The 144179-nt window shown below is 36.8% G+C and overlaps 2 protein-coding genes across 3 annotated transcripts; one reads left to right on the top strand and one right to left on the bottom strand.

The window, feature by feature from the left end:
• Positions 1 to 58793: 58793 nt before the first annotated feature.
• Positions 58794 to 117312, bottom strand: LOC114286638 (cytochrome P450 734A1). The gene is made up of 4 exons (XM_028229816.2): positions 116621 to 117312; positions 108991 to 109235; positions 82022 to 82385; positions 58794 to 59568 (listed from the first exon to the last, which is right to left on the bottom strand). Exons 1-4 carry the CDS (start codon positions 117113 to 117115, stop codon positions 59149 to 59151), a joined length of 1524 nt encoding a protein of 507 aa, XP_028085617.2. The 5' UTR covers positions 117116 to 117312; the 3' UTR covers positions 58794 to 59148.
• An 8532-nt stretch (positions 117313 to 125844) lies between these two features.
• On the top strand, positions 125845 to 140263 carry LOC114302536 (uncharacterized). Of its 2 annotated transcripts, XM_082873760.1 has the most exons (7): positions 133692 to 133765; positions 136035 to 136138; positions 137403 to 137998; positions 138105 to 138326; positions 138428 to 138520; positions 139611 to 139712; positions 139823 to 140263. In XM_082873760.1, the coding sequence occupies exons 5-7, from the start codon at positions 138509 to 138511 to the stop codon at positions 140240 to 140242; spliced, it is 534 nt and encodes a 177-aa protein (XP_082729886.1). In that variant the 5' UTR covers positions 133692 to 133765; positions 136035 to 136138; positions 137403 to 137998; positions 138105 to 138326; positions 138428 to 138508; the 3' UTR covers positions 140243 to 140263. The 2 variants fall into 2 exon arrangements, with proteins under 2 accessions (XP_082729885.1, XP_082729886.1); XM_082873759.1 differs by lacking the exon at positions 133692 to 133765 and adding an exon at positions 125845 to 125903 and having other exon boundaries at positions 137403 to 138326.
• Positions 140264 to 144179: the final 3916 nt, after the last annotated feature.

Raw genomic sequence — 144179 nt, 5'->3', positions numbered from 1 at the left:
CCATAATATACTTGCTTCATTGACCATGTTGTATGTCATGATTTTGCATGCTATTTTTGACCCATGAGCAATTTATTTTCGAGCATGTTATAAACTGATATGAGGTATATTTTGAGCCCCTCTTCAACATTGGAGAAGGGCTCAACATTGTTTGGTATTTCCATATGCCACTTGTAGTTATATCCCCTATTTGGCCCCATTTTTGCATAAGTTGATAGCCCTCTTGGCTTCTGTTTTTGGACCTTGGTCCGAACTGAAAGTGGCCTTGTTTTGGTCTATACTTCATGTTTCATTCACACTTTTTTCCTGTTTGGTGATTATTTTATATACTTCATGTTATAGCACCTTTTGGGCCTTGTTTTACATCCCATTTTTAGCATATTTGTATACTGATTTTGAAGCTGCCATATACTGTAAATGTTCATATTTTTGGTCCATCTTCAGTGTTGTAGAAGGAAATTTTTCAGTTTGGGTTTAGCTTATACCACTTGCTTCATTACCCCTATCTTGGCCCCTATTCTTGTATGCTATTTTTGCCATACCTATGTTTGCTGTTTGGCCATGTTTATAACTGTAAAAGTGCTTATCTTGGGGCTGTCTAGCTTCTGTCTTTGCATTGCATGTCCATGTTGTGCATATTTAGCATGGCTATAGGCCATTTCGGGTGCCTAATGTTGCATTTCGGGACATTTCCTTGCATTTCATATCATTTCGCCTCATCCCGGGGCTGTTTCCCCCTTGTTTTGTTGCTGAAATTCCATTAGCATGCTTGCATATCATTTTTGCCATGTTGCATCACATTTCATCATTGCCTCGGTTTGCGTGCCCGTGTGCACGCATTTCGAGGCACCTCATTTTCTGCCATCGGCATCTTATGTGAGTGTGGCTGAGGCTCTCTCATGTTAGTATAAGTCCATTTTGCATTTTCCATGTCATTCGCATCGCTTTTGCATTGCCTCGGTTTGCGTACCCGTGTGCACGCATTTCGAGGCATCTCATTTTTATCCGCCGGCATCCTATGTGAGTGTGGCTGAGGCTCACTCATGTTGGTATAAGTCCATATCATGTTTCCATGCCATTTCATTGCATTTTATCACTGCCTCGGTTTGCATGCCCGTGTGCACGCATTTCGAGGCACTTCATTCTTATCCGCCGGCATCCTATGTGAGTGTGGCTGAGGCTCACTCATGTTGGTATAAGCCCACTTGTCATTTCCATGCCATTTCATTGCATTTCATCATTGCCTCGGTTTGCGTGCCCGTGTGCACGCATTTCGAGGCACTCCATTTTATCCGACGGTATCCGATATGAGTGTGGCTGAGGTTCACTCATGTTGGTATAAGCCCACTTATCATTTCCATGTCATTACATCGCATTCTATCATCGCCTCGGTTTGCGTGCCCGCGTGCACGCACTTCGAGACACATATCATCGCCTCGGTTTGCGTGTCCGCGTGCATGCACTTCGAGACACATATCATCGCCTCGGTTTGCGTGCCCGCGTGCACGGACTTCGAGACACATATCATTGCCTCGGTTTGCGTGCCCGCAAGCACGCATCTCGAGGTACCTCACTTTCATAGCATTGTGTATGTTAGGATTGTATATTAGTCGCATTTCATGCATATCATGCATATTGCATCGTGTCCGGAATAGGAGTTAGCCCGGGCACGGGAAATGAGGTACATTTCGTACTCCGAGTGATGGAATGTGTCTCAATTCCCCAGTCACCGACACTCCGGATTATCCATGATGGAGTTAGGTTTTAGCTGTAGTTTCATGTGCATTCATCCTATATTGAGTTGTGCATTTCGACTCCTCGGCCATCATGCCTCGGTATGCGTGATTGGTGGCACGAGGAGCGAGACATGCATATATTTGTGCAAATACATTGCTATGCCCCTTTCCTGCTCTCTGTTGCAGCAAAACCAGGAATCAGCAACCTTTTGGGGCTTGGCACGCATTTCAAGAACAGGTGTAAACAAAGGCTAATTGGGGCATTCCGGTGGATTTCCGCGCAAGACAACTCGGACATGCATCATCCATCAGAAGCAAGACAGTCCCTGGCTTGCATGCCAGTTTTATTTGCTTTCTTAGTTAATTCATTAATTAATTAGGAATTTGTATATTATTCGGGACTGTAATATTCGGACTGTATTATTTATTCGGACCCTCTGCGCGAGGGCAATGTTGTAATAAGTGTGCGTGAGTGTGTTGTATGTCTTCCAACCCCACGTCTTTCTCCCTTTTATTTATCCGCTTTTGATGGTTAGATTAGGGCATGTTTAAATTAGCATACAGTATGACAGCATGTCTGCATCATTCATATGTATTGCATGCACCGGGCTCGGCGCATCATACTAACTGCATTGTACTTTCAATTCCAAATTGAATACATGTTAGCTGTAGCATTTCATATGCCATGTTTAGAATAGCCGAGCCTGCTATAGTTGCATTTTGCATGTGTTGCATTAGGCATTTTTGTATACTTAGGATCATGCATGATTTCTAATGTAATTTCCATTTTGGCTTGGAGTACTCGGTAAGTTTTATGCTTTAGCATCCTTGCATGTGTGTGAGTGACTGCCATGAATAGCATGCTTACCATGAGGCTATATGCTTATGTGATATAACTGCCTGAATGCCTGTGGGTGAAGGTTGGGTTATTTGAATTGGAATAATTCATTAAATGTGTGTTTTAAGCCCACTAGATAGTGGCAAAATCATGTTTTCTAAGCCCACCTGAGGGTGGCAAATCCACGTCTTAGCCTACTTGCGAGTAGCATCATCAAACCATTTTCAAATAAACAAGCATGAAATGTTTTGTTCCAATTCGGACGACCCAGTCTATACTTATATGCTGTGTGCATCACATAGTAACCTAGGCTAATAACCGGAATAAGGACACACAATGTTTTCAAAAATTGATATCATGGTTAGTAGAGGCCGGTCTATGACCGGGCGAGCGGGGGTGCTCACGAAGTGACCTTCCCCAATCGTACCCAAGTTCCCGAGCCGAGGCAACTTTGGTGATGACGGACACGTGGCCTTTTGGCACCGAGTCAGGGTTTCCTAAATTTCCCAAAATAAAATATTTAGGTGGCGACTCTGTATCTGGCAAAGCAGTCCATGTTTGGCACTTCTTTCAAAAATCTGTTTTTCTCAAAACGATTTGCCGGATTTGGACTCTTTGGTTCAGACTTAGAACCGTGACTACGAAAAGTCGAGTCCGAGCTGTAGCGAGGTCCCCCGTGGGCTTGTTACAGTTTCTGGCGACTCTGCTGGGGACTTAGAGAGCTTGACTCGAACTCATGATATCTGTTTTTGACTACACTTGTGTGATTCTTTGCATTGCATTTGCATTGGTGCGCCTAGGACACCGTGTTTGCCATCTGCTATTCCTGAACGGTTTGCCGGAGGCTTGTCTTGTCAAGGCATGACCATAAGGCTGACCGGTTGTGGGCTCTGCCAGTATGGGAACACAAACCCCGGTTTTACCGGGGCACCCTTTTTGACCATTCGACCTAGTGCATATTCGGATCCATAGTGACCATTCCAAACTAGGACAGGTTGCTTACCCGTTTATAGGTTGTTTGAAACCGCTGTGTGCGTAGTGAAACCCTAGCTCCTGACAAAATAGGACAGGAAAACCTTACCCCAACATAGGGGTGTTTTGGCTCTCACTTATCTGTTATGTGCTTTAGAGTGCGTCTCTACAGGAATGCATGTATCAGTTTGCAAGTTTGGGCATCAGGCCTGCGGGCGCCAGTTTGCGAATTTGGGCACCAGGCCTGCGGGCATTACTATCAGTATTTGGGAGTCAGCTTTACCTGTGGGTATCAGACTCAGATTTTGAGGCCGAATTTTGGGAAGAATTCAATAGAGGGCATACTCATTCAACTATGCTCGTATCTGTTCAGATGGAATCAGGCTGAGATGCTGTCTGTTTTCTCTTTTGCAAGGTAGTCTTGGAACCATAGCTTCAGAAGGCTCCGATATCCCCGAGGTTCATCGAACTTGTGCTGATAGACTTTGTCAGGTCAGAGATTCAGTTCAAGGGTAATCAGTGTTCCTTTACCAGAGGCAGGGTAAAAAGGGCTGGTTGGGCACAAATCACCGGTTCAGCAGTTACCAGATCAGTGGCCCTTATCCATTCCACCAGTGAACAGTCAGGCTGAGGTCTCAGTTTCTACTGCCGGGATAGATACCAATCAGTCAGATGGAACAGCAGAACACGTCAGGGATGGAGGCCATGCTGCGCCAGATGCAAGAAAGTATGAAACTCATGCAGCAGGATGCTGCCCGTCAGGAGGAATTTGCCAAACAGCAGGCTGCGATCATGGCTCAGCAGGCCGAGCTCATCATCAAGCTGCAACAGCAAAGCGATGCATCCACCTCACAACAAGTTCCTCCCCCAACAGGAGCTCCAACACCTGGGGAGACGCCAAATGTCCAGGAAGGTACGGGCATTCCGGCAGGGCCGGCTCCACCCCCAATTTTACCTCAACTATCCAAAACACCTACCAATCTACCAGACTCTCCCTCTGAGTTCGAGGTCGACCCCACAGCGTTGAAGTTGAGCAAGCTCGAAAAGCTGTTCAAGAAATCCCAGGGGGTAAAGTCCATCCCGGGCATTGAGGACGAGTACACCGACGCGGCTGTAACTCTGCCGGACAGGTTCAAGATGCCTCACATTGACCGTTTTGATGGGTCAGGAGATCCCATGGTCCACCTGAGCTTGTTTTCAGATGTTTTGCGCCTGATAGGCTTGACAAGATTACAGAAGCTCTCCCTTTTTGGCAGGACCCTGTCGGGTATTGCAGTCACCTGGTATGCCAAATTGGAAGATTCGGTGAAACGAAGCTGGGAGTAGATGGCCGAGGCCTTCGTCGCACAATATTCATACAATACCCAAATCGAGATTACGACCCGCGATCTTGAGACAATGAGGCAGGAGCCGAAGGAGAGCTTCTCAAAATTCGTGTCTCGGTGGAGAGCGAAGGCCTCAATGATGACTCTAAGGCCTACTGATAAGGATCAAATCCGGATGATTGTGCGCAATCTCCAGCCTAAGCTAATGCAGAGAATGATTGTAATCCCCTTTCCCACTTTCTCAGACTTGCATGATATGGGGGTACAAATCGAAGATGCAATGAGGCAAGGTCTGTTTGACCAAGATAAGGAGCAACCCAGGAGGACGTTTACCCGCAGTTCGAATGCGACCACCAGTGGTGATGCAGCTACAAGATCTTCTGATGTGGGCATGGTGGCTACCACTGAATCAAAAACAGCTACCCCATTCACCGGTGCGTCCGGAAGTAGCTCACAAGGAACCAAATATCCACCCCAAGCCAAGAAGGTTTTCACCCCACTTTATATGCCTTTGTCAAAGGCTCTAGAGGCTTTGATCGAGAAAGGGCATCTGAAGCCCTTGGAGCCGCAGCCATTACCAAAGAACCTCCCTCTCTCGCACAACCCAGCCGACTACTGTGCCTTCCATCAGCGAGCTGGCCATGATACTGACATGTGCTTTCGTCTCCGCCACGAAATACAAGATCTGATCGACAACGGGGTCATCCCTGCACCAGGTCCTACAAAGTCTATCGGCACTTGATCAGTGAACTTGGGGGATAATGTGATGTGATTGGGGGGACAAACCACCTGCGGGAAGCGCTCAGTTTACTCTAGATATGGTGGATGGCATGCACTGCTTTGAGCATTTGCGAATGCTAACTTTTGTGCTTTCTGACTTGGGTATTGGGTCAGTCTTGTTGTTTTGTTTTGAGTCCGTCTTTTGTTTTGAGTCAGTCTCTTTTTGGTTTTGGGTCTGTCTTGTTGTATCGAGTCAGTCCTGTTGTACAGGAGTCGGGTGATTCCGGGGGGTGTTACCTCGGGCGTCACCATTTTGTTTTGTGTTTGTCTTTTCATTTTGTTTTGAGTCTGTTTCTGCCAGGGAGCCAGTTGTACCAACAGATTTGAATGAAACAGCAGTAATTTTTGCACTTCTGTGTTCGCTGCTGCCGTGTGCTAGGTGTGATGGAATCTGAATGAAATGGCAGTGCATTCCACCTGCTCTCTTGTGCCCCAGAATCATTGCATCGACCTAAGTTTTTCAAAACTCTTTTTGAACATTGCAGTAAAAACGAAGAGGAAGGAATTCCTTGGGATTTGCAAAACTTTGATCATTTGAGAGAAAGAGAGGCATGCTAAGCCCTTAATGAATGAAATCATGCTTGTTAGCGTGAGTACTGAGAAGGACCCTGGCTTGGTCCAGACTGGTTTCACACTACCTTCAGCGCGAGCGATTTGTCGCTTTCTTAAAAACTTTCAAAAACAAAATGTTTTGCGCGGTCTTGCGAAGACCTGTGTGGAATCGCTCTTGAGATTGTGCAGCCTAGGATCGCTCTCAGCCTCGAGACTCAACCCCTTCGCTTCCAAACCTTGAACTTGAAATCAGAAGGTTCGACGGTCAACTACGATGTGAGGCCTGTGTGGCTAGATTTGAAGCAGCCCTCGAACAAGAGGCCAGGAAAGTCAGATCAAAAGATCAGAAGATCAGAAGAAGCTTGCAAAGCTAGAACAGAAGTACCCCTCGAACTAGGGGCAAAGATATCAGACATGCTCGAAGAGCTGAAGATGAGTCCTCTTGCAAAGCAGCAGCCATTCTCCTGGATTCAGATGACTCTAGGATCTCAAAACCATTTGGCATGGACTTGTTATACTTTTACCCTTGAGAGGCTCGCTGGGCCGAAAACCCGGAAGGGCGACCCAGGCAAAAGTTAGAGCAAGAGGAAAAAAATACAAAAAAAGAAGAAGCAAAAAATGCAAAAAGAAAAAAAGAGAACAAAAAAGAAAGATGCAAAGAAAAGAACGAAAAAATCAAAAAAGGAAAAAGAAATGAAAAGAATTGAAAAGAAAAGAAGAACAAAGCTCGCAAGGTCGAAAACCCGCAACGGGCGCCTTGGCAAAAGTTAGAGCCTAAAAAGGAGAGGTTAATACCCGAGTGTACCTTAACCCCGAACTACGTAAGGCTTGATTCCCATCTTTGGGATACGTAGGCAACTTCATTCTGAAGTCCAGCCGTAAAACACTTCAAACTCAATCATGTCTATGTAATGGTTCTGATAATCTTTGCCTTCTCTATATCTGAGAGTCTGGTTGCGTTCGTCGCTCTAAGGACTGACTACAATACACTACGGTGCCATTCAGACAAGGGGCAACTTTCCGTTGCCATTCAATGCACCGCGGTGTAATTCAAACAAGGGGCAACTTTCCGTTGCCATTCAATGCGCTGCGGTGCTATCCAAACAAGGGGCGACTTTCCGTTGCCATTCAGAACGCCGCAGTGTCATTTCAAACAAGGGGCAATATTCCGTTGCCATGCAGTGTCCTTCAGACAAGAGGCAATTTTCCATTGCCATGGATCTGAGGTTGCGCATCTCAAGAGTAGGTTCCGTACTCGTTGAGCAGTGGTCATTTGCAAAAATAGTTTTTGAGAATTTTTACTAAGGTTGACTAATCTTCTCGAAAAGTATTCCATTTTCAAAACTGGACCATTTCTTGGACCCAAAAAAGGAAAACTCTCAGTGCTCACTGCCTAACTTGCATGATTTTAAATCAGAAAATTGAACAAATATGTTAATCTAACTCTCATTTTGGTCAAAATTTTTTTTTTTTTTTTTAGGAGAAAACTAAAACTAAAATGGTCAAAATGATGAACTACTGGCACAGTTGAGTTAGGCTTCCTGCCTTTTCCCCACTGCCAACATACTTGCCAGAAGGGCACTCTACCCGCCAAAAAAGGGGATAACCGAAGTTAACAACAAATGGCTGAAAATTCTCTCATCCTCCAAGCAGCGAGGTATCAAGACGAGTGCGAAGCACGAATTGGAATGGATCGAGATGCTCCATTCCCTCATCCGGCGCATCGACAGATGTCACCGAAGGAAATAGCCGCGAGCTGATTATGTTGTGCATGAGCCCGCAATTTCCTGTTCATCCATCAACCACCCAGGGGAGGGATGAAAAATGAGAGATTGAAGAATAGAGAGATGTGTGATGAGAGAAAAAGTGAGAAAAGGGCTTTTTCAGAAAAACAGAGCTTGAGGGCCGAGTGATGTGAGGATTACAAATGAGAGAGGGTGGGGAACACTACCCGGTGAAACAGGCTCCCTGTGCACGTCTGAGTGTCATGTCTTTTTGTTTTATCTCGATTCTTGTTTTGAGTCGTTTCGAGTGTTACTCGATGTGTCTAGGTTGTGTGCCTTTTATTTCCTTGTTGCGTCGTTTTGCTGCGTTCAGTCATAGGCTCAATACTTGGTCGAAAGCTCATCTCTGAATTTCAAAAACAAAATCGTTTTGTGCTCCGAGTGCCATGCCATTCTCCACATTTGTGCAAAACAAGATTCGTTTTTTCATAAAACCGCAGGGTTCAACCCAGGTCATGCGAGAACAGTAGAACTAGGACCTATTTGAAGCTATATGGGTTCCAGACTACAAAGCAAAAGCAAAAGAGGAAATGTCGGGTATCTGAGTTTGTTTCAACTTCAGTAAGTTCCGAGACTACATCCCGTGTGTGCCTCTTCAAGTCTTGCCAAGGCTCCGAAGTATGAGTGTGCCTCTACCTCAAGCTCAAGATCAAGTCTGCTTCAAGCCAAAATGGTAATCAGAAGTGCTCTCCCTGAGTACCATTCCCCGCCAGAGGCATCTTGGCCGTGTTCGCAATGAGTTCCTAGGAGACCAACTGCGACGGTGGAAACTAGAGTTCGAATGGCCGATGCCTAGAACGTAAAGGTTCGGGATTTCCGAGACCAAAGTCTGGTTTAAATACCCAGAGGCATGCCCTCGGCTTGAAATCTGTATGGCAGCCCCATAGATTGAGATAGCATGTGAATGCGCCTCGATTCTGGATACTGAATCAACCTAGCCTGTCACCCCGTTGGAGAATAGGGAAAGTTGTGAACATGGCCAGGAAGGAAAGGTAGTAACTGCGGTTTGGAAGTACAATCAAGAAAGTGCAAGGAGAACCCACTCTTTTCAGTTCAAAATGTTTCTGCGGAATTTTCAACTCATATCTTCGATGTGTGGCTCATCGTCAGTCGGCATGCACGAGGTGTATCCTTTTTTGGAATATATCGTGACCCCTCCGAGAGGTAAATCGGAGGTTGCGTTTGGAATTTGGTCTACTTAAGGCTTGTATTCCCTTATTCGGTATTTTTGTTTCAAACGGGTGTTGTTACGCGCGTTCCACTGGCATTGTTGTGCTCATTCGTTGCATTGTTATGCACATCTATCTAGCATTGTTATGCTCATTCATTGCATTGTTATGCACATCTATCTAGCATTGTTATGCTCATTCCTTGTATTATTATGCACATCTATCTAGCATTGTTATGATCATTCGTTGCATTGTTATGCACATCTATCTAGCATTGTTATGCTCATTGCTTGCATTGTTATGCACATCTTCTAGCATTGTTATGCTCATTACTTGCATTGTTATGTACACTTCACCTGCATCGTTATGCACCTTTTCACTTACAAAACTTACCTTTTCTCTCTTGCATGTGATATGCTGAGAGGTTTTCTCTTGCGTGTGATACGCTGAGAAATTTATCTTTCCTCTCTTGCATGTGATATGCTGAGAGGTTTTCTCTTGCGTGTGAGACGCTGAGAAACTTACCTTTTCTCTCTTGCATGTGATATGCTGAGAGGTTTTCTCTTGCGTGTGATACGCTGAGAAATTTTTCTTTTCTCTCTCGCATGTGATATGCTGAGAGGTTTTCTCTTGCATGTGATATGCTGAGAGGTTTTCTCTTGTGTGTGATACGCTGAGAAATCTCCCTTTTCTCTCTTGCATGTGATATGCTGAGAGGTTTTCTCTTGCGTGTGATACGCTGAAGAATTTGCCTTTCTTCTCTTGCGTGTGATACGCTGAGAAGTTCACCTTTCCTCTCTTGCGTGTGATACGCTGAAAGGTTTACCTTCTTCCTCTCCTATGTGTGATACGCAGAGAGATGTTGTGTGTAAGGCTCCGGGTAGTCTCGGTAGTCGCTTTTAGCCTTCTCCGCGTGAGACGCAGTGAGAATTGCATAATTTTCTTACATCCTTTCTACATGAAATGTAATTAGATTGGTATTCACTTGCTTAAAACTGTTGCATGGTATGCTTCATTACAGCTTTCATTTGCATAATCATAAGTTATGTTCGGCTTCTTGCCTTATCATTTGCATTTTGCCCCTGCCTGCGGGCACATCTCTGTTTATCTTGTATGTTTGTCTGAGTCTTCGGCCTTGTCAAAAATGGGTCGTCTCTAGGCTTTGACATTCACTCCCGTCACTTGTGACTTCCGAGTTCTGTCAAAGAGGGGCAACTGTAGACACCCCATTTTTGACCGACCTTAAGACTCAGACGTCACTGATTGAGCGATTGGTGATGTTGTGTAATGTGCTCGTTCAGAAGTTTCAGAGTTGCGGCCGTGAGCCCTGCCTCCGGACTTCCGAACCCTCTTCTGTGCCTTGTCTCGGTTTGCGAACCAGACTCGGTTTTCTCGGTTTCTTTTCCTGAGGGGAGGGAGAGGTCTAGTAGACCATCTCTCAATGTCCGTAGGCTACATTTGGTGGCCGTAGGCCATTTTGCCCATTTCGGAGCCCGGTTTCCGGTTTTCCGGGACCGTCAGGCCGTGTGCCTCGGTTCGGGACCGCCTAACCATCTCCGTTTGCTCTAATTTTTGGCATACATCTTATTTCATCCCTTTTGAGGGACACTGGGGGTTGAGAAACCCACTTCGAGGTCGAATACCATTTCGGTGCTTAACAGCCCATTTTCGGGACCCCGAACTGCGTGTTTTGGCCCCGGAACATTCGTTTTGCAACGGTTTTCGTTCATTTTTGGCAGGTACCTCTGTTTTATCACAGGGAAGGTCACTGATGGGTGGGAGGCCAGCAATTGTTGCAGCAACCAGCTATTTCTCTTCCGGAGCCTCCCGGCGCCCGTTTTTCGCACTTCCGGGCTAATGTTGAATACCTTGGAGCTAGTGTTGCCAACTTTCAACCACATATCTGTGATCTACACACTTGGGAGGCCCCTAAAAGTTCATGGCCGGCCATTAAGGTCACCTGACCCTTTTGACCCCTTTCTTCCGGGCTAATGTTGAACCCCTTGGACCTTTTTTCTTGAACTTTGAACCACATATCTGTGATGTACACACCTGAGAGGCCCCTAAAAGTTCATGGCCGGCCAGTAAGTCAACTTGACCCTTTTGACCCCCTCTTTCCGAGCCATTGTTGAACCCCTTGGGCCCACTTTCTTGGAACTTCAATTACATGGTTGTGTTGTACACACATAGGGCTACCTCCCCAATATCTGGCCGGCCAGAAAAGCTTGTTGACCCTTTTGACCCCTAGCCGGCCGGCTAGGGGGTGTGGCCGGCCGGCCACCTCCAGCCAAAGTGAGAGGCCGGCCGTGTTCTCCTCACTGTAGCCTTTCCAGCTGTGGGGCAATATCCCCCAGATATTTTCTGTATCCGGGGGATATTTTGGGAGAGAGTTTTGCTCTCCAATTCACCCCCCTTTTACACCCCTTTCTTGACCTTATAACCAGCTGAGGGTCTTCTTCTTGAGGGTTAGAAAAATTCCTCTCCAAGGACAAACCCTAAACTCCATTGTCATCCTTCTCAATTCTCCAAAAAACCCTAACTTCTTAACCTTCATTCCTTCTACACCACCAAGCTCTACCACCACCATCTCATTTCCAGCAGCAAGGAGGGATTCTTGAAGGCTAAGGGAGCTCCAAATCAACCCAAGAAGCAACAAAAGCTTGGATCTTCAAGGGTAAGTTACACTTTGATCCTTTTGACCCTTTTCCTTTATCTATTTCTAAGCCTCATTTCTTTTTGGTTTCAAGCTTCGGCCCTAACTGAAAAGGGCCATATTTTGAGCTCATATTCACTTCTCATTAAGGGCTCAACCTTGTTTGAGCCCTCCATAATATACTTGCTTCATTGACCATGTTGTATGTCATGATTTTGCATGCTATTTTTGACCCATGAGCAATTTATTTTCGAGCATGTTATAAACTGATATGAGGTATATTTTGAGCCCCTCTTCAACATTGGAGAAGGGCTCAACATTGTTTGGTATTTCCATATGCCACTTGTAGTTATATCCCCTATTTGGCCCCATTTTTGGATAAGTTGATAGCCCTCTTGGCTTCTGTTTTTGGACCTTGGTCCGAACTGAAAGTGGCCTTGTTTTGGTCTATACTTCATGTTTCATTCACACTTTTTTCCTGTTTGGTGATTATTTTATATACTTCATGTTATAGCACCTTTTGGGCCTTGTTTTACATCCCATTTTTAGCATATTTGTATACTGATTTTGAAGCTTCCATATACTGTAAATGTTCATATTTTTGGTCCATCTTCAGTGTTGTAGAAGGAAATTTTTCAGTTTGGGTTTAGCTTATACCACTTGCTTCATTACCCCTATCTTGGCCCCTATTCTTGTATGCTATTTTTGCCATACCTATATTTGCTGTTTGGCCATGTTTATAACTGGAAACGTGCTTATCTTGGGGCTGTCTAGCTTCTGTCTTTGCATTGCATGTCCATGTTGTGCATATTTAGCATGGCTATAGGCCATTTCGGGTGCCTAATGTTGCATTTCGGGACATTTCCTTGCATTTCATATCATTTCGCCTCATCCCGGGGCTGTTTTCCCCTTGTTTTGTTGCTGAAATTCCATTAGCATGCTTGCATATCATTTTTGCCATGTTGCATCACATTTCATCATTGCCTCGGTTTGCGTGCCCGTGTGCACGCATTTCGAGGCACCTCATTTTCTGCCATCGGCATCTTATGTGAGTGTGGCTGAGGCTCTCTCATGTTAGTATAAGTCCATTTTGCATTTTCCATGTCATTCGCATCGCTTTTGCATTGCCTCGGTTTGCGTACCCGTGTGCACGCATTTCGAGGCATCTCATTTTTATCCGCCGGCATCCTATGTGAGTGTGGCTGAGGCTCACTCATGTTGGTATAAGTCCATATCATGTTTCCATGCCATTTCATTGCATTTTATCACTGCCTCGGTTTGCATGCCCGTGTGCACGCATTTCGAGGCACTTCATTCTTATCCGCCGGCATCCTATGTGAGTGTGGCTGAGGCTCACTCATGTTGGTATAAGCCCACTTGTCATTTCCATGCCATTTCATTGCATTTCATCATTGCCTCGGTTTGCGTGCCCGTGTGCACGCATTTCGAGGCACTCCATTTTATCCGACGGTATCCGATATGAGTGTGGCTGAGGTTCACTCATGTTGGTATAAGCCCACTTATCATTTCCATGTCATTACATCGCATTCTATCATCGCCTCGGTTTGCGTGCCCGCGTGCACGCACTTCGAGACACATATCATCGCCTCGGTTTGCGTGTCCGCGTGCATGCACTTCGAGACACATATCATCGCCTCGGTTTGCGTGCCCGCGTGCACGGACTTCGAGACACATATCATTGCCTCGGTTTGCGTGCCCGCAAGCACGCATCTCGAGGTACCTCACTTTCATAGCATTGTGTATGTTAGGATTGTATATTAGTCGCATTTCATGCATATCATGCATATTGCATCGTGTCCGGAATAGGAGTTAGCCCGGGCACGGGAAATGAGGTACATTTCGTACTCCGAGTGATGGAATGTGTCTCAATTCCCCAGTCACCGACACTCCGGATTATCCATGATGGAGTTAGGTTTTAGCTGTAGTTTCATGTGCATTCATCCTATATTGAGTTGTGCATTTCGACTCCTCGGCCATCATGCCTCGGTATGCGTGATTGGTGGCACGAGGAGCGAGACATGCATATATTTGTGCAAATACATTGCTATGCCCCTTTCCTGCTCTCTGTTGCTGCAAAACCAGGAATCAGCAACCTTTTGGGGCTTGGCACGCATTTCAAGAACAGGTGTAAACAAAGGCTAATTGGGGCATTCCGGTGGATTTCCGCGCAAGACAACTCGGACATGCATCATCCATCAGAAGCAAGACAGTCCCTGGCTTGCATGCCAGTTTTATTTGCTTTCTTAGTTAATTCATTAATTAATTAGGAATTTGTATATTATTCGGGACTGTAATATTCGGACTGTATTATTTATTCGGACCCTCTGCGCGAGGGCAATGTTGTAATAAGTGTGCGTGAGTGTGTTGTATGTCTTCCAACCCCACGTCTTTCTCCCTTTTATTTATCCGCTTTTGATGGTTAGATTAGGGCATGTTTAAATTAGCATACAGTATGACAGCATGTCTGCATCATTCATATGTATTGCATGCACCGGGCTCGGCGCATCATACTAACTGCATTGTACTTTCAATTCCAAATTGAATACATGTTAGCTGTAGCATTTCATATGCCATGTTTAGAATAGCCGAGCCTGCTATAGTTGCATTTTGCATGTGTTGCATTAGGCATTTTTGTATACTTAGGATCATGCATGATTTCTAATGTAATTTCCATTTTGGCTTGGAGTACTCGGTAAGTTTTATGCTTTAGCATCCTTGCATGTGTGTGAGTGACTGCCATGAATAGCATGCTTACCATGAGGCTATATGCTTATGTGATATAACTGCCTGAATGCCTGTGGGTGAAGGTTGGGTTATTTGAATTGGAATAATTCATTAAATGTGTGTTTTAAGCCCACTAGATAGTGGCAAAATCATGTTTTCTAAGCCCACCTGAGGGTGGCAAATCCACGTCTTAGCCTACTTGCGAGTAGCATCATCAAACCATTTTCAAATAAACAAGCATGAAATGTTTTGTTCCAATTCGGACGACCCAGTCTATACTTATATGCTGTGTGCATCACATAGTAACCTAGGCTAATAACCGGAATAAGGACACACAATGTTTTCAAAAATTGATATCATGGTTAGTAGAGGCCGGTCTATGACCGGGCGAGCGGGGGTGCTCACGAAGTGACCTTCCCCAATCGTACCCAAGTTCCCGAGCCGAGGCAACTTTGGTGATGACGGACACGTGGCCTTTTGGCACCGAGTCAGGGTTTCCTAAATTTCCCAAAATAAAATATTTAGGTGGCGACTCTGTATCTGGCAAAGCAGTCCATGTTTGGCACTTCTTTCAAAAATCTGTTTTTCTCAAAACGATTTGCCGGATTTGGACTCTTTGGTTCAGACTTAGAACCGTGACTACGAAAAGTCGAGTCCGAGCTGTAGCGAGGTCCCCCGCGGGCTTGTTACAAAAGCACAGTACTTGGCTGGGTTGTGTTTAGGTGGGAGAGGATCGGGTAGTGGGCGTGGCTTTAATGGCTTGAGGTGTCCCTCTTTGATCAACACCTTCAAGGCTTGAGATAAAGGCATGTAGAGTAAGGTAAAGGTTCTCTGGGATCGGGCAGGGTTGTTTGAAGTTTGTGGTGCTATATTGGCAAAGGGATTGGCGGTCTTGGTTGTGGTGGTGACAACGCTCACATCAGACGGCCGCGCAACTGTGCTACCACTAGTGGTTGCATTAGAAATGCGCACAAAAGGCCTCTTGACCTGCTCTTTCTCATCAGTAATCAGCCCTTGTTTCATGGCGTCTTCAATCTGAACCCCCATCTCGTGGAGCTCGGTGAATGTGAACAAAGGTAGGACGATCATCTTCTACAATAATTTCTCGTGCAGATTACGGACTACCATCCTTATCTGATCTTTCTCTGAAGGTCGTATAGTCATCATTGAAGCCTTGGCCCTCCACCTCGTCACGAATTCCGAGAAGCCCTCATTCGGCTTAGCGAAAATTTGAAACAACGTAGAAATTATCTATTGAGTTGTGCAAGCATGAGGAGAACTAATATAATAAGCAAAGTTTTAAATTTAAAAGTACATTTATCACAATCGTTCAAAATTCATATCTTGCAAATATACAACCCCAACTATAAATAGATACAAAACCAATGAAATACACAAAAAGGGGTTCAACTAGCACGGCTCCTCCTGAGCCTGATCACTTCACTTAGAAGCTCCTCAAAAGGGCTGACCCGGGTCGACTCGAGGCTTTCTAACTTTGATGTTCAACTTGCCCATCTACATATATATAAATAAATAGTGAGTTAGAGCCCAGCGAGTAATAACAGAATAAAGAGGTTACGTGAATGAAGTTCGATAACATGCTCGTCAAATATTCATGTTTCAAATCTTTATATCCAATAAATTTCATAATCGACATCATTCAATATCAAATATGTGGTATACCCATGAACAATAACATTCCGATCACATTGGAGCAAAACCAATGGACCACGAAGGGTCAAGCCAATGGACACGAAGGGTCGAACCAATGGACCACGAAGGGTCAAACACTAGAGATCTCTGTGTAATCCAATAGCCTTGGTATTGTTACCCCCAGGCAAGGGCCTACAACCAATAGCCGTGGTATTGTTACCCCAGGCATGGGCCCATGTCCTATGGATGCCACAATTACATTTCGAGAATGAACTTCATTCATCATTACAAAATAACTTGTCGATAAACCATTCAATCAATCACATATTGATTCCAAAGCAATAACAATTTCGAAAATAATATTACTTGAACATATCTTTATAAAGTTACTACTCACAGTGGTTTGAGTTGTCACTAAGCCTTGGACGTCCACCTAAACAAAACACATAACAGAAGCACAGTTGAAGCACCAATTCATTTTAATTCAATTCTACCCATGTGCTTCTAACTCACTCTATGATTATATAAGTTGAAATGGTGCCTAAGAATACTTGGAGTGGCATGAGGATGCAAATATGCACTTAAAAGAGTTTTTTCAAAATTTGTTGAAAACAAAGTCTCCGCTCGAGCGCCACTTCCTACACTCGAGCGGGGGCTCAAAAACAAAGGTGGTCGCTCGAGCGTAACTTATGTTGCTTAAGCGGTCTACAAAGGCACTAGTTACATGAAATTTTCGCTCGACGGACGCTCAAGCGGAAGACTAAGTAAAAAGGGTCCTCGCTCGAGCGCCACTTTGGTCGCTCAAGCAACCTATAAATTTCAGAAAACTTCTAGGAGCTTGATTTTCACGCTCGAGCGGGGATTCCCTCGCTCGAGCGGACAACACCAATTTAGGAATTTCCAAAACCGTGTTTGAAGTTCAAACATGGTATTCAAAGCCTTAAATCTTGGGTTTTTGGTACAAAAACATGGAGAATCATTATTTAACATGAAAATACTTCTGATTTGAACCCATTTATTCAAAACCATGGCAAATTCTTAACCAAAAACTTCAATTTCAAATTATAAAATAAGTTTAATTCAAATTGGGCATATATTTCTCCAAAACATAATCAAGTGACATGAGGAGCAGGAAAACATGAAGGATTCTCCCAATTAAGGTATAATTGTGCCATGCATGTATGAATTTCATGAATTCTAGCTCAAATTATGCATGCATGTACATGTTTAACCCTTAACTTCCAAATTCATGGTGATTGAAGCTTCTATTTAACAATTCCATGCACATGAACTCAAAACCTTGGTGAATACAACTTCTACATGACTTGATTCCAAGAATTTGGGTTGAATTCATACTTAATGTGTGAATGCAAGTGTTGTATAGCTTAATTCTTCAATTCTCCTTCACAATTCTTCTCCTCCCTCTCTAAGTGTTGAGTTCTTGGCTTCCTTTCTTCAAAATCTCAGCTAAGAGTTATAAAAATGAGCCTATAAGCTACTTAAAGCTATTTATATGGTGTGATTAAGTTAGCCTAATCACATATGATTAAGGTTAATCAACTAGGCTTAATTCTAATTAATTCAATCAGTTTATTCTAATTATTTTGATCGAAATCAATTTTCAATTAAAGTTACCATGAAACTCTAAATATTCTAATTAGCCTATTGGGCTAGTCAATTTCAGTTCCTGAAGTCATCTAAGCTCTCAATTTTTGTATCTAAGTTGTCAATTTGAACATATATTCCATGTAATGATAGATAATCACAAAATTAAGCATGTATTCGCATAAATAAACACACAATCATGCGATCAGACTTAGTAAAATATCATTATACACTAGTCCGGAGGTCGGGGTCATCACACTTATATAGCATCGAGGCATTTTCCCAAGTGGTGAAATCCCTAGCAGAACTCCCCAGTTAAGCGTGTTTATGCTAGAGTAGTTCTGGGATGGGTGACCCACTAGGAAGAACAAATCCGTGCGGGCGTGGCCCAAAGCGGACAATATTGATGACATGTGAGGGGTTGGGGCATTACACACTATTAGGGAGACGTTGAGGGAGCAATTCTTGCAGCTCAAACAGTTGAACACACCGGTGGCCGAGTTTGAGGCTATACTCGCTAGTTTGTTAAGATTTGCACCGAAGTTGGTAGCGACAGAGGAATGCTGTTGCTTGGAGTTTGAGAAGAGGCTGATGACCAGACTCCTTTTTAAGGTAGCTGTGTCCATGATTAGGGATTACGGTCACCTTGTGGAGGCGATAACTCACTTGGAAACCGTGACCCAAACGGAGGAGGAACGGATGAGGGGCTCCAGGTAGAGGAGTTAGGAGGTTCAGAGAGAGACTCGGGGCAGTAAGAGGTAGAAGGGTTCCAACCCACAGCAGTCCCATGGAGCAAAATCTATGTCCACTTTTTCTATACCGGGTTCCGGGTTAGGGAAGGGTGGTTAAAGAGGGATCACCTGTTTCAAGTGTCGCCAGCTGGGTCACAAGTCTATTGTTTGCCCAAAGAAGGAAGGAGGGCAACAGTCTGCACCATTAGCGGCTCGTTTTCAGAGCCAGAGTCAGGGGTGGTGGCAGCCGGCTGCCTGTTATCAGTGTGGGCAGTCGACGCACGTGAGGAGGTTTTGCCCTCAGATGGGTGGCACATCTGGTGAGTCTGGCCAAAGGTAGACACAGAGACTTTAGCCGGCAAAGTTAGTATAGGCGTTAAGGGCCAATCAGAGAGCCTCTTCGGCTCAATTTGTGCGTTGTGGTGAAATGGATTTAGAAATACTCTTTCGTCCAAACAGAACCTCTTAATCCTCTCTCTATTACTTTTTTCTCGATCCCTCCTCCTTGAGCATGGCTCTTCCTTTTATAATGATTCCGATAGGGACCATCCATGGGCCCACTACTTCTTGGGCTTTAATCCTATCCCTGGGCCTTCCGAATGTGAAACGGTATAGACGGCTCCTACGACATTCATAACTTATTCATACTCGGCTTCTCTACTTGCCTGACCCGGCATGGCCAACTTGTATTCGACCATCTGACGAGCACTTAATCATAAATAATAAAAAATAATAATCCATTTACTCGACCACCACAATTGCCACCCGAACATCCAATTAACATTCGTTATTCGGCGTGGTCGGTGTCTACTGTTTCGGCTTACAGACTTGATAGACCTCGATAGTCGGGAATACGGCACTCGCATACTTTTTAGTGCTTATACGTCAGAACAGACACGATACGATATCATCATTGCTTCCCGCCCCTTCGTGTTTTGACATTCATTTAATGCGATTTAAAAACTGTCCCTCCGTATGTGTTGAACCTTGGCTCTTTGACATTCCTCATTCCGTTCTTCTTTCTTCACAAGACTCCTACGATTTGCAACTCTTACTTCCTATCGCTCTTTTCACTCTAACCTGTAAGTCCCTAATCTCTCTCCCTTTTGTTCACATTCCAGTCCCTTTTTGTAATTTGTTTATTTGTGTATCTCCCCTTCCATCTGGAATGGTGACTCATCCGAAAGCTCTCCTCTATGAGGAACGAATCGCCACTTTTCACCATCATTTTTCCATTCCAGATGACTTCTAACTATCCCTCGTTGCAGACTGTGTGGTTGATATGGAGAGAACGGATGCAAAAACCATTATTTTTCCTCTTCTGTCAATTGCTGAGGGTAGGGTCCGTTTCCCCTTACACTCATTCCTCAGGACTGTCTTGTGCTATTGGGGTCTCTTGCCTTCTCAACCCAATGTGAACTTCTATCATATAATCATGAGTTTGGTAGAACTGAACCGTCTACTTGGGCTTAACCTGGGGATTCCGGCTATTCAGCATTGCTATGTCATGGCGATGTCAATTAGTCGTCAAGGCCATTATTTTCTCAGAGCCAAGGATATAGATCACCACTTAGTGACTATGCTTGCCAGCTCTGGAAAAAGAGTTGACGATGTTATGGTCACCGTTCGAGGCAGTTGAAAATTTGGCGAGGGAGAGGATCGCCAAGACCCTGTGCCAAGACGAAAAGGCGAGTCAGGTGGCTGAATAGTTGGTTTAAAATAAGATCTATTCGGCTTGAAAATATGGTGTTGACCCAGTTATGTGCAGGTAACGACTTAAAAAGAGCCCTCCCTTCAGCAGACGAAGCCGTTCTGAGTCAGGTGAAGACGATCCTTAAATACTAAGGGCGTTCAAATCTTTAAGGACAAGGGCACGCCGCTCATATTCTATTAAAGTATGATACCACCTACTCAATGTTTTCGGCCACCGACCATATTTCTGTGCCGAGGAGAGAACAGCAACTAACGGCACTTGTTTTCCCTAATTTCAAAAGCTTTAGGGATATTGGCCTCGAAGGTTCAGACGCCGAAGAGGCTAGACCCGAAGACCGTCTAGAAGAAGAGGGTGTAGACGGTGAAGAGTTTGGACTAGAAGCCTATTTGGAAGACCAAGATTTAAACAGGGAGCTTGAGTTGGCCTTTGAACAATTTATTGCACAGGGTGGCGGCCAATCCTCTACTTCCGGCTGAGCTGCAGTTGCCTCACCTGAAGACAATATTTTCACCGAATTAGGAGATTTTCCTGGGGCAGAGTTTGAAGAGATGGGTGGAGAGTCACTTGCCCAATTCTCCTGATGAAGGAATGCCGAAAAAAAGTAGCAAGGAGGAGAGCCAGTCCTGGGGGTGGTCTGGAAACTCCCCCTCCAGCGGCTATTCCAGAAACTACACAGCTAATTGTGGATGTAGTTTCTGAAGTACCTAGTTGGCAACAAACAAAAACTTTAGGCTCTGATCAGACTGAGAAAAGAGGCGAAAAATGGCCCACCAAAACCCTTACTGAATCATTAGACGAACCAATTGACAAACGGCAAAAGATGAAGGCATTTTCTCTGGACTCGACCGAGCCATTCATCATGCAGCCCAGGATGAAGAGTTCGCTAGTTCTGGCCAGCGAATCGGCCATCAAAGATCTTGTTGTCGCATTAAGTGTTACGTCAGCGCTTTCACTTCCGTCTGACAGATCCACCTTTCGTGCCGAGCCAGATGTCGTTTCCATTGTTTTGGCGACACAATTAGCAATATTGGTAAGTCACTTTGGATTGTATACATCGTTCTTGTGCCGAATACTAACTTTGTTATATCATGTTTAGTAGGCGGCGGGGAGAATCGTAAAAATCGGCCGTTGACACTATGACGCCGTGGAGAGACTTGGCGTTCTGGAAGGCGAACTTGTAGAAGAAAAATGCAAGGCCAAAACTGCTATGGCCGACTTCCTAATGGCGACACAGAAGGTGGAAGCCAAATCCAAAAGAGCTGATGAAGAACAGATGAGGGCGGATGTCGAACATGAGAGAACGAAGCACGCCGATCTACTCTTTCGAGCCGCCGAAGAAAGGGCAAATAGTATAGACCGCGAATTGAAGTTAGCTAAGGAAGAAAATGCCAAATTAAAGGCCGAGTTAAAGAAATCGAAAAAGGCGAAGGCACGTACGGAGGCCGATGCGACTAAAGCATACGAAGCCGAAGAAATGGCAAGAAAATAGCTATATGCAGACAAGGCGTTGAAGTTTGAGAACCACGGCTTCAAGCACGCTTGGCTAAAAGCTCTGGCGGCTACCAACGTAATGCTTAAGCAACCAATTCCTTATGAGCAGTTGGAGATGGAGCCCCTGGAATCCGATCCAGAGGAGTTTAAAAATAATTAATTTAGCTTTGTTTGTACTTTTGTTTTGTTCTTCTATAAGGATGCCGTTTGGATGTTGTTTTTGAAGCTTTCTTTGTACTTGTACACTTCTTACTGTAGAAGTCAGTCATTTTCATTGATAAAGTGGCACATGTTTGAAGTATAGTTTATGAATGAAAATGCCTATTTTGATAACGAGTTGTTTCAATCTTAATGAATGTTTAAATGATGAATAAAAAAGGCTACCCAGGACAAGTTAACCTTGGTAGCTAATTCGGCCATGTCAGATAATGTAGGGAGTGCCTAATGTACTTAATGTTAAATAAGCGCAAGAATAGTAGCTTTAATAGTTAAGTGGGGTAGTGGAGAAATTCGGCGAATGAAGAAGAGGCCAAATAGATTCACATATCTACCCCTGCCCCAGTTGAACATGGGTTTCCACCGCCGTTGATGACGCACGTGGTGCCGAATAAATGGAAGATCAGTGAACATTCAAATGGGGCAGTTAAGAAATTCGACGAATGAAAGAAGAGGCCGAATAGATTCACATATCTGCCCCTACCCCAGTTGAACATGGGTTTCCACCACCGTTGATGACTCACATAGTGCCAAATAAACGGAAGATTGGTGGACTTTCAAGTTGGGCAGTGGAGAAATTCGGCGAATAAAGGAAGAGGCCGAATAGAATCACATATCTACCCTTGCCCCAGTTGAACATGGGTTTCCACAGCCGTTGATGACGCACGTAGTGCTGAATAAATAGATGATCAGTGGACGTTCAAGTGGGGCAGTGGAGAAATTCAACGAATGAACGAATAAGCCGAATAGATTCACATATCTGCCCTTGCCCCAGTTGAACATGGGTTGCCACTACCGTTGTGGCTCACATAATGCCGAAGTAATGGCAAGGTGTGCATTTCGGCACCGTGGGTGCATCGTAAAAGCTGCACTATCATTAATGTAGGGGGCGTCGTTAAATAGACGATGTGCAACCCCAAAAATGTTGTACTGTCAAACCACGAAGTGTCCAGCAAACAAAGTAGAGGCAGAGCCTTGTGCAATGAATATTGTATACATATGTCTAGCAGGTTATTCTTTAACAGCAAAGGTGAAGAAAAAAGTTTGTCGGAACTGGAGGCGGAGATGAATCGCGAAGAGAGTGGCAATGCTGCCAGAACGAGTACAGTAGCTTCAGAGGAGCGGGAGAGACGTCGCTCGCCTCGTCGTCGAAGTAGATCACTAAGGAAGGGTGAGATAGAGAAAGCGCATAGGGGCAAGACGCAGCAAAAAAGTAGCAAAAGGTCTGGCCGACACGAGCGGAGTAGACCTCCACGCCCTTTAAGCTTCACTGTCTTTATTGGCAACAAACCCATGACTGAGGCAGACTCGATCATTTATGATCAGAACGTAGCAGTGGATTTTGCTAGGAAAATATTTCCACCCGAAGTTCAACAATCCATGATTGGGCGAAGCGACTACGAACTGTTCAAAGAGGGTGTCCATGGGACCCTCAAAGGGCTCTACTGTGCATACGAGACCGGCATGCACCTACGGACTGCTTAGAAAGAGATAGCGCAGAAGGACAGTCGAATTCATGGTTTAGAACATCATGTAGAAAAGGCTGAGAGTGAATGGCGGAAAGTCAGGGCCGCCAAAAAACAACCTTTGGTATCGACGACGACGATTGTTACCGATAAAGTGAACCAACGGCTGATTGATCATGATATTGCTGATTGAGACACGACGGCTGTGTTTGCCAAAGAGGCCATATGATCGCGTGCCTATAAGGAAGGTTTCTTTAATGGGCGGAAAATCGGTATTACAAAGATGAAGGAAAAGCTGGCCGATGATTTATGTCAATGTGAGAACTGCGGGTTCAAACACAGATAGATCAAGGCACTTCAAGCTGCGGGTATTGACTCGACGTCACCCCTTAACCAAAATTAAAAATTTCTGTTAGAGGCCTATGACGGGGAGGCTACAACAACTTCTGAGAGAGCTTGAGTAGCTTAATGGATTTAGACCTTTGTATTTCTTTTGCTTTTACTTTAATAAATTGTGGGTAATGGACTTTAGTGCATATTGTGTTTGTTTCTTTGGCCCAATATGATGTATGGCACTTGCAAGAGCACTTTATAGAATGAAAAACGAAAAAAAATTAATTACTTGTTATTTCGTCGATTTTATCATGCCAGTTTATGAAAGGTTAATAATTGCACCGAATTCAGAGTATCTAATCAACAGCCAATTATGATAAGCACAAAGGGCGCTCCGAATTCGGAAACTTGTTCGGCCGATCGTGCCAAGCACAGGGGGCGCTCCGAATTCGAAGTCTTTAATTGATGGCTAATTCTGTTATGCATAAAAGGCGGTCCGAATTTGGAGGTTTGTTCAGTCGATCGTGCCAAGCACAAAAGGCGCTCCGAATTCGGAGTCTTATTCGGCCGATCGTGCCAGGCACGAGGGCACTCTGAATTCGGAGTCTTTAATTGATGGCCAATTGTGCAAGCACAAAGGGCTCTCCAAATTCGGAGGCTTGTTTAGTCGATCGTGCTAAGCACGATGGGCGCTCTGAATTTGGAGGCTTGCTCAGCCGATCGTGCCAAGCACAACGGGAGCTCCGAATTCGGAGTCTTATTCGGCCGATTGTGCCACGCACGTGGGGCGCTCCGAATTCGGAGTCTTTCATTGATGGCCAATTGTGCAAGAACAAAGGGCACTCCGAATTTAGAGGCTTGTTCGGCCGATCATGCCAGGCACGAGGGGCGCTCTGAATTCGGAGTCTTCTTTTCCATTCGTATAAGATCCAAGCAAATAAAAGCCAAGCAAAAGTCATTAATGAACTGAATAAATATATACATATTAGCGGAAACAGAAGATAAACACGTGATTGCTACATACTTCAAAAAGCCAAAAAGCATGGATAGTTCCCATGTCGGTTAAATTTGCATAAGTGGATGGTATTCCATGGTTGGGGAAGCTTTTTTCTAGACATGTCCGAGAGCCGATATGCCCCTGCCCCAACAATTGAGTCAATTTGATATAGGCTGTGCCAATTGGAGCCCAGCTTGCCATCGGCCGGATTTTTAGTGCCAATAAGCACTTTCTTGAGAACCAACTCTCTAGGGACGTAACGACACGACTGTACACGTTGATTAAATGATTTGGCGAGCTGCTACCGATAGCGCGCCATATTTACAAGAGCCTGATCACGGCATTCCTCAATCAAATTCAAATCCAAAGCCAACATCATGTTATTTTGTCCTGTGTCAAATGCTTTTGATCTTAGAGTGGGCAGGCCGATTTCAAGGGGAATAATAGCTTCGGTCCCAAAACATAAGGCGAACAGTGTTTTGCTGGTCGGTTGCCTTGGAGTAGTGCGGTGGGCCCAAAGTACACTAAGCAGCTCTTCAATCCACTTGCCCTTGGCCTTTTCTAACCGTTTCTTGACTTTATCCAGGATTACTTTATTGGAGGCCTTGGCTTGGCCGTTGCTCTGTGGATAGGCTGGTGAGGAGAAGTATGGTCTTATGTCGTATGTGTCGCACAACTCACGAGAGACACCGCAGTCGAATTGGGGGCCGTTGTCGGATATGAGCGCTTACAGTATGCCGAATCTAGTTATAATGTTCTTCCAGACAAAACGTTTGACATTTACGTCTCGGATGTGCGCCAATGGTTTTGCCTCGACCTATTTCGTGAAGAAATCCATTGCAACAATCAGGAATTGTTTTTTTCCCAGAGCTCTTAGTAGTGGTCCAACGATGTCCAAACCCCATTGAGCAAAAGGCCAAGGACTAGTGACGGAGTTCAGGTCTTCCGCGGGTAGATGAGTCAAGGGAGAGAATTTTTGGCATTGCTCACACTTTTTTACATAGTTCTCTGCATCACTCCGCATGGTAGACCAGTAATACCCTTGGGTTACGACTCGGTGGGCTAGCGAACGCCCTCTAAAATGGGCACCGTAACTGCCTTCATGTATTTCAGCCAAGAAATCCTCTACCAAGTTTGGGTGCACACATTCCTGATACGGCCCTGAGATAGATTTTTTGTAGAGCTTTCCGTGGGGGTCCAAATAATAGGGCCTCATTTCGTAGCTTATGGGCCTTTTTCTTGTCCGCGGGCAGTTTTTCTGAAGATAAAAATACGGTAATGGGATCCATCCAACTCGGTCCTAGGTCAATAACATTGATGCAAACAGAATCTGAGAGACCAATACTCGGCTCACTAACGAATCCCATCTCAATGGTCTGCTTAACCTCTGAATTGATGGTAGAAGCCAAGCAAGCAAGAGCATCCACATGGGTATTTTGGTCATGGGTAATTTGATTCAGCTCATGGTGGTCAAACTTCACGAGTAATGAGTTTGTCATCTTCATGTACGCTGCCATTCGATCGTTCCTAGCTGCATACTCTCCCTTCAGTTGATTGATAACCAACTTTGAATCGTAGAATACCTGTAACCGCTTAGCAACAAGTCGAAGCGCATTACGAAGGCCGATAAGAAAAGCCTCATATTCAGCTTCGTTATTTGATGCGTCGAAGCTGAGCTTGACCGCTTGCTCGATTATAGCACCCTCAGGAGTGATAATCACTACTCCGGCCCGCAACCACGCTGGTTGGATGAACCATCGTAGTACATCTGCCAAATATCTCCAACATACATCCTCCACTCCTGTTGGGGTTAGAAGGCCAATTGCTTTGGCTTTAAGTCGATGTGACAACCAGTAAATTCGGCAACAAAGTCGGTCAAAACCTGCCCCTTGATAGACATACTAGGAGAGAATTGAATATCATATTGGCCGAGTTCTAACGCCTATTTGGAAACGCGCCCTAATGATTCCACACTGCACAGTACTGTTCGGAGAGGGTAGTCCGTCAGCACGGTTATTGTGTGGGCCTGAAAATAGTGCATTAATTTCCTGGAGGCCACCACCAGGGCCAAAATCAACTTTTCCAGTGGTAGGTATCACGTCTCGGCATCCACCATTGCCTTACTAACGTAGAAAATGGGCCGTTCTCTCCTAGCTCTTCTTTGAGCAGTACGGCGCTGACCGCACGATCTGAGACTACAAGGTAAAAGATGAGTGTGTCGCCCGGTGACAAAGTTTTCAAGAGCAGTATTGAACGGAGATAAGCTTTTAAGCCTTCTAGGGCAATTTGGCACTCGGGGGTCCAAAGGAATGCTTTCCCTTGTCGAAGGGTGTGAATAAATGGTTGGCAACGATCCAAAGAACGGCTAATGAATTTGTTGAGGGTGTGAAAAAATGGTTGGCAACTTCTGTACTTCTTTGACTGATTGAGGGGAGCCAAGTTCCAAGATTGCTGTAATTTGTTTTCGGTTGGCCTCTATTCCGCGATAGTTCACAATATAGCCCAGGAATGTGCCAGATCCGATACCAAACGCACATTTTGAGGCGTTAAGTTTTATCCTGTATTTTCGGAGGATGTCGAAGGTTGCGGTCAAGTAAGCTAAGTGGACATGCTTTTCTTTGGACTTTACCACCATATCATCGATGTACACCTCCATGGTACGGCCGAGTTGCTCCTTAAATATGGTGGTGACAAAGCCTTTGATAAGTTGTCTAGGCATTCTTCAGGCCGAAGGGCATGACTTTATAACAATAAGTGCCCCTCGGGGTGAGGAATGCCGTTTTTTCCTGATTCTCAAAATGCATGGCTATTTCATGGTATCCCCTGTATGCAACCAAGAAGCTTATACGTTGATGATGCACAGTTGCGTCCACCAGTTAGTCGATTCAGGGGAGAGGGAAGCAATCCTTGGGACAGGCCTTATTCAGGTCCGTGAAGTCCACGCAGACACGCTAAGACCCATTTTTCTTCTTTACAACAATAATGTTAGACAACCAGGTGGGGTAATTCACTTTGCGAATTGCGCCGGCCTCTAGGAGCTTGTCAACTTCTTCGACAACGGCCGAAGTATGCTCGGTTGCCGATTGCTGACTCTTCTGGATGATGGGCTTAACCTTTGGGTCCACATTTAAACGGTGTTGTGCTATGCTGGGGTCCACTCCCGACATTTCATAAGGCGTCCAGACAAAGACACCACTATTGCCAATTAGGAACGAAATTAACTCCCGGCATTCGTCAAGATTCAAATAGGCGCCGATTAGGAAGAATTTATTTGGTTCATGTGCGAGTTCAATCCGCTCGAGATCCTCGGTTGCCTTATTAGTGGGGGGTTTTCCAATATCCTCGAGGTTCTCCCAATCCAGAGTTTCAATTGAATTGACCTCCAGCTCCCTTGGCTTTTTATCGGAAGCAGTAAGGTAGCAATCCTTTGCCAACTTCTGAGAGCCTCAAATCTGCTCAATGCCATGTTGTGTTGGGAAGCAGAGTAGCTGGTGATAGGTGCTTGGTACGGCTTGCATTGCATGCAGCCAAGTTCTTCCCATAATGATGTTGTATGGCGATAGCAGTTTAACGACCATAAACTCCACGTCGAGTGTCCTAGTGCCTGCACATGCCGCAACTGTGACCTTACCCGAGGGTATTTTGGATTCACGTTGAAGCCAAACAAGGGGTATGCTACAAGTAGTAGATCTAAATTCATGAAGCAGAGTTTTAGAAACGTCTTATGGCACATTATCTCTGATGTGCTCCCTTGGTCAACCAGAATGCGTTCAATAGCAAATTTGTTTACTTGCAACTCGATAATAAGAGCATCGTCGTAGAGGAGGATCAACCCCTCTAGATCTGTGTCGTCGAAGCTAATCTTGCCGGTCTGATGGGGCCATTTGGCTGGCGTGGACGGTTTGGATGGGCATGGTTGAGATGTTTGTGACTGGATCGTATGGATGCTTGCGACAATTTTCTCATTTTGGCCTGCCTTGCAACTCAGGGCTTCTTTCTGGTAGGGTTATGCTTATCGGCTATATGAAGACAGGCGCAGCGGTCTCTATGACTTTCTGTTCGGTTTTGACGCAGAGGGTGTCATCCTCCATTTTACAATACTCCTCAAACTTCTTCATTAAGCCCACACTGTTTTAGGAGGTCGTCTAGTTAACGAGCTCCGGAGCAGACTGTCAAGATGCAAGCCCATCTGAAGGCAGTAATGGCCATGGAGTCGTTACAAGCATCGTCAACTAGATTGAAACATTCCTAGTAACGCGCCGAATATTCACGAAGTGTTTCTTTTGGCTTAATTTGCATTGCCCAAAGTGAGTCGGCTTACATAGGCTGGACCTCGTTGGTGATAAATCTTGTCCGGAAAGATTTTTGGAGCTGCTGAAAACTCTTGACTGAGGCTGGTTCAAGTTTGTAATACCACCAAACTACCAGTGGACCTAAGCTACTTGGAAACATGCGACACATAAGTGCTTCATCATCAGCGTGCAACGTCATTGCTTATTTATAATGGCAAATGTGGTCCATCGGGTCAGATTTACCATATACAACGTAAATGTCGGGGCTTTAAATTTTTTCGGCAAGACGGCCCTGGCGATTCGTCGTGAAGGATCATTCCTGTCTTCCATGTCTGAACCATCTTCCTTTCCTTGTCTATGCCACACATATGGACTTCCCTCAGATGAGCTGGATACAGCAACACCCCCATTTTTCATAGGTTCTTGAGCTTATGAGTCGGAGGTTCTGCAACCATCGTGTTTTCGATGCCGATGCCGACGTCGTTGAGTTCCCTTCTGCTGTTCGGGCAACTGGCCCGCTTGTGATGTGGTGCGGTCTATTGAGATTTGGATAACTCTAGAGCCAGCTCTTTACGTAAGCGCTCATTGTTAGTCGCCATCTCTTCCAAACGCTATTTGTTTCATTTTGCTTGATCCATGATTGTCTGCATGGTTTCCTGTATGGAGGTTGAGGGTGAAGATTGAACCACTGGATCAAAATTCAAAGCTCTTCGAGCAGTGATATTCTCCGGACCAAGCATGGTTCTTAGTGTAACATCGTCAGCTATGGACAGAGGATCGTCGGTAACGTCTGTCATGAACATGCTTGAGTATTCCCAAAAATGATGTCAATTGTGGTGAATTGGATTTAGAAATACTCTTTCGTCCAAACAGAACCTTTTAATCCTCTCTTTATTACTTTTTTCTCGATCCCTCCTCCTTGAGCATGGCTCTTCCTTTTATAATGATTCTTCCAGGGGCCATCCATAGGCCCACTACTTCCTGGGCTTGGATCCTATCCCTGGGCCTTTCGTATATGAAAGGGTATAGTCGGCTCCTACGGCATTCATAACTTGTTCGTACTTGGCTTCTCCACTTGCCTGACCCGGCATGGCCGACTTGTATTCAGCCATCTGATGAGCACTTAATCATAAATAATAAAAAATAATAATCCATTTACTTGGCCACCACATGCATCAGATGTATGTTCCGAGGGGTGAGCAGGTGGAGCAGAGGCCTACAGAGCTTGTGTATGTTGTTACCATGCCAAATTTAGTACCAATACCTTCAGTAGTTAAGAGTAACTTCTTGTTATATAATTCTATTGCTAATGTGTTGATTGATACGGGTGCATCCCACTCTTTTGTCTCGTCTGCATTTACATCGGCATTGGGGTTAGAAGTGGCTCGGTTAGCATCCCCACTCATGGTAGAGTCACCAGTTGGTGGTGAGGTTATATTAGACCAGGGGTATCGGGGTTGTGAGATAAAGACTACCGGTCGCCGACTTCCTTTTGCATTTGTTTTGTTTGATATGTTGAGCTTTGACATCATATTGGGCAGTTATAGATTGTTACCGTCAGAGGGTTACTGTATGTACCTCGTGTGGTGATTGTTTTTATTTCTTGGGAGACAAAGTTGATAAAGCCTTGTTGCCAGTGTGTGATCCGTCTGGTCGAGGCGAGCTTAGTCTCCTACTTGCTACATTCTTAGATGTTAAGAGTGATGCAGTTCTAGTTGAGTTGCTGAGGGTAGTTTGTGAATACCCAGAGGATCTCACTAGTTTACCACATTTCCATGAGATTGAGTTCTCTATCGACTTAGTGCCTGGCATGGCGCCGATTTCCATGGCACCGTATAGATTTGCATTGGCCGAGTTGAGTGAGTTGAAGATTCAACTCCAGGAATTGTTAGACAAGGGCTTTATCTGCCCTACGGGGAGCACCGGTTCTCTTTGCCAAGAAAAAGGATGACACATTGCAACTTTGTATTGACTATCAAAAATTGAAACGAGTAACTGTTAATAACAAATACCCAAATGCCTCATATAGATGATTTGTTTGACCAGTTGAAGGGGTGTTGTTGCTTCTCTAAGATAGACATGAGATCAGGTTATCACCAATTGAGAGTAAAGGAGGAAGATATCTAGAAGATAGCATTCTGTATGCGGTATGGCCATTATGAGTTCCTAGTGATGCATTTCCGGTTGACCAATGCACCGGCTGTGTTTATGAATTTGATGAATCGAATCTTCTGTGAGTTTTTAGATCGCTTTGTAGTTGTCTTTGTTGATGACATCTTGATTTACTCACCCTCTGAGGAGGAGCACGAGGAACACTTGCGAGTTGTGCTTGAGTTGCTTAGAGCCCACAAATTGCATGCTAAGTTCGGGAAGTGTGAGTTCTAGTTGACAGAAGCGAAGTTCTTAGGCCATGTGATATCTGGGAAAGGAGTGATGATAGATTCTTCCAAAATAGAAGCAGTCCAAGATTGGGAATAACCTAAAAATGCCTTTGAAATTCGTAGTTCCTTGGTGTTAGTCAGTTATTACTTTCGGTTTGTGAAAGATTTCTATAGGTTGGCCTCAGCTTTGACCAAACTAACGAGGAAGGAAATCAAATTTGTGTGGAGTGAGACTTGTGCAAAGTAGTTCCAAGAGCTTAAGGTTAGACTTACCACTACTCTAGTATTGATTATTCCGGAGAGGGGTTTGGGCTATTTTGTATATTGTGACGCATCTCGAGAAGGTTTAGGTTGTGTCTTGATGTAGGAGGGGAATGTAGTAGCTTATGGTTCGCGGCAGTTGAAAACACACAAGAGAAACTATCCTACACTGGACCTAGAGCTAGCAGCTGTGATCTTTGCCTTTAAAATTTGGAGACATTACTTGTATGGTGAGATATTTGATGTCTTTTCCGATGATAAGAGTTTGAAGTATCTGTTTTCACAGAAAGATTTGAATCTGAGGCAGAAAAGGTGGATGGAATTTATGGAAGATTATGATTATGGGTTATACTATCATCCGGAAAATGCCAATGTAGTGGCCAATGCCTTGAGTAGAAAGACCATTAGTAGTATAGCGAGTATTGCCATCTGGGAATGGAAGATGTTGGGTGCCATTGGTGAGTTTGACTTGTATCTTGGCAAGTCCATTGAGTCGGCTGCTTTGTTTACGGTGGTTATACAACCTACACTTATAAGCCGAGTTATAGAAAAATAGAGGGGTGATCTTGAGGTAGATAGCTAGTGGAAAGGTAGAGAAAGGCTTGAACGTGTATTCTAACTCATGTGTTAGATACCTTGACCGTCTCTTTGTGCCATAGTCTTGTAGAGAGGAGGTACTCTGAGAGTTTCATCATTCGTGCCTTGCGGTGCACCTAGGAGGCACGAAAATGAACCGCGACCTTAGTCACCAATTTTGATTGAAGGGGATCAAGAAGGATGTAGCTATGTTTGTATCAAGGTGTCTCATTAGTCAACAAGTGAAGCCTGAACATCAGAGACCAGTGGGTTTGTTATAACCCTTGCCCATAGCCGATTGGAAGTTGGAGCATATTAAAATGGATTTTGTTGTGGGTCTTCCGAGGACTCAATGGGGCAATGATACCATTTGGGTGATAGCTGATCGGTTGACTAAGTTAGCACACTTTGTACCTATGCACACGAGTGATTTGGTAGATTACCTTGCTGACCTTTATGTTAAGGACATAGTTGGACTTCACTGGGTCCCTGTGACAATTATTTCAGATAAAGATCTGTGTTTACGGCTCAGTTGTGGTAGAGCCTACAGAATGCCTTGGGCACTAAGTTGACTTTTAGCATCGCTTATCATCCTCAGATTGACGGGTAGTCAGAGCGTACCATTCAAATCCTTGAGAATATGCTTCGAGGTTGTGTTCTTGACTTTAAAGGATCGTGGGAGAGACACTTGCCTTTAGTGAAGTTTTCTTATAACAATAGCTTCCAGTAGAATATTGGTATGGAACTTTTTGAGGCCTTGTATGACCGACCGTGTAGATCTCCTGTGTGTTGGGCCGAGGTGGGTGATGCACCTATGTTAGGCCTTGAGTTAGTTTGGGAAACGACGGAGAAAGTCGCGCTTATCCATAAGAGATTGGTTACGGCTCAAAGTTGTCAGAAGAACTATGCCAACCGTAGGAGGAGACCATTATCCTTTAAGGTAGGAAATCATGTCTTCTTGATGATATCACCTAGATGAGGTTTGATAAGGTTTAGGAAGAGTGGGAAGTTGTCTCCTAGGTTTATTGGGCCTTTTGAGATCTTAGAGCGGATTGGAGAGGTAGCGTATTGTTTGGCCTTGCCACCACAAATTTTTGGGGTTTGTGACATGTTTTATATATGTATGCTCCAAAAGTATGAACCAGATCCATCACACGTGTTAAACTGGACTGAACTAAAGGTAGATGAGGATGCCTCGTATAAGGAGAGACCAGTTAGAGTTTTAGACACTCGAGACCAAGTCTTGCATGAAGTCTTGCGTGGCAAGACAATTCCTTTGGTAAAAGTGTTGTGGAAACATCACGGGGTTGAGGAAGAAACTTGGAAACATGAGACAGAAGTCCATGAGAAGTATCTAGATCTATTTGTCGATGTTTAAACTTAAATTGAAAATTGTGTCATGTTAATGTAATATAAACATAGTATATGTTTTGGAAACGTGAATTGTATATTCTGTAATGAGAACATGTTTATCATGGTGATGAAATTGAATTGCTGTCATTGTTGTAATTGGTTTAAACATGGTTTTGTTGTTGATTAAAATTTTAGGGACAAAATTCCTTAAGAGAGGAGGTTATAGCGATCCGAGCTTAGACCCGATCTATTTTTTGCTTTCAAATCTGGAAAACAATATTCGTAGCTGTCGTTTTTTTATTTTTTTTTTCTCGCTGGATTATGGCTTGAGAGTCGACACCATCCTTGGTGGTGTCGACACTGCCTTCTTTTCTTTGTTTTGTTTTTCTCCGGGGGTCAACACCAGCCTTGGTGTTGTCGACACCACCTTGTTGCTGTGCTCTTAGTGTAGCTACTGAAATTTGGGGTCGACACCAGTCTGGGTGTTGTCGAAACTTATCCTGTTATTGGCCTCTGGGGTCAACACCAGCCTTGGTGGGGTTAACCCTTCCATCACTGCTTTGTCCGGGGTAACATACTGAAATATAGGGTCGACACCTCAAGTTCTTAAGGTCGACCATCTCCTTGTTGTTTTGTTCTGGGTTGTATTCTGAAATATACGGTCGACACCATTGTCTCCTAGGGTCGACCCTTATTGGCTGCAACAACATTAGTGTCTCAGCTTATCTTCCTGAGAGTCGACACCAGTCTAGGTGTTGTCAACACTTATCCTGTTATTGGCCTCTGGGGTCAACACCAGCCTTGGTGGGATTAACCCTTCCATCGCTGCTTTGTCCGAGGTAACGTACTGAAATATAGGGTCGACACCTCAAGTTCTTAAGGTCGACCATCTCCTTGCTGTTTTGTTCTGGGTTGTATTCTGAAATATACGATCGATACCATTGTCTCCTAGGGTTGACCCTTATTGGCTGCAACAACATTAGTGTCTCAGCTTGTCTTCCTGAGAGTCGACACCAATCTAGGTGTTGTCGACACTTATCCTGTTATTGGCCTCTAGGGTCAACACCAGCCTTGGTGGGGTTAACCCTTCCATCGCTGCTTTGTCCGGGGTAACATACTGAAATATAGGGTCGACACCTCAAGTTCTTAAGGTCGACCATCTCCTTGCTGTTTTGTTCTGGGTTGTATTTTGAAATATACGGTCGACACCATTGTCTCCTAGGGTCGACCCTTATTGGCTGCAACAACATTAGTGTCTCAGCTTGTCTTCCTGAGAGTCGACACCAGTCTGGGTGTTGTCGGCACTTATCCTGTTATTGGCCTCTGGGGTCAACACCAGCCTTGGTGGGGTTAACCCTTCCATCGTTGCTTTGTCCGGGGTAACATACTGAAATATAGGGTCGACACCTCAAGTTCTTAAGGTCGACCATCTCCTTGCTGTTTTGTTCTGGGTTGTATTCTAAAATATACGGTCGACACCATTGTCTCCTAGGGTCGACCCTTATTGACTGCAACAACATTAGTGTCTCAGCTTGTCTTCTTGAGAGTCGACACCACTGTCACGAGAGTCGACCCGTGTGAATTATTTCTAGATTTTTGGTTCGGTTTTGGGCCCTACTTTTTGGGGGTTTGACTTATCCTTTCCTTTGGCTTTAGGGCTATTATTCTACCACTATAAATAGACCCTAAACACACTTTTTTCACTCACTCACTGTGTGTGTGTGTGTGTGCGTGTAAACCGTGACTTCTCTCTTTTCTCTTAAAACTCAACTTTTCTCATCTAAATCTTCATATCTACTCACTTAGAGGTACCTTCTCATCTTGGTCCTTTGAAATAAATTATAGATCATCTCAAGGGCTTCCTTTTGATCCGAGTCGCTCGCGATTTCGTTGACGTTGAGTTTTTATGAGTTCTTCTCTTCCATCTTCTGAACTTGAGGTAGGGATTCTCCGCACTTTCTGATGAGTTTTAACTTAGTTATTTATTTTTATAAAACCACTTTGTGGAAGAAATGGATTTTTGAACAAATCTTGGGTTTTGGTTCGAAATCAAAAGGAGGAGTTTTCAAATAGTTGATTGGGAAGGATTGCGGATTGATGTGTATAAATGAGATATGTTGATGATGGGTTTTACCTTAAAAAATTATTTATAAAGGCAAGAGGGTTTTTGCCCTAGAAATCTCAAATGTTGATTTTGTATTGATAAATGGAAATGATGTTAAAATTGTGAAATTTGGCTAATATTGATGAGGATGGTGGAGTTGAGTATGTATTAACACTAACATCTTGGAATTTAGAAAATTTATTTTTATAGAAATTATTTATTGTCTAATGATATCTATTTTTGGCTATCAGTGGAGGATAGCTATGATTGTTGTAGAAATTGTGTGAGAACTAAGTAAATTGAAACTATTTTCTGATCCATTTGCATTGGGCATTGTTGCATCTTATCTCATTGAAAATGTACATTGTTTTGAGAAAAATGGTGAATACTTGGTGAATCTAGGTAGGGGGTGTGGTTACAATATTAAGTTGGTCTGTATATCCTTGGTGAAAGACCAGAAACCCGTGATAGGTGTTGAGTCTTGCGGTTAATACCAGTAAAAATAACAAATTGGTAGTACTTACATAGTCTACTTGCAAACACGTACCTAGAGATTCATAGAGTTGTATTCACAGTTCGGTTTTCTATTAAGAAAGGAAATGTTTCATGAATAGTGATATAAACCTAACATTACATGATTTGAAAGAGTTATAAATTTTTTTTATCACGAGCATTATATATGCATTTTACCCTTATATCTTTATTAAGATTCATATACTGTGTTGGATTATTTCTACTGAGTTTTAACTCAACCTATGTGGGAAAACCATTTTCAGGTGCCAATGATATGCCTCTGCCAAGGTAATAGTTTGGGAGGACTTGAAAGCAAGTGCTGCATTTTGTTTATTTTGTCGTATTTACTTGTACAAACCTAGGGCTTTAGCTGTATTGGATTTAAATCCAATTTGTTGTAACCAAGTACTGTCTTGGAAAACTGTAAGTCCGTAGGGCATTTCTTATTTGCTTGATGTTCCTTCTATTATGTAACATATGCTATAGATTCAGGGTTAGGCTTGTGAATATATATCTGCATATGTTACCCTGCTGTAAACTTAATTGGAAACTAATGAAATATAATTACTTTATCATTTGTTGTTATTTATTAACGTTACAGACGGCCTTCTCTATGCAATTAATTTCCCTATCTCCAAAATAATTATAAATTAATGAAACATATAATTTAAGCATATAAATATAATATATAAAGCCCAAGATTATATTTCTCAAATCTCAAATTGAATTGAGTACTTAGTGTATGCAAACGAAGACAATCAATTGCATAAATTTTTTTACCCTAATTCTTGTTATGTTATAATTATTTAAGATATTTCGGGCTTTTAATACAATTTTCCCAGTGATTATATACAAGATGAAGAAATTTTACAATATCCACATTACAAAGACACCAAACATTTTTCCAAACAAAATATCAACTTGCAATATTCTTGAAGAGAATGTATGCACCATGCTGAGGTTGCAAGGTTATGTACTGAATTGGGGCATGAGCATATGAAGGCGATACCACGAAGGAATAACATCTTATAATCATAGCTAAAACAATTTTGGCTTCTGCCATAGCCACATTTTGGCCTACACAAATTATGGCACCCAAACCAAATGGAACAAATGCACCGATATGCTTTCGAACCATAGTGAATCTCATTGGATTGAACTCATTAGCATATGCCCCCAATATCTCATTTTCATGATAAACAACCGCCAAGGCCATGTAGATTTGGGTGTCAACTGGAGCGTCGAGCTCGCGTAGTCTCACATTTTTGGTTGCTTTTCTCATTAATATCACTATGAGAGGGTAAAGTCGTTGTGTTCCATTTAATATCATGTTTACCTGCCATACAAGTACATAACCAAATCAAATCAAACTAAATCTTGTGTCACAATCAAATAAGGTTAAATACTTAAATAAATACTGATAATTAAGTAATATTAATGGTGGCTATTGTAATGTGTGGCCAAACAGTGAACAATGGTTAAAGATGTTAAGCTGGATAGAAAAACTTATACCAATACATGTAGTCGTTCTATTTTTAAATTCTTTATTTTCGACGATTCTTTCTCTTGGCCTATTCATTGGCAAGATTTTACTAATGCATTTAGTCATTCTATTTTTAAGTTCTTTATTTTCGACGATTCTTTCTCTTGGCCTATTCATTGGCAAGATTTTACTAATGCATTTAGTCATTCTATTTTTAAATTCTTTATTTTCAACGGTTCTTTCTCTTGCCCTATTCATGGGCAACCTTCTTATATAATGTGGGTTCTGCAATCTTACTTTAATTTTAACGGAGACAAATGAAAATGTGACTATCATGTAATTGGATGCTGTCATTTGAGTAGGAAGTGGTGAAGTTCACTATTACGCTAATATGATAAAATTTGTTAACAACTTCTTTGGTTGTGTTATGTTTTCTGTTAACACAAAATATTTCTTTGGAAAATTGTTTTTAGAAACTGTTTTTTTTTTTTTTTTTTTTTTTTTTTTTTTTTTTTTCAGTAAAGAAAAATTTCATTAAAAACATAAAATTAAAGGTACATGAAGATGAAATGCACTGAGAGAGTTTCGGAAAGTATAAAATACTCCTACTATTGCTACTCGCAACCATACAACCAACCCCTAGGCCTCACGATTTTTTTTTTAAACAAAAAAAATTAAGAAGAACTTAACAGAATATAAAATACATGATTTCCCACAAAATCAACCCACCAAAATCAAATCACAAAATCAAGCTAGTAACCCAAATATTTTAAACACCAACTACACTCCCACAGCCCACAGTACCCAAGACCCACGCCACCCACGCCTACTTTGCAGCTCACGCCCACGCCTACTCTGCAGCCAACCACCCACCTGAACACCTAAGCTGCTGTGCTGCTGCACTCCCGAGGCCACACCTACTCTGCTGCACTCCCCACACCACCGGAAAACACTGTAGCCAACAGGTCACGGCTCCAAATACCGCCGGAAAACACCATCAACCAACAGCCCACAGCTCCAAACACTATTGCAGCTCCAAACTCCATTGCAACTCCAACCTCCAACCTCCAACCTCCGAAGACAGATTAACATCCAACCTCCAAACTCCAAACTCCGACCTCCACACTTGCTGCCGAACAACCTGCCAAACTCCAAACACCACCGGAAAACACCATCAACCAACAGCCCACAGCTCCAAACACCATTGCAACTCCAAACTCCAACCTCCAAACTCTGAAGACAGATTAACACCCAACCTCCAAACTCCAAACTCCACACTTGCTGCCGAAGACACCCACACCCACACCCACACCCACACCCACTGCAGCTCCACATAGAACAACACCCGAAGACAGATCAACACCCACACCCACTGCAGCTCCACACACCAACCAAAACACCGACCAACCGTTGGGACACCACCAAACATTAGAAGAAGATCACCCCTCAAACTCTCACCCAAAGAGGAGCGCACGAATGAAAACCAGACAGATCTGGATCGACTTCGACATCCATGTTTCCGTCCAAACAAAGAATCGAAATTTCTCCACCAACCTGTACCAGAGTTCACCCCTCAAGCTCCTACTCGCAAAAGAGCGCACGAATGAAGATCCTGGACGGCCCCGAATCACCATAAAAACCAACCGCTGCAACACAAACACCCTAAGGTGGGAGAAATGGGGGAAATCAAGTTTATTGGAGGAAAAAGAACAAACAAACGGACGCCGGAAAGAACTAGGCCAGCCGACCGCCATAGCCGAAGGCGGCAGCCGGCCGGCCCAAAGGGAGGCCTGGGAAGGAGGTTTTAGAGAGAGAGAAAGAGCAAAGATGTTTTTAGAAACTGTTTTGGGAACACATTTATCAAAACAACCCCATTTTAGCAAAACAGCAAAAGTTGTTTCGAAATTTTTTATACAAAAAAGTGAAATCGATGCGAAAATTATGAGTATTTTCAGAAATGAGAACAAAACCCAACATGCCATAAAAGGGTGACACAAAAAACTTGGCAAATTATTTTTGAAAAAAAAATTGATAAAAATAAATATTTTTAATATTTAATTTTTTTCAAAAAATGAAAAAAGAAAAATAAAATTAATTGGTAAAATATTTTTAGTATGTATAATTCTATTAAATTTTGTTTATGGGTAATTTAGATTATGTAGAAATCTTTCAAATATTAAATTTTAGAAATAATTTTGGTAAGGGTATATATTGATCTCGAATTTTAATATATAAAAAAAATAAAAAAATAAATAAAAAAGAACAAAGAACAAAGAAAAAGCGGGATATGCGCTACATAGGAGAAAGAAAAAAAAGCTAAACATTATTTTTTTATTTATTTTGACAATCTTAGTCTTATCATTTTATAAAAGTTTTATTTAAATCAACACATAATAATTTGTAGTAAATTATTTGTGTATATTTTAATAATTTTAACTCCATTTAAGGGTGGGAATTTGTGACATGACACGATAATATGACTCGAACCGTATATGAAATTAGTGGTTTATGATTGACCATTTCCTGACATGAACACGTATATGACACGACCCGATAATACGAATATTAAACAGGTCAGGTTAGTGTCAAATTTGTATAATACGAAATTGACACAAATAACCCGTATGATGAAGAATTAGTTACATATTTTAATATTATTTCCACTGAAGAGTATCATGACATTTTTTAACGTCTACGTAATTACATCCAATTTATTAAAAAATATGTAAAATATGATTTTAAGTTTAATATAGATTTTGCTTTTGCTCTTAATTGAACTTTGTATTTTTTGTCTTTTATTTGAGTTAATCTAGTAAAAAATATAATAATAAAATATAATTTTTATAAATTAAGAAAATAAAATTAAGTTGAAATCAAATATTTTTTATAAATAACTTCATTTAATAGAGATTAGTTTCAATAAATTTAACTTGTGAAGAAACTTTCAAATATTTTTCATATATTTGATATTTTTAATTAATAGTGAATTTTTTTGATATGATATGTTGACACGACACGAACCAGATACAAATCGAAAATGACACGACACAATATACGAAGTAATAAACGGATTAAGTTAGGGTCAAGATAATTATGACATGAACCCGAAATGACACAATACGAACACGACTCAACACTAAACAACGCCCACCCCTTCATATTATAAAAATATGAATTAAATATATATATATAATAATGTTAAATTATAACCCCAAAAAAAAAAAAGAAACATTCATTTGATAATTTTAATCTTTACTGAAAATAATTAAAAAGTAAATTGATATGGTGAATTATTTGTAATTAATTGGTAATTATTACTCAAATGTATGGATTGTGTATAGAATATGATTAATTATATCTGTTGTTTCTAGAGAATGAAGCTTTTAAAATTGATTAGCTTTTAAAATTGATTAGATTTTACCTAGGTCAATTATGTTACAAGCAAAATTGAATGGATTAATAATTGTTTTCATTCAAAAAAAATTAGTTAATAAGTCAGATTATGTGAATTTGATTAGCAGTTTTGTAATTAAAAAAGCGAGAAATGCGATGTTTAAGTGATATTTTGCCAATCTAAAAAAATAAAAATAAAAATAAGTAATATTTTGTTACAATTTAGTTTTTATTTGACACTTTCATTTGGATTATTTTAATATTTTTTTTTTTATAAATTTAAGTAAATTTTATGTCAAATACAAAAAATTGGATACAGATTCCATTGATCACATTCATGAAAAAAAATTAAAAAAAATAATTAAAAAAAAAACTATTAATGTATGAAACATCCATATTGGGAGCTCGCTTTGGGCCCAAAAATTGTTTCAGCCAGGCTTGAATTATTGTTATACTCTTTGTCTATCCACTACAACATATAAGAATTTTAGAAATCAAATGTTTTGATCTCTGAAAGTGAAAATTTTGCTACAAAAGACATTTAGAGACCAATTTTTATTGTCATGAGGATAATCGTTAAAAAGTCGTCCGGAAAAGTCAAAAATAAGGCTTTTAGCGAGAAAATTTTAAAAGTGTCACTAATAAAAAGACTTTTAGAGACAAAATAATTTTATTTGAAATCGGTTTATTTTTTGAGAGAAAAAATTTGGTCGCAAAAGGATAATAATTCATCACTAATGTCTAATTTTCGTTGGTAAAAGTATAATAACGACACTTTTCGCAACAAAAATATTTGATTCTTAAAAAATAATTTTGTCTCTAAATTTTGGTTTCTAAACCCTTTATTTTTTGTAGTGATCCTTCTTTGTTTGATTTGTTTGTTACTTGATGTTGGTCCTTTTAGTCTTTCTGATTCCTTTCTTTAGGCAGATCCTTGAGGGAAGACAGATATATATAATCACGGACGAATTCAGAATTATTACTATAGTAGTGTAAAAGTATTTTTAAGGGTACAAGTCTTTATAATTTTAAATTATTTTAAAATTTTTAATATATTATATGATATTTTTTAAATTTTTTGGGGTACAGTCGCTCCTTCACACCCTCTTAGATCCATAAAATACAACAGCATGAAGTGAGTTCTTCTACGTTTTCCTGTTTTGGTTGGGCTTTTGTTTGAAAAAGTAGAGCCAACTACAGATTTTTTTTCATTATTTAAATAATTTATTTTGTACGCACCCCCTCAAAGAGTGTGCATTATATACACCTTATAATGAAAGAAAAAAATTGTATAATTTTATATTTTTTGAGTTATAACTGTATAAAAAAATAAAATAAATAAATCATAACCAAATACTATATGAGGTATAATCAAAGATCTCAAAATAATGTCATAATTAAAGAAAAAAATTGATCATAACTAAAGATGAAAAATGACAAAACTAAATGTGCATATGGTATGGGGTGTGTATGATAAAATTCTCCCCATTATTTTAGACTAATTAAATGTTGTGTTTTGTTCAGGAGTGTTTTGTCTATTTTGGCCTAATTTGGGAACTTGGTGGCCAATTTTTAACTTTTAACCTATTTTGAGTCACATCACCTTTCTATTTTTTTATATAATTTTTTTTTAAAAAAAAAGACAAAAAATCAACTTTTAATAAACTTCCCAAACAACCCTTTGGGAATTCATTTATATTATCATGTATTATATCATGATCTTCGTCATTATATAATAGTAATCTATTATGTTTTATTAAAATATCATATATGAGTCAAATAGAAAAAATATGTTTATTTTCTCATAAACTATTTTGATGAAACCAACTTTGATGGTGATATTTATCTTTCGATTTTTTAAAATTAATAATGTTAAGATAATAATTTTATTTATTTATTATATTTTATTCACTGTCTTATGTTTTATTGTTTTAAGTAGTGAAATTTATTAAATCAATAAAATTATGACATATGAAATAATAAATTAAGCATGATAAATAAATTAATCATCTTAACATTATTGAATTTTGGCGAATAATACCAAGCAGTCTTTTTGAATAATGTCATAACACATATTGATACATTAATTGATATACTAATTGATACATGTAGCACTACCGTTTGTTTTTTGAGTTAATGTAAAGTTCTACATTTTGTAAACCCGAACTACTATATTTAAACTCATATTAATTGTTCCATCAAAAATAAAAAATAAAAAAACTCAAATTAATTGTCCATTTCTAAAAAAAAGAGGGGGGGGGGATTTTTTTTTAGTCCTTTTTTTTTTTTTTTTTTGATCAACAAAAGAAACTTTATTAATGATAAAATTATAAGATACAAACGCCAAAATGAGAGGGGAGGTGCAAAGAGCATCAAAGCTAAACTCAAAGATCCCAACTAGGTTGGCACCCGAGAGCAAGCCCTATCATATGCCAGCACACAGCCCAAGATTGGCGAGCGACCAATCAAACAGCCAAAAAAAAAAGAAGAAATAAATACAAACAGGACACCCCAAATACAAACTGACCCCCATACTACACAGAACCACCCATATTGAGAACAGCTATCCACAAGCACAGCAACCGCACTAACTTTCCAAATCTGCAACATAAACAGCACTAGCAACCCACTCAACATCCATAACTTCCCTTTACAAACACAACCCAAACAGATTAGCACAGCACCAGCGGATTTGGGAACAAGCCCCCATTCCCAACACCAAGCCAGCATCAGATAATACACACACAGCAGCCTGAATTCCCCTTACAAACTAACAAGACACAGTAGCAGTAATGAACCAATCTGCTGATATATGACAGAACAGACTGCAGCAGCAACACTATTACTATAAACAAAATCTGACCTGTTGAAGATTGACCACCAAATCATGAACTGAAAACTGAAGATCCTTCCCACAACTTGTCACCCACAATGCCACTCTGGTTTTTATTAGTTCAAGCAACTCATCAACCACCAACTGTTTACCATTAAACATCACCTCATTTCTCATCTTCCATACAGACCACATCAGAATCAGAGGCACCACCTTCCATATTTTTCTCTCCCTTTTCTTCATTCTCACACCATCCCACCATTGCAATATTTCAGCCACTGATCCTGGTATTGCCCACCGCAGATCCCACCATTCTATCACACCAGACCATAATAACCAAATCTTTGGACAATGGAGAAGAATATGATTTAAAGACTCTGCATCATTTCCACAAAACAAACATAGAATACTAGCATTATCATTTAGAACTCCAATTCTCTGCATAAATACAGATGTTTTGATTCTACCAAGCCAAGCTAACCAACAGAAAAACTTCACCTTGGGAGGAGCAACATTTCCCCAAACCAGCTCAGATATTCTGGATGCCGAGTCCCTGTCTTCTATTTTCCATTTCCAGATTGAAGCTACAGAAAACAGCCCAGATGAAGATGTTGTCCACCTCAAGGAATCCTCCACTGAATCTCTAACACTTGGAGCCTCCAGCAGCAGAGCATACAACCTTCCCACCTCTTCCATTTCCCAAGCAAACAAAGGTCTTCTAAACTCCAAGACCCCATTACTTGAATTACTCCTTCTCATACTAATTTGGTGCAGAGAGACTTCCTTCTCCACAGATATACTAAACAATCTAGGAAACTCCTCTTTAAAGATTATGTTCCTAAACCACCTGTCACACCAGAATTTAATTCTGTTCCCATCACCAACCATAATGCTTGCATTTTCCTTAAAAAACTCCACTAGCTGTGGATTAGAATAAGCAAGATTTATAATATTCTTCCACAATATAGAAACCACACCTGAATCCCTCTGAAATGGTAACCATCTCCCTCCAGACGAACCATACTTACTGCATACAATCAGTTTCCATAGTGATCTATCTTCAACCCCATATCTCCACCACCATTTCAAGAGCAAGACATCATTCACTTCTGAAATCTTCCTCACCCCAAGACCACCATGGCATTTGGGCTTAGTTACCACCTCCCAACTGACCATATGCACTTTTCTTTTTACTTCTGAATCTCCCCATAGAAAAGCAGCTTGCAACCTATTAATCTCCTTAGCCACACCCTTAGGTATTTTGAAAATGGACATGTAATAGATAGGTAAATTAGCCAAGACTGATTTTATTAAAGTTACTCTCCCAGCAAAAGAAAGTAATCTCCTCTTCCAAGATGACAGTTTATTTTTAACCTTTTCCACTACTGGCTGCCATGTTACTAGCTTCTTTGGATTTGCTCCAAGAGGTAGCCCCAAATACTTCAACGGAAGCTTCTGACTCATGCAATTCAATTTTACTGCGAACTCATGAACCAAATTATCCTCAACACCAAACCCACACACCACACTTTTGTGAAAATTAATTTTCAGCCCAGACATAACTTCAAAGCACCTTAATATTCTCTTGACTGTTACAATCTCTTCCCAATTTGCCTCACAGAAAAAAATGGTGTCATCCGCAAACTGTAAGTGAGAAATACATACCTCATTTGTTCCAACCCTGGCCCCTTTAAATAAACCAATTTCTTTTGCTCTTTCCAGTAATAAACTCAACCCTTCAACAATAATGTTAAATAGGAAAGGGGATAGTGGATCCCCTTGCCTAAGACCCCTTTGAGGAGAAAACTCATCTGTTGGAGATCCATTAACCAGCACAGAAATCCTAGCAGATGTCACACAGCATTTCAACCAATTTATCCATTTGTCACCAAATCCAAAATTTGCCAACAAGGAAAATAAGAATCCCCAATTCACTGAATCGTATGCTTTCTCAAAATCGAGCTTGAGTATGATACCTTTCAACTTATTCACTTTCCACCAATCAATTATTTCATTCGCAATCAACACCCCATCCATTATAAATCTACCTCCCAAAAATGCCGATTGCACCTCTCCAACCACCCTAGGCAAAACCTTTTTCAATCTCTTAGCCAATACCTTAGCTAGAATCTTATAAGCAGAGTTAACTAAACTGATTGGCCTGTAATCACCTAATCCATTAGGATTATCCTTTTTAGGAATCAAAGTGATGAATTAACTATTAAACCCTTTAACCAACTTTCCATTAGAATGAAACTCATGCATAAGTTGTACAATTTCACCTTTCATCAATTTCCAACATTTTTGAATGCAAGATAAATTAAACCCATCTGGTCCTGGAGCTTTATTACCATCACACTCCTTCAAGGCAGACCAAATTTCCTCCTCTGTAAAAGTTGCTTCAAGTTCCTGCATTTCCTCCCTATTTGCAACAGACTTGAACAGCCCGACAAGCTTTGGTCTATTGCTCCAATTTTCGGAATATACCCCTTTAAAGTGTCTAAACACTGCTTGCCTTACCATATCAGGCTCCATTAAACACGACCCATTTACTATTATTGAATCCAACAGATTTTGGCTCTGTCTCTTATTCGCCATAACATGAAAATACCTGGTGTTTTTATCCCCTTCTTGAATCCATTTAACTCTCGATTTTTGCTGCCACATCCATTGCTTTCTCCTACTCAACTTCCACATTTGATCTCTAACCACTCTTCTCCTTTGTACCTCTGACTCTACCAAAGAACCAGCTTCTGCTTTTAAATCCAGTTCATGTAACTCTTCCTCTGCCATCTTCAGTTGATTATCTACATTACCAAAGATCTCTGTGTTCCATAACTTCAAATCTTCTTTCAATGCATATAACTTTCTCCTAAATCTATACCCTGCCCAACCTTCAATTTCATTCTGTGACCAAGACCTCTTAACCAGCTCCAAGAACTTGGGATGAAGTGTCCAAGCATTCAAAAATCTAAACGGTCGAGGACCCCAATTTCTGTCATCCTCCATTAACAATAACGGGCAATGGTCAGACATACTTCTAGGCAAGCCCCACATCTTCAATCTAAATTTTTCAAGCCAAATAGGATTTATCAAAAACCTATCAAGCCTGCTCCATCTATCCCCTTCAAAAGAATTACACCAGGTAAAATTTCTACCTAGCATTGGCATATCTAAAAATTCCATCCGATCAATAAATTCATTAAAATCATTCATCCCTCTGTCACTTCTTGTGCAGCCCTTTCTTTCACTAATCTTTCGAATTACATTAAAATCCCCACCCAAACACCAAGGTATATTAAACAATGGCTTAATATTAACAATCAAATCCCACAGCTTTTTCCTTCTTATATCATCATTTGGAGCATATAAATTTACAACCACACACTCAAAAGTTTGATGGAACATACCTGATAGCAGAATGAAATTTCTGGTGCTGCAACAATCTTTTAATTGGAATACTTCTGGATTCCAAACACAAATTAATCCTCCTGCACTTCCATCTGAATCCACCACCATAAACTCAAAATTTTCTGATGGCCATAAGGATCTAACAAAACAGTCATTCATACTTCTCCTCTTCGTCTCTTGCAACATAAGTAATTCAACTTTTCTATCGAACACCAACTTCTTTATTTTCCCTCTTTTTTCTTTTTTCCCTAATCCTCGCACATTCCATGACATAACCTTCATTCGCAATAATGTCAAACACCTGCATCACCTTCGAAGATAGCTCAATTTTGAGCTAACACCACCCCTTTCTCAAAATCATCAATTCTTCCCCTATCATTTTCTTCTAATTCTATGATTCTGCTTGTTACTTCCTCCTCATTCCCTTCATATTCCACCCCCAATACTTTCCCAATTCTAATTGTTGCTTGAGCCTCATTAAGAAGCATATTTCTTCTACTCGACCCACTACTTTGTGATATTGACTTAGATAAGGCAACTGCTGCTGCCCTAAAAATTGCTGCCCGTTGAAGACCACTACCAAAACCCATTGATTTTCTTTCAAACACCGAAACATTCTTCCTTTTCCTGCTTCCTTTGGACCCACCACCAGAGCTTCCCCTGCACGCCTCTTTCCCTTTCTTGACTTTTGTACTCTTCCTGGTTTTATCCATCTTTTTTGTTTGATTTGTTTGATTTGCTCTGTTCCCTACATTACTTGAGTCGGAATTGATAGGGTCAGCAATGGCCTGTTTGGATAGTAAACTCTTAACTCCATTATGGGCCCCTTCTAAAACAACTTCCAGATTTAAATTGGGCCGAATTAAATCAGACCCACTAAGACTTCTCATAAACCCCTCCACTTCAGCACTCTTACTGGGCCTGATCATTTCTACCCCATTACCACTTTTCATTGATAAAATATTATTACACTCTTCCTTTTTCTCAGCCACTTCCTTCTCCATCATTATTGTTTCAGACACATGCTCCTTCTCATTAATACAGTCCCCGTCGGTTGGACTCTCCAATATACTAGCTGTATTTTGAGCTACCAACGCAGTCCCCCAATTTGAATTCCCCTCCACCTCATTCAAACATTTTTCCCCTGTGTCCACCCATTCAACCTCCACATCAGCAGCTCCCTCCACGTCATCTCTCTGTTGCCCATCTTCAACATTTTGCCTTACACCTTTCACCTTCTCCCTACGTTGCATTTCTCTGCCACCAATTGCCGCCGGTAAACTCCCAACCATAGACACCTGATCAGACTCCTTATTCACCCCCACCTCCTCATTTTTGTTATTGTGATACAACTGACTTGATGCCCATAAAGGATCGTAAACTTCACTAACACGGACTGGGAACAACTTACCATCACAATCCAGGAATAATACTGAGCTTATGGTATCCAGACTTTTTGTAATGATTCTCACCTTGCCGCATCGAAATGATTCCATATTGATTGTATCCTCATCGAGTTGCACCACCTCTCCCCATACTTTACCAATGTTTTTGAAGGTATTCGCATTCCATAGATCAAATGGAATGCCAAAGCACCATAACCATACACATCGCTCCTGCTCAAAAATCTCCCCTCCCTTCCATTCAGACATTAAATCACACCATTCATACACCCATTCTTTTAATTTTATATAACCTTCCTTCATTTCTGCTACTGAACTAAACGATAGAATTGCCATTCTTCCACCCCCTTCTCTAACAACAACCCCCTTCATCCCTCTTTTAGCAACTTCATCTTTAAAAGCCCAGTAGGAGAAAAAAGCTTTTAGCTTTACTATTAGGCTTTCATATAACCAGCCATTCCCTTCCTTACTAACTTTTACTGTTAATCTCCCTGTCCTCTGTTCAGGCCTTTGTACCACTGCTTCAGCGTATGATTTCCTCTCTGCGATCTCTACCCGATTCAATCTAGGTACCCGCTGGGGCACCATCTGCTGACCTTGTCTTCTTACCAATGCACCTTGCTCCGTCTGATTTGATTTGCCAAACTCTGCATCTTTTACTTTCAATACCTTATCCTCAATCCAGACCCCATTCATTTTTTGAACTGCCATGCTTGCAGCAACTGGGCAATCATATCTCACAAAACCAAACCTAGAGCCTGTAGCTTTCCTTCTTTTCATTGGAATGAAAACATCTTTTACCATCCCGAACCTGCTGAACAGCTGAAACAATCTCTTAGGATCTAACCTATCTGGTATACTATCTACAAAGATAGTAAACATAGCAGAGTCCCTTGTTGGGCTACGTTGCCTCCCAATCCTTCGCTGCTTCAGAACTGGATTCCATCCTCCCTGCGATCTCTACCCCATTCATTTTAGTCCTTGGTATTAAGATTTTATAACATAAAGGATATCTAATGTTTTCATAATATCTAAGGTTTCTCAATATCGATCCAGAGAAAATTCGATCGAGAGAAAATTGAAATTTCTCTAAGTTCAAATCCAATTCCTTGAAAAGTACAAATCCAAACTCCAATTTTTTCTGATTTCAATTTGATTTGACTTTCTTTGATTTTAATGGCGATGGAAGACAGAAATTCATTCCTCCTAATTCCCTCCTGTTTGGTTTCCCCAAAAAAGACTACAAAATTAAAATATCTGGATTACCTTATCGTGTTCACGATTTCGATGCTTTCAAATCAAATCACGCATGTTTATTTCAAATTGATTTAATCATAATCCTCTGCATTTGGGTGACAAGTTGGATTCGTGATATGCAGATATGCATTGGATGTGAATGTGGAAAGGGCTGAAGATGTGCTCATGCACAGGAGAGTACTTCATCTCGCAGAAGACCCTGTTGCTCAACCTGTATTTGAAGTTCGTCTCATGCAGGTACTTAGAGTTTTTAGTGGACTCATTTTGGGTGGGTGAGATATATGAGCATGGACGAGAGACCGTACACATCATAAAATAATATTATAAATCTCTTCCATTATTAAAAATGAGAGAGGAATTTTGATTAATTTTCTCAAAAAAGAACCCCAATTGAATGATATAAATGGAAGTCAATGATTACAACGATGCAACAACAATTATAATAATGACAATAAATTCATTTGAGATTTGTACGGAAAAAGTCATATGCATTACACATTTCCTATTTTCAAAGCATGTTATGAGGTAATACAAAACTAAATAAATATTCAAATTAAATGCCTTAAAAGCTTATATATTATTAGTATTAGAATCTTGTTACAAAAAGATAGGTCTCTATCCCATACAAAAATAAACTCAAAGCTAATACAAAACAATGGACTATCTTCAACTTCAATCTCTTGTTCCATAATTTGGTTATCAACAACAGCTATGCTGTGATTATTTCTGTCAAGAGCAGTTATAATCTTCAACTTCCAAATTGCAATATCACCGTTTGGCCACCCCTGTAAGATTTAATAATACATGTAACCATAATAATAATGCGGAATTAAATTTAACAGGATCTTGAATTTAATACAACTCAAAAATAAAACGAATATACCTTTGTCAGCCATTGAATTAGAGAAGTTGAGAAAATACCCCTAATAGTTAAACCGTTAATTCTTGGCTCACCTTCTTCTCTCTGTCTCTCACTTCATTAGGATGACTATAAAACTTAGAATGATGGAATAATATCAAAAGAAGGGGAGTCACCCATCCTTATATAGAGGAGAGAAGAGGGCCAGATAAACTCTATCAGAAGAATTCCTAATCCATCAAGGTTTCCTTCTTATCTTAGAAGAGTGATTATATTAAAATTCTAATTACTGAACTTTATATATAATATTGGCTTTATCTAATTGTGGAGTCCAAATAAAATAAAACATGTAAAAATATGTAGGCTATTGGGCCACACTAGAAAATAAATCCAACATTCTCCCACTTGGCCCATGAAGCCGATTATGATGCAATTATGAGTTTTTCCAAAAATATGCAACTTATAAAAATTTGGACTCATTAGATTCCACACTAAAAACTTTGACACGTGATCACGAATTTTTTAAAAAATGGCCAATAAGTTCAGATATATTAGAAACTATAATACTGTGATTACTTCAGATCACCAATGTGAGTCATAGCGGTTATATAACATTTATGTCATATTTCCTTCTATGCACTACACCATCGATAACCTTCACCAACCCAGTTCATTATCAGGATATATAATTATTTTCTTGAAAGGCCCCTGTAATTTGTCTTGTTAAGACATTCCCTGTTTATCAATATTCAATTTAATGTGTACACACACTTTTAGAACAGGAAAAACAGAAACAAAATTATTATTGCGCAAATAGTGTCAAATAAAAATAAGCACTCACGATTAACCATACACATCAAGGGTTGCTTAAAAGACACATCCTGATAACATGCTCTTTGTATGTCTTTGGTAGCAATCCCTTTGTGAATGGATCAACAATCATAAGAGATGCGCTTAAGTTTTCAATTAACACTTGTTGTTTCTGGACTCTTTCTCTAATAACTAAGTACTTTACTTCCATGTGTTTAGAACCACTAGAGTACTTTCCATACTTAGAGAAGAAAACTGTTGCGGTATTGTAACAATATATCTTCAGCGGCCTGGCAATTGAGTCAACAACACCAAGTCCTGAGATGAAATTTCGCAACGATAAAACATGATTTGTAGCCTCAAAGCATATGGAATGTCCTTCATTTGTTTTCTTTTCAAGTCACTCCTTGGACACTGTTTTTCACTTAATTTATCACCCTTCATGATGGGTGCATCACCGGCTGAAAAACTGCATATTGAATCTCTCCAAAGCACGATCAATATATCCTTTCTGTGATAGTCCTAGCAATCCTCGAGATCGATCCCTAAAGATCTCTATGCCAAAAACATAGTTTGCCTCACCCATATCGACCATTTTAAAGTTTTTTTTTTTTTTTTGGAGAGATATTCCTTGGTTTCATGCAATAAGCCAAGGTCATTACTAGCTAACAAAATGTCATCCACATATAGCACCAAAAGAATGAACTTGGTCCCACTAACCTTCAGATATATACACTGATCAACTGCATTTTCCTTAAATCCGAAAGAGATAATGGTATCATTAAACCTTAAATACCATTGCTTGGAAGTTTGTTTAAGGCTGTATATGGGTTTCTTTAATTTGCAAGCTAAATGTTTTTTTTTTTTTTTTACCTTTCTTTGCAAATTCTTTTAGCTGCTCCATATAAATTTCTTCATCCAAATTCCCATTTAGAAAAACAGTTTTCACATCCATTTAATGCAACTCTAAGTCATAATGAGCTACCAATGCTATGATGATTCTAAGCAAGTCCTTCTTAGATACTGAAGAGAAGGTTTCTGTATAGTCTATGCCTTCTTTTTGAGTAAAACCCTTGGCAACAAGTCTGGTTTTAAATCGTTTGATATTGCCTTTTGTGTCACGCTTGGTCTTGAAGACCCATTTACACCCGACCTTTTTGCACTTATTAGGCAATTCGACGAGATCCCAAACACTATTCTGTTCCATGGATTTTAACTCTTCATTTATAGCATTGACCCATTTAGAAGAATCATCACTATTCATGGCTTGTGAAAATGAGACTGGATCTTTGTTAATCCCAATATCAAAATCAGATTCCTGTAGATACACCATGTAATCATCTGGAATGACAGGCTTTCTTTCCCTCTGAGATCTTCTCAGAACTGCCGGTTGTGGTGGTTCTACAATATTTTCAATGGTGGTATCTTCATGAAGTGGTGAAACATGAGGTGGTGAAGGATTTTCATTATGTTGTTCGTTTCCCTCAGCCTGTGGAATGGTCTGAGGAACAACAATTTTTCGATAAGGGTCAAATGTTGGCACATCTACCCTAATTTTCTCGAAATTCACCACTCGTGTTTTCTCACACCCACTAATTTCAACAATTTTAAATCTAACATTACCAGTCTCTACTATCCTCGTACTGTGATTAGGACAATAAAATTTGTACCCTTTAGACTTGTCTGGATAACCAATGAAATATCCAGACATTGTTCTTTAGTCCAACTTTTTCTCTTGTGGGTTGAAGATTCTTGCCTCTGCTGGACAACCCCAAATATGTAAGTGTCTCAAACTAGGTTTCCTACCAGTCCACAACTCAAAAGGAGTTGTTGGGACCGCCTTACTAGGAACTCTATTTAAGATATACATTGCAGTCTTTAAAGCTTCACCACACATTAAAATAGGTACAATTGAGTAACTTAACATACTCCTAACCATATCTTTAAGTGTACGATTACGCCTTTCAGCAACTCCATTTTGCTGTGGCGTACCAGGCATTGTATATTGAGCACAAATACCTTTCTTTTCTAAGAATTTGGCAAATGGGCCAGGATTTTGGCCTAACTCACCATATTTACCATAATATTCACCACCCTTGTCTGATCTCACTATTTTAACCTTTCTATCTAATTGTCTCTCGACTTCAGTTATGTACACCGCAAGGATGTCAACAGCCTGAGACTTTTCGTGAATTAGATACACATATCCATAACGTGAGAAGTCATATATAAATGTGATAAAATATTTTTCACCACTAAGACATGGGATGTTGAGTGGCCCGCAAAATATCTGTATGAATTATCTCAAGAAGCTCATTACTTTTTGTGGCACCTTTCTTGGTGTGTTTGGTTTACTTTCCTTTAATGCAATCCACACATATCTGAAAATCAGTGAAGTCTAGGTTTTCCAAAATCCCATTCTTCACCAATTTTTCAATTCTATTTCTGGAGATATGCCCCAACCGTTTATGCCACAAGATCGATGATTTTTCATTAATTAGACCACGTTTTAAACCAATATTCGAATGCAGAGTTACTAATGATTGTGCAAACTCATGATTTAAGGTAATTTTATATAAACCATGACATAAATTACCAGAACCAATCACTTTTGAATTAAACATTAAATTGAGTTTTTCACAATTAAATAAAATTGAATATCCAACACGATCCAATTTGGATAACGAAACTAAATTCCTAGAAATTGAAGGAACATAAAAAGTGTCTTCTACATCCATCTGATGACCCGTCTCTAAGATCAGTCGATAGGTTCCTACAGCTACGACTTCAGCTTTGAGACAGTTCCCCATATAGACAAATCTTTCACTTTCCTTCGGTTTCCTGGTTGAGAGGTATCCCTGCATGTCATTTGTAATGTGGGTCGTGGCCCCAGAGTCAATCCACCACGTATTAGAAAGTACTTCAGCAAGATTCGATTCATAACAAACAAAAGAAAATTTCTTACCTTTCTTTTCGAACCAAGCCTTTCGCTACATGTCCCTTCTTGCCATAAAAGTAGCACTTGACAGTGAAACTATTCTGAGCCTGATTTTCTTCCCCAGGTTCATTCTTTTTCTTTAGTGGATTTTTCTTAGATTTTACAAACTTACCCATCTTTTTCTTTACAGCTCCATGAGTTACAGCCAATGCAGTTTGACGTCCTTCCTCCCTTAACCTCACTTCCTCCTGAACACACATATTAGTTAGTTCATTCAAACTCCACTTATCTTTATTGGTATTATAGTGAATTTTGAATGCACCGAACTGTGATGGAAGTGAGTTAAGAATAAACTACACGAGGAAGGTTTCATCAACCTGCATCCCTAAAGTTTTAAGTTTTGCAACTTTGTCGCCATACTGAGGATGTGATCCTAAACTCCTCGGTGGCCATTATATTTCATTGTTGTTAATTCAGCCATAATAGTGCCAGCAAGTGGCTTGTCGATCTTCAACAGCCTTTAACCAAATTTTACTTTAAGCGTTAGGGTAACGTCACTAAAGAGTCCTTTGGTCAATAACCAAGTAAGATCCCAGGAAGGTCGGAGGAGTCAATATAGCCTCCCTTCTAAGTCCAACCACCTTAGATAGCAAGCTATCTTTTTGACAGATCTTAAGAGGTATTAACACAAGATCTCATAGGTAACATGGAAAAAGGCATAAACAATATACATATTAAAGCTTTGAGAATTACGATGAACTATTGATATCACATAAGTCTTTCCTTTGGGAAAAACTTAGGTATATCTATTGTCCACTCGTCAAGAATCACTTATGTAGGTCTAAAGTAATTTATGCAATTTTTCAGCTAGTCATGTTACCTTTGGGTATTTAATTCTAATTTGTCAAATTACATAAGTTATATTATCCTACCCAGTTTATAATTATTTGAAAGTGACTCTCCTTTGGGCTAGTTTCAATCTCCTAATTATAACTGCAATTGAGAATATTATTAACCTCAATGTTACCCTTTTTAACAATTCTTTTATGTAGTTCTATATTCATAAGTTTTACAAATCTAGGCCACTTTGACAGCTACTAAATTAGTAAACCCTATGAATACGGAACTAACCAACAATATTCTCTATTAATTTTGAGTTATTTAATTATCATTAATTCAATCACAATTTTAATGAGATCACTACTTTTATGATTTCTAAAATTTCTTTTATGTGATTGCAATTACCAATATAATAATAATAATAATAACTCTGGACGAACATGAATATATATATATATATATATATATATAAAATATGACAATTATGAATATCTTAAATAATGGTTAATAAGAATTACACCTAATATGAATTAACCACTTTAATATTTAATATTCAATGTCATAAAATTATATCATGATATCAATTTTAAATCATGAAAATATATAAATATTTAACAATAATAGACAATAAGTGTGCATAATTAAACAAAGCAAAAACATAATCCTCCAATGTGATACAATCAAATAAATATATTTATTTAATAGACCGAACGATTCAACAAAATTCTAAGATTGCATTTAATCTATGCACTTTATCATGACGGCAAGCAATACACTCAATTCAATATCATATTATGATGATTATAAAAATTATTATCACTAAAATTGATAATAAATCAAAACATGCATATGAACAGCATATAGAATTACATAAAAGCCTGCACCTAGCAAATCACAAAACAAAGTGAGTAGACTGTGCTCTTATTTAGGTCAGGACCTAACAGATCATGTTGTCTTATGAGTGAGGGTGTCCATGATGTGCATACTTAGTGGAGTGCACATCACATGCCGACAGAGTTCAAACCTTATAAAAAAAAGTATGATTTTATGAATAATTATAATTATAATATAATAACAATATTCATAAATATATTATTATTCCAAGGTGTATTGATTCACAAACTAAAGCTCTGATACCACATGTAAGATTTAATAATACATGTAACCATAATAATAATGCAGAATTAAACTTAACAGGATCTTAAATTTAATACAACTCAAAAATAAAACGAACATACCGTTGTCAGCCATTGAATTAGAGAAGTTGAGAAAATACCCCTAATAGTTAAACCGTTAATTCTTAGCTCATCTTCTTCTCTCTGTCTCTCACTTCATTAGAATGACTATAAAACTTAGAGTGATGGAATAATATCAAAAGAAGGGAAGTCACCCATCCTTATATAGAGGAGAGAAGAGGGCCAGATAAACTCTATCAGAAGAATTCCTAATCCATCAAGGTTTCCTTCTTATCTTAGAAGAGTGATTATATTAAAATTCTAATTACTAAACTTTATATATAATATTGGCTTTATCTAATTGTGGAGTCCAAATAAAATAAAACTTGTAAAAATATGTAGGCTATTGGGCCACACTAGAAAATAAATCCAACAACCCCACCCAAAAATAAAAAATAAAAAACAAAAAAATTAAAATTAAAATTAAATTAAATTAAATTAACCAGTGAATATGAAAATTAATAGCCATTAACAACACTTGAATCTATCAAACTACATGTAAGCAGCATAAGTGATGATACAAATTTCAGTCACTTGAATCTTAAAAATATATATGATCAAATGCATTTCATGTAGTTTGAATGGAGTTATCTTAAAAATATATATGATCAAATACATTTAGAAACTCGTTAGCCAAGTTGTGAAAATTGAGAAATACGAGTTTTTCTTTAGTCATTTTTCAATACACAATTCTATCAACTATTTCAGGTTTATATATTTTCGTATAACTTTAGTTACAGTATTCATGGAATAACCCCAAAGTGAATTGCTCCTACATATGGAAAGCAAAATTCTCGAAACCTCAAATCAAACAACGAAATCCCTAATCCTAATATTTTTTAATGAAAATAAGTTTTTAGCAATACCCATTTCAATCTATAAAAATTGAAAAATTGCTTACCCAAATCAAACTGTGAAATCTTTTCGATTCTCCATCGACTTTCATTCGTCGACTATAAGACCATTCTCGTTCGTCTCTGTACTTCATGAGATGAAATGGATATGAGAGATCCGTCAGAGGGAGAATACTTCCGATGGAGATGAATAAGAGGTTGAACAGAGATGTGATTGAACAGAGTAGTTCTCAGAGAGAGAGAGAGAGAGAGAGAGAGAGAGACATAGAAGGATTTGTTTTGGTCTTTGTATATTGGGTAGGTCTTGTAGGTCAGAAGTGGCAATGCCACATCATTTGTTGGTATGTTAGTTAGTAGGGTAATTGGTGAATACAACTTTACTTAATAGAAAATGAAGAACTTGGGGGTGGACGTTATGAATCTGATCCTATGGGGAAGTGTCATTTTGCTCAAAAAGTGTTATAAAAGCAATTCAAATTTCCCTCCAAAAGTTCTCCAATTTACCATGCATGAATAATATAGTTCCAAAGCCTTTTTTTTTTCTTTTTTTTTCTTTTTTGAGGAATAAGAAAAGCAATTATATTAAAACAAAACAAACAACATATAAGATTAAAATAAAAACAAGAAAATCTTAAAGGGCCAAATAAACAACCAAACAATTAACTACAAACAACAAAAATAAATTCGTCAAAAAATCAAGTATGATCTAGGAAAAATCACCAATCTTTTCATAGATGTGAGTTCCAAAGCATTTTATGTATATTTAATTTTAGAATTCTCCAGAATAATTATCTGTATAATAAAGCAAGTCTGTTTTGAAAAATGTGCCAAATGTCTAAGATATATTTTGTATCAATGGCTGAGATTAATTCCCAAATTCATCATAAGGTCAAGATTTCTTTAATTCTCACTCACCCACCTTCTTTTCTCCTTTTTTTGTTCACTCATGCATTCTCTCTCTCTCTCTCTCTCTCTCTCTCTCTCTCTCGCCCACCTTCTTTCTCTCTTCCTCTCTCCTGTCCACCTTCCTCTTATTTTTTTATTTTCTCCCATTTTTTATTTTCATCCCTTAACTTTTTTATTTTGCTTTTTTGTTCACTTATTTTATTTACACTATGCATTTAGGCACGAACATACACTAATAAAACAATAAAACATATAATTTAAACACATGAATATAATATACAGAGCCTGGAGAGTCTATCTCTCAAAAATCTCAAATTGAATCGGGTACTAGTGTACACAAATCAAGGCGATCAATCGCCTAATTTTATTTTTTCCGACCATGGTTCTTGTTGAAGTAATATAACTTCTTAGGGTCATTTATTATAATTATTTATGATATTCGGGACCCATAATACAATACTTTGCCCAGTCATTAAAGAATATAATTATCTAGATAACTTCTTACAATACAATACCCATAAACTTTACCCATAACTTCTTACAATACAATACCCATAAACTTTTTTCCGACCCATAACTTCTTACAATACAATACCCATAAACTTTGCCCAGTCATTACATACAAGATGAAGAAATTTGACAATATCCAGATAACAAAGACACCAAACGTTTTTTCAAACAAAAATTCAACTTGCAATGTTCTTAAAGAGAATGTGTGCACCATGTTGAGGTTGCAAAGTTATGCACTGAAATGGGGCATGAGCATATGAAGGCGACACTGAGAATGAATATCGTCTTACAATCATAGCTAAAACAATTTTGGCTTCCACCATAGCCAAATTTTGGCCTACACAAATTCTGGCACCCAAACCAAATGGAACGAATGCACCGAGTTGCTTTTGAACCTTAGTGAATCTCATTGGATTGAACTCATTGGCATCTATTCCCCATATCTTAGTTTCATGATAAACAACAGTCAAGGCTAGGTAGAGTTGGGTGTCAACTGGAACATTAAGCCCGCCTAGCCTCACATTTTTTGTTGCTTTCCTCATCAACATCACTATTGGAGGGTAAAGTCGTAGTGTTTCATTGAGTATCATATTCATCTGCCATAAAGATATACGTAACCAAATCAAATCAAACTAAATCTTATGTCCTAATCAAGAGGTCAACTATATGAATAAATGCTAATAATTAAATAATATTAACGATGGCTTTTGTAATGTGTGACCAAATAGTGAACAACCGTTAAAGATGTTAAGTTGGGTAGAAAAACTTATGTATGTGTCTTTCTATTTTTTAATCCTTTCTTTATAATGATTGTTTCTCTTACGCTGTTGTTAGAAATTGGGCGCCCATGTGGCATGACCCTTTGACCTTTTGAACCTTATCCAAATAAGTTTGAATTTGAATTCAAAACCTATTTGGATAACCACTCAGGATATATATATATCTATCATATCAACTGATATGGATAGATGATATAGATATCTTATATATCTGATATAACTGATATGGATAGATGAGATAGATATCTTATATATCTGATATGATATGGGATATAGTTAATCAGAAAAACAACGTATGTTGTATGTTTTGCCCATATACTGACTCTCTCCCAAAATACAACGATCAAGCCATTTTGCACTGTGACTTGTGTGGGTGATATTCATTTTGTAATATCACTCCATTGCTGGGTTGATTGATCAAATTAAGGAAGCACGTGATTTACCCACGAGATCCTTCAATTCAGACTCTGCTGAAAAGGTATGGCCATAATTTTTCATCCGCTGCGTTATACTATGATTTACATTGGCATCAGAGCATGAATGGGTATTTTTGTGTTTTCTTTAATCATGTGTATATTTATATATATATATATATATATATGTACACATTGTATACATGAATGTTTATAAAGGAGGAAGATGTCTACTCTCATTAGATTAAGAGCATAAAATACCTATTTTTATGTTCATTAATGTCATTTTAAACTCCATAAATGATTTTATTTTGAAAAATGGAGTCTGAAAGTACCGAAATTAGACCAAAAAACACCCTGGAAGACGGCGCGTCGTCCGCACGCGCCACCTGACGCCGTGAGCAGCTTACACGCGCTTCAACGCACTGCCACGAGCCAGACGCGCTTCCAACGCCCTTCCACGCACCATCACGCGCGCATCAAAGGCGCTTTCTATGCACGCGCCGTCCGCGCCATGCACGCGCGCCGTGCGCTGAGCCGTACGCTGAGCCGCGTTCTAAGCCGCTCACGGAGCCACGTTCTGAGCCGTGCACTGAGCCGCGCCGTTTTCCTCGGCTGGCTTGGCTGGCTTGGCTGCTGTTGCATATGGCACTGTTTGTTTAGTTTTTAATTCTGATCGCGTTAAATGGTCATAATTAATTCGTTACAGATTTGTTTTATGCATGGTTGGTACTGTTAGACTCAGAATTAAATTTTCTATATTCTGTAAAATTTTGAAAATTTTATGAAAATAAAAAGTATTTTTTCTGTGATAATAATTCATTATTTATGCTTTAAAATGCTTCTGGTAATGCATAAATAATTTTCTGGGGTTGAATTTTTTATTGTAGACTTCTGAAATGTTTTACGATTTACTGGTATAATTTTTTCAGTTTATCAGATTTTGGAATTTTTTTTATTTCTAATTTTATGTGTGTTTATTAGTTATTTAGAATTCCAGAAAATTTCAGAAAAATTCCAGAAAATTTCAGAATGATGTACATTTTATTATGGCATAATCTGAATATTGAATACAGCATATTTTTTTAGGGTTTGTAATATGTTGCAATTAAAGAAGCATGATTAGCTATTTATTTATTTATTTGAATTCCATTATTAAATGAATATAGCATGAGTTGTTTGTAAATTTACATTAAGATGCTATTGTATGGAATTTATCATACTTTGTATATGCCATAAGTAGTGAGAGATTGATTGATTATTTTTTACGCATGGAATTAAATTAAATTTTGATAATTATCACTAGATGCGCAAGAGATGATTACGAGCATAGCAAATTTTCGATCTTGAGACATGTGTAAAATTATCATTATTTAATTTCGATTCTTTTTCTGCAAAATAATTTTTTTTGTGTTGCTATCATTAATATCCCCTGCGCATTTGTTTACTCTGTATGTAGAAACGGCTGCTAAGACAGTGGTGGCAAACTTAACCAAGGGAGAGAAATTGGATGGTGACAAATATGACATACGGCGCTGTAAGATCCAATACCTCCTCAATGAGCAAGAAGTGTTGAACACACTTGAACAAGTGATGGTTGAGCCAGAGCAGGGCAATACAGCTCAACATCGTCGTGATCTTGAAGCCTTTCAGACTTGGCGTAACAAAGATTGGTGTGCGTGCTTTACTATGTTGAGCAGCATGCACAACGACTTGATTAGTGAGTTTGAGCATTGCCCGACTGCATTTGAGATGTGGGAAGCTCTCAAGCAAAAGCTTGCTATTACCTCTTTGGCAAAGCTACGTGGGCTGACTATGAAGTTTGACTCATATCAGAAAAGGGCGCATCACTCGATGAAGTAGTATTTGAGGGTCATGTCAGCCATGATACGTGAGCTTGCGGCTGTTGGGCACAATTTGACTCAAGAGCAGCAAGTACAAGATGTGATTCGCTCTCTGCCAAATTCTTGGGAGCAGATGAAGCGGAACATGATGCATAATGAGAGTGTGAAAACATTCGAAGACATATCGCGTCATTTGGAGCTAGAGGCTGAGCACCTTGAGGCGGCTAAGTCTGATGGTTCTGCTATGGTGGTTGAGTCAAGCTCACGTAGGACTTCTCAGTTCAAACATAGAAAAGCAAAAGGTGCCCCTAAGAAGCAAGCAGCAGCTGCGCCTAAGCCCATTGGCACTAGAAATTTCAAGCGTAGGGGCAAGAGAGGTGGTAAGAAGGTAAAGGCTAAATTGACATGCTTTAACTGTAACAAAGAAGGACACTTTGCTCGGGATTGCCCTGAGCAGAAGAAGGTACTCCCTTACTTAATTTTTCGCATTCAATGCTTTGTGTCTAGTCAAGCATTAATTGCTCATTCTCTTCATTTTTGGGTTGTAGACTCCGGAGCAACAGACCACATCGCGAGGGACATAGTAGGATTCGTTGAGTATCGTCGAGTACCTGCTGGGAGCAGAAAAGTTTACATAGGGAACGAGTCCAGTGTGGAGGTGCTTGGCATTGGCACATAAAAGCTGGAAATGCGACAAGGGTGCACCTTAGATCTTCATGATGTTCTTTATGCTCCGGATATTCGGCGAAACTTAGTTTCAGTTATTAGCATGATGAGCCTTGTTTTAGCTTTTGTTTTGAGAATAATGGTGTTAGCATTTATTTGGGAACAATTTTTTATGGTTTTGGTTATCTTTCAGATGGTTTTTTAGTTTCGGATGTGGATGATTCTAGTCTTAATAAAAATGCCAATGGCTCTGTTTCTAATATTGCATCTTTTTGTGATAATGATTCTATGAGATGGCATGCTAGATTAGGCCACATAGGGTAAGACAGGATGACTAGATTGGCTAGAGAAGGTCTTTTAGGCCCACTCACTAAAGTCACTTTGCCTACTTGTGAGCACTGTCTTGCTGGAAAGGCAACAAGGAAACCATTTGGGAAAGCCATAAGGGCATCTATCCCATTGCAACTTATTCATTCTGATATATGTGGACCAATGAATGTGTGGGCAAGGCATGGAGCCCCTTATTTCATCACATTTATAGATGATTGCACGCGTTTTGGTCATGTCTATTTGATTTCTCACAAGTCAGAAGCATTGGATTGCTTTAGACGGTATGTTAATGAGGTTAAGAATCAATTAGACAAGAACATTAAGGCTCTAAGGACTGACCGATGACGTGAGTATCTATTTGAGCAATTTAAAGTGCTCTGTAAGGGAAAATGAGTTATCAGGCAATTGACAATTCCTAGGACTCCGCAACAAAATGATGTAGCGGAGAGATGGAATCGCACATTGCTTGACATGGTTAGATCAATGATGGCACAAGCTAATCTTCCCATTTCTATTGGGAAGATGCTTTGTTGACTGCTGACTACGTCCTTAATCGTGTGCCCTCCAGATCAGTTCCTTCCACCCCATATGGGATGTGGACTGGCAAAAAGCCTGATTCGGGCAATTTGCGGCCTTGGGGTTTGGCAGCTTACATACACAACGCTTCTCATAAGTTTGGGAAGTTGGGCCCTAGAGGAAAGAAGTGTATCTTCATTCGCTATAGTGAGCATTCTAAGGGCTATGTGTTTGTTAGGGAGCATCCGGATGGAAGTGTGAGTGAAATTGAGTCACGAGATGTGGATTTCCTAGAGGAGGATTTCCCTAGCAGAGGTGAGGTAACTAGAGAAGTAGAACTCTATGAGATGGAGGATCTATTTGAAGGCGCACCTAGTAGCCTAGTAGAGAATGAGGAGATAATCCCTCAAGCTCCTAGGGACAGTGAGAGCGATCTACCTGCCCATGGATTAGATCCAATGGATGAGGATTCTCAGGATTCTCAACTACGTAGAAGCAAACGTGGAGCTATACCCTATCGTCGTTTTGAGATTGAAGGGGAGGTATTCATGATTGCTCCGAGTAATGAGATGGAACCTAAGAATCTCAAAGAAGCTCTCTCATCTCCTGCTAGTAAAGAATGGAGTACTGCAATGGATGAAGAAATAGAGTCTATGAAGAAAAATCATGTCTGGGACTTGGTTGATTTGCCGCCAGGGCGCAAGACTATTGGGAACAAATGGGTTCTCAAAATCAAGCGCAAAGCGGATGGTTCCATAGAAAGGTATAAGGCTCGCCTAGTGGCGAAAGGTTACACCCAACGAAAGGGTGTGGACTATGAGGAAACTTTTTCACTAGTTGTAAGGTTTGCCTCTATTCGCCTAATCCTGGCCATAGTAGCTCAGTTGGACTTAGAGTTATATCAGATGGATGTTAAGACTGCATTTCTCAATGGAGAATTGGATGAAGAGATCTATATGGATCAACCAGAAGGCTTTGTGGCAGTAGGTCAGGAGCGTAAAGTTTGCAAGTTTCAACGATCTATTTTTGGCTTAAAGCAATCATCCAGACAGTGGAATCTGAGATTTCATCAAGCCATTGTTTCTAATGGGTTTACGATGATTGCTGAAGATCACTGTGTGTACGTTAAGCGGTCCAAGGACATTTTTCTGATATTGTCATTATATGTAGATGACATATTATTGGCTGAAAATGACAAGGAGATGATTGTCGCCACTAAAAGGTGGTTGTTCTCTACATTTGAGATGAAGGACATGGGTGAGGTGAGCTATGTGCTCGGTGTTAAGGTCCTTAGGGATCGCTCTAGGAGACTTCTTGGTTTGTCTCAAGAGACTTACATTAAGACTATCCTAGAGCGATTCCAGATGCAGAGCTGCAAACCCATTGACACTCCTGTCGCGAAAGGCGAGAGCCTAAGCCTTGATATGGGTCCTAAGACTCAAGAAGAGAAGGAAAAGATGGCTCGTGTTCCCTATGCAAATGCTGTTGGAAGCTTGATGTATGCTATGATGTGTACACGCCCTGACATTTGTTATGCAGTCGGATTGGTGAGTCGTTACCAATCCAACCTAGGACCAGCTCATTAGAAAGCAGTTAAGAGGATATTATGATATCTTAAAGGGACTGCAGATTACACACTTTGCTACCAAAATTCAGATCTACATCTAGTTGGCTATTGTGACGCTGACTGGGGAGGAGACTTAGATGAGCATAAGTCTACTTCAGGATATGCTTTCATGCTTAGCGATGGTGCTATTTCTTGGAGCAGTAAAAAGCAATCCTGTATCGCCTTATCGACTATGGAGGCTGAGTTTGTGGCTTGTTCATCTGCCGTTCAGGAAGCCGTTTGGTTGGGAGATTCCTTCAGCATTTGGATGTTGTCACACACAATTCAGACCCTGTGACTATCCATTGTGACAGCATGGCTGCACTCGCTTACGCTAAGGATCGTAAATCCCACGGCAGAACCAAACACATTGATGTGAGGTTCAACTTTATCAGAGACATTGTGGCATAGAAAGAAGTGATCCTGGAGCACATCCCTATGAGTCGCATGGTTGCGAACCCTTTGACTAAGCCCATTGCTAGAGATGTTTATCTTACTCATGTTAGGGCTTTAGGACTATGTAGGTGGTGATATTTTTATGTGTATTCAGCTGAACTCATATTTTTTGGGGATACTTATGCCATTAGTATTCATATTTGTTTCTATTACACATTTATGTTTACTACTTTTTGCAATGGTTTGTGAATTAGCATACACAAAATAATTAAATTGATGTTAGCAGAAAAGATTGGCTCACTCACACGAGCAATCGCCCTTAGCACTAGGTAGCGAGTAAGGATGAGACTAGTGGCTTATTGTATTTGGAGCAAATAGCGACACTAAAATTATCCACTAGCTATGTCGCCTTGGTTGGAGCCAAGATGAGGTCTTGTTAGAGACCGACCATGGATATGAGAATACCCACTTTTCCATGATGTGCCTGTTATGGATAGCCAGATGCGAGATCTCATTTGATGGCTGAGAGGTGAGCAAATAGAGAATTCGAGTTAGACGCCAGGAAGCGACTTGTGCGCTTAAGAGCGACTAGACTAAGATTTGTATGGTGTGTGAGTTTAACATCACTCTTTGGAAGAATAACCCCACTATAACATGCATTCATACTACATGTGCTTATCGACCCGTTAGCGAGGTGAAAGAATGGATCCCTGCTTCTTCACCGTGTGAGTCCTAAAAGTCATTTTTCCCTAAATGACTTCGCTTTGTGCCTTTTGTGACCTTTGACTATGTCATAAGATGAGGAGTTGATGTTCAGCTACTTTGGTATGTTGCCTGTGGTCATGTATGATTCGGCTTTAAGGGACATTACTAGAAAAGCAGTCAATTTCAGATTGAATGATATGAGGGTGAAAGGAAGATCATCTAGTTCTACATCTCTGCTCTATATTCACTGTCGACAACTCACATTACTCTTTATAGGATGCTGATTGGGTGTGAATATAATGTGAGACTTAGGAGAGTCAAACATGACCTTTGAGGGATTAGAGATGTTTTTGGACTGATGTAGCTAGATGGGTCTGGGTATATGAGACACTATTTCTGTTCATTTTGGGTTGATGTCTCTATGCTGACTCATATTGAGTTTCTAGTATAGAGCTCCCACATGCAGGTGTTCTCAGCGGTCGCACGGTGCATTGGCTAGTGTGAGATTGTTCATTTTTGGGGAGATTGAGATAGAGATGTGGCAGTGTCATGCCAACTCATGTGCTAGTGGGAGATGTTAGAAATTGGGCTCCCATGTGGCGTGACCCTTTGAACCTTTTGAACCTTATCCAAATAAGTTTGAATTTGAATTCAAAACCTATTTGGATAACCACTCAGGATATATATATCTATCATATCAACTGATATGGATAGATGATATAGATATCTTATATATCTGATATAACTGATATGGATAGATGAGATAGATATCTTATATATCTGATATGATATGGGATATGGTTAATCAGAAAAACAACGTATGTTGTATGTTTTTCCCATATACTGACTCTCTCCCAAAATACAACGATCAAGCCATTTTGCACTGTGACTTGTGTGGGTGATATTCATTTTGTAATATCACTCCATTGCTGGGTTGATTGATCAGATTCAGGAAGCACGTGATTTACTCACGAGATCCTTCAATTCAGACTCTGCTGAAAAGGTATGACCATAATTTTTCATCCACTACGTTATACTATGATTTACAGCTGTGTTTGGTTGGAGGATTTGGAAAGGGAAAAGGAAAAGGTGTATGAAACTAGGTGAAATGTAAGTACATCTTATTCATATTTCACCTCCCATTTCCATTTCCATTTCCCTTTCCAAATTCCTCCTTAAATCCCTCAACCAAACACAACATTAGACTATTCATGGGCAAGATTCTTATAGGACGTTGGTTCTACAACCTTACTTTAATTTTAATGGAGACAAATGATAATGTGACTATCATGCAATTGGATGCATTTATTTGAGTAGGAAGCAATTAAGTTCACTATTAACCTAACATGATTGGAATTTGTTAACAACATTCTCTTTGGTTGTGCTTTTTTTTTTCTATTTTTTATTTTATTTTCCAAAAACACATTTATTTGGTAAATTGCTTTCAAAATTTGTTGTAGGAATGCGTTTATGAAAACAACCCCATTTCAGCAAAAACACAAAAACTTGTTTCCAAATTTCTTGCACATAAAAGTGAAAATGATATGAAAATTATGGGTATTTTCAATACATTTCATTTTTTTTTTAATTTCCTAAGAACACAAAAAACAAAAATAATTGTGACACAAAAACTTGGCAAATTATTTTTGAAAAAAAAAATGAAATTACCCAAATTTAGGAAACAATTTTAATAGTTGATTTTTAGAAACTCTTTTGGCAAGAAAATGAAAGCAATGTGAAAATCTAAGTTTTTTCAAATTTTTCATTATTTTTGCTTTTGAAAACATGAAAAATAATTATAAATGGGTAAATTACACTAATATCACCTAAGATTTGGTGAATAAATTACAATTAACTCCACAATTTCGATATTATTTAACTGGTATAACATTTTTCCCCATTCTATTAACGAGTCATCAATTAAGTAATCATATTTTATGATATCATGCTACACATTTTACTATATGTCCAAATTACCCTCTTGAACCCATATCATACATTATCACATAACTCACATGCATACATAATCGTGTAGACATACATACATAACTCCTAACCCTATCCTCTTCGCTTACAACCCAACACTCCAAACCACAAAATAACTCTCTTACTTCAATAAAACCCTTTTCCCATGTTGTTGATGTTGAAACTCAGAGTATCGAAATAGGTATTGGGCACAAAATGTCAATCTTTCGTTGCTTCTATTTGTTGATTATGCAAGTACTAGTTTTAGGGTTTGATGGTGTTGGTTATGATAAAAGATGCTTTCACATGAAATGGTACAAATTGGGTCTTCTAATTTTCTACCCAAGGTTTAGCTTGATTTGTGCTGATCTTTTCAATTATTCACTACAAATTCAAGGTCACTGAAAAATACCCATTGTTATTGATAATGTGTTAAGTGTAAAGATCAATGGCATTGATAGCCATCATGATGATGTAGATGCCGAGGTGTTTGGTTGGCAATGGTTTTGTGTGGTGGTGGGGGTTATACAATGGTGAAAATGGGGAATAAAAGGTAGGGGTAATGACATACGATGGTGGAAGGGTGTATGGGACATATGGTGGAAAGAATATGTAGGTTGTGTGGGATTTATTCCACATCTCACCAATGCGAACTGAAGCACACCCACACACATGCCAAAGAGAAAAAATAATCACACAGATTTACGTCGTTTAGCCCAAATTGCCTACATCCATGGAAGAGAGAGCTTCCATTATCAATAAAATAGAAAATACACATGAGATAACCAAAACACTCAAAATCCATACCACTACCCAAATCCTATGCTCAAGGGTAGTTAAGCCCTTGCTAACCCTGGTGCCCATGGTTTTCTTTCTCTCACCCCTTACATCTCTAATTTTCCCTCGTTACTCTCTCAATCTCTCTTAGAGAAACCCTATAGTCCACATGACTATTTATAGTAGTCTACCCATGAGAATCCTAATTTCATACAATTAGTTAATCAAATCCTACACATATTAGGTTTCCTAGTTGATTCCAGATTCTACTATCCTAACCCAAATACATGTATAAATCAACCTAATAACTATATGGGACTCATAGACACTCAATTTTGATTGATCCTAAGACTTCGGGCGCTTGTAAGCAATCCAATGATGAAACAATAATTATTTCATCTTTAGAATGTTTGAAATTGTTTGGAGTCACTATGCAAACCGATTTTAGCCAAAAAAAATTAACTTTTTTATGAAAATGACCATTTTACCCCTGAACTCATTTTTAACCGAAAACCAACCTTTTAACCCCAAGATAAAGAGGCAAGCCCAATTGTGCCTTGATTAATGACATTTTCCAAAATTTGTAGCTGGATTTATCAAAAACAATGATCGAGAGGTAATTCCGACCTACTTAGGCCATAAACAAGTCAATGGCATCGAACCCTGCACTTGTGCATGCATGGATGACACACATACCGAGACAGGCTATGTGCACGCACATCTATTTGTGGCAGAGCCAATTTTAAAAACTCAATTTTGGTGCAACTAAGGAGGGAAGTGACAAGGAAATGCGATGGGAAGCCCAAGGGTGCTCTCCACGGTTTCTTATTGTGTAACAACCCCAACCTGTGATTAACTATTAAATTATGATTAAGAATGCCTAATAAGTAATTAAGGTGAAATTTTGTATTAATTGCATGTGTGTTGCATTATTTGTGTTTATATCTGTCTATCGTAGAAATATTTGTTCATGTTCCTATTTTGTTCTGCGAATTGAAGGCCTTATCTGCATATGATCATGAAATTGACTTGGTTTATGTGTTATTTGGGATTTTTAGAAGTTTATGATAGGTACAATTTAAATTCGATTCGGAGCGAAATAATTAGAATAAATTAATGGCCATTGCTTAGACTAATTAAAGCTTAATTAGCCAACTCTAAACCAAGCTTATATAAGGCATCTAGATTCCAAAAAAAAAAGAGGAAGACCAAGGAATTGGCTTGAACTTAAGCTAGAGACTTGAATTTTGGAAGGAACAACTATGAATTCTTGCAAATTAAGACTTATAGGTAAGACTTCAACCCTCTAGTTATGTAATTGAGATGCTAAGTATGTGAAATCAAGTGAAAGAGGTGAATTAACATGGGAATTGAGCTTAAAAAATGAAATTGGGAACCAATTCATGCATGCATGTGCATCTCGTGGCATATTGAACATGTTTTCTAACAAATTCTGACATGCAAGTTCTTACCTTGGCTATGTTTTAAGAATTCACCATGTTTTAGTGCTAAACATCTCAATTGATCATGTTTTGGAAGAAAAGAATGCATATCACTTTATGCATGCTATATATATATATGTATATATATCTTATTCAAGGTAGCTTTGGGATAGTTCCTTTGCTTTTGGGCCTTGATTTTGTGAAATGATCCTTAATTCTTGATGTTTTACAAGTTTAGACATGTTTTCTCAAGTTTTCGGCACAAATGAGCAAGTTTGAAGCTTTAAACTCATGTTTTACACCTTGAACAACAATCTGGAAATTCTAGAATTCTGCATCTCTGCTCGAGCAACAGATTTTGCACTAAAGGGACCACTCTTAGTTTTTCATTTTCGCTCGAGCAACCAAAACTTGGCTCGAGCGTAAAATCCATGCTCCCAGAAGTTTCGCAAAGTTTGCAAACCGCTCGAGCGACAATAGTTGGGCTCGAGTGAGAACCCTGTTTTTACTTAGTCTTCCGCTCAACGGAAAATTCATACAACCAGTACTTTTGTAGAGTTCATAGACTACTCGAGCGACCACCCTTATTTTTGAGCCTCCGCTCGAGCGAAAGAAGTTGCGCTCGAACGCAACCCCTGTTTTCAACAAATCTGACTAAGTGTTTTCAAGTGCATTTTGGCATCCTCATTGCATCCTAGGCATTCTTAAGCCTTAGTTAAGACACAATAATGAGGACAAGACGTAGAAACACACTAAGAACGAAATGAAATGAGTTAAGTACGATCCAAACATGTGTTTCAATATGTGTATCTGTTATGTTTATGTAGGTCACGCGCCGTGAGCTGTTGATCCATTGGTTTGCTATCAGAGCTATCTGTGAAACTATTCGTGAGTAATAACTTAGTAAAGCTATGTTCGATATGAAGTACTTTTTGTACATTATGATATGATATGAACTGTTTCCAAATGATGCAAAAGGTTATTTTGTGATTACATGAATGATGATCCAATTCTTTGAAATGTCTATGTGGTATCCTTAGTAAAGGCCCTTGCCCAGAGGACGTAATACTGTGGCTTATGGTTATGAGGCCCTCGCCCGGGGGAAACAATACCGTGGCCTACGTATGAGATATGTTACCCAATACTGGAGCTTCCATTGTGGAACTTGATATGCTTGACCAAAATGATATGTTAATGCTAATGGATGTACTACACATGATTTGAATATGAATATGAATATGACTCTGTTTCTTATACGAACATGCTCTTATTTCTAATTTGATAAGAGATTTTAAATCTATTCTGGACATCATTCATTAAAATCTTTACTCTATTATTATTCACTGGGGTCCAACTGACTGTAATATTTATGTATGTAAGTGACCAGGCGCGTGACCAGGCTTGGTGATTATTGCTTGGAGGTTAGGTTTGCTGGCCAACCATTATGCCTCTCAAGGAGGTTCCAAAAAGAGTTTAGTGGCCGCATTTTGCAAACCCAGTTATAAGATTTAGACTATGTTGTTTTGTAAACAGTTCTTTTGTCTTATTTTGCATGTAATGACAATGTGGAATGGATATATATATATATATGACGTCATATATGGGTTTATGTATAACAGTTTTAAACTCTTGGTCTCATATATGTCTGCACAGCTTTATGGACTATGTATGTTTTATATATCTGCTTCCACACCCCCCTTATTATTAAGTCAATCTGTTCAAAGGCCTTGGATAATCCTAGGATTACTGGCTAGTTACAATGCTAAACCTATAGGGGCGGGTTTGGGTCGTGACTGAGTGGTATCAGAACACGTGTTATATCGCACACACAAGTCCATATGAGCTATAGGATGTCCTAGAAAAGGATTAGGGCATTTTATCTGCATGTGTGAGTGTGTGTTAGTTTTTGTAAATGTGAAACTAAATCTGAACATGAACATATGGAATTGAAAAGAATGAACTGGAACTGAATACTTCAACCATTGTGAAAAGAATTATTTTGCCTATGTTTATAAGTGCTCTGTTTACCTATAGCAAATGGAAAATACAAGAAGTGATGGTACAGTTGAATCTTCTGAGCCTCACATAAGTCGAATAGAACAAATGTTTGAAGCCCTAACAGAAACATTGAGATAGCAACAAAGACAACAACCTATGCTCCCTCCAGCACCATCGGTGCCAGTTGAGCTGGAAAACACTGACATTATTTCACTGACCCATAAGTTCAACAAAATGAAGCCGCCAATCTTTTTGGGTGGTATTGAGCTGTTAAAAGCCGAAACATGGTTGCTAGAGATGGAAAAGATATTTGAAGTGTTCCCATGTTCGAAAACTCAGAAAGTTCTTTTGGCCACTTATACTCTGAAGAAAGAAGCTAGATACTGGTGAATGCTTATCCGAGATAATAGTGGGGCTATGATGTGGAGCCAGTTTAAAGTGATATTTTATGAGAAGTATTTTCCCTAATGCTTCAGAGACCGTAAAGTGACAAAATTCGAAGCACTCAAGCAAGACAAGATGTCCGTGGCCGAGAATAAGGCTAAGTTCACTGAGTTAGCCAGATTTGCTCCCCATATGGTCGACAAAAACTACAAAAAGGCTCAAAAATTTGAAGCGGTCTTAGATTTGGACATGTTTGATTGAGTAGGCATTTTGAATTTGCCTATGTATGTAGATGTACTTGACAGAGCGTTGATGGCAGAGGCCACTCTAGTAGCAATGAAACAAGCTAAAGCTCTAATAATTGAATAGAGAGGTAAGAGATCCAGAGTCAATTTCAAAAAGGACCAATCATTTTCAAAGAAACAAAACACGGTATCCTCCAATAGCTCTAGACAAAGTAGTGGATCTATTCCAATTTGTCCTGATTGTGGAAGAAAGCATAGAGAAGTGTGTTACCATGCATCTGGTGTCTATTATCGGTGTGGCAAAGTTGTCCATATAATAAAAGATTGTCCACTTGGGTCCGAGAATTCTAGTTGCCCTGGAGCAAGTTCAACTGGATTTGCTTCCGTAATGAGGTCAAACGCAAGAACTAATGCTAGAGGTAACACTAAGAATGAAACGTTAAGGCAAGAGAGAGTGTTGGCACTAGTGTCTGGAGATGAACAGAACACCGAGTCTGTCGTGTCAGGCATAATTTCCATCTGTGCCCAAAATGCATATGTCTTTATAGATTCTAGGTCTACACACTCATTTGTGTTGCATGCCTTTTCTCGAAAATTGACTAGACCTTTAGAACCCCATGAATTATTTATTGTTTGTATCTATGCCATCTAGGGTTCTATGGTGTGTGCTTATGTTGATCCAGCATGTGATATTGTGATTTGTGATGTGACATTGTATGTTGATTTATTGCCATTGAGTATTGATCATTTTGACTGCATACTGGGTATGGACTGGTTGACGAAGCACTGTGTGACTATTGATTCTGTGAATAAATCTGGTGTGTTTCGTCCACCTGGGTTACCTGAATTTGTGTTTGCTGGGAATAAGGTAGTCCCTGCCCCATATTTAATTTCTACCATGAAAGTTGTTAAACTGCTTATGAAGGGATGTAGGGGTTATATGTGTTGTGTTTTGACTAAGATTTTTGATAGACCTAATGTGGAAACTATTCCTATTGTTTGTGAATTTCCCGATGTGTTTCCGAATGAGTTGCCTGGGAACTTGATTAATAGAGAGATTAAATTCACCATTGATGTAACACCTGGAACAAAACCAATTTTCAAAACCCCATACAGAATGTCAACTTCTAAATTGAAAGAATTGAAAACTCAACTTTAGGAACTGTTAGACAAGAGGTTTATTCGCCCAAGCACTTCACCATGGGGTGCTCCAGTTTTGTTTGTCAAAAAGAAAGACGGATCTTTGAGACTGTGTATAGACTGTAGGGAGTTAAACAAAGTGACTGTCCAGAACAAATACCCACTGCCCCGAACAGATGATCTATTTGACTAACTCCAAGGAGCACAAGTGTTCTCCAAGATAGACCTTAGATCCAGGTATCACCAGCTAAAAGTTAAAGCAGAAGACATAGAAAAATGGCATTCAGAACTAGATATGGGCACTATGAGATTTTAGTAAGGCCATTTGGGGTAACTAATGCACCTGCAGCGTTTATGGACCTAATGAATAGGGTTTTCAAACAATTTCTTGATGCATTTATAGTTTTCTTTATTAATGACATTTTGATTTACTCCAAAAGCAAGGAAGAACATGAGAATCATCTAAAAACTGCCTTACAGATTCTACGAGAAAACAAATTGTATGCAAAATTCTTCAAATGTGAATTTTGGCTTGGCAGTGTAACATTTTTGGGACATGTAATCAACAAATCAGTTGACTAGCAGAAAATTGAGGCTATTGTGAACTGGCTGAGACCAACTAATGTGTCTGAAGTTAGAAGTTTTCTGGGACTTACTGGCTACTATCGCAGATTTGTAAGAGATTTCTCTAAATTTGCCATGCCTTTGACATAGTTGACTCAGAAAAATGTGCCATTTGATTAGACTGATCAGTGGGAGTCAACCTTCTAAGAATTGAAGACTAGATTCGTAATTGCACTTATTCTGACGTTGCCCAATGGTACTGATGGGTTTCAGATTTACAATGATGCTTCATACAAAAGCTTAGTGTGTGTGTGTTAATACAGAGTGGGAAGGTGATTGCATATGCTTCTCAACAACTTCGGCCACATGAGAATAATTACCCGACTCATGATCTTGAACTAGCAATTATAGTTTTTGCATTGAAAATTTGATGCCATTATTTGTATGAAGTGACTTGTGCAGTGTATACCGATCATAGGAGATTGAAGTACTTCTTTACTCAAAAAAAATTGAACATGAGACAGAGGTAATTGCTGGAATTAATAAAGGATTATGACTTGCAAATTTTGTATAATCTAGGGAAAGCCAATACCGTTGTAGACACTTTGAGCCAAAAATTTATTGGGAATTTGTCATGTTTGCTCACAAGACAGAAATAACTGTTATGTGATTTGGAGAAGAATACGATTAAGATTGTTTTGCGTGAACAAGGTGGAGTCTTAGCCACCATTTCTGCACAACCTACTATACTTGAAGAAATTAAAGAAAAGTAATTGCAAGATAAATAATCGAAGAAGATTGTGGATGATATTGACTCGAAACCGAGGCCAGGCTTTGTGATTGAAAATAATGTACTAAAGTTTCAGGGTAGACTTTGTGTACCGGATTGTTCTGATTTAAGAAAGCGTGTTATGACTGAAGCTCACAACTCTAAATTTATTATGCATCCAGGGAATACAAAGATGTATCATGATTTGAAACAAATTTTTTTATGGCATGAAATGAAGAAAAGTATTGCCGATTTTGTGGCTAGGTGCTTGCATTACCAGCAGGTAAAATCCGAACATCAACGACCCGCTGGATTACTTCAATTGCTTCCAATACCGAAATGGAAATAGGAGCATATCACCATGGACTTCATTGTTGGACTGTCTCTCTCCTCTCGAGGTATGGATTCTATCTGGGTCATTGTTGATCGTTTAACTAAATCTACCCACTTTTGACCTGCTAAATCTCTGTATAATGCGAATAAGTTGGCTAATTTGTATGTAAATGAGATTGTGAAATTGCATGGAGTTCCAATTTCTATAGTATCTGACAGAGATCCCAAGTTCACTTCAAGATTCTAGCAGAGTTTACAGCAAGCTTTGGAGACTGAGTTGAGACTGAGCAGTGCTTATCACCCACAGACAAATGGCCAATCTAAACGAACCATTCAAACCTTGAAAAATAGGTTCAGAATGTGTGTGTTAGATTTCCAAGGAAATTGGGAGACCTACTTACCATTAGCTAAATTTGTATATAATGACAGTTATCATTCGAGTATCGGAATGGATCCTTATGAAGCCTTGTATGGTAGGAAATGACGCTCTTCGATCTATTGGGCCGAGGTTGGTGACAGACCTTTATTGGGACTGGAACTTGTGCAAGAAACAACTGAAAACGTGAAATTAATTCAACGGAGATTGAAAACTGCACAAAGCTGCCAAAAGAGTTATGCGGATGTCTGAAGAAGAGATTGAGAATATGAAGTCGGGGATCATGTGTTTATTAAAGTAACTCCAATGAAAGGGCAAACACGATTTGAAGTGAAAGGCAAATTGGCACCGAGATATGTTAGGCCATATGAAATCCTTGAGAAAATCAACCCAGTGACATATCGAGTAGCCTTACCTCCGGTCATGGAACATATACATAATGTTTTTCATGTCTCAATGCTTTAGGACTATCTACAAGATCCGTTACATGTCATTGAACCAACACATGTGCTTTTGAAGGATGACTACACCTACGAAGAGAGACCAATTCAAATTCTAAACCGTCGAGTCAAAAGATTGAGGAACAAAGAAATTTCATTAGTTAAAGTAGATTGACAAAACCATGGAGGGACATATGCAACATGGGAGATGGAAGAGGATATGATGAAGAGATACCCTGACTTATTCCCTTTGGATATGATATTCTTCCAAAACGAAGGTAATTCGAGTTTGGAGAACCAAACTTTTTAAGGGGGGAAGACTATAACATCTTCGACCTGTGCTTAACTGTTAAATCATGATTAAGAAAGCCTAATAAGTAATTAAGGTAAAATTTTCCATTAATTGCATGTGTGTTGCATTATTTCTGTTTATATTTGTCTGTTGTAGAAATATATGTTTATGTTCCTATTTTGTTCTAAGAATTAAAGGCCTTATCGGCATATGATCATGAAATTGACTTGGTTTATGTGTTATTTGGGATTTTTAGAAGTTTATGATAGGCATAATTTAAATTCGATTCGAAGCGAAATAATTAGAATAAATTAATGGTCATTACTTAGACTAATTAAAACTTAATTAGCCAACTCTAAACCAAGCCTAAATAAGGCTTCTAGATTTCAAAACACTCTCATTTTGTCATTCTTGAGAGCAAAATGTGAGAGAGAGGGAGAGCTAGACATTGAGACCAAAAACAAAAGAGGAAGACCAAGGAATTGGCTTGAGCTTAAGCTAGAGACTTGAATTTTGGAAGGAACAACTAGGAATGCTTGCAAATTAAGACTTATAGGTAAGACTTCAACCCTCTAGTTATGTAATTGAGATGTTAAGTATGTGAAATCAAGTGAAAGAGGTGAATTAACATAGGAATTTAGCTTAAATGATGGAATTGGGAACCAATTCGTGTATGCATGTGCATCTCATGGCATATTGAACATGTTTTCTAAGAAATTCTAACATGCAAGTTCTCACCTTGGCTATGTTTTAAGAATTCACCATGTTTTAGTGCCAAACATCTCAATCGATCATGTTTTGGAAGAAAAGAATACATATCACTTCATGCATGATATGAATATATATATATATATATATATCATTCAAGGTAGCTTTGGGATAATTCTCTTGCTTTTGGGCCTTGATTTTGTGCAATGATCCTTAATTCTTGATGTTTTACAAGTTTTCTCAAGTTTTTGGCCTAAAGGAGTAAGTTTTTGGCATCCTCATTGCATCCTAGGCATTCTTAAGGCCTAGTTAAGACACAATAATGAAGATAAGACGTAGAAACATACTAAGAACGAAATGAAATAGGTTAAGTACAATCCAAGCGTGTGTTTTAATATGTGTATCTGCTATATTTGTGTAGGTCACGCGCCAAAAGTTGTTGATCCATTGGTTTGCTATCAGAGCTATTTGTGAAACTATTTGTGAGTAATAACTTAGTAAAGCTATATTCGATATGAAGTACTTTATGTGCATTATGATATGATATGAACTGTTTCCGAATGATGCAAAAGGTTATTTTGTGATTACATGAATGATAATCCAATTCTTTGAAATGTCTATGTGGTATCCTTAGTAGAGACCCTTGCCCAGGGGACATAATATTGTGGTTTATGGTCATGAGGCCCTCGCCTGGGGGAAATAATTCCGTGGCCCAGGCCTTCACCTGGGGAAAACAATACCGTGGCCTACATATGAGATATGCTACCCGGTACCGGAGGTTCCATTGTGGAACTTGATATGCTTGACCAAAATGATATGTTAATGCTAATGGATGTACCATGCATAATTTGAATACGAATATGAATATAACTCTGCTTCTGATACGAACGTGCTTATATTTCTAATTTGATAAGACATTTGAAATCTATTCTGGACATCATTCATTAAAATCTTTACTTTGTTATTATTCATTGGGCTCCAGCTCACTGTAATATTTATGTATGTAGGTGACCAAGCTCAGTGATGATTGCCTGGAGGTCAGTTTTGTCGGCCAACCATTGTGCCTCCCAAGGAGGTTCCATAAAGAGTTTAGTGTCAAGTTTTAGGAACCAAATTATAAGATTTAGACTATGTTGTTTTGTAAATAGTTCTTTTGTCTTATTTTGCGTATAATGACAATGTGGAATGGATATGTATATGACGTCATATATGGGTTCATGTATTACAGTTTTAAATTTTTGGTCCCTTGTATGTCTGCACAACTCTCTGGACTATGTATGTTTTATATATCTGCTTCTGTAGCCCTTTATTATTGAGTTAATCTGTTCAGAGGCCTTGGGTAATCCCAGGATTACGATGCTAAACCTATAGAGGCGGGTTTGGGTTGTGACACATTGCCTATAAAAGGAGCCCCTTCCCCTCATTTGCAAAGGGTTAGACTTTTAAGAGATTTTTGTGAGTTTTTTAGAGCGTTTCATTACCCTCTCTCCATTTTTTGCCTTGGCTCTGAAAATACACGCCCACACAGCAACTTTAATCAACTAAAATATCTAAGGCTTGAAGAATTTGGACTAACTCATAAACCTTTGCTTGAGGGAGGCTTGCAAGTAAGAAAACTTGAGTTTTCTTGCACTTTTCTTCGCGTGCCTCCGATTTATCCGAACTAGCAAATAAAACACTTTTCTTTATCAATTTCAGTACTCTTTTAGTCTTATTTTCAATAGCCTATCATTGCTGGGGTTTCAATTCATCATTCAATCATGTAGTTTGTTCATTTTACTCACTTTTTCACTTTATTTTGCATGTGACTTGATTTCCATTAAAATAGCATGTTCAGGTTTACTTAATCATGTAGAAAACATGCTTTAAGTCCGATTTGATCATCATGTAGTTTAGCATATTTTTCTCTTTTTATTTTTTAGTTACTTTTCTTGCATAATTTTCATGTTAGTAGCCTTAAACTAAGCTTTAGATTAATATTTTGCATATATAAGTTGCATATTAGGATGATATTTACTTTATGACTAGCACGTAAGACACTTGAGTAGGCATTCGAGTAAGTCTTCTATTTTGCATAACACATGCTTGCTTCGTGGCATTGTTTTTCAATAACTCAAGTTAAATGCTTTGCTTGCAAAATTGCATGTTTTGGATGTCTTTATGAACATTTTTTATTTTAGGTTGGGTTTATGGTCACGAATCATTAAGAATCTTCGTTTCATTTGAAAATCATCATTTTTAGAATACATGGCTCTATTATCTTAATCTAAAAGAAATGGTATTCGTCCTTTATTCAAATTACATAGTTTTAGGGTAGTAAAGGTTTAGGCTTAAAATGAATTGTATGGAATAATTATTCACTAAAATCATAAAATAGAGAATTAGTATAGGCCAATCTCCGAATTGGGCAAAAAGAAGTGCTTTCATTCTATGACATTTCCCTTTTGTATTGTAGCTCCCGAATCGATAATCTCTAGTTATGATGGATTAGGTCTTTAGCTTAGTTTTCATTGTTTTAGTTTTCATTGTTAAAGGTTTTTAATTCCCCATAAAATTAAGTTGTGACTCTTTCGATGTGAGATTAGCAAACCGACACAACATGGGTGGAAACGTGCCTTATACTCGAAAAAGGCACAACGTCTACATGACCCACCTTCATCAAATGGGTAGACTAATCCTAACAATTACCCCCACCATCCATGTCGGTTAAATGTTATATATGCACCCTCTAATCTTGGTGTCTTGGTTTGCAAGACACACTCCACCTTTACCTAGAAGATGTTACACCCCATTGAACCGAATGTCCATGCTATTTGCACCTCACGCAATAGTGCCCAAACGTATCCTTTGTAACTTCCTTTGTCCTCATACTCAAGCTCATGAGAACTACCGCATCTCCCTAGAGTATCTCCATTGCCACAAATTAAACCTCAATAGAAAAGAGACCCAGGTCTTACCTCGGTGTACACCTTCTTGTCGCGACCTCTATCTCAATTTCTATGCCTGAAGATCTCCTTTTGTGAACAATTTGCAACCCATTGTTTTCCTCCTTGGCCAATATCCTCTACATTTGTTGCTCACACTATTCACCCATGACTCGTACTAATTGTCTGATGTTTGACAATAGCTTCCCTCTTGTCACAACATACTTCATGGGCCTGTACAAGTTGCCAATCATGATGTCCAATCAAACAAACGCCGTCTGATTGACCTCACAATGACTGGACTTCCTTGTTGATTGAATCATATTACTCCAAGACCACCCAGATCACATGCAATCACCATTGATTGCCCTTGAATCTATTCAATCTCATTAAATCTTTTAGAATATGAAAATTATGACTGTACTAATGAAATTGCAACACCTGAAAACCTTAAGAACCATCATTGCCATGAATTTTTCTAATACACACACACTGATCTATCAAAAACAATTTAATCATTAGCTTTTTTAAGCTTGCCCCACTAGATTACTTCTTGTTGTAACGCAAAGCCAAATCAATGTTTTGGACTTCCAATAAAGGCCAGACACAATGTAACCAACTGTATATATGACCTAATGCCTTTGCCATATTTTTTTTTTCTTCTGTTCCACCATAATTTATTTCTTCTTTGTGCGAGTCCTCCATGTTCAGTAACACCCCTACCTGCTAACCACACTAAGGATTGACAACCATAAGCTCTAATACCATTTGTTGAGATTTATTCCACATCTCACCAACGCAAACAGAAGCACACCCATGCACACACCAAGAAGAAAAAATAATTACATAGATTTACGTGATTCAGCCCAAATTGCCTACACCCACTAGGGAGACAAAGCTTCCACTCTGAATAAAATAGAGAATACATGTGAGACAACCAAAACATTTACCACTACTCGAACCCTAAGCTCAAGGGTAGTTAAACCCTTGCTAACCCCGTTGCCCATGGTATTTTTCCTCTCACCCCTTACATTTCTAATTTTTCCCTCACTATTCTCTCAATCTATCTAAGAGAAACCCTATAATCTATATGACTAGTTATAATAGTTTACTCATAAAAATTATAGTTTTATACAATTAGTCAACCAAATCCTAGGTTTCCTAGTAGATTCTGGATTCTACTATCCTAATCCAAATACATGTATAAACCAACCAAATAATTATATGGGACCCAACTTTGTCACATGAATAGACTAAGAGTAACAAAGAAATAAAAGTAAAAATAAAGGATAAAAAAGTAACTTTACTTTTTAAGTTAGTTCCATTTAAACTTCTATTAATGAAGGGGATGTGTGTGTATTTTACTCAATATAAAAATAAAAAACAGAGACATCGAAAATTTAAAAATAAAAAATAAAAACTATTGATTGAACTTACAATCTTGAAGTCATTTAAATTCTTTGCGGTTGAGAGCTCACTATCCTTGCAAATGCAAAACACTTCTTCACGAGCCTTGCTTTGCCATTCTTGATGCAATGCTAGTAGCAGAAGTGCCCATGTCAAAAGATTTGCAGTAGTTTCCTTTCCTGCAAAGTAGAATGTTTTACATTCATCTATAATTTCCTCCACTCTCAATCTCTCTTCTTTCCCGTCCTGATTCTTATAGGTAGACAATAACAAAGCTAGTAGATTTTTCGAATTTTCTTTTGTTTTGTTATTAATCTCAATTAACGTCCTTATTGATTCTCGAGTTTCTTTCTCCAACTGCTGCCTCATTCTATTCTTTTTAGTAGGTAACAACCTGCATATAAAAATTCATTTTTAGAAATCAAAGAAAACAAGATTAGCCAAAACAAGAAAGTCGAGACTTGAATTTGTTAAGGATTTCTAGTAAAGCAATTGTAAAATAAAACAAGCTTCACAATCCATTTGTTGTAAATGGAAACATTTTGTTTTGTTTCGTGTTAGCTTAAAGGTGAGGTTTTCAATATTTGTTTATTTATTTATACGAAATTCAAAATTCTCCACAAAAAAAAAAAAAAAAACCATATGTTGGATTTTTTCCTGTCCCAACTCCTAATGCTAACAATTTATCCTTATGACTATAGTACTCTTAACTATTCAATACAATTTATGTGTAATTATGTAAGTAAAATCTAAATGGGTTACCAAAGACTTGTGCTTTTTTTTCTTTGACTTTCTATTTCAAGGTAAAAAGCCAATTTCTTAACCCTATTTTACTTTTTAAATCAATTTAGACTAAAGGACATTGAAGATTAAAAAATATTTGGAAAAGGTTTAGTAAATACGAAGAAAAAAAAAGAGAGAGAGAAGATTTTAGAAGCTTTTTTGATAAAATAAGCTTTTTCATCTTTAGTAGACCATTTTCAAGAAATTTTCCTTTTTTTTTTTTTTGTTTACATAAAATTGAAAACTAAAAAAAACAAAATTTGAAAAAGCCAAAAAAAATATTTATATAAATAAAATGGAAAGAAGAAGATTAGTGCTTTTACAAATGAGGCATTTGATAAGAGGTTTTTTTTTTTTCTTTTTCTTTTTCTTTTTTTTTTATACAGAAAAATCCTCACATCTTCCCGCAAGTCCAAGGTAACACTTGAATCAAGATCACTAAGGTATTCTGTTGTTCGTTTCGGACTAGAGATTATAACATGGGAGTTTGCAACAACCTCTAAACACAAATTTCGCTTAAGTTGGGACTTGCACATTAGAGGAGAATCAAATCCATGCCAAGTGCTATATTGGTAGCAACTTGAGACTCCTTTTCTTAACCAACTACACTGCATCTAGCGGGTTAGAGGTACCATCTTGCAAACTTCTATTAGTTTAAGTCCTTCTCAAAATAATTTAACCTATTAAGTTCCATTAAAATTTGCACTCCGAAAATACCCTGCTAAAATCATCGCCTCTGTGACTATGCTAGCTTTCTCCATTCCGCTTTAGACAGCCGACTTACTTCCATTCCCTAAAAAGGCTATTTTTACCTTGTACATGTAGTATTAGGGGTGAAAATTTGACACGTAATTTGTTAATACGATTTGAATCATATATATAATTAAGGGATTAAAGTTAATTATTTTTTGATTTGAACCTGGATATAATATGATCCGAAAGCATGAATATTAAATAGGTCGCGTTTGGCTTGAACACGCAAAACCCGAAATTAACATGTTTGACCCGCGTAAAAATTTGTGTCGACACATTGACACGAACCCACTATTATCTCGCATGTATACAACTTGAATTTATTAACCATAAGATCTTGAGTAATTAGTTCTCATCCGTTAGATTAAAACTTAAATCTCCATATAATATATTGTAAGAATTTTTCGTAAATATGGCTTGATGTGGCTTATGCGTGATTATACTAGATTCATCTTATTAAGTAAGATACATGTACATCAATTAGATGGTGACTAATTGTTGATGAATGCACCTATATATACAATGTATAGAAGACTAATGTTAATGCATTGAATGTGATGTATTCATTATGAATGAATCTTAGAGATGCATTATGTATCTATTATGAATATGTAAGATACATTAATCTATCTAATGAATTCATTAATATAGAAGATGCATTATGTATCATGAATGTATAAGATACATTAATCTATTTAATGAAGTTCATTGAATGAATGGATTCTTTGATGGGAAGAATACTAGTATAAATAGTGTAAGGTCCCAAACCACACTCTCCATCAAAAACTCAAGTTGTCACCACAAGAAGGCTCCCATCGCCTAGAGAGAGAGAGAAGTGGTTTGAAGATCTTAGACAAGTCAAGAACTTAAAGATCAAGGTCTTCCATTCAAGGTTTATCTTTCATGCAAGAGGATTTCATACTATCATGGATCAAGGTATGTATTTACTTAAGTTGTATAGTAGAAATTCATATAGTTTTCATGTATAGAATTGAATCCTTAATGGTTTTTAGTTTATGTTCCGCAAAGTTTTCTATCAATTGGTATCAGAGCCATGGTTCTCAATTCTGATGCATGAAACATATAAGTATGAATTTCATTTTATGATGATGTTTGGTGTAACAAGTGCAAAACCTTGATTTACACTTGTCCAATTTTATTTTTTATTTTTGGCCAATCTTTTATTCTATTGATATTAAAATAAAAATTGAAAATTATTGAACAAGTGGTAATCAAGATAATGTTTTATGCACTTATAATGTTTTGTTACACACCTTATGAGTTGCAATATTGTTGATCAGCCCAACGGAGGTTCAACACTATGTATGTTTGAACAACTGAGATGATTAGTATAATAAATATAGCAATAAGTTTTTCTGCCCAACGGTGATAAACTTCTCACGTGCTTTAGTTAATAAAATAAAATAAGAGATATTTGAGTTTTTCTGCCCAACAGTGATAAACTCGTTACGGTCTTAATGATTATTTTATTTTATTTTATGTTGTTTATTTTTATTAGTCATCTCATTTACTTTTATGAATTGTTAAAATATATTGTTATTCGGCCCAACAGAAGGATAACTCTATTTCGTATCTAACTAATTAGGTTTTATAGTTAGATATATTTAACTTGTGTTATTTTTATGAGATGTGAAAAGTAGTTTTCTTGATTATATTATGTAATGGATATTATGTGTTTGCAGCATTGAATCCTGCTGCCATTAATAGTTACTTGTCTGGTATTGAAGTTTTGAGTAGAACTAATTTTAAGAAATGAAATGAACAAATTGGAATTGTTTTGGGAATTATGGATTTAAACTATGCATTAAGAGAGCCAACTCCTACAAAGCCTAATGATACAAGTTCTAAGGAACACATGGCTTTATATGAAACATGGGAACGCTCTAATCGCTTAAGTCTAATGATTATGAAAGGCTCAATTACGCTTGTAATTCAAGGAGCAATCCCTGTTTCTGAAAGTGCAGTGAGCTGTATGAAATCTATTGAAGAACAATTCATTAGAACTTCTAAATCCCTTGCTTGTACTCTCATGATTAAAATGATGACAATGAAATATGATGGTTTGAGTGGTGTTCGTGAAGATATCTTAAAGATGAATGACATGGCCTCTCAATTAAAGGGAATGGACATGGAAATTTCTGAAGGTTTTCTTGTTCATTTCATTATGACTTCTCTTCCTGTGCAATTTGGTCCTTTTAAGATCAATTATAATACGCAGAAAGATAAGTGGAAGATGCGTGAGTTAATTGCCATGTGTGTTCAAGAAGAAGAGAGGCTTAAAGCTGAAAAGCCTGATATGGCTCACCTTACCACTTTGGGTCCAACCACAAAGATTTTCAAGAAAGGCAAAAGTAAGAAGAAGAAGAATGCATATGATGAAACTCACAAGGCTAATGAAGAAAATAAGATTCGATGCCATTTCTGTCGAAAGAAAGGTCACATAAGAAAGGACTGTCCAGGTTTTAAAAGTTGGTTGGACAAGAAAGGTAACACTCAATGCTTTGTGTCTTATGAATCCCTTTTGGTAGATGTTCCACCAAATTCTTGGTGGATTGACACTGGTGCAAATATTTACATAACAAATTCCATGCAGGGATATCTTACAAGTCGGAAACTAAATAAAGGAGAATGAACCATTACGGTTGGAAATGGAATAGAAGTGGACGCTGAGGTTATTGGCACCCTCCGTCTAATTTTAGACTCTGGTTTCACTTTAGATTTAGTAAACACAGTTTATGTTCCTGTTTTTACTAAAAACCTAATTTCTGTTTCATAACTTGATTCATGTGGTTATGAATTTAAGTTTGGAAATAATAAAGTCTCTTTATTCCACAATTCTCATATGATTGGTTCTGGTATTTTATATGGTAATCTTTATTCATTGAATTTAGATTCCACTTATGCACAATCTCTTTTATCCTTTAATGTAAACGACTTGGTAAATAAAAAGAGAAAGCAAGTGAATGACTATTCATCCATGTTGTGGCATAAGCGTTTGGGCCACATATCAAGAGAAAGGATGGAACGTCTTATTAAAGACGGAATTTTAAATTCACTTGATTTTTCTAATTTTAGTACTTGTGTGAATTGCATTAAAGGAAAATACACAAAGTTAAAGAAAAAGGGTGCTACTAGGGCTGCTGAATTATTAGACACAATTCATACTGATATATGTAGTCCCTTTACTGTTCCAACTATTTCTGGACATAAATATTTTATTACTTTTATTGATGACTTTTCTAGGTATACTTATGTGTATCTTATTTGTGAAAAATCAAAAGCACTGGATATGTTCAAACTCTATAAAGCTGAAGTTGAAAATCAACTTGACAGACGGATTAAAAGTGTAAGATATGATAGAGGTGGGGAATATTATTATAGCGGTCCCGATATTTCCTGTTGTTGTTTAACTATAATCCGGACTCGGTTCCGTAGATTCGTTGTTATCTTATCCTCATTTCTATCCCTTACTCTTTTAATTAGAATTTTGGGTTGTGTTGGGCAGGTTGGGAATAAGTGGGTCGTGTTTTAAAACTTAGAAATTTTGCCCAGGTTTTGGTCTCTCCGCTCGAGCGGCGATTTGACGCTCGAGCGGGATTTTGTTGTTGCCTCTCCGCTCGAGCGGCAGTTTGGACGCTCGAGCGTGAATTTCCTTCTCTCAGCATTTTGGTCGTCTGCAGAAAATTCTGGGAGAGTGCACCCGGCGCTCGAGCGGATCTTTGGACGCTCGAGCGTGAACCTGTGTCTGTACGCTCGAGCGGGGTGTTGTACGCTCGAGCGGACCTGCTTTTATATCAGTTCGTGAAACCACCTTTTTGATCACTTTTTGATATCCTTTCTCTCTCTTACTTTTTCAAAACCTCCATTGGAGAGCACCTCACTCTAAAACCGAACTTCTCTCTTAGGATTGATCTACCTAGAGTGTTTTCCTCACCTTGGGCCTTTGTAAGAAGTGTGTTGATCGTCGAGGGCTTTGTTGAGATCTGAGAAATTTGGGATTTGGAGCACTTCCGAGTTTTACTCATCTTCTCCCTTGGAGCTCTGAATTTGAGGTAGGGATATCCTACTCCTCTCTATGGATTTTGTCTTTAAATTTTGGTAATTTGAGAGGTTGGGGTTGGTTTGGTAATTTTGTGAAAGTTTGGGCCTTTTGTGTTATTTTACAAAAGTTGGGGTTTTATTTGTAATAAACCTAGATGCATGTTTGGTATAGAGAAATGGAATAAATGTTGAATCATTGATGAAAATGGGACCTAAGGGTGGTAATGGTAATTATGGATAATGACCTAATTACATTGTTTAATTAATTGAGATAATTAATTGTGGGAAATGAGGAAATGAAATGGAATTGTTGAGATTGGGAGTGCATGGGGTTAAAGGGTGTAGTTGAATTATTTATCACTCACCGAATTGAAATGTCGATTGAATATCCATTGTGCATTTATTTCCTGCTTAGAAATAATTGCTTTGGGCTACCGGTGGAGGGTAGTGTTGATTGTTGTAGACAATGCTTGATGATTAGGCAAACTAAAACTAATCAATTGGATGTGTCATAGAGCATGTCGGTTGATAGAATACATTAATTTTATGTATTGATTGATTGCATATGTGATTCTGTGTTTATATGCATTACTTGTGTATGGGAGGAGATAGGGGATGTACTCCACGGTTTAGGGGAAGATGGGGGATGTACCTCTAAACCGGTTAATGGTTTAGGGGAAGATGGGGGATGTACCTCTAAACCGGTTGTTGGAATGTTGATATAGCTCATATGCTTATCGGTTGAAGTGTTGATATAGCTCATATGCTTATCTGTTGTAGTAGTGATATAGCTCATATGCTTATCTATTGAAAAGTTTGTTTGATTTGATATAGCACTAAAATGTATATCATCATTGTTTGCGAAGTATATGGGAGTAGTTTATGTGTTATTGATACAACACCATAATGTGTATCCACCTTGGATTTCGAAAGTGTTCTAGTGATGAACTATAATCTCATCAAACGTTCTGGCCAGAGTACTGAGCCTTGTTTTCAAACTCAAAGTTGAACAAAAATGAAAAGTGAATTGTAATATAGACTTGGCTGTCATGGTAACGTAGGGAGATGTAAATGGAAGTGTCAGTGTTGACCATCTATCAGTTGCTAATCTTTTAGTCATTGTTCATGGTTGGTTTAGTGTATTTCTACTGGGCTGTGGCTCACCCTATATGGGAATATCATTTTCAGGTACAGGTAGCATGCCACCTCCAAGGACGTAGCTTGGGAGGCCAGAGGCGAACTTTTTGTTGTTTTACTTTTGATGTATTACATGTAAATTCAAGCCAAGGGCTTAACGTGTTTGAGTTAGTACTCTTTTGTTGTAACCAAGTGTTAACTTGGAAAGCTGTAAGCCCATAGGGCATTTGCTTTTGTTGTTAACATGTAATACTTTTTGTAATGAAACTCTGATAAATGAAAGAATGTGAAGCTTTTGAATATCAATGCATGTCTTATTTAATGGGTTTAAAGTTATTATTTTGAGGGCGTTACAACTTGGTATCAGAGCGTACCTGGTTCGAATACTTTGGGTACGTGGGAAGTGATTAGTATCACAATGGGTTTCTTTCGCTTGTTAGAGACTTAGACGTAATGTTACGTACTTTTGTGATAACATGTTTATGTGACTATTTGGGTATGGAATGTAGTTTCTTGGATGTTGATTGGATCCTTGGGTTTCTGGGAGTCCAGTTGGAAAGGCACTTGATCAATGCTGTTTCTGATCGGAACTCTAGTAACGCCTCGGGACTATCATTATCTGGAAATGAAATTCGTAAGTGCTTACATGTTTATGTGCTTATGTGGAGTGAATTACAGTTGTCCATGTGTTAGGATGTAAGTGTTTAGCTTCGGCACATGTATGAGTGTGCTAACGTGTCTCCGTTACTTTTACTAGGATGCCTAGGCGAGGAAGTTGCGATTTCCCTCCTTCCACTCGGGAAGAGCTGCGGAAACAATTTGTGGAATTACGCCAAGGTACTACACCTTTGGTGCGGTTCGAAAGATGGTTTGCTAATCTGTCGAGGTTTGCTCCAGAATTGGTGGAGACAGAGGACTTACGTTGTTTTGAGTTTGAGAGTAAGCTGCGTGACGACATCCGTGTAAGGATAGCGGGGTCTTGGCATAAAAGATATAGGGCGCTTGTTGAGGCGGCCGCCCATGTAGAGGCTGCAGTGCTAGCAATGGGGCAGAGTGGGGAGGAAGCCATCTCGGCGACTCCTGTGACTCAGGGTGTTGGTAGGCCTTATAAGAGGCAGAGGGTTTTAAACTCGCAACAGGGAGGACGGGCTAGAACTGCCCTTCCAGTGTCAGATTTGGGTTCGGGGGAAAGTAAGCAGAGGGGCATCATTTGTTTCAGATGCGGTCTGCTGGGCCACAGGGTTTCGGTTTGCCCACAGAAGAAAGGGGTGGGGTTAGCAGTTCAACCAGTAGTTGTACCACCAGGATCATCCAACCAGTCGGGTTTTGGACCGATTAAATGCTCAGTGGGGAGGCAGTTGTTGGGGTCTTCATCAGCCCAGATTCTGAACCAATCTCGTGCTCAGGCACCGCCTACCTGTTGGGTGTGTAATCAGCCGGGTCATATTCGACGTTCTTGTACTCAGCCGGGAGCTTCTTTAGGGGTTTTGCAACCTAACCAGGCTCAGTTTCTTTCGACTGGACAGGAACAGTATCGTTTTGGGGGACTAGCAGGCCAGATTGCGAGGGCCTCAGTAGAGTCAAGTTCCCAAGTCCCAGCTAGGGAAGTTTGTAGTTGTTCCAGGTGTGGGCAGAGGGGGCATACCAGTAGTTCTTGTCCGTGACTTGTAAGCTCGTAGGTTGCCTTATGTTCGGGGATGACCAACTTCGGCGGTCCAACAAGGGACGGTAGTAGTAGTAATACTGATGGGATGGTTTTGTTTTGACTAATCCGTTTTGTAATCAGTGGATTATTGTTTTGTGATCATTGGGTTCCGTTGTGTAACCAATGTGTTTTGGGAAGGTTGAAACATCTAAACTGTTTGTTTATCTATATATATATACATATATGATTTGTTTGTTAATTTCCCTAGAGTGGGTGAATTGGAGCATGTCGTAGCTCTAAAATTTTATTAATGTATAAAGTTCCTATATAAAAAAAAATTTTATGCTTGTGACTTGATTTGGGAAGGATGAGGGCTAGAGAGCCATGTTTTCAAAATTTGGAAGAACCACCGAGGGGTACGTGTCCTAGCCAAGGTAATATTGGAGCGAGAACTGTTTTACTTGCCGAGTGTGTGGAATTACATGAGTACTACCCATTTAAAGTTTTGTGCGTGGTATAGCTTTTGATCTACTGTCGGGTGAACTTGAGAGGATGTGAAGTGTACGATTAATACTAGATGTAACACGTATTTAATATGGTGTCCTACGGGGGCATGGCACATAATTTTGTCAAGGTTGGACTCGTACCTTCGTGGTAAGTAACGTTGTCAAGATTGCAGGTGTACTGATTGGCCGTTTCAAGTGAAGGGATGTCAGTCCCTATATAAGGTTGTGATTGTTGTATCGGGAGCGATGTGTTGTGAGTAGCTGGTACTATACCTCGGGCTGTAGTATAATGGATGTCTCCCTAAGTTTTCAAATTTCTTTATTTGGATTGAATGTGATAAGTTCGTACCTTAGCACTGGTCAAGTCAGAGGATATTATCAGAAGCGTTAATTGGGTATATAGCCCATGGTTAGAGTGTGACCCGTGGGTGGAGTCACAGTGGTATGGTGTTTGCGGATGAAGATGTGGGTTAATGACGAGGGAGGCGAGGACTTTTACTCCTCTGGAAAGTTAGATGAATGAATCTTTGGAAGCCCTATCGGCGACTTGTGACGGTGTCGGGGTTTGGTTCATGATGGTTGCCTAGCGGTAGTGTGGACTAGTGGTTTAGCACGGAGGCCGGGCCTCTTGATGGTACTCTCGAGATGAGTGATAAGTAAGATATAGAGTAACGAGTGGATCCTATGAGTTATTGGAGGATTCGGTGTAGGAGTAAGAGGGCTTGCAAAATAAGGAGGTTTTGCCTAGTACTGTTGAATGTGTTAGATGGGATGGTTTCGAGAGTTGCGCGGTGTTGGCAGGACTATATGAGAATGTTCGAGGGAACGTGAGATTTGTATCTCGAGTTAGTGGGAATGGTACCTGTATGCTGGTTCGTGTGTTGGGCCTTGCTAGATAGTGAGTCCGTGGTGACCCCCCTTGGTTGTATAGGGGTAGTGTTCATATTGTGATTGGTTATCCATTGTTGGGTGTGGGTTATGAGTGGATGCTGCCAACATTCTTTGAAGGAAGAGCAATTCGTGTTCTAAAGTAATGAGTATAGCGTGGGTCAAAGTAGTCCTTCGTATTCGGGATGTTGTGATTGAGGTTGACCATGTCGGTCTTCGGTCAAGGAAGTGAGCAGGCTTGCTAGATAACCATGGCGGGGGATGGTGATTCCCTTAGACGCGATGTTGAGGCGGTTAAATTTTAGGAAATCCAGTGAGATTCCAAAATTTGTGGTTCGTGTAGAGAACTCCGTGGTCGGGGTTAGTGGTCTGAGTAGCACATCAGTGTGTGGATTACTGAGTGTAGAGTTTATTGAGCTGACTAGTCAGCTTGTCGGTATCGGGTGTTGGGGTGGCATTGGTCACCTTGAGTTTAGTCTCGTTCGTTGTAGACTACGTATGTTGATTAAGGAAAACTGAAATTAATCGAACATGTTTTGTCGTTGAGTCTGACGGTTGGAATAATACATCTAATATATGTATTGATTGATCATTGTGAATGATTGGCTTTTTATACATTATGAATGTATGGTGTTTAGTTTGATGTTGATACAGCACTATAATGTGTATCATTTGTGTATTTCTGAGCCGTGTTTATGATTATAAAGTGGTTAAGTAAAGGGAGGCGGGATAAAATTGCAAAACCATGAATTTCTTATACCTTATGTGTTGATAGTACTGTTGTTATTTCTATTAACTATCATTATAGAAATGTTATGTTCTGTGTCGGTTGTGGCATCACTGTATGAGTGATGGTTGTGGATAGTGCTGTTTTGGAAAGAAATGAAAAACAAAATTTTTCCAGTGTTTGGACCATATAAATGCGTTGTTGAAAAGTTGATTTAATTCAAGAATTTTAAAGAATTCCAGATTAATCTTTTGACAAATAAACTGTGGATGACTCTGCGTGTTGGGTAACACCGTATTTGTGAAAAATGTTTGCAAAGCTTTTGAGTTTTCGTACGGAACATGCAAGATTTATTCCGGAACGTTAACGTTGAAAATTTAAACATCTTTGGGAAATGCCTCTTGAACAAGAAAATGTTTTCTTATTATCTACTCTAAAGATTTGCTTTGGTCGTGTTGTGGAGTAGTGACTTAGCTTGGAATGCTAGCCGGTTGTTGGTGAATTGTTTCGGGGGAGGTTTGGTTTGTTGAGGCTTGCGTACCTAAGGTGTGGTTGTTTAGAATGTGTTTCCTTGGTTAGTATCTTCCTTGCTAAGAGTAAGTCGGAGGTTTGTTGTGAAAGTAATTTCTTTCCTTGGGGCTCGATTGTTGAATGCTCTGTTATCAGTTGGCCTTGTGTTTTGGCGTACCCTTAATTTCGGGGACGAAATTCTTTAAGGGGGGGAGGTTATAGCGGTCCCGATATTTCCTGTTGTTGTTTAACTATAATCCGGACTCGGTTCCGTAGATTCGTTGTTATCTTATCCTCATTTCTATCCCTTACTCTTTTAATTAGAATTTTGGGTTGTGTTGGGCAGGTTGGGAATAAGTGGGTCGTGTTTTAAAACTTAGAAATTTTGCCCAGGTTTTGGTCTCTCCGCTCGAGCGGCGATTTGACGCTCGAGCGGGATTTTGTTGTTGCCTCTCCGCTCGAGCGGCAGTTTGGACGCTCGAGCGTGAATTTCCTTCTCTCAGCATTTTGGTCGTCTGCAGAAAATTCTGGGAGAGTGCACCCGGCGCTCGAGCGGATCTTTGGACGCTCGAGCGTGAACCTGTGTCTGTACGCTCGAGCGGGGTGTTGTACGCTCGAGCGGACCTGCTTTTATATCAGTTCGTGAAACCACCTTTTTGATCACTTTTTGATATCCTTTCTCTCTCTTACTTTTTCAAAACCTCCATTGGAGAGCACCTCACTCTAAAACCGAACTTCTCTCTTAGGATTGATCTACCTAGAGTGTTTTCCTCACCTTGGGCCTTTGTAAGAAGTGTGTTGATCGTCGAGGGCTTTGTTGAGATCTGAGAAATTTGGGATTTGGAGCACTTCCGAGTTTTACTCATCTTCTCCCTTGGAGCTCTGAATTTGAGGTAGGGATATCCTACTCCTCTCTATGGATTTTGTCTTTAAATTTTGGTAATTTGAGAGGTTGGGGTTGGTTTGGTAATTTTGTGAAAGTTTGGGCCTTTTGTGTTATTTTACAAAAGTTGGGGTTTTATTTGTAATAAACCTAGATGCATGTTTGGTATAGAGAAATGGAATAAATGTTGAATCATTGATGAAAATGGGACCTAAGGGTGGTAATGGTAATTATGGATAATGACCTAATTACATTGTTTAATTAATTGAGATAATTAATTGTGGGAAATGAGGAAATGAAATGGAATTGTTGAGATTGGGAGTGCATGGGGTTAAAGGGTGTAGTTGAATTATTTATCACTCACCGAATTGAAATGTCGATTGAATATCCATTGTGCATTTATTTCCTGCTTAGAAATAATTGCTTTGGGCTACCGGTGGAGGGTAGTGTTGATTGTTGTAGACAATGCTTGATGATTAGGCAAACTAAAACTAATCAATTGGATGTGTCATAGAGCATGTCGGTTGATAGAATACATTAATTTTATGTATTGATTGATTGCATATGTGATTCTGTGTTTATATGCATTACTTGTGTATGGGAGGAGATAGGGGATGTACTCCACGGTTTAGGGGAAGATGGGGGATGTACCTCTAAACCGGTTAATGGTTTAGGGGAAGATGGGGGATGTACCTCTAAACCGGTTGTTGGAATGTTGATATAGCTCATATGCTTATCGGTTGAAGTGTTGATATAGCTCATATGCTTATCTGTTGTAGTAGTGATATAGCTCATATGCTTATCTATTGAAAAGTTTGTTTGATTTGATATAGCACTAAAATGTATATCATCATTGTTTGCGAAGTATATGGGAGTAGTTTATGTGTTATTGATACAACACCATAATGTGTATCCACCTTGGATTTCGAAAGTGTTCTAGTGATGAACTATAATCTCATCAAACGTTCTGGCCAGAGTACTGAGCCTTGTTTTCAAACTCAAAGTTGAACAAAAATGAAAAGTGAATTGTAATATAGACTTGGCTGTCATGGTAACGTAGGGAGATGTAAATGGAAGTGTCAGTGTTGACCATCTATCAGTTGCTAATCTTTTAGTCATTGTTCATGGTTGGTTTAGTGTATTTCTACTGGGCTGTGGCTCACCCTATATGGGAATATCATTTTCAGGTACAGGTAGCATGCCACCTCCAAGGACGTAGCTTGGGAGGCCAGAGGCGAACTTTTTGTTGTTTTACTTTTGATGTATTACATGTAAATTCAAGCCAAGGGCTTAACGTGTTTGAGTTAGTACTCTTTTGTTGTAACCAAGTGTTAACTTGGAAAGCTGTAAGCCCATAGGGCATTTGCTTTTGTTGTTAACATGTAATACTTTTTGTAATGAAACTCTGATAAATGAAAGAATGTGAAGCTTTTGAATATCAATGCATGTCTTATTTAATGGGTTTAAAGTTATTATTTTGAGGGCGTTACAATTATGGTAGATTCACTGAGTCAGGTCAAAATCCAAGTGCTTTTGCTTTATTTTTGGCTGAGAATGGTATTGTTGCTAACTACACAATGCTTGGTACACCTGAGAAAAATGGTGTAGCTGAGCGACGAAACCATACTCTTTTGGACATGATGAGAAGCATGATGAGTAACTCTTCCTTGCCAGATTACTTGTGGGGTGAAGCTTTAAAAACTGTTGTACATGTTCTTAATAGGGTTCGTAGTAAGGTTGTGCCAGTAACTCCTTATGAGTTGTGGGTTGGTAGGAAACCTAATTTGAATTATTTACATGTATGGGGTTGTCCTGCTGAAGCAAAAAAATTTAACCCACAAATAAAGAAATTAGACTCTAGAACTGTAAGTTGTTATTTCATTGGATATCTTGAGAGATCAAAGGGTTTTAGTTTCTATTGTCCCACTCATAGCACAAGAATTGTTGAAACTAGAAATGTTGTGTTCTTAGAGGATGAAAACATTAGTGGGAGTATGAATCTCAAAAATATTTCTTTGGAGGAAAATTGTGATTTTACGCCTTCCATGATTATCCAAGAAAATGTTGTACCTGAACCTATTGGTACACAAGAGATTTCTCACATTGGAAAAGAGGTTGTCCCAGTTGCAGAACAACCTTTACGCAGATTACAAAGAGAAAAGAAACCAGCCATATCAGATGACTATGAGGTTTACCTAAATGAGTGTGATATAGGCTTGGAGAACGATCTTGTTTCTTATGCCCAAGCCATGAAAAATGGAAATGCAACTCAATGGTTAAATGCCATGAAAGATGAGTTAAAATCTATGAAGGACAACAACGTTTGGGATCTTGTAGAATTGCCTAAGGGAGCCACAATTGTTGGATGCAAATGGGTTTTTAAAACCAAGCATGATCCTAAAGGCAATGTCGATAAATACACAGCCAGATTAGTTGCTAAAGGATACACTCAAAAAGAAGGGATAGACTATAAGGAAACTTATTCTCCTGTTTCTAATAAAGATTCCTTGAGAATAGTCATGGCCGTAGTAGCTCATTATGATTTAGAGTTACATCAAATGGACGTTCAAACAGCTTTTTGAATGGTAATTTGCATGAAGTGGTCTACATGGACCAACCTGAAGGTTTTCAGGATGTAAGCAAGGAAATATGATTTGTAGGCTTAAGAAGTTCATATATGGTCTAAAGCAGGCATCTCAACAATGGTATCTTAAATTTCATAAAGTTCTCACCAAATTTGATTTTAAGGATAATGTGGTTGATCAATGTGTCTACCTTAAAATCAGTGGGAGCAATATCTGCACTATAGTTTTGTATGTTGACGATATATTGCTTGCTAGCAATAATTTGGGAATGATACATGAGACAAAGAAATTCTTTACGAGAAATTTTGAAATGAAAGATCTTGGTGAAGCCTCTTTTGTCACTGGGATAGAAATTTACCGAGATAGGTCTCGTGGTATTTTAGGATTGTCCTAAAGAGCCTATATCGAAAAGGTTCTTAAAAGGTTCAACATGCAGAACTGTTCAAGTAGTGTTGCCGCTATAGTTAAGGGTGATAAATTTAGTGAATTTCAGTGTCCCAAAAATAATTTAGAAAGGGAACAAATGAAAGAAATTCCTTATGCCTCTACAGTTGGGAGCATTATGTATGCTCAAGTTTGTACACGTCCTGACATAGCATTTGTAGTTGGTATGCTTGGTCGATACCAAAGCAATCCCCGACTTGATCATTGGAAAGCAGTTAAGAAAGTGTTACGATATTTACAAGGCACTAAGGATTACATGCTCACTTATCAAAGAACAGATAGCCTTGAAGTGGTTGGTTATTCAAATGCTGATTATGCTAGATGTAAAGACACTCGAAAGTTCACTTCTGGGTACATTTTTATGCTTGCTAATGGACCCATTTCATGGAAGAGTCATAAGCAGACTCTGATAGCTTCTTCCACTATGGAGGCAGAGTTCATAGCATGTTATGAAGCTACATGTCATGCAGTATGGCTAAAGAATTTCATAGCTGGATTACAACTTGTCGATTCAATTTTGAAGCCCTTATAGATTTACTGTGATAATGATGCTGCTGTGCGGTTCTCCAATAATAAAAAAACTTCAGGTGGATCAATGCATATTGATATCAAGTATCTAGTTGTTAAAGAAAAGGTTCTGAATCAGACTATTTCCATCTCTCATATTGGTACTATACTCATGTTAGCAGATCATTTAACTAAAGGTCTCACACCTAAGCTCTTTCAAGAACATATTGCACACATGGGCTTAGTAGAAAGTTTATCATGTTCAGACTTGAAATGAGTGTATTATGTTTGTGATAAATGTTATGTTATAATCATCTTCTGTTAGTAATGATTATGTTTGTTGTTTTCATTCTTCATACTTGTACACAATTTAGAAGAAGATGTAAACAACGGGACCGTTATAGATGAATTAGCATTAATCATCATTATGTTGCTAATGTCATCTCTGTGTTTTAAGATTCACTTATTCATGTTGATAGAAAATATTAACACTATAACCATTGTACAGTCCTGATCAATGTGTAAATCACTGACTACAATGATTTGGTGCTAATAATTTCATTGAACATAATCTAATGGTGATGGTGCAATCTTCTAGTGGGAGAACGTTGGCCATATTATGATAATCTAGTGACGTAATATAATCATGCAAGCCAAGTGGGAGATTGTAAGAATTTTTCCTAAATATGGCTTAATGTGGCTTATGCATGATTATATTAGATTCATCTCATTAAGTAAAATACATGTACATCAATTAGATGGTGACTAATTATTGATGAATGCACCTATATATACAATGTATAGAAGACTAATGTTAATGCATTGAATACGATGGATTCATTATGAATGAATCTTAGAGATGCATTATGTATCTATTATGAATATGTAAGATACATTAATCTATCTAATGAATTCATTAATATAGAAGATGCATCATGTATCATGAATGTATAAGATACATTAATCTATTTAATGAAGTTCATTGAATAAATGGATTCTTTGATGGGAAGAATACTAATATAAATAGTGTAAGGTCCCAAAGCACACTCTCCATCAAAAACTCAAGTTGTCATCACAAGAAGGCTCCCATCGCCTAGAGAGAGAGAAGTGGTTTGAAGATCTTAAACAAGTCAAGAACTTAAAGATCAATGTCTTCCATTCAAGGTTTATCTTTCTTGCAAGAGGATTTCATACTATCATGGATCATGGTATGTATTTACTTAAGTTGTATAGTAGAAATTCATATAGTTTTCATGTATAGAATTGAATTCTTAATAGTTTTTAGTTTATGTTCCGCAAAGTTTTCTATCATATATACCTAATGAAGTACAATCCTAAATTATTGATAAATCAACAGAAGTCAAGATTGGTAGATAAGAGAGTTTTTGAATGTGTGACAGTAGTATTTTTGTAGCAAAAGTTAATATAAAAGAATCACAAAAATGTTATTTTGAATGTGCTATAGCTGTAACATTATTATTAATATTAGTTTGGTATTGGATGAAGCTTGTTTTGTATTAAAATTTTATTGGACATTTAAATATTAATGAGTAATAATAGTTTAGATTGGATGTGTAATGTATTAACGACGTATATTTTTAATTATTTTCATATATATTGACATATATATTATTATTGTATGTCAATATTTAAAAAAATTATTTTTATGCATGTGATGTGAAATAAACTTTTTTTTTCATTTTTTTTTATTTTTAAATAAGCAGTACAATTTGCTTATAATCTAAAACATATAAACTTATTCATCGTATTGTGTTTCGTGTAAGGGTTAACATGATTATAAGTATGTTAGGTTAGTATCAAAATAATTGACACATTTAATTAAATAGATTGTATTAATGCTGAATTAATTTAAATACAAACCCAATATAATACGACACAAAAGCAACACGGCACAATTTCCACCCATATGTGTTATCAGTGTCAGTTTTTATGTGGTGTGTATATGTATGTATATATACGGTTGTTATTGACTAAATTCGTCGCCCATAAATTTTGCATACTTGTTTGAATAGAACCAACTTTTCATTAACAGGAGGTGTGTCTCAGACTTTCATCACTGCTATCGCAGTTATTGGTAACGTAAAAATATAAACATTGTATTGAACATATATATACATCGTTTTGTTTGGGAAGTGAGTTGACATTTTAAATTTTTAATTTGTTAACTATTTTAATTTGGGTTAAAAAATTTCGTTTGTGATGAACTTTTTAGATTTTTAGATTTATATAAGAGAAAAAAATGAAATAAGTATACTTTACATGTAACATTTTATCTTATTAACTTTTTAGTATATTTTTTGTGTGACTATTTTAACCCCAACCTCACATGCCAAATGAATCCATTGGTAGTGGGAGTCATTACACTAATATTATGTATAGGGTAAATTATACTGACACCCCTTGAGATTTATATTTATTACAGTTCTCCCATCACCTTTTAGAAATTACATCTCCCTTTCTGAGGTTTGAAGTTTCATTACAGATTTCCTACCTCAGCAATTTAATTTTTTTTTAAATTTTTCCCTCACTAGGTAAATAATATTGACACCCCTCACACTTTAGAAATTACAATCCCCTCCCTAAGGTTTAAAATAGCATTACCAATTGGCCCCCTCAATTAGTATTAATTGGGAAAAAAAAATTCATTGAAAAAAAAAATTAATTGGAAAAAAAATTATTTGAAAAAAAAAATTAATTGAAAAAAATTTTTGTTAGTAAAATTTTAAAATTTCTTTTTAAAAACCAACGTAAATTCATTTTTTGAATTTATGTTTTTTCCTCAAATTTACAAACTGAGACAACAATTTATAAACCAAAAAAAGTATCAAACAAGTTTTTATGACAGTTTTTAAAATTTTTGTAATTATAAATTGAAAACTAAAAACGAAATAGCTACCAAACAGGTCTCAGATGATAAAAATATCGTAAAATTATCAAATAATTAAATAAGTTATCAACGTAAAAAATGACCTATCAAAAGATTCTTAAGCAATGTATGGTTTGATTTTTAGAAAAAAAATTTAAAAAAATAAAAATTAATTTAGTTAAGAAATAAAAAACAAAAAATAATTATCATTTAAGGATAAAAAATAATTATGATTTTAACTTTTGGGCAAGTTATATACATACGTATGGCTGTTTCAATTTAATTTGTAAAAAATTATTTCTAGCCACTCAAAAGATAAATATTATATAAAAATGATAATTATTTTTTTATTTCTTAACCAAATTAATTTTTTATTTTCTAAAAATCAAACCATGCATAGCCTAAGAATCTTTTGATAAGTCATTTCTTACGTTGGTAACTTATTTAATTATTTGTTAATTTTACGACATTTTTACCATCTGAAACCTATTTGGTAACCATTTCGTTTTCAATTTTCAATTTTCAATTTATATTTACAAAAATTTTAAAAATTGTCATAAAAACTTGTTTGATAATTTTTTTGGTTTATAAATGGTTGTCTCAGTTTGTAAATTTGAGTAAAAAACGTAAATTCAAAAAATGAGTTTACATTGATTTTTAAACAGAAATTTAAAAATTTTACAAACAAAATTTTTTTTTCAAATAATTTCTTTTCCAATTAATATTTTTTTTTTAGTGAATCTTTTTTCCAGCTAATACTAACTAAGGGGGCAATTGGTAATACTACTTTAAACCTTAGGGAGGGGATTGTAATTTCTAAAATGTGAGGGGTGTCAATGTAATTTACCCAGTGAGGGCAAAATTGGTATTTAAAAAAATTAAATTACTGAGGGGGGAATCTGTAATGAAACTTTAAACTTCAGGGAGAAAGATGTAATTTCCAAAAGATGAAGGGAAAACTGTAATAAATATAAATCTCAACGGGTGCCAGTGGAAGTTACCCTTATGTATAATAATGGTATAAAAATATGATAAATGTGGCATCATTATTATTGAAATTGGTATTAGCTAGAACTATTACGGTAGTTGATTATGAGGTGAGACTAACAAATTATTAACTTAAAGTTGTTTACATCCTATTATTATGATGTTTGGTTATATCTAAAAGTAGTAATGATTATAATTCATTATGATGGAATGAAATTGAGAAATGAATCAATTTTATTCAAATAAAAAATTACAAATTTCACGATTTCTCTCTCTCTTAACACACTAGAGCAAACTAAAAAATTCTACAAAAAAATTGAATAGAAATGACAAAATTTTCAATTTGTACAAAATTTCACACTTTCACAAGTTGAAATTTCTTAGTAATTTTCAGTACTCCATATAGTTGCTTTACCAAAAAACTTACTATTTATTTTTTATATTTAATATTGATCTTTTTTTCCTTTTTTTAAATTTCGGTAAGGTGGATTCAAAAATTATAAATTTTAAAAAATGAATGTATAAAATAGAAATTATAATATTTTAAAAGTAAAAATATATATTAAAAAAAATATGCTTGACACATGTGTCAACCATGCACACATCCACAAGAGGAGGCGTGGACAACAAAACTTGCTTAAAAAGGTAAAAGAGTCTACCAATTATCACTACTAGAAAATTGGCTTTTTGTGTCAATTTTTTTGCAACTTTCTATTTAACCGTAGCAAAAAAATACTATTTTCCAAGTCTAGTTTATGTGTGCACTTTATTTCTCTTATTTTCTTTTATTTATATTTGCTCTAGTCAGCCTTGCTCAAACTCTCAACATCGCTCTCTTTCTATTGCTCGCCCAAACACCAGTATGAATCACTCTCTCTCTCGATCTGTCAATATCTCTCTCTCTCAATCCCTCTCTCTCTTTCTCTCTCTATCTCTCTCTTTCTCGCAAACTCTCTCTTTATATATATTTGCTAGGGTTTGGATCGATACATTCATCTGTCCTTCGCGATTTTTGTTCTTCAATTTATGTTCTTTGCGATTTCTTCTTATGATCGATACCTTCAATATCATTTGGAATTCTGCTCTTCGCAATTTCTTCAAAGGTACATGATTTTTGTTTTTCAATATTTCATTTCATGTAGTTTCAATTTCCAGAAGAGAATCGCTCTGTTCGCACTCTCTTTTTCTCTTTTTATCTACTTCTTATATTTCAATTGTTGTTCATTTAGGCCATATTTATATTTCAATTCTTGATAATTTTATTGTGATTTCTGAGCATCAACACATGCAAAAATTGCTTCATATATAGGTCAATGGTGATATATATAGAATTGTGGACCTTTGATTAATTTCGTTGATATACCTATAGTTGTTGCTGTGGATTGCAATTGAATTCCTTTAGATTGTGTTTTATTGAGAGATTCTCTGAGAGCAGTGGATTTGGGCAAGGTTTTCCCCTTCTCTCTTTCATTCTTCTTCTAATTCGAGTATAATTTGCAAAGAATCAATTATAGTGTCCGTTCTACTGAACTTTCTGATTTCAATACAGTATACAACATGAATGTATGTTTTGATTTCATTATAATTTGTATATGTTGATTACAATTTCAATCTATATAGTGCTTTTCATTACAAGTTAGATTTGAATTTGATTTTCTCTATGATTAAAGATTTTCAAAGTTCCCTGCATGTTTCATAATCTTTGTGATGTTAATTGATTATGATTTGAATTGTAAGGTTAGCCTTTGGAGAAGCAACAGGAGTAGATCCGAAATATTTATGAATTTGATTTTCTCTCCTGTATATGTACCTCATATATTATTGTCAGGTTTTTATTCTTGGTAATCCCGTTTGACAAAACTTATTTCAGTTATAATTTTATTCGGTCTTTTATTTCAGTGAGGTTATGAGTTTTAGATGTGAGTCCAACCCAAATTGTGCCTATGTAGAGGAGTTTGTGAGCTTAATCCTATCATGTTTGCCACTTCGCTGACTATGTCGGGGATCAAGCTAACTGATCAGCTCGCGGGGATCTAGGGGACAACACCCAGGTAGGGTCGAGGGGTAGCGCCGTCGAAGCAAAAGGCAAAATTGCAGTCAAAATTGTTTATCCGCTCAAGGGGCCATTCTTGCGCTCGAACAAAGATCGCGACCTTTCAGAAGTTTCACTCACCTGCAAAAGTACTGAGAGTTGTTTTTTTTCGGCTCGAGCTGCCATTTCTGCACTCGAGCGAAGATCGCGGATCTGTTTTCTATAAATATGTGTTTTAGTCCGATTTTAGGGTACAACTTCCAAATCTTGTTCTTGGGTATTAGGATTTTTATCTGGAGCTTCTTTGCTTGTTTTCCTTTGATATCTGTGAGAGATTAATTACGAATTGAGGAGATCATATCAAAGGGTTTGTTTGTTTTATTTATTCAATACAAAAGAGAGAGTTGTTCGTCGGCAAATTCTGGGAAATTTGGGCTTGAAGTTTTGGTGGATTCTGGAGTAGCTTATCGTCATGGATTCGACATCGGCGTTATGGATTCAACGTTGTACAAGACAATTCCGAGGTGAAGACTGTGGTGGAAGACGCACATAAGGGTCGGTTCGATTCGGGCGTGGATTCGCTAGGTAAGTGAGAGTACACTTGTGTAATTCTTTTACGTCTTCTTAGTAGATTGTTTTGTGACTTTTTCTCGTGATTTTTTTTATAACAATTGGAGGTGCTCCAATTGTGGTTTTTCCAAGTAAAATCGTTGTGTCGATTTGTCTTGATTGTTTGATTGGGATTATTATTTACTGTTTAAAATTGATACATAATCACAAATCAATATCTAGGGAATTTTTAGATTTTTCAATTATGTATATGTGAATTTCAAAATTGAAATTGAACTTATTCTATTGAGGTCTAAGAAAGAATCGAAGTAGCCGTCCTCAACTTCCTCAAGATCTTGAACTCTTCGACTCTGACAATCTCATGTCTCTCTGGTTTGCAATTTTGCTTCAAATCTATACTCTCGAAATGTGTATATATGTGTGTGTGAATTAAGTATTGAATCACTGTTGATTTTAAGTAGATGACTTTGGAGATTTTTGAGTGTGTTACAAATTGATAGAAGATGAAGTAATAGAAGAGTGAGTTAGGGTTTGTTGATTGATGTTTCGTGGATTTTTCTCTCATTCGTTTTGCACGAGGTCTTTGATGAGAGTTCACACTGCTCAATCCTTCATCAGAGGTAATAATAGGATCATCATCATCTCTCTTTCTCATTTTCCTTCTTAATCTTATCTTTCTTAAAAAATTTCAGACTCACTGATATAGATACAGAAACAGATACAAACAAAGGCTCCCTTTGCTTCTCCCAAAAATGTGAATTTGTAATTTTTTACGCAGTCTAATTTATAATTTTAATTTAATTTTATGTTCATTTATTTCATTAATGCTTGTATCCTTCAATTTAATTTTGGCCATTCCATTTTTGTTTCTTTTCTTCAATTTAGTATAAATTAGGCCTCTATGTGTTTGATTATCTTGAATTGTTTATTGTTTATGTTGAATTAGTGTGTTGTTTTGTGTTTTGGATATCTAATTAGGGTCTTTTATTTGTGTTTTGAACATATTTAAGGTTCTATTATTTTTAGTGTGATTTTATTGGCAGAGGAGAATGGGATTATACACCTGATCAGACTGGGGATCATAAGATGTTTATCATGCTCTTTTTCATGTTGCAGATTATTTTTGGATACCTTTTGGTTTTTTTTTTATATTAATTATATAGAAGCAAATGATGATTTATATCATATGTTTGTGGCAATGCTTTGTTTGAACTTTCATATGCAAAGAATGCCTTTCTCCTATAGGGCAGAACTTTTGTCTTGTTTGAACACTTGAACATGGCACCTATGTATAATGACATCTTGTTCCTCCTAATGAGATTTCATTCATGATTCTTCATTCTGCTGTTCTAATAGGGCTAATAATTATGACAACGAAATGAAATTTGTTTAGTCGTCACGCCTCCATGTAGATGTGTCAATTTGTATTAAATTTAATTGGTTGACATCTTATTTGACCATAAAGTGAGACTATTATAGTGGATGTTATTAGACTTTCGTTGGCCACAGATTATTTTTATGTATTTCGTCAAACAATTAGAAATTAGAGCTGTAATACTTCTATCATCATTTTATACCATCGTTGTCCAGCTTGTTACTTCATTTCACTTCTTGAATGCTATTAAGTTTCACTAAGTTTTGTGCTTATTAGAATGACAATGGAGAATCGAAGTCTGCTGAATCTGGCAAATCGCATTCTAAGGTCCATGATGAAGCTACACAAGAAGTGAGCTCTTAGGTACGGCTTTACGGCTTTTCATTAATTCTCAACGGGGTGTGTGTGAATATGTATTCTCAATTATAGCTTGAAATTATCATACTGTATTTCTTTCTCTTGGAAAAACTAAACTAATGATTTAAATATATTTAGCAATATAAATGATGAGAGACCCACTATATGTATTTCTTCTCTCTTTCTTCTATTTCTACATGTATATATGTTTTAAATATTGGAATGTTGCTATGGAAAAATGCAAAAAATCATGTGGTTAGATGGCATTATAACATAAATCAGAATTTGCAGGATGTAGATTGGATAGACAGGTTGGCTTTGCAACATGTTAATCTCTATGCAGGATATAGATTGTTTAAAATCATGGCTCTCCTAAAAGCCTTTTATCTGACCTCTTCCTAAAGATTGTTCCTCTTATTGATCACATTAGAGGTAACCCTATTTCTCTTCCCTCATCCAGCATGGAAGAACATTTATGGCCCAATAGTTCTGATATATGCACCTTAAAAAGTAGCGAATTCATTTAGTTTTTATCAGTACCACCTATATGTATTTATTATTCTATAATCTCAAGTCTAATTAGGACAATGAGTAACATTTTCATACATATTTACTACTTTGGGAAAATCTCTGGTGTGCTTGATTTTATGAAAATCAATGGAATAGGGTCAGCCTTGATTAGCATTTTCAAGTCTGATAAATTTTATGGGATTATAATCTTTGCAACATGACTAGCTAGACTCTCGAAGAGTTTTATTAGTCAGTTTTTTTTATTATTATAGTTATTTTACATGTAATGATTTGACAGTAGGTAATAGCCAAACATAACTTCAGCATTTCTTGTACAACCACCCTATGGCTAGAATAACTTTGGGAGAACATCAAAAAATTGGAGGGTAGAAAAAATAATTTCAAAATGATACTTACACAATCTAATCCATGAATCATTTGTATTTCCATCACGTTGAAATTATTTTTCTTTCTCTTCACTTTTGTGATATTCTCCCAATAACTTTAGCAATTCTTTTGAGTGTTTACTATAGCTTTAGCAATTCATATAGTTGCGTTTTAAGGAAATGCATAATTTGAATTCCATATAATATATTTTTGTGATACACAGGTAAACAATGTATTATTACATTGGAGGATTGGGTATTGAAATTAGATTGGAAGATCCAAGGATTTGAAGAAAGTGGGAAGGGGAGATGTGCAACTAGACTTTTTGTTGGCATGGATTTTAAATTACTCCTCATATAAACATTTCTATGGATCTCTCTTAAATTTGTATGTATGCTATATTGATTCTAAAATCAAATCTGTACTCCTCAGGTGACTAGTCCTAAATATATTGGAGATAGTCTATTAAGTTGAGACCATTGAGATGTATTATGATATCTAGATTAGTGTTTGGTGGAACAAATGAACTTTTTGTTCCTTTTGAAAAAAATTGGTGTATTACCTCTACAAATCAGTGAATATCCAGGGTACAATTTTATTCGTCTAATATGTGGCTCTGCAAGTGATACTAAAAAATGGTTGTAGAAGGTAATTTTTATATGATGACATTATGCCTCAATGCTGTGTTGTTTTAGATTTTTGATTTAATCTATGGCTGATGTATGCTAAATAGAAATTTTATGTTGAATGCTGTCAGTTTTTTCATTAACTTTCATTTAAATGTTCAAATGAGGAAACAGGAGCTAAAGTTCAAGTTTATGGTACCAAAGCAGATACAGGAGAGAAGGTAATTGTTTTAAAAAAAAATATTTACACTGTTTTGATAGTCAGACATAAACCTCTACTTCATTTAACAACCCCCCTTCCTCATATTCGTTTAAATATTTTTTCTCTTTTCGTATGTCTTACATCTGAAATATCTACCCTGAATTGTTTACTCTGTTGTTCATATGATTTGCATAATGGTACAACCTAATGTTCACCAAGCTCGATTAACCACTTTCCATCCTTTTCCTTATTAATACCCATGGTGAAATTACACCATCAGATGGAAATGAAGCTCTTATTGCTTATGCAGAGTTATACGTTCATATATCTGCTGACACATATGAGAAGGTTGATGCTTCAATTTCCCTAATTGAACTGCTTGTCACCCCAGTTTCGGTAAGTGTCAAGATTCTCAACCTAATTCATGGAATCGAAAAGTATAGATTTTCTAATCAATTTTCATTTTTGTCGTATTGATTGATTAGAGGTCAATGTTGACGAATGAAATTGATGGTTTTTATTGAAATGTATGTTTGCAGTTCACCTACATTGCATCAAAATTCAAGGACAAAACAACTAGACAATGCCGAAGAAGGTTTAAACATAGCTGTACCTATGGCCCGAATGCAAGTTATAAACTTAATATTCTCATATATGAAAGGCATATTATGTAAATCTAGTTACATGAGTTTGTAGAGGCATGTGCTTGTATCATGACTTATGAAATACATATTATGTAAATCTGGTTATATTATTTAGATTTTTTAAAGAATTTTGTTAGGTGCTTATACCTGAAAGAAATGATGTACGATGTTTATAATAAAAAATTATTTGCGACAATTAAAAATTCATTGCTAACAAGCTATTATTGTACTATTTATAAATGTCATTGAAAACTATTTGCGACGGTAACAAAATGGTCGCCAAAAAACCTGTTAGAAATTTTTCTTTATTTTTTGCGACGACAAAATAACAGTTTCCATAAGTAGTTTAAGTGGTCGCAAATAATTTGCGACTGTTGCTTTGCCACTGCTGCTTTGCCGTCGCAAAAAAGTATTTGCCACCCCCACATTTTTGTCTCTCATTTGCAGTCGCACGGGCCGTCGCAAAAGGACTTTTGCGACTGTATTTTTATTATTTGCGACAGTTTGTGATAGTCGCAAAAAGTACTTTTTCTAGTAGTGTATACAGTGTTGAAAAATTAGGACTGCATGGGTAAAAAAAATACGTGAGACTTTTTTTTAATTTTTTTATAACCAAGTGTTCGAACCAGTATCTTTTCGAAGTGTTGCACCTTGACTAATCTCGGGTCCTAAGCTGATCGACTAGGCAAAGACGAAGTGGCCCGCCAGTAGCCAACTGGGGGTGGGATTCGAACCTGAGACCTAGTGAGGAGCATATTCCTAAGTCCCTGGTCCCTTGCCCTCAACCAACTAAACTACCCTTACGGGTTAAGTACGTGAGACTTAGCCTAGCAAAGGCTTCACAAACAGGACTTGTATGTAATTAATCCTTTTAAAAATAATGAAGATTAACCTGAATTTAGGTGAAACAACTATGATAGCAAAACAATAAAGTTGATGGCAATTGTAATAACAAGGAGATAAGTAATTAAAGGTTTCAACTTCATAGTCACCTGAATCCAGGAATGTAGACACTCCTTACAGCCTCTAACACTAGACTTGTTTGGCGTTCTTGTAATTCAAAAATGTGCTTGCCCTCTTCAAAACTGCTCCCAAAAGCCGTTCGAGATAAGATGTCTGCAGAAAGGTTATGAATTTGTTTGTGCACCTCTAACTCGAATTCATCCCTACATCCTCTTTCTTCCTCCCACTTTTGGAGCATATTTATGGTACTAGCCACAATTTCCGACACCCAACCCTATCATAAACAGTATCAAATTAATAATATTGATCACAGAGCTCATGTTATGTAGCACTCTGTACTTCCTGTTATAATGGAATTATATTTGACTCTTTGATTATCTTGATTTTAGACATTTTTAGTTGATATTTGAGCCTTGGTTGAAGTGTTACCATAGTAGTCGGGTGAGATTGAATCAAAAACTCCAAATTCGAATAATTGTCATTGAGTAGTCTTCATTCTTTTATCATTTTCTCTCTCCATACTTTGAATCTTGATGTGAGGCTAGAACTATTGGAAAGCTTACTTCCAAGGCTTTAATTTTGACACAAGCTTACTTACGGAAATCTCCTAAACCACTTTTGGAAAGCTTACAATCCCCTCCCTAAGGTTTAAAGTAATATTACCAATTGCCCCCTCGGTTAGTATTAGTTGAAAAAAAAAAATTCATTGAAAAAGAATCTTGATGTGAGGCTAGAACTATTGGAAAGCTTACTTCCAAGGCTTTAATTTTGACACAAGCTTACTTACGGAAATCTCCTAAACCACTTTTGTAAAGCTTACAATCCCCTCCCTAAGGTTTAAAGTAATATTACCAATTGCCCCCTCGGTTAGTATTAGTTGAAAAAAGAATTCATTGAAAAAGGAATATTAATTGGAAAAAATTAATTGAAAAAATAATTTTGTTAGAAAAATTTGTAAATTTTTGTTTAAAAACTAACGTAAACTCATTTTTTGAATTTACGGTTTTTCCTCAAGTTTACAAACTGAGACAACCATTTATAAACCAAAAAAATTATCAAACAAGTTTTTATGACAGTTTTTTAAATTTTTGTAAATATAAATTGAAAACTGAAAACAAAATGGTTACCAAACAGGGTCTCAAATGGTAAAAATATCGTAAAATTAACAAATAATTAAATAAGTTACCAACGTAAAAAATGACTTATGAAAAGATTCTTAGGCTATGTATGGTTTGATTTTTAGAATTTTTTTTAAAAAAATTAAAAATTAATTTGGTTAAGAAATAAAAAATAAAAAAATATTTTTTAAACGAAATGAAAATTATTTTATTATTTTTTCATTTCTTAACCAAATTAATTTTTAATTTTTTTTAAAAATTTCTAAAAATCAAACCATACATAACCTAAGAATATTTTGATAAATCATTTCTTATGTTGGTAACTAATTTAATTATTTGTTAATTTTACGACATTTTTACCATCTGAAACCTACTTGGTAACCATTTCGTTTTCAGTTTTCAATTTATATTTACAAAAAATTTAAAAACTGTCATAAAAACTTGTTTGATAATTTTTTTGGTTTATAAATGGTTGTCTCAGTTTATAAATTTGAGGAAAAAACGTAAATTCAAAAAATAAGTTTACGTTGGTTTTTAAAAAAAAAATTTAAATTTTACTAACAAATTTTTTTTTCAATTAATTTTTTTCCAATTAATTTTTTTTTCAATGAATTTTTTTTCCAACTAATACTAACCAAGGGGGCAATTGGTAATATTATTTTAAACCTTAGGGAGGGCATTGTAATTTCTAAAATGTGAGGGGTGTCAATGTAATTTACCCAATGAGGGTAAAATTGGTATTTAAAAAAATTGAAAGGGTTGAGGGGGGAATCTGTAATGAAACTTTAAACCTCAGAGGGGGGAGATGTAATTTCCAAAAGATGAGAAGGGAACTGTAATAAACATAAACCTCAAGGAGTGTCAGTGTAATTTATCCTAAAAATAATGATGTACAATCAAGAAGGCTAAAAATGTGAGAGAGAGGAGTGTGAGGAGTGAATCGTATCATTTTAAGTGAAATTGAAAGGTGAAATTGAAATTACAAAAAAAATAAAATAAAATAACACCACTCTAAATGGTGGAGATCTCACAATCCTATTTGAATCTCCACCATTGATGTTTGAGATCTCTATTTTTTGAAGACCCATACAATCCTTTTTGAATCTCCACCATCGATGTATGTATGGGACCTACTCATGTATGTGCAGGGCCCACACCATCAATGGTGGAGATCCAAAAGGGGTTGTGGGGGTCTCTAAAAAATAGGGGTCTCAATCATTGTTGTAATTAGTTTGTGAATCCCACCTCCATATTGGGAATATGCTAATCTCACATTTTGGAGATTAGTAATTCTATAAAACTTTTAGTCCCTTATGTGTATTTTTTAACTAAATCAGATTTGGGTTTGGCTGAGCGTTTGGATTTGATAAATTCATTTTGAAATTAATTTGTGTGATTCGAATCATTACTTTTTTTTTGCTCTTTAAATAAAATATTTATGTAAAAAATCAAGATGATTTGATATTGGTAGCTATTAGGACCGACCTTGGACATAGGCCCACCAGGCTATGACTTAGGGCATTTCAAAATAGACCCAAAAAATGAGTTCCTTCTATTATAATTTAGTGTAATATATTAGGTATGTTTTAAATTCAAAAAAAAAAAAAATTTAAAAGGCCCAAATTAACTTAAAATAAATTGACCCATTAAAAGACTAAAAGACCAATTAAAAAAATTTCGTAAAAGGTTGTATTGGTTTAGGAGATTTATCCATTTTATTTATTATCATTTTGGTTTCGGAAAGAAATGATTTTAAATAGTTTTAGCAATTTATTTGCTGTTAGTTAACGATGTATTCGTATTAGAATTGGCAATGAAATTAGCAGTTGGTATTGAGATACCTGGATTGACTTGTGGAAATGGATTTTTATATCAAACTAATGTATTGAATTCAAAAAATGTTTTAAATAAACGAAAGGTTTGAAAGACTGAAAAAAAAGGGTTTTATTGAGAAACAAAATGGATTTGAGAATGCATTGAGCATATTATATATGTATGTATTGCATTTATGATCATTTACACTGGTAGAGCATATTTAGTTTTTGAAATATTTCCTATTGGGTTTTATGCTCACCCTACGTGGCTGAAATTTTTTTCAGGTATACTTATGCAGATGTGGACTAAGACATTGAAGTTGTGTTTAGAATCGTACAAAGTGGTTTCTTTATTTGTCAGCCAAGAGCCATATATGTATTTGTTAGCCGTGTGCCATTCTTTTAAGGGTTACACCCATTGTATATGATGTAAGCCTTTGAGTATTTTAATTTGATTTATAATATCTTTGTATGTTCTTGTTACAACGCATCCATTTGGCATAGATGTTGTATCTACGAATGTATAAAATTAAAATAACACATGTACTGTGTGCTTAAATTACATACATCTGCATGAGAGTTGTTAGTGATCGTTTATCGTTAAGTGATTTACTCATGTGTGCGGGATCTTGTAAATCCGGGGCGTGACATGTTAAATTTGCATTAGAATTGCATTGGACTAGTGGCAAAATATTTTTGCAAAATGTTTAGCCAGGCCTACCTCTCAAGTTCATCCCATCTTGCTTCTAGTTATTTTTATTATTATTATTATTTTTTTTTTAACTTTCATTTTCTAGATTCCTTTTATTGTCTTCTAACTAAACTAGAAAAATGGCAGTCACTATATGCACATATATATTTGGTCAGTCGGTAGAAGACTAAAATTATATATATATATATATATATATAAAGAGCTTAAGGTCACTGGTAAATGAATGATACATCAAAATTATTCTTATACAAATAAAATTGTCTTGTTACCAAGGATTCTCTCTAAAATAAAGAAATTTGAAATAGAAATTGAATTCTCATTTTTTGTTTAGAATATTTTTAATTCTATTTTTTAAAAATTTTACAGAGCTATACCGACTCGAATGGTAGTGTATTCTTTTTTTTTTCTGCCATAATATCCTCACACACAAAAGCGCATTTTAGAATTATTTTTTTGGATAAATTACACTTTGTCCTTTTTATGTTTGATCATTTTTTTACTTTAGTCCAAAGTTTTTTTTGGCACCACTTTGGCCTTTTATGTTTCAAGTTTTTTTCAATTTACTCTAAAACTAACTTATGTTATAAATTATAAAAAACATGACACATTGACAATTATGTAACATAGAAATATTTTATTATTTATAACTCATAACCCTGATATAATAATATTGTTTTTATGTCATGTGGCAATTAATGTAACATGTTTGTATAATTTTGTATAAAAGTTAGTTTTAGAAACAAATTGAAAAATTTTTGAAACATGAATGATCAAAGTAGTAGAAAAAAAAACAAAAAAAAAAAACAAAAATTCATAATCCAAAATGAGAAAATAACCAAACATAAGGTCAAGATTTACCCTTATTTTTTAGATGAAAAGCATCAACGAGAAACCTAGTTGGTTATTATTATTATTATTTTCTTCTTTGTATTTACAAAACAAATAATAATAAGGCCTCATTTGGTCTGTGATTTTTTGGCAAATAATAATATCAAATTATACAAATTAATCAAATGCCTTTTCTCTTACAACTATTTGTTCAATTAAAAAAATTATTTTAAACAAGCTAACTTTTTTTCACCACACAAAAAGTCCACAGAGAAAAGAAACCACTAAAAAAACTAAGTTGTCGCAGTTGTTGAGATAACCTAAAATAAGTAACATTTTTTATTTTTGAATTTTTTTGTCTTTAGTGATTTAAATTTTTTATTTTTTTGGTCCATCCTGTATGGAAAAATATAAAAAGTAAAAAAAAAAATGGAAAAGCCAAAATAAGTAAAAAAAAATGTTTACTAATTTTTTTCTTTTTTGAATTTTTTTTTTCAAAAATTTTAGATTTTTGAATTTGTTTATTGGTCTCGTTGAGTATGATCTAAAAGTGTGAAGTTCTTTGAATTTTTTTTTTAAAAAAAAGTTCACTAAAAATGAAAATAATCTTACAAAAAAGTCATAAAAATGATAAATTACACTTTGCCCCTTTTATGTTTAGCTACTTTCCCACTTTGACTCTTAAAATTTATTTTTTTATTTTTTTACTTTGGCCCTTCATATTCAAATTTTTTTTTCTCAATTCAGTCTTGAAGTTAATTTCTGTTAAAAATTACACAAAAAATGACAGATAAAAAGTCACGTGATACAAAAATATTTTATTATATATAACTTAAATTTCTAACATAAACTTAAACTCTAATATAATAATATGTACATTTTTTATATTACGTGACAGTTATTATGACATTTTTTTTGTCTAATTTTGAACATAAATTAACTTTATGAGTAAACTGAGAAAAATTTGAAACATAAATAGTTAAAGTGGGAAAAAAATCAACTTTAATGCCAAAGTAAGAAAGTGAACAAACATAAGAGGGTAAAGTGTAATTTACCCTAAAAGGAAACCTCAAACACTTGGGCTCAATTTGTTTAAGTTTTTATATTTTTTTCTTACAAAATTTTCATCTTAATCAAATGTTTGTAAGAAAATATATTTTCTTTTCTATTTCTTTTCTTTCACTTCATTTTCTTTCACTTTCACTGTCTACTAAATTTTCTTTTTAATCAAACGGAACGTTAAGCTTATTTTGGGAAGATGGTAAAAAGTGACTTTTTGACTTTTAACCAAGTTTTTGGCTTTTTTAGACAAATGATTTGGGAAGTTGGTAAAAAGTGACTTTTTGACTATTTTGATTAATGTTTGTTTATGATGTCAAATCATAATAAAATGACCAAACTACCCCCATTTATTTAAAATATTTACAACTTCACCTATGCAATACATTTTGACCCATGAGGGGTAAAATTGTAATTTTACTGTTGGCTAACAACCAACTTCCCAAATGAAAAAAAGGACAAAAAAGTCAACTTTTAGCTTTTGTTACTAACCAAAAAAAGTGGCCACAAACCATGTTGCCAAAATAGGCTAAAGTCTTAAAAACGTTCATAATTTTTTATTAATAGTTTTTTTTTTCAAAACAATTCTCTAAAATTCAAAATGTCTTAAATGTTTATTAAAAATAAAATATTTAAAAAATAAAAATAATTGCAATTTTTTTTTTTTTTTTTTGGTTGTTATTGTTATGAATAGGAGAAACAAGAAAAAAAAAATTTCAAGAAACGGGCCCAGAATTTAGACGGTTTATAGACTCACTAAAAAGATATTAAACTTTAATGTTGGATTTTAACCCACAATTTCAAATCACAAACTAATAATACACAATCTATAAGCAAAATTTTTGAGTTTTTCTAAGAGTAATTGTCTATATATATTTTTCAATCGGATAATCGTGGGACCGTTACGGGTCTAATTTGAACCTTTTTTTATGTCACGATATTTAAATTATATATGAAAAACATTAAGCCGATATAATATCAGAAAATTATCAATAGGTCCTACTCTTAAGACCCATTAAGTCCTATTAATAAATTTATCAAGTGATAAATTTATCAATCTCTTTGTTTTTATAAATAAATTTATAACTATAAATTTATCAGTCTCTTATTTTTATAGTGATGGAACTTGTAAATAAATAAGTTTAATTAATAGGATTAATTGATAAATACCTCATATAATATCTGTGCTTGTATTAGTTTAAAACATTTATTTACGATATTATTTACAAGGAAAATGTTTCGTAGCTCAAATTTTGTGGCTCAAAAGTGGCTCAAATGGCCAAAACGACGTCGTTTTGGCCATTTTTATGTTGTTCTGTACTCAAAACGACGTCGTTTTGGCCATTTGAGCCACTTTTGAGCCACAAAATTTGAGCTACGTAGCATTGTCGTATTTACAAAATAAACTATATATTTTTTGGGAGACAAAGATAAACTATAGAAAAATGATCCAGACCCCCTTTTCCCCATCCCCTTTGACCCACTCTCTTTTTGATTGGCCAGTTTTTCTTTTTTCTTTTTCTTTTTTTCCTTCTCCTCCAATCATCACAGGCCACATATGTGTGGGGTTGTGGGGTGGTGATTGGAGGGGATCTCAATCACATCTCTAAACTATATCCATATGATTTTTTTTACACAAATATCTATAAATCGTAATTTAAAAAATAAATTATTTGAAACATTAATTTGGAATCATAATGGACTTCACTGGTGCAAAGAACACCGTTCAATTCACTTTTTAGTAGAGAGAATCTACACTTTTATTTTTTCTTTTCTTTCTGTAAATAAAAACAACATAAATTGAACTGTTCACAGGTGAAAAGTTGCAACAGACTCGACTATAGTTCGAACTTGAATAAGATCAATTCATCAAGTTTAACTCATTTATTTTTATTTAAATTATATAATAAATATATTATTAATATATTAAATAATATAAATAATATTTTAAAAAATGCTACTAAGCCGAGCCAAATCAAACTCAAACTCATTTACTCATCGAACCGCGCTTGAGCTCATTAATAAACTCGATAAGCTCCAATTTTTCCTCCCAAACACCCCCCAAATATCACTAGAATTAAAACATACATTACTCATTAGAGAGAGAGAGAGAGAGATGAGGAATGACCTTAACTCTCTCCATGTTGAAGGCCTGGCTTGTAATCCTCCTATGAACAGCCCAGGTGTCACCGGTCAAGCCAAGAAGTCCTTGTCCAAAGAGCAGCTTGGACAAAGGGTTGAACTCAAGCTTCTCAAAGGACCCACTCTTATTCAGCAACACCTCCTTAATCATCTCTGGTTCGGCTATAGCCAACCGAGGCTTCGGTCCAAACCAGTACAGAAATGTCTTCCCATAAACCCTTGACCAGTTGTAGTAGTCCGGAATCGCCCTCTGAACAATGTCATGGTTGAAAGTTATCGGCCTCGATTCGGCTTCGGCAATCATGCGCCGACTGATCTCGGCCGAGTTTCCGAGGATCGGACGGTAGCTAGGCCCCCCTATGCCTTGCTTCCTGAAGTGTCGTTGAAACTTCAATGGAACCCATATGATTGAGTGTATGAATTTTATTAAGAGGACTGAGATGAGGAGTAGCAACATCCTCATCAGAAGTAGAATAGCCATACACTTGAAGCTCTCTGTGTGTGTGTGTGTGTGTGAGAGAGAGAGAGAGAGAGAGAGAGAGAGAGAGAGAGGTGGTTTTGGAAGGATAGCAGTAGAGGAATTGGAATACAAATCTTGGATGTGTCCCCTGAATCAAGATCTTCTTCTTGAGTTGTCTCCTTTACTCTCTACTTGTAGAGCTAGTGGGTTTCCTTTTGGGCTCAATTCCGATGATTTGAACTGTTTACATTTTAAGATTTATTGAGTATAACATATTTGTAAAAATTAAGCTAATCGAATATCAAAAACTACATGTTCGAATTATCAAACTAAAAACTATTTTCTTTAAAATTTTAATAAACAGTTTTCCGAACACATACTTTTTGATATCCGATTAATTCAATTTTTTACACGTATGATATACTCAATAAATCTTAAAATATGAGCAATTCAGATTATTGAAATTGAAAAAAAAAAAAATAGGTCCACTAACTCTGCAAATAAAAGTGAAGGAGACATTTAAAAAGAGGATCTTGATTCGTGTCCCCTGCCCCATGCATTTTACTGGGGCAAGTGATCAGTATTGTTGACATGATGAAATTATTAATGCTGTGTTTGGTTGAGTGATTTGGAAAGAGAAATGAAAAAGGTAGGTGAAATGTGAAAAAAATATGTCTATATTTCACATAGTTTCACACACTTTTCTCTTTCTCTTTCCAAATTCTTCTCCAAATCTCCTAATCAAACACAACGTAAGGCTCCGTCTAAGAAGATGGGTTAGATTGAGTTTTGAGCTATTTTAGAAGTTGTTTGGATTATTTATATAAGTGTGTTTTTTAATTATTTAATTAAAAAAGTTAGAAAAATAAAAGTTGAATATTTAGATTAATTTTTTTAATTCTTTATAAAAAAATTGTATTATAATATTATAAGAAATATGCAAATGACCTGTTTGGCCCTACATAATTATTTCGTAGTGACAGTGCGTCACGTCACTATTGACACGGTTGTCTAATGCATTATTGCTCGTGCATGTTATTGCTTGTGCATGCAATAATGTGTTATCAACTATTTATTTATTTTTTATGTTTTTTGTATAGGTTGCGAGGAAAGGACAAAAACAGGGGCATTTCAGTATTTTTGACCTCTGACCAGTGTTGTTGTTTTACGCAGTGTTGTTGTTTTCTGTTAAATTTCTTTTTATATAGTGTGGACTTTTTGAATTTGGTAATGATTTTTTTTAATCTTTTTTAGGTTTATTCAAACATTTACGGCCTCGTTTGGGAACATACTTTTTTAGTAATTTTTTAATTTTTAGTTAAAATGTGATGTAAAAAAAATTAGTATATTTAGAATAACTTTTTGATTTTTTACGAAAAGATGTGCAAAAAGTAAAGAGAAAATAGAATCTTTGACTTTTTTCTATGGGTTGTTGGTTTTTTGATTTTTTTAGTAACTTTTTGATTTTTTAGCTAAAAAAGGCACTTGCCAAACGAGACCTTAGTTATAAAAAAATAAAATAGGTTTTTTAGTTGAATAAGATAAAATATTATATTTAATCCATAATCATTATATTTTTTTCTCATAAAAAGTCAAAAAGTCCTTCCCAAATGAGACTTTTTAGTCCCAAGTTAAAATAGCTAAAAAATCAGCTTATTTCTAAACGAACTCTAAGTAAAGTTTTGAAAAGTTGATAAAAAATTGACTTTTTAACTTTTTTAATTTATTTTATCTTTTTATAAATAAAAAATATGAAAAATAATGTGACCTACGTAAAAAGTTAAAAACTGTCCCTTTTTTTTTTTTTTGTTCTTTCTTTCTTTTTGTTTACTTCTCAAAAACTAGTGGTGTTGTATTTTATTACATTTAAAAATAATGATGTACAATCAGGAAGGCTACAAATTTTGAGAGAGGAGTGTGAGGAGTGAATCGTATTATTTTAAGTGAAATTGAAAAGACAAAAAAAATAAATAAATAACACCACTCCAATAATTAGTTTGTGAATCCCATCTCCATGTTGGGAACATGCTAATCTCACATTTTGGTGATGAGTAATTCTATAAAACTTTTAGTCCCTTCTGTGTATTTTTTTAACTAAAATCAGATTTGGGTTTGGCTGAGCGTTTGGATTTGGTAAATTCATTTTGAAATTAATGTGTGATTCGAATCATTCCTTTTTTTTGCTTTTTAAATATAATATTTATGTAAAAAATTAAGATGATTTGATATCGGTAGCTATTAGAGTCGACCTTTTGCATAGGCCCACCGGGCCATGACTTAGGGCCTCTCAAAATAGACCCAAAAAATGAGTCCCTCCTATTATAGTTTAGTGTAATATATTAGGTATGTTTTAAGTTCAAAAAAAATTTTAAAATGTCCAAATTAACTTAAAATAAATTGACTCATTAAAAAATTAAAAGGCCATTAAAAAATTAAAAGGCCCATTCAAAATTAAAAGGGCACATTCTCTCTCCTTATTTAATTCTCAATCCTAACTCTTAATTCAATTTTTTCAAAAATTTAAGAGAAGCTGCACAATAAAACACTAATGAATTTCTCAAGAATTCAAAGTAGCTGCACAACATAGGTATGTTTTTTTTCTATTCAATTAATTAAATATTTGCCTTGTCTTTTGTTCAATTGCTATTATAATATTGGTATTTATACAAATCTATATCATCAAGAAGAATTAATCTTTTGCTATATATGCTAAATTTTTTGTTGAATGAAAAAAAATGTGAAGGGCCCCAAATAATATAATGATATTTATTAATTGATTATTGACTTTGGGCATCAAAAATCTCAGGGCTAGGCCTAGTAGCTATACATATGAATCATATTTAAAAAAATAATAATAAATAAATAAATGAAAAATATAATTTCAAAAATAATCATTCAAATTTTATAATACAAATTTGATTTAAACATATAGTTATCGTTGTCCGATTATCTTTATTTTTTATATGAAATCCTAAAATATAAACAGTTTGAATTATCAAAATAAAACATGTGTTGCATTCCATGAGCCTCTTAAATTCTCTCCTATTGATATGTAAATATGAGAGACGCTACCCCCATAAGTTTTATATGCTTATCCTCTCCTTGGGCTACCTGAAATCTCCAGGTTTATATAACTAGTAACCCCTTAATTGAAACTAAAATAGGAATAAAACAAAATTATAAAAAGAGTAAGAGGCTCATAGATGGGTTTCCTTTTGGGCTCAATTTCGATGATCTGAACTGTTTACATTTTAAGATTTATTGAGTATATCATATTTGTAAAAAATTAAGCTAATCGGATATCAAAAACTACATGTTCGAATTATCAAACTAAAAACTATTTTCTTAAAAATTTTAATAAACAATTTTTCGAACACATACTTTTTGATATCCGATCAATTCGATTTTTTACACGTATGATATACTCAATAAATCTTAAAATATGAATAGTTCAGATTATTGAAATTGAAAAAAAAAAAAAAATAGGTCCACTAACTCTGCAAATAAAAGTGAAGGAGACATTTAAGAAGAGGATCTTGATTCGTGTCCCCTGCCCCATGCATTTTACTGGGGCAAGTGATCAGTATTGTTGACATGATGAAATTATTAATGCTGTGTTTGGTTGAGAGATTTGGAAAGAGAAATGGAAAAGGTAGGTGAAATGTGAAAAAAAACATGTCTATATTTCACATAGTTTCACACACCTTTTCTCTTTCCCTTTCCAAATTCCTCTCCAAATCTCCTAATCAAACACAACGTAAGGCTCCGTCTGAGAAGATGGGTTACACTACAAGAAAAAGTATTTTTGCCGACCACTTTTAGCTACCAAAAATAATTTAGTCGCCAAAAGTCACGGAATTGGCTACCAAAAATAATATTAGTCGGCAAAAGTCAACTTTTTAACTACTAATTTTTTTTTAGTAGGGGAATGTTGATTATTGGCTACTAAAAAAAATTTAGTAGCTAAATATATTACAATTGGCGACTAAAACAATTTCTAGTAGCTAAACATATGACAATTGGCGACTAAATAAAAATTTAGTAGCCGTAGAGGTACCTTTAGCTACTAAATTGTTTGGTAGCTGAATGAAAATTAAAAAATTAATTTTTAATCTTTCCCGACCAAACTTTTGGTCGCCAAATGTCAAGTTTCGGCGACAAAATTTCTTTTAGTCGCTGTATACCTACTTTCGGCTACTAAATTGTTTGGTAGCCGAATGAAAATTAAAAAATTAATTTTTAATCTTTCCCGACCAAACTTTTGGTCGCCAAATATCAAGTTTCGGCGACAAAATTTATTTTAGTCGCTGTATACCTACTTTCGGCTACTAAATTGTTTGGTAGCCGAATGAAAATAAGAAAATTAATTATTTTTATTTTTTTTTTATTTTTATTAAGAGGTTGTACACCCACCATCCAAAAATATTAATATCTTATTTTTTTTAATTATCTCAAAATATTAATTTTTTTAAGAAATTAATTATTAAAATAAAATGAATTTCTTATTTTGTCCTTTTTTTAAATCCATTAATAATATAAAAAGTACAATTATGACAATTGATATGTCTAAAAAAATATACTATCAAAAGGTAATTTTGAAAAATTAATATTTTTAAAATGTAATAATTGTATTATAAAAAGAAATTAAATTCTGAAAATAGATTATTATTTTTAGATGGAAGAAGTAGTCGGCTTTCATTTGATGGTTGAACACATCTTTTAATAATTGGGCCCTCACGCGAAAGGTATGCTAAAATGGGCAACTTGTTATTGGCTGTTTGTCGATAGTTTTACATTGCAAAAATTTAAAGGCATAGTTACAGGTTAGTCTGATGAATTTAATTTTTAATAATAAATTTATTATTTTTAAAAAGTACAATTAAACTATTTATACTTTTTACATCATCATATTTCAATAACACTAATAAATTAAGAATAAATCAAAATTCACAAATAAAAGACAAAATATCCCAATTATTTATCATGTTAATAAATTTTTCAATATTATTACCAGTACTAATGAAATAATCATTTTACAGACACAAAACATATATTTAAAAAGTTTTTAAAAAATTTCATTATCAAAATGAGGGCTAAGTGTGTAAAAATAATTCACTCATGACTTATGAGTAAATAAATCAGATTTGTATGACTTATTTTTAAATTTATACTTTGTAAATATTTCTAAATTTTGTAATTTTTTTTTTCACAAACTGAGTCATAAAACTCCAATAAAGTAAAAAGTATAAACAATAAATAAAATTAAAAAATATTAATTTAACAAGCCTGATCTATTTTTCATTGACTCGAAAAAAATTAGCAGCAAATATTCGCTCTATTTCTCTCTCTTTTTGTCTATCTCTCGCTCATCTTTTGTTTCTCTCTCTTTTTCTATCTCTTCATCTCTCTCTCTCTCTTTCTCTCTCTATCTCTTTTTCTGTCTATCTCTCTCTCCCTGTTTCTCTCTCACTCATCACTCTTCTCTATCTCTCTCTATCTACTTGTCTATTTGTCTATTTCTCTCTTACTATGTTCGTCTTGCTCACTTTCTTACTCCCATCTTCTCTATTTATCGAGCTCCTTCTCGATTTATCAATCCACCATAAGAAAATACACTTTTAGCAGCCACGTTGTCTATCTCTCTCTCTCGCTCATCACTCTATCTATGTCTCTCTCTCTCTCTCTATCTCTCTTCTTTATCTGTCTCTCACAAAATTAAAATATTTTTAAAATATTTAAATATTTAAAATATTTAAAAAATTGATTTGAACTAAGTTTTGAAAAGAGTTTTGAATTATCTGTCTTCTTTATTTATTGAGCTCCCTTTCGATTTATCGATCAACTACAAAAAAATGCACTTTTAGCGACCACTTTGTCTCTTTCTCGCTCATCACTCTGTCTCTTTCTCTGTCTCTCTATCTCTTTTCTCTATTCGTCTCTCACTCATCTCTCTCTCTCACCACCTATCTTTTCTACCACATTTACCACTACTGCAAATGCCATTCAACTACCACCACTCTTATTTTTCTCTCTTTCACTCATCACTCTTCTTTCTCTGTCTGTTTGTCTATCTGTCTGTGTGTCTTTCATTCATCTTTCTTCTCTTTATCTTTTATTTTTTTGTCTATCTGAGAGTACTCATTTGTAATTCATTTATTTTTTTGTCTTCTTAGTGGATTATTTTATGGCTTTGGCGTGCGATTTTTTTATCGCAATTATAGGTAATCCAATTATGATTTTTTGATAGTGGATTATAGGTAATCCAATTATGACTTTGGCGTGTGATTTCTTTATATTTCTTCTCTTAGTGGATTGTTTTTTGTCTATCTGAGAGTACTCATGTGTAATTCATTTATTTTTTTGTCTTCTTAGTGGATTATTTTTTGTGTTGATTTATTATTGATTGTTTGATCAAGATTGGTATTCACTAGTTAAAATTGAAATATGATTACGAATTAATATCTCAGGGGTTATTTTAGAATTTTTGAAATGTCTACCGATATCTGATCAACTTAATTTTTAACGTGGTTAATTCTCTTAAAATGATATTATGAAATTAACGATACTTATCATGGTTAAAAGTTGACTTTTTAATTTTTTTTGAAAAACATATAAAAAAATAAAGAGAATGATGTGACCGAAAATAGATTAAAAACTGACTTTTTGACTTTTTTAGTCTTCCCAAAAGAGGCCTTAGTAGATGAAGATTCACTATCATTCCCAATGCTACCACCGTCTATGTCACCACTATCCTATCACCATCACCACATCACATCATCAAACCACCTCATAACTATCATCACATCACCACCACCACAACTGCTACTACCGTGGTTGCACCACACCATTTCTACAAATATTTTCAAAGTTGGGAAAATAGTTATATAACAACACTACAAGAAAACACATTTTTGGCGACCAGTTTTGACTACCAAAACAAATTTAGTCTATAGCAAGACTGCATGCCTGATCCACTTTTATAGACTAGAGGCAATCCTGATGATAATATTATGACAGTGAATTGACCTTAATTTTGATGATGACAGTTTGAATTAAAGAAGATAATAAGTCAATTTTCTTTAATCTCAAATATTCTTATATTTGAAGTCACTCCATCCGTTGCACCACCACATAACTTAGGTACAATGTAGTGTACTGATTACATAAAATATTCAAAATCTGTAAAATTAGTGTCTCCCTTCATCGGTAGAAAGAGTTGATGCAGCATTTCATAAATCCTCTCAGAACAAGGGTGGATTTTATCAGCAACATAACAGTTGTGAGTTTCACTATTAATATATCTCTGCAAATGTGTGTGTATATGTATGAGGAATTTGGGGATCCTGGAGAAGAGAAAAAAGAAGAAAAATGAAAATCATGTGTCTCTGGAAATGTGTGTATATATATATATATATATGTATATATCAATCGACCTATGTATTGGAAAGAAGTGAATTACAGAGTTGGGAAGACAAAAGCAGACAACATCTTGATCACAGTTGACCGTTTCAAATCTAGGACCAATTTGAAGGCTTCCCTGTGTTTGAGTTTGTGTTTGATTTCTTTTATTTTTTTATTAGTCCTGTGGAAGAAAAAAAACTTCTCAATCTCATCTCTATTCTAATTCATACCCCCCCAAAAAAATTTTAAAATAAATAAATAAATTTTGACAATAATGCGATAATATGATTATTATAAATAAATTTGTTTTTTTATATTAATTTATTTTAAAATAAGAAATTCACAATAAATTTTTCTATTTGTATAGTATTAGTCTTTTAAAAAAATATTTACAATATTGAATTATAGGGAAAATTTTGAAATTATGTATTTGCAAAAATTTTGAAATTTTGAAATTTTGAAATTATGTATTTTGAAAAAAATATTAGGACAAATATTTAAGATAATTTAGTATTTATAATTTATAATTTTATTACTTATATTTTTATTTAAATATAATTTTAATATATTTGTTATGTTACGGTTCGATTTTTAAAACATTAATGTTACAAACTTTGTAACATTTACTTCTATTTTCTTTTAAGATAATCAATTAATATTTTTAATTTTATTTTTCTATCACATGAACCATTGGGCAACATCTAAAAAAACACCTATTTTAAGATAATCTCTTTTTCGAGCCGAATCTAACAAATATATATGTTTTAAAAATTCAAAATAAGCAACAAATATTTACTATTTTTTTTTGGTTATTTTTTATCTTTACTGAATTTTTTTTGAAATTTTAGAACAAAATTATAATTTTTCGATTTGTTTTGTCGAATGAAAACAAAAAAAAAAAAAATGTCACGTTTTTACCTTTCGCGACCAAAATTTTGGTCGCCAAAAGTTTGTTTTAGAATTAATTAGTTTCGGCGACTAATTTGATTTTGGTCGCCAAACGTCCCACGAAATTGTGGAGGGAATATTACTTCTTCTTCTATTTGCATTGCAAAAGGATCCCAGTTCCCTCCCTCTCGCACTCCCGCCTCTATCACTGCTCTATCTCCATCGCAAGAGTTGCTGTATCATCCCCCGCACTCCCTCCCAGGTATCTCCCTCTCTCTCTCTGTATCTCCCTCTCCATTTCTTAAACATCTCACACGGCCTTTCGGTTTCCCTCTTTCTCTCTCTCTCTCTCTATTTACACACACACACACGAATCATATATTCGCAACATTGATTCCATATATACTCGATTATTTTCCCAAATCATATGTACACTCACGCCTCTGCCCTTTTCTGTACAAGAATAGTCTCCATCGCCCGAACTCCCCCGAACTGGATCATCCCCCGAACTCCCTCCCAGGTATGTTTGAATTTCGCATCTGTCTCTCCCTCTCTCTGTATCTCCCTCTCGATTTGCCTCAGTTTCTATCTGTCTCTGTTTACACACACACACACACACATATATATATATATATGTATATCTACATATATATATGTGTGTGTGTGTGTGTCAAAACACACAGAATATGAAGTACGAAATGCCCTCAATTAGGGCATTGTTATTGAAATGTGATTCAAATTAAAAATTAGGGCAATGTTTGGGGTGAATCAACCCATTTGCTACATAAACTAGGGCAAAGTCTTGTAGTAGTAGTACATATAAAAGAGGAATTTTTATGGTTTTGAGTAAATATACTAGCTGCTCGTTGCTTTTGGATGCCTTGGTAAGAATGTTAAGGTACTTAATATATACCTACTGTTCTTCTTCATAGTTGCATTTCCAATGTATGAAATTGATGTAATATGTGGAGGTTGAGAATCTTGAGATATGAATGATTTTAAAATCAACAAATGAATAAGTATTCACACTTGAGGTATGATATTTTGTGTCTTGGAAAAGAGATGCAGTTATCATAGTTTTGGTAAAACAAGGGCAGGGATTAGATTGTCCTTGTAGATTCTTCGGCTGATGTTGTGTTCTTGAATGAACATATAGTAGTAGCTTGGTACCCATGGATCATGACTTTCGATCTGTTGGCCTAGCTGTGTATGCTTTTTTTTTAAAAAAAACATTTGGTGTCACTGTGCATTTTAAGTTAAAATATGCTTGTAGAATATAATAATATTGTAAGTGAACATTCAGGGAATTGACTAACCAAAATAATTTCTTCAGATTAAATGGATTTTATTTTCAATGTACTTGTGATCAGCTACATTCATCCTTTGTCCTTGACCTTAGTTTTTTGTTTTTGGGTTTTAAATCATGGGTTGCATTTCTTAGTTTTCCCTCTGGTGCCTTTGAGACTGGGTGCAATTATTGATCTTTTTGCTTATGAGAAATATATCTTCGTTAACGTTCTCTAAAGTCTTTCTGAGATGCATTCATATTTTAATAATCATCTCTTGTATTTCCAGTTGCCGCATATCTTTCGCAATGCTATGGAATTTTTTCCATAAAAAATCATTATGTTCTTGCTGATCAGAATATTTAATTCAGTTTTCTGGAAATTTATTTTTGGTAATCTGAATGGGGTGATTTAAATCAGGTTCTGAATGGTTTCTATGCAAGAAATTGCCGACTAACATGTGAAGTCATAGATCTTTGAACACTTCTCACACTTCCATTTCTTTTCCCCATGTTTTCTGGCAAAAGTGTTTCTTGATTCCATTGAGATCAACAAGAGCCCTTGAATGATTGTTGTGCACACAACTAGGCTTAGGGCACACATAGTGCTTTATGTTATCTTCGCTTTATCTTTGCTTTAGCGTCCATGGAAGGTTCTGTCCTCTCCTGTGAAGCTGCAAGTTTTGATCTCTCTAAAACCCCACCTTGTGTTTTGTTTATTTCATTTTTAAAATTTTTAGAAATGGTCATTGGATGTGCAACGATTGATTTCAGCCATTGCAACAATGCATAGCTCATGTGTTTGCATCGATGTTGTACATTTTGCTTTTACTGCCTCAACCTCACGAGTACCCACGAGCCACTATTTTTTTTAATAAATAACATGTCATGCACACACACTGTGAAGAGCATGAAAATGATGAAGATGGATTAATGGCTTAACTTCCATAATTATGCATTGTTTTAGAACAAATCGTGTCACAAAGTCCCACCCTAAAAGAGATTTATGTGACAAGCCAAACAGTGAATGAAAAACAACATAATCTATCTCAACTTGAAATGCGTGTTCACATTTGTTCCTTGGTTAATCTTTGTGTGAGTTGTAGGTGACAAAATGGACAAGAGTTGGATGACGATAAATAATAGGCTGACAAGTAAAGAGTATCAACAAGGGGTGAAGTCATTCCTTGATTTTGCTATGGCAAATTTAGGCGTAGAGGATGACATTAGGTGTCCGTGTGTCGATTGCATTAATGGCACAAAATATAGCAGACAAGTTGTATGGATGCACTTGATCCGAAGAGGAATGGCATCTTCGTATTTAACTTGGGTGCATCATGGGGAACATGTTCCCGTGTCTCGTCCTAGTGCATCCAATGACCAATGTGGAGGTAGTGGCGAATGTATGACAGATATCGATGATCCACCCATGGATGAGTTGCCTATTATGTTGGAAGAAATTTACGTGAGCGGTCTTATGGATGATCATACCGACGAGGAACCTAATGGTTTGGAGAGGGAGGATTTGCATAAGTTCACTAGGTTATTCGAAGATGCACAACGCAAAGTTTACCCGACATGTGAAAAGTTTTCTGTGCTATCATTCGTCATTAAGATGCTTCATTTGAAGGTGTACAACAAATGGAGCAACCGATCATTCGATATGGTTATGCAGGTATTCAAGGACATTCTACCAGAATGTGATCAAACAGTTCCATGGACACTCTATGATGCTAAGAAGTTCTTACGTGACTTGGGTTTGGGATATGAAACAATTCATTCGTGCAAAAATGATTGTGCACTATTTTGGAAGGAGAGTGGTAATTTGGAGAAATGCCCTACATGTGACGCATGTAGATACAAGTTGAACGATGATGGTGGTAAAAAGATTCCACACAAGGTATTACGGTACTTTCCATTGACACTGAGGTTGAAAAGACTGTATATGTCCAAAAAAACAGCCGTAGATATGAGATGGCACAATGAGAAGCGTGTGGATGATGACATATTAAGGCACCCGGCCGATGGTGAAGCATGGAAGGACTTTGATAAGCAACATCCGACATTTTCTGATGACTCTCGAAATGTAAGGCTACTGCTGGCAACAGATGGTTTCAATCCATTTGGGAATATGAGCACATCATATAGCATGTGGCCCGTAATCTTAATGCCTTACAATCTCCCACCGTGGAAGTTCATGAAAGAGCCATATTGCATGATGTCATTGCTTATTCCCGGATGTTCGGCACCTGGAAGAGACATTGATGTTTACTTGCAACCATTAATAGAAGAATTGAAGAATTTGTGGGAGCATGGTGTGCAAACATATGATGCATCGAATGGGCAAATTTTTAGAATGCATGCGGCTGTAATGTGGACCATAAATGACTTCCCTGCGTACGGTAACATGTCAGGGTGGAGTACAAAGGGTTACTTGGCTTGCCCTAATTGTAACAATAATCCATCGTCCCAGGGATTACGACGTAAAATAGGGTATATGGGTGCTCGTCGCCACTTGCCTGAGAACCACACCTGGCGAACAAGTAAGCTCTTCAATGGTCAAACGGAGCATAGGTCCAAACCTTTGGACGTATCGGGGGACCAAATACTAGAGCAAATTGATTCTGGGACTTACAAGCCGTATGGAAAGCACCCACAAAATCGAAAACGACAAAGGAATGAACATCAAAATTTGAATTGGAGCAAGAGAAGCATTATGTTTGACTTGCCCTATTGGAAAACATTGAAGCTTCGACACAACCTTGATGTCATGCATATTGAGAAGAACATATGTGACAATGTTGTTGGGACACTTTTGAGCGTAGATGGAAAGAACAAGGACACGGACAAAGCACGCTTAGATTTGGAGGACATGAAAATAAGTAACGAGTTACACTTGAAGAGGCGTTCTAATGGGTCCTTTGAGAAGCCTCCCGCATTGTACACATTGTCGGTTAAAGAGAGAGAAGGCTTTTGTGATTTCTTGAAATCAATGAAGTACCCTGATGGCTATGCAGCAAATATCTCCAATTGCGTGACCGCTCAAGCTGGAAAATTATTTGGCCTCAAAAGTCATGACAGTCATGTCCTTATACAACGACTTCTTCCAATTGGGATGCGTGGCTACCTTAATAAGGAAATCGGAATGACACTTTTTGAGTTGGGAAATTTCTTCAAACAATTGTGTTCAAAGACATTGAGGCGTTCAGATTTGCATAAATTGGATGAACAAATTGTACTCATACTTTGTAAGCTTGAGATGATTTTCCCTCCGGCTTTTTTCGATGTCATGGTCCACTTGGCAATTCACTTGCCTCGAGAGGCTATGCTTGGAGGCCCAGTGCAATATCGATGGATGTACCCAATTGAGAGGTATTAACTCAGCCATCGTATTACTGTCAAATTTTAGTTAACGCTTTACTGCTGATATAAATATTGCAGTATAACATTGCCATCGGCTTGCAAAATTAGGTTGCTTGGCCGTCTAAAAGGGTTTGTGGCCAACAAAGCTCATCCTGAAGGTTCTATTGCCGAGGCTTACATTTCCAAAGAATGTACAACATTTTGTTCAATGTATTTGGATGGAGTTGAAACATTGTTTAACCGCCCAGAAAGGAATTATGACATGGGTGACCGTGGCCCAGGGTTGGCGGTATTCACTCAAACTGTACGTCCCTTTGGTCTAATGACAAGGGCGTCCGATGTGTCCATAGCTGAACGCGAGTTGGCTCATTGGTTTGTCCTACACAATAGCACAGAAGTGGATAAACACGTAGAGTATGAATCCTTCAAACGTATTTAAAGTGTTTTTGTTGTAAATTGATTAGTCTTTATCTTAGTAAATATTTTTGAATCGCATTTCTTATAACTAGGGAGCACAAGAACTTGTTACACCAAAGAGCCGGTGCGTTCGACATCGAAAACAGACATCGGAAAGAATTTCCTAAATGGTTCAAAGATCATGTAAGTTAGCATTCTCATATCCTACCATAGATCGTACATTATGTAAATGTCACGCATGCTAGTAACATGACACATGTTCTTCATGTAGATGAATGAATTGCGGAGTCAAGTTTCCCCCGAAGCAACTGATGATATGTGGTCATTAGCCAATGGTCCTAGTGGCTTAGTGAACACATATTCAGGATGTATTTGTAATGGTGTCCGTTATCATACTATCGACCGTGACAACCGTCGGAAAAGTCAGAATTGTGGATTAGTCGTGGAAGGGGAGCATCAAGGCCAATTGATACACTTCTATGGACACTTGTGCAGAGTATGGGAACTGAACTATTTGTTCAGACGTCGAATTGTATTGTTCCAATGTGAATGGTTTAACACCGGTAGTAGTAGAACTATGCGTGTAGAACCACATTTTACAACAATTGATGTAACAAGTCGATGGTACAAAGATGACTCATTCGTATTACCAAGTCAGGTTGAACAAGTATTCTATGTTAATGACACTAAATTAGGTACCAATTGGAGAGTCGTAGAAAAGTTCCAACATCGAGGAATTTGGGATGTGCCAGAGATGGATGTCGTACAACCTGATGATGTGTTCCAACAAGAAGAAACCACCGAGGTGGTTCCTACTATGGCTATTGATGATGATGTGGTTTTGCGTCGACATGACATTGAATCTGAAATTATTCCAATGGAAGTGTTGCAATCTGTCAGAGGTGTAGAAGCCAAGGGTGTTACAGATGATGCCTTCATCTGTGATGATGAAGATGGATTAATGAGGGAGAGTGACGACACAGACGAAGAATATGACCTACAAAGTGATTTTGATACAGATGTTGATGTAGAATCTTGATGTATATCATGCTTTAGTGCATGTCATAATTAGAGCAATGTAAATGTTCAACTGGTGCACAAATGCAAAGGAAACTCATTATAATGAAGGGGGATCTATCTTTGTAAATGTCAATATCTTGTGATATAAACCACTATCATGAATGAGTTATTTTTTTTTTTTTATTTTGGAACAATTGGTGCTTGTCAAACTTATATTATTATGAAAATTCTATAGTTATAATAAGAAAATCTGGAAATCTAAAAATTCTGAAAATCTGAAATCTGGAAATCTGGAAATGTGAAATATGGAAATCTGAAAATCTGGAAATTCTGAAAAGTCTATGACAAATTCTAAGTTTTGACATTTTCCACATTTTCCGGATTTGCAGATTTGGACAAATTCTATGACAGATTTTACATTCTATGAAAATCAGATTTCCAAAATTCAATAGTTTGCTGGTTTACTATGCTGGAAATCTGGAAATGTGAAATATGGAAATCTGAAAATCTGGAAATTCTGAAAATTCTATGACAAATTCTAAGTTTTGACATGTTCCACATTTTCCAGATTTGCAGATTTGGACAAATTCTATGACAGATTTTACATTCTATGAAAATCAGATTTCCAAAATTCAATAGTTTGATGGTTTACTATGCTGGAAATCTGGAAATGTGAAATATGGAAATCTGAAAATCTGGAAATTCTGAAAATTCTATGACAAATTCTAAGTTTTGACATTTTCCATATTTTCCAGATTTGCAGATTTGGACAAATTCTATGACAGATTTTACATTCTATGAAAATCAGATTTCCAAAATTCAATAGGTCTGCAAATTCTGGAAATCTGGAAATCTGAAATCTGGAAATCTGGAAAATGTGGAAATCTGAAAATTCTGAAAATTCTATGAGAAATTCTATAGTTATAATAAGAAAATCTGGGGCTCGTCAAATAATTTGGTTTTTGTCCAAATCTTGAAATCACCTTGGTCTGTATCTGCAAATCTGAAAATCTAGAAATCCCTCTGAAATCTGGAAATCTGAAAAATGTGGAAATCTGCAAAATTCTGAAAATTCTATGACATTCAGTTATGTTTTTATGAAATTTTTGTTTTTGTTCAATGTGCTGGGTCTGAAAAATGTGAAGGTTTGTTCTGTTCTGAATTTGGAGCTGTGTGGTGGTCTTTAGCAAGTTCTGTTTCTGGTGTTGAGCCAGGAGTTGAGTTTGGCTGTGGTGCAACCCTCCATATGGTGTGATGATTGTATATCAATAGTATGTGGGTCTCAGAAGGTGCAAGCCTCGGACATTACCTGTGGACCAGGGCATGGAATCAGTTTTGGAAGCTTAGGTTCTGGGAAATCAGTAGGTCATGTATCAGATGTGGTGGTGAATGGAGTCCGGATCAAGACCTGGCAGTCCATTCTTGTGGTTCTGCTGTTGGGTGTTAAGCTGCTTGGCTGCTATGCTGCTGGGTTGTTTGGTGCTTGATTTAGATTCTTCTGCTGGTATGCTGGTGCTAGAGTTAGCTTGCCCCTCTATTGTTTGCTTTGCATAGTTTGCTGGTTTACTATGCTACTGGTCTGAGGCCTGCTCTCAGTATTGGATTGGTTTTGTTCAGTTCTGTATTTCTGATATAGTGATAACCAAGGTTTCTTTATGGCAGTTGAAGTTTTATGGTTTTATGGCCATCAATCACATAATGGGGCCAAGTCATGTACCTACTAAATGTTTTACTGATATGTATTGAGTATGATGCATGATATAAAACTGGTCCTACAAAAACGAAAGGAAATGCTTTATTTAGTTTTTCTCTGTCATTCCTGAGATCAGATGGAGTATGAGTAACTATGGCAATTTTCAGTGGCTCTGATAAATTATGCTGCTGAGAGAACACAGCAAAATTCATATCCTCTATAATTTTAAAATATTGCATTTTTTAATTTGATCAAAATCTCAAGAGCTGTGATGTAGCAAACTTGATATTGTTAAAATGAATGAGCACTTTGCTATGTCAAAAAACCTTGAGAAAACAATCTTGCATGATTACCAAGTGTGGAATTATGTTACATATCCTGATTCATTTTAGAATGAAAACAAAAGGTGTTTTCATATTCATCACTAGATTAGCTATGTGCTTCCATTGCCTATTAAAATGATTATTTATTTCTACTTTTTGCAGGTATTCTCATCTGATCCAGCTTACAATACCGGAGATTGTAGAGGGATCTAATTGGTTGATTGTAGAGGGACCACCGATCACTGTCTTCTGATGCCAGAGTTCTGTTGTTTGTAAACACTGTAAGTTTCTCCTGTACCGTCACTGTACCAGAATCTTCACAACCAGCCCTTCCTCCTAAGAAGTTGTCTTTCCCTCGACAGCATGAAATCTTGTATTTACCTCATTGACCATTTGCCTTTGTTACTCTTCCTTGTCAATCAATAACTAACTGCAATTATAAATTGGTTGATCAATTTTTGTGTGACATGCTAGGATTATTCTTGTTTTTTTTTTGTCCTCTACTTTCTTAGGTCATGTTGGATCCTGAATAAGATAATGATTGTGGTGTCACTGTAATGATCTAAGGAGGCTTGCAAAATTGCTGATATATGTGATACGCCTTATAAATCTTTGGCTGAGAAATCTTGATATAGGAGTTTACAATGTGTAGACACATTAGTGACCTAAAGGGTTTGTATTGAGTACAGAGTTTGAACCCTCAAAGGACATTCTGGATATGATCGACATATTCACTTTTCTTGGATGCAGATCTCCCTGTGGGTGTGATAAACATGCAATCATATTTATTGGGGGGGGGGGAAATCTGGCAATTTCGCCTAGCTTTTGAATTGGGCATGCCACTCTAATGAGCAGTTTGCCATGGCATTTAAACTTTTTTATGCTGATACACTTTAGCCAGACCATTACTGTGATTCTTAGAGACTGGGATTTTAGATGGGAAATTTTGGTATTATTTACTTTGACTCATCTTCTTTCCAGACTGATGGAATTTGTTATAAGCTGTAGAAAATCTCTTGTTGTGGTGTTGAACATGATTTTCTTCAGAGGACAATTTTTTTTGATAAGTCTTCAGAGTACACAAATTTTACAGCTCATATTAGTTTCATCGGGGGAAAAAGGCCGGGTCAGTTTGGTTTTTGGTTCATATTTGTACTTTTGACTGATTACCTGTTCTGTCATGTACTTGTTAGATCATGATGACAATTTAAATGACTCTTCAGTGCAAAGTACATCGAAGTAAGTTCATACAGATGGATCCAAGTAGTGATAGTCTACTATTTTGAACAGAACATGGTAGAAGTTTTAGCAGCGGTTCTCCCATGTGCTTGGATTCTTTTGATGGTATTTCACTCCTCAAAATGGGAGTGGTGTTGTCTACGTTCTTGAATGCTCTTTTTCAAGAAGGCTAAATTGGATATTAGAACTACCTTCCAAGTTTTTGAATTGCGTTTGGTTAGTGACTGAGGCACCATCATTTACTCACAGAAAACACACCTGTGGCTCGAGTCACTGCTATTTTTTCTAGTTAATTGTATTTTCTAAATTTGTGTGAGCAAATTGCTATAAAAATAAATAAATAAAAAACAAAAAAAAAACACTTGGAAGTGTAATGATGGATGCAGTTTTTGGAGAGAATATGCGTGCCTTTTTTGAAACTCGTGATGGTTACTGGGAAATTAAAGAAAAATTGGTAGAATCTAGCACCCTTTAATATGGTTGGAGGAATCATGGAAGTTGAAGTTGGGTGCCACTTGCAGGAAACTTCTACGGTAGATAAACAGAAAAAGAAAGAGAAATAAGGGGGAAACAAACAGAAAAACTCCTTGCGTAATAAATTTATAGTTTGTCTGTGTTTTTGTCAGTAAAAAAGAAAATAAGAGAAGATTATTCGGGTTTATGGTCTAAAAAAGGTGAGGGATCTTATGTTCCCAAATTCAACTGTCTCTGCATACTTGTCCCCGTCTCACACTCTCAGTTGTAAGTACAATACAGTGAATCTCAAGAAAAGATTCTTCAAACACGATCAATTGACTGGCTCAGGATCTTGTTTTGTTTTTATCTTTATGCTATTGTCCCAAAATGCTCAAGTCAATGAATCATGTGAGAAATATGTGGTGTAGGAATCTCATGATTCAATGGCTAGGAATAATAGAAATATAATTCTATTGAGGTAGGGAGATAGAGGGGGGGAATTTAGGACATCGGATCTTGTATGGATAATTGAAAGTGCATTGGGACAAAATAATTTAGTTACAGATTTTAGAATTTTATTTTTTGAATAGAAGCCTTAGGGTCTGTAACAAAAAATGAAAAAAAATAAAAGAAATAAAGAAAAAGAAAGAAGTGACCTGTGAAGGATAAATAAAGATGCAAAAGTATTTGCAACAAGTGTGCAAAAGGAATGAGTCGGTTTGCTTAAACTAGCTCGTATGTGCCCAGTTAGAGAGTTTGAGTCATAGATGACCTTGTGATATTCTCCACATCGTCTTATATTCTCCACATCATTTTGTAATTTTCTAACATTAGTTATGGTTTGAATTTGTGCAGGAAGATGCTAAGTTGCTGATTTTATTTTATTGTTCTTGGTATTGCAACACTGTTAGGGCACAGAGGAAGTGTGAAATCCATCTGTTCTCATCCAACAAACCCTGGTAAGTTGCACTTGTTATTTTCTTGTTCTTGGTATCCTTCTGAGTTTGTTTTTACTGGTCTGTATGTAGTAGCAGAGGTGAATTTGTTAATTGCAAAGGTCATGACACAGGTGTGTAGTTGTTTATTCTAGTGGATGATTATAAAGATAGCATGCAATGTGGATGGTATTTACGGAAGTGTGTCGTATGTCCATTGCCCTATGATAGGGAGGTGCAAGGTGGATATGCTATAAATTTTTCTTCAAGTATGACAATATGAGATTGAAATATGCATCAGACTGGGTTAGATTAGAAAATAACAACAAAAAATTGGGCAAAACCCAGGAAAATTCTGAACAGTACTGAAGGGTTAGATTAGAGTAGTATTAAAATTTGGAAAAATACCCAGGAGTAGAATCCAGTACAGAAGAAATTGAGAAATTATATAAACAAACACTACCCAGAAGCAAAATTTAACATAATACAGCCCAAAAGTGACACCAAAAAAGAAAAAAAAAAATTACCTCCAGGATTCAATCGATAGAAACCCAAATAAACAACTAAGATTGAGAAGGTCTAAGAAACAAAATCTATCCCAATAGCCACACATATTGAAATGCATAATCAATCAAACAAAAAGAGATTGGAGAGAGAGAGAGAGAGAGAGAGAGAGAGAGAGAGAATGGAAGCATGGAACATGTTAAAAACTGAGAACATGTTTGTGAGAACTGTTACATAAAAGTAGCAGTAAGTAGGTATGCAAAACAGAGAAGAAAAGAGTGGCCTTCGCTGTAGCAAGATTTGAGAGCTTCGCTTACCCTTTCAAGGTAGAGAAAGTCAGAGTAGTGTGATTAAAAATTTCAAAGATTCTCACCCTATATATCACAAAGGTTCCTCTCTCTCTCTCTGTCTCTCTCTCTCAAACACACAAAATTCAACAATGGCATCAAGACCCTTTTACTTTCTTTTCTTTTCTTTTTATTTTTCTTTTTAATTTGTGCAAAATGTCATTTCTTTTCTTATCATCCACATATGAGAGTAAAGGTAATTTTCTTTTATAAAGCCTCCTGTTCTTTTCTTTTCTTGCAAGCCTCCTGTTCTTTTCTTTTCTTGCAAGCCTCCTGATTATAAAGATAGTTGTTTATTTTCTTTTATTCATCAGTTTATCAGTTTTATTTTCAGTTTATTCATGTGATGTATATTTATCAGGTTATTCATGTGACGTATTTTTATCAGTTTATTCATGTGACACAAATTTAATCGAGAACATAAAACACTGATCCAGCATCAGGCATCAGGCAGATTGGAAAATGGTTCCTGGATTAAAGACTGGTCGGCTTCGGAAAAAGACACTCACGCAACCAGAAACAGACTCGCCAGCTGCTATTCCTTTAGGATCACCCGTTGCTCCATCTCGTGTTCTCCCCGTCCCATCAAATGTGGGACCATCTCATAATGCCACTAGCCAACCAATGGTTGATTCTGATGAGACACAAGCCCCATCTGAAATGCAGCCGAGTGGCGTAGGTAAGATTAAAGTGTATCAAATGTGTCAATTATCACTTGCCATTGCCATTGTTTTTTTGTACCCAATTTGTTGCCAATTTTCATGTTGTTATTTTGTTAACAGGGACTTCGAAGCCCCTACGTGTACGTGGAGCGACACGTGGCAAAGGCATACAAAAAATAATTCGAGCCAAGATAGGGGAAAAATGTTATGTTCACATCGATCGTGGGTTGAATGCAATGACTGGCAAGTATGCCACTCCAGCAACTAACGAGTTAGGAATTCAAATTAGAATCTTGTGCCCTTTGAAAGATGTGAAGTCATGGCTGGATCTTGATGAGACTACAAAAGCTGCCGTCATCCAAGGAGTTCTTGTAACTAATATTACTTGTCCACAAGATGTAATTGTATTATGTATGCTAATAAGAAAGACTATTATTTAATGATTACAATTTAAATTTGTTATGCTTGTAGGACAAGTTTCAAATTGGAGACGATTTCCACAATGACTTACAAGCACAAGAGATTGTGAATAAGAAGGCCTATGGGTTGTACAAAGATTGGAGGTACACCTTGAAGCGAGAGTTCGAATTGTTAGAGGGACTTCCACGTGATGAGATCTATGCTCATCCGCCCGTAGGGGTGAGTTTAGATAATTGGAAGCATTTGATCGATGTGGCATAGCAAGATACATCTCACCAGGTAAAATAATAGACTAGATAGAATACATACATCTATGTTCACAAATGTGATATGCCTTACTATTTACCAAAAAATTGTTTATCTATTTGTCTTATTTTTAGAAACGGTCAAAAGCTGGCAAGAGTAATAGGAGTCAATTGCCGTACAATCATACCAATGGGTCTCGCTCATTTCCTATCGCAATGGCTACTATGGTGAGTTTGATGTTTTTTAAAACTTTAATCCTTTGTACTGTTTGGATATGAAAATGTTATGTTGTGATACATATATATATATATATATATGTTGAACTCTGTTACTAAACATCTACTATTTGCAAAAAAAACTGTGTGGAAAGAATCTGTTAATGATACCCTTGCCAGATGTTTGCATTCGGAATCTGTCCAAGGACTATACTCTGTTTTTCATTCGAAATCTGTCTCGCAAAATCTGACTGGGAAAATCTGTTTCAATTCTGTTTGACAAAATCTGCAAAAATCTGTTTGACAAAATCTGTTTGACAAAATCTGTTTGAATAAATATGACGTACAATCTGTTTGCAAAAATCTGTTTGAACTAATCTGAAAAAGTCTGTTTGTTAGTGATACTCTGATTGGTCTGTTTCAATTCGTTTGTAAAAATCTGTTACAAAAAATCTGTTTCAATTCTGTTTCAACAGATTTTTAGAAAGTCAACACATGTTAGAATACACATAATCTGAAGTGGTTATAAGTGGCTATCTGCGAAAATCTGTTTGCAAAAATCTGTTGGACAGAATCTGTTTGACAAAATCTGAAAAATGTGTTCGCAGAAATCTGTTGGAACATCTGCATTAAGTCCTCTGCTGCTGTCTTGAATAGTATGGTGTTGAATAGTCTGGTCTGCTCTACCTGTCTCTGATCTACTACTGGTTATGCAATGTGCTATAGTTGGGTTGGTGTGCCTTGGTTGGTTGGTCATCTATGAATGTTTTCTGGTGTGCATTGTCTAGTATGCTCTGAACTGGGTTGCTATAGCTGGGTTGCTGTGCTATGGTTGGTTAGTATGGCTGGTAAGACATCTCAGATGTGTGGGGATTCTGTTGGTCATGTATGAATGCTTCTTGAGTTCCACTTCTGCAGACTTCTGTGACATCTTGGTTGATCCAGCAGTGGTCATTTTGCAGTGGTCATTTTGAAAAAATCTGCAAAAATTTTGTCTGCAGTGACATCTTGCTTAATCTGTTTAAACTACTAATCTGTCTGCAAAAATCTGCAACAAATCTGTCTGCAAAAATCATTTATTTATACGTTGATGTGTTAACAGGTAGCAAAAAATGGAGAGTTGGATTTCCCAAAGTTCTATGAGGACAGCCACACTTCAAAGAAAACGAATGATTGGATCCATCCGAAATGCCGTGAGTTGCATGTAAGTATGTGACAAGGAAATATATGTATTCAATATTTTCTTGTACTTAGTACCCAGTAATACATATATGTTGCCAAAGTATTTTTCGACTTATTTATTTGAAATGATAGCAAGAGATGGTCAATGTACAAGCGGCTGCCATCGAGTCGGGGACGCCATTGACACAGAAGGAGATTTCAATGCAAGTGCTTGGACAGAAGAAAAGGTACTTGCTTGGATTTGGGAGTGGCCCACAACCCTCTACCATATTTTCATCACGAGCACACGATAAGGACATGGAGGCAATGCGAGCTGAGGTGGAGGCACTTCGTGAGGAGCGGCAAAAAGATCATGACGAGTTAATGAAAGAGCGAGAGGAGCGCGAGAGATGTTACAATGAACTGTTGAAAGAGCAAGAGGAGCGCATTCAATTATCCAATGAGATGTCGAAAGAGCGGGAGGAGGGACAAAAGGCAAGGGAGGAGACAAATGCAAAGGTCGAGCATCTTAATAGAGTAGTCGCCAAACTGTCACAACTCTTGGGAATCTAAGTTGGGCATCCGACATTTGCTTTTTGGTAAGAACAATTTCATTAATGTCACACTTACTTTGTTTAAATATGTTCGCTTTAAGAGTTGAAAATGTCATTAATTTGGGAGTTAGGATTGAATATATCTCTGCAAACATAGTCGAAAAAAGGCGTTCGGTGGCCGAAAATGCAAAACAACCCCCAAGCCACTATTTTTTTGTAACGGGAAGCTTCCCGGTGATAAATGCGACATGTAGGGACAGACGGTATGTAAGTAGGACACATAAGTTGGGAGTTAGGGTTGATAATGTCATAAACTTAGTCGAAAAAAGGGGTTCGGAGGGCGAAAATGCAAAACTGCCCCCGAGCCATTGTTTTTTCGTAACGGGAAGCTTCGCGGTGATAAATGTGACATGTAGGGACATACGGTACAAAAATAGGACACCTACGTTGTGAGTTAGAGTTGAAAATGTCATAAACTTGTTTCTTTATTGCCAACCCTGTAATCATGCTGTAATGCCATCTTATCCAACAACTTAAAACCTTATTTATTTAATTTTTTTGTGTGTGTTAATTGGTTCATTTATCTATTTATATTTGTCATGCTTGGTTTATTTATTAATTGGATTAAATCATAAATTAAGCACCTGAGATTCGCTAGTCTTTATTAATACATATTGAAACAACTTTCCATCATGTAAAAACAAAGGTATGGGCTTAGTTGTGGTCTGTGTACACATTGTAATTTTTTTTTTCTTTTTATGTGATGTGATTCATTGGTAGTAAAAATATTCTATAATTTTAGTTTATATAGACTCTGTATGTCTATGTTTATTCTGTATGTATTTGCCTGAAGTACCTCAATAAGTATTTTCCAACATCAATAATGGGAACATAATAACTAATACTTGTATGCAACTTTACTTTTGGCCTTTTTTGGAGTATTCAAAGGAAGAAATGTGGGTGACATTATAGGGATACATATCAGCTGAGGTGTTACTAGAGTATTATTTCATTCTCTCTTTTTTGGTTAATTTGCTGCTGGGTGAGTTTTATATATTGATATATGTTTGTTTTCTTAAATTTCTGAATTTCTTTAAGCCAACAAACCTGATTGAAGAAGCCTAATTGTTCTCTTCGGTTGTCCAATGACTACTGTGTTCATGAACTGCCCTTAACTCTTGGCTCTTTATTTTCTGCACTTCTTTAAGCTTCTTAATGTCCTTAATTTCCCACAATAAAAATTGAACAAGACTAGTCAATCTCTCCATTTGTCCTACGACTGCTATGTTGATGAAGAACAACCCCAAACTCATGGCCTTGTGCTACTAAGATGTAAAGCTTTACCTAGTTTATAGGCATTATAATATAACTGGGCCCATATGCCTTTTAACCAGGAAACTTATGTGTTTAACTCAACCATTTATTGCATAAGAGAAATATTGCTTCTTATGCAATGTGAAAGAGCTTATACTTGCATTATATTCTCATTCAAAGATTTATATATTGACCTGAGCTCTTGGATGAGAACTTATATGAAAATTATTTGGTTTTGCTGGGTTGTTTATTTTGCTTGATAATTTAAATTAGGGGAAGAGCTTATGGTTTATTTTTGTTTTAAAAACTCAATTTTATTACCCTCTTTCTAGCTGGGAATCTGGGAAATTGAAATATTTAGAAGTTTCAAAAACTCATTTTACTCTTGGTTTCCATTTTGATATCTGGTAAAATGAAAAGGTCAGATGATCAAGAATGCTGCTGTTATTGGTTCTCTTTTCTTTTCTTTTCTTTTTTCATACATTCTCGGTTTTTTTTCCATTCTCCCTTTTGATGGATCCACTACTTTTGAAAATGTGAAAATTGTTTTATTTTACTTATTTTTTCCCCTCCCACTACTGTTTCTTGGAAAGTTTTCAATATACTTTTTTTCTAAAATTGTTCTTAATGCAATGAATTAAAATTGTTTTGTGCGACTCATTTGAATCAGAAAATGCTGACATAATTGAACTTATTGATGAAGAGTCTTGTACGCTTCGTTCTAGTTGATTAAGGTGTGTGGGTGTGTGGATCTCTGAGAACTCTCAGGTATCACTTGTGTGTGTGCACGCATGTTGTTGTTGCCGCCTTATTATGGGTCCATGTTTGGATGTCTTGCATTAGTTAATAGATATTACTCTCCTCGTCATTTTAATGTTTGAAATTATTACGATATATATATGTCGTCCAGAAGTGCCTCTACACGTACCGAACTAATGATTTTTTTCCCCTTTTTTGCAGATGTTTTTGGACATACAAAAGTCGATATGTTTTTATATAGTGGTTTCTACAAAATATTTTTTTGGTAGAGTAAATATTAGCTAATTTGGTAGAAATTAACATAGTACGTGGTACAAAATAGTTTTGTGGCAGTATAGAATATAATTTTTGTTGTGGTACAGAAGTTATAGGTGTACAATTAATTTCGTTATTCCAGTATTATGTATGGAATTAAATTCTTGACGTGGGATTAGACATGGTTCTTATGAAATTTGTAATATATATATAAGTGGACGTTCAATATTAATTTTTTGGATGGTTGGAACTGAAATGTGTGCACGTTGTTGAATGCTTGATAACATATTTACCGTTGATGGATTATATTGTTTATACAGGGTACAGGTTGTATTAATAATAGATTTAGTGATGGATTAATTTGTACAGGTTGTTTTTAGAAAATTTTATTTAAAAAAAAAAAAACACGTTAAAGTATTTGGCTACCAAATATTTTGGTAGCCAAATACGTAATAGTTATTCTCAAATTATTTGGCCACCAAATATTTTGGTCTATAATAGTTATTCTCAAATTATGGTAGCACTTTTAGTGACTAATTTTTTAGTGGTGGAAACATACCTTTTGCCGACTAAACACTAGTAGCCAAATGTGTACATTCGGCGACTAATAATTTAGTAGCTAAAAGTGATACCTTTTGCCGACTAAAAAGAAGTTAGTAGCCAAATGTGTACATTCGGCGACTAATAATTTAGTAGCTAGAAGTGATACCTTTTGCCGACTAAACACAAGCTAGTAGCCAAATGTGTACATTCAGCGACTAATAATTTAGTAGCTAAACGTGATACCTTTTGCCGACTAAAAAGAAGTTAGTAGCCAAATGTGTACATTCGGTGACTAATAATTTAGTAGCTAAAAGTGATACCTTTTGCCGACTAAACACAAGTTAGTAGCCAAATGTGGTAACTTTCGGCGACTAAAAAAATTTTAGTCGCCAATACTATCGCCAACAGGGTAAAGGCGACAAGCTTAGCGACAAAATATTATGGTCGCTAAATCGTTTCGGCGACTAAATATGTGACTTTTGGCGACCAATATTTTGGTAGCCAAAAGTGACATTTCTTGTAGTGTTAGATTGAGTTTTGAGCTATTTTAGAAGTTGTTTGGATTATTTATATAAGTGTATTTTTTAATTATTTAATTAAAAAAGTTAGAAAAATAAAAGTTGAATATTTAGATTAATTTTTTAATTTTTTATAAAAAAATTGTATTATAATATTATAAGAAATATGCAAATGACCTGTTTGGCCCTACATAATTATTTCGTAGTGACTGTGCGTCACGTCACTATTGACATGGTTGTCTAATGCATTATTGCTTGTGCATGCAATAATGTGTTATTGCTTGTGCATGCAATACTGTGTTATCAACTATTTATTTATTTTTTATGTTTTTTGTATAGGTTGCGAGGAAAGGACAAAAACAGGGGCATTTCAGTATTTTTGACCTCTGACCAGGGTTGTTGTTTTACGCAGTGTTGTTGTTTTCTGTTAAATTTCTTTTTATATAGTGTGGACTTTTTGAATTTGGTAATGATTTTTTTTAATCTTTTTTAGGTTTATTCAAACATTTACTTAGGTCTCGTTTGGGAACATATTTTTTTAGTAATTTTTTAATTTTTTAGTTAAAA

Source organism: Camellia sinensis, chromosome 6 (assembly GCF_055761805.1).
Source record: "Camellia sinensis isolate YWXY chromosome 6, ASM5576180v1, whole genome shotgun sequence".
NCBI lineage: Eukaryota > Viridiplantae > Streptophyta > Magnoliopsida > Ericales > Theaceae > Camellia > Camellia sinensis.
This window is presented reverse-complemented; position numbering and strand designations above follow the sequence as displayed.

Excerpts from the sequence above, each read along its gene's own strand:
- LOC114302536 (XM_082873759.1), top strand. Across the intron at positions 139,713-139,822 it reads CGAAATGCCGTGAGTTGCAT|CAAGAGATGGTCAATGTACA; the intron begins GTAAGTATGTGA and ends TTGAAATGATAG.
- LOC114286638 (XM_028229816.2), bottom strand. The coding sequence starts at position 117,115 with ATGGCTATTCTACTTCTGATGAGGATGTTGCTACTCCTCATCTCAGTC. Across the intron at positions 109,236-116,620 it reads TCAACATGGAGAGAGTTAAG|GGTTGGGTGTCGGAAATTGT; the intron begins GTCATTCCTCAT and ends TGTTTATGATAG. Across the intron at positions 82,386-108,990 it reads GTCTACATTCCTGGATTCAG|GTTGTTACCTACTAAAAAGA; the intron begins GTGACTATGAAG and ends TTTTATATGCAG.